The sequence below is a fragment of the Staurois parvus genome, unplaced genomic scaffold (assembly GCF_062004578.1).
Source record: "Staurois parvus isolate SC_StPar_1 unplaced genomic scaffold, SC_StPar_1.0 ptg000203l, whole genome shotgun sequence".
Taxonomy (NCBI): Eukaryota; Metazoa; Chordata; class Amphibia; order Anura; family Ranidae; genus Staurois; species Staurois parvus.
This window is the reverse complement of record NW_028317999.1, coordinates 1-116,521: the sequence shown is the minus strand read 5'-3', so window position 1 is coordinate 116,521 and position 116,521 is coordinate 1. Positions and strand designations below refer to the sequence as shown.

The 116,521-nt window shown below is 43.6% G+C and overlaps 1 protein-coding gene across 1 annotated transcript; it reads left to right on the top strand.

Moving 5' to 3' along the window:
- Positions 1–16,187: 16,187 nt before the first annotated feature.
- Positions 16,188–113,480, top strand: LOC149461399 (DNA repair-scaffolding protein-like). Its single transcript, XM_089678363.1, has 4 exons — positions 16,188–16,347; positions 64,031–64,186; positions 74,715–74,784; positions 113,194–113,480. Exons 1-4 carry the CDS (start codon positions 16,333–16,335, stop codon positions 113,439–113,441), a joined length of 489 nt encoding a protein of 162 aa, XP_089534489.1. The 5' UTR covers positions 16,188–16,332; the 3' UTR covers positions 113,442–113,480.
- The last annotated feature ends 3,041 nt before the right edge of the window (positions 113,481–116,521 follow it).

Sequence of the window (116,521 nt, the reverse complement as noted above, 5' to 3'; positions counted from 1 at the left end):
GGCAGCAGAATTCATGTTGGACTGAAGGGAGGGGGGTGGGGGTGTAGCCTAAGTAGAGGTAAGCCAATGAGGGAGTTCTTGACAAAGAAGTCAGAGGAAGAGGCACATGGGGATGGAAATATTGTGAGCTGGGTTTTGGATAGATTGAATTTGATGAAGAGGTGTGACATTCAGGCTGATAGGTCTGATAGTAAAATAGTGATACATTTGACTGTGCCTTCTAAAGATCTTTTTTTTTATACTATGCTTTCCGCATATGCCGCCCTATTTAAATTTTTCCCAGTGACCCACTTTGTCTAAAACAACTATGGAGATAATAATAATTGTTTTCTGTGACTGTACCAGCATATTAGGTTATATAGCAGTTGCCCTTAGTAAATAGTGCATGCATATGTCTCCATCTAGTGGTAAACTTGGAATAGTTTCTAATACACTTTTTATGTGGAATGTGTATTTTATGTTATGGACACTGTAATACAGAGACATTGGTAAAGTTTTAAAAAACCTGGTGCATCACTTGGCTGAGACTGAAAAAGTGTAACATGTACAGTATTGTCGCATAAATTGGTGAATGATTGACCTATGCAGCCTCAGCAGGCCGCTGGAGAACAGCTGTTTTTTTTATCCATGCTAAAAAGATAAAAGATGTAATTTTTCAAAATAATAATAATAATGTGTTTGGTATTGCTGGTATGTTCTATAGATTTATGTGAAGCACACATTTTAATGATACATCTGCTTTAAAGTATAATTTAGATATGTAATTTTGTTTCAATTGCATAGTTGGCTGAAGTTCAGCTTTATAATGGAACTAAGGTCATTTTTATTGATTTATTTTCTGAATGCATGGAAAAGGGTTGGGACCTATTTTATGTTTTTATGGCTTTCTATATTTATTTTGCATTCATTTTCCTTTCCATTCCCTGTCCTAGAAAAAGGACTGGAAGTGAAAAAAAATGTCCTTGATGCAATGTGAGGGGAAATCTCACCTTTATCAATTGTAACCAGAGCAGGTTTCTCTGCTGGGAGGTTTCCAGTTTCCTCTTGTTGCAGCAATAACTGTCAGGTTTTTGATTTTTGCCTTATTTGGTGCTACACTGATCATTTTTACTGGGACAGGAAGTAAAAGTGAATTTCACACAGATATTATAGCAGAACTCCAGGCATAGGTCTTTTTAGATTCGTTTTAGTAGAAGTGTGACTTTATTTTGGGACTCCTTACATACTTGTTTTTTATAAGGGCTAGTTCACACCAGCTGAGGTGCATTATGCTCTTTATTGTGTGCTGCAGCTGGTGTGACTTGTGTAAGGGCCATGTGATGTGTAATGCTTTAACACGCATTACTTTTTTTTTTGCTTTTTAACTTTTTGGAAATGTCACAAAATTACATTTTATAAAACTCTATTCACAACAGCATGCTGTGCCACCCAGCGGTGAAATGCACACACATGTATGGTGTAAATAAGGCGTATAGTAAACAAATGTTTTCTATATGCACTTAGCCTGCGCTGATCTATGCAGACCAAGGCAGCTCAACAGATATGGTACGAACAAACCCTTATTATCTTCTCTCACACAAACAATGCCTGATTTTCCCAAGTCTCAATGCTATGTAGTTTCTTGTAAAAGTAGCAGTAGTGAGCACTTCTCTATAATAGCAGCTGAAACACTCATAAAATCTCTGGTATATAATAAGCAGTAATATAGTGCAGCGCTAAATAGATATAGTACAAGTTATAATCGGACTCAGTATGTAGTTAGTACAATTTATGGTGCCAGTAAACGTATCCTCTTTACGGTGCTCCAAATAAAGGAAAAAATAACAGTTTATGCGCTTACCGGAAGCGCATAGATCATGCGCATTGATATATCCAAGGGCATCAGGGTAACTGAGTAAGTATCTGGGGCATCCGTCTCCAAGTGGGCAGCTCAGCAGTAACTGGGTGATGAATATTCCAGAGGCCTCCTTTAAGGATCAGCAGGGTCAGCCACCTGATTACAGGAATTCCCCTCCTCTGGATGGTGAAGTACTTCCCAGGGTCTGCGTACTTAAAGGCTCCATGAAGGAGCCATAAAGAAAGTGCCCATAGCGTAATATTGCCAAAAATAATCCATTTATTAAGTATCACATTGCAATAAAATAGGTACACTGACCAGTAAATACAGATGGCCACCGGACCAGTAAATGGCTCCGGCGGTTAGTCATCACAGTGTGTTGATTCCTTAAGCATGTATACAACATACTTGCTATTGCAAGAAATAAAATTTCTGGTCTTGTAAGATTTGCCTGTAGTATTTGAAGTGAATGTGTCTATTTTCTTTTTCCTACTTGTATTACATGTGCAGATCATGCACTTGTTGCAGGGATGGAAGCCACTTAGGTTGGAGAAAAATGACACCATCCTGGGTGGGTCCACCACATAAGGGGCCACTTTTTAGACCTTACCCTGATGAACTATAATGGAAAAATCACTACAAAAACCTTTTTTAAATCTACCGATTGGAATAGTTACATCCCTACGGATAGCTGCCACCACCCTCTGTGGTTAACTAACATTCCGAAGGGACAGTTTACTAGGATACGTAGAAATTGCACGAATATGAATGACTACCACCTGCAAGCTGTCAGGGAGCGAGGAGCCAGACACACTAGGAGGTGCAATTAAAGGTAGGTTTATTATACAAAAACAAGACAGAGTCTATGCAAGTCCAACAGCAACAGCGGATGACTTGGTAGAACAGTAGCCAGGAAGGATGGTCGCCAGAGCCAGGGTCAGAAGCAAGGAAGGATGATCGCCAGAGCCGGGGTCAGAAACCAGGAAGGATGGTCGCCGAACCCGGGGTCAGAAGCCAGGAAGGAGTCTTGCCAAAGCGTCGGTATCTGTGAGAGCAATGAGAAACTAAACAGGAGCTTGCTGCTGTGCAACAGACAGGACACAAATGCAATGGACAGCTACAACCAGCAGACTTATATGTGATAAGCCACCACCTCCTGGGGGAGGAGCCGCAGAGGGCTGAAAGCATAAAGGATCCCACAACGCTTTGCAGACACCTAAGATGGATGCCAGCACATGGAGCAGCACAAGCCCTGAGGAAAGGTAGGACCTTGACAGTACCTCCTCCTCAAGGGCCCCTCTCCCTCCGTGGCTCAACATAAGGCTTCTGGGGAAAGCGGGCGTGAAAAGCGTGGAAGAGGGCAGGAGCATAAACATCTGTGGAAGGAACCCAGGAACGCTCCTCGGGACCATAACCACGCCAATGGACCAGGAACTGCACCCGACCGCGGACCAACCGAGAGTCCAGGATGCGGCTCACCTCATACTCCTCATGCCTGTCAACCCGGATAGGACGAGGCCGAGGCGGAGAGGCAGTAAAGCGATTACAGACCAGAGGCTTCAACTGGATACGTGGAAGACATTGGAGATACACATCCCAGGAGGAAGAGCAAGGGCATAGGCAACTGGGTTCACCCTGCGGAGGATGCGGAAAGGACCAACAAAATGGGGAGCCAGTTTCGGTGCGGGCACCCGAAGATTGAGGTTACGAGTGGACAACCACACCCGATCTCCGACCTGGTATGAAGGAGCGGGCAACCGTCTACGATCAGCCTGGAGCTTCTGGCGCTGAGCTGACTCCTTCAAGGACCTCTGGATCTACCGCCACGAGGAACACAGGGCAGCAAGATGGTTATCCACAACCGGAATTTCCTGTGGCGAGAACAACTCAGGCAATACAGCGGGTTGGAACCCATAGTTGGCCATGAAGGGAGACATCCCGGAGGAGGAGTTGACAGCCGAGTTCCTCGCAAACTCTACCCATGGCAGGAGATTGACCCAATTGTCTTGATGGTCTGAGATATAGCAGCGAAGGAATTGTTCCAGGGCCTGGTTGGAACGCTCCACAGCCCCATTGGACTGTGGGTGGTAGGCCGAAGAGAAGGAGAGCTTGATACCCAACTGGGAGCAGATTCGTGCCAGAACCTGGACACAAACTGGCTCCCACGGTCCGAGACAATCACCTTAGGTAACCCATGCAAGCAAAAGATCTCCCTGGCGAAAACCATAGCCAGTTCTTGCTCAGTCGGCAATTTCTTGAACGGAACACAATGGCACATCTTGGAGAAACGATCAATGACCATAAAAATGACTGTATGGCCTCGAGACGCAGGGAGGTCTACAATAAAATCCATGCCCAGGTGTGACCAGGGACGCTCTCCATTGGGAATGGGTTGCAGAAGGCCCAATGGAAGATGCTGAGGAGATTTATTCTAGGCACAGACAGAACATGCCGCTACATATGAGGCGATGTCGGAACGGAGAGATGGCCACCAGAATAAACGAGAAACAACCCAGGACAACTGGTTCCTCCCTGGATGACAGGCAGTCTTGGAATTATGGTAGGTATGCAGCAAGTGGGTGCGCAATCCCTCAGGTACGAAACATCTACCAGCCAGTCTCTCAGAGGGAGCATCAGTTTGAGCCGCCAAAATCTGCTCCCCAAGGGGAGAAGTCAGGCTGGTACGAATGGCAGCCAGGATCTGATCCGGAGGTATGACCGAGGTCGGCTCAGAGTCCTCCCTGGACAGCTCAGAGTATTGCCACGACAAGACATCAGCCCTGACATTCTCGGAGCCAGGCAAATAGGAGACCACATAGTTAAAAAGCGACAAGAACAGAGCCCATCTGGCCTGACGGGGCGTCAACCTCTTAGCTTCCAAGAGATACGTCAGGTTCTTGTGGTCAGTGAGAATGAGGACCGGAACTGCAGAACCCTCGAGCAAGTGCCTCCATTCCTTGAGAGCCTGAATAATGGCCAACAACTCCCTGTCTCCAATCTGGTAGTTGCATTCTGCGGAGGAAAGCTTCCTGGAGTAGAACCCACAGGGAAGTAGGGGTCCATCGGGCGACCAACGCTGATACAGGAGGGCGCCTACTCCCGTCTCAGATGCATCAACCTCGAGGACAAAAGGCAATGGGATGAGACTGTATCGGAGCCGAAGCGAAGGCAGATTTCACAGCTTCGAAAGCTAAGATGGCCTCGGATGACTGCCCTTCTTGGTCAGATCTGAGAGAGGCTTGGCCAGCGTGGAGAAGTTCCTGATAAACTTCCGATAATAGTTGGTGAATCCCAAAAAGCGCTGAATGGACCGAAGACCACTGGGACGAGGCCACTGCAGAACCGCCGAAACCCTCTGAGGGTCCATGGAAAATCCCATAGCGTAAATGATGTAGCCCAAAAAGGCAACCTGGGATCGGTGAAATTCACACTTCTCGAGCTTACAGAAAAGCTCGTTCTCACGTAACCATTGCAGCACCCGTTTAACATCCTGGATATGAGACTCCATAGATGCAGAGTAAACCAGGATGTCGTCCAAGTAAACCACCACGCACTGCTGCAACAAGTCACGAAAGACATCATTAATGAACTCCTGAAAGACCGCGGGCGCGTTACACAACCCGAAGGGCATAACCAGGGATTCATAATGGCCGGTTCTGGTGTTGAACGCGGTCTTCCACTTGTCGCCCTCCTTGATCCATACGAGGTTGTATGCAGCCCTTAGGTCGAGTTTAGTAAAGACCGTTGCTCCCTTGAGGAGGTCGAACAACTCGGTAATCAATGGAATTGGGTAAGCATTCTTAATCGTGATTCGATTGAGACCCCTGAAATCAATGCAAGGCCTCAATTCACCGCTTTTCTTTTTCACGAAGAAAAAGCCAGCTCTTGCTGGAGAAGTAGACTTGCGAATGTGCCCCCAGGAAAGTGCATCCGCAACGTACTCCTCCATGGCCTGATTCTCCGCAACCGAAAGAGGATACACCCTGCCACGCGAAGCAGTGGCACCAGGTTGTAAGGTTATGGCACAATCGTACGGATGATGAGGAGGCAGAGCACCGGTGCGCACCTTGTCAAACACGTCTAGGTACTCCCCATAGTCAGTAGGCAACACAGAGTCCGAGGAGGCACACAACACCTTAACAGGTCCATGGATGCAACCGGCCCCACACTGTGGAGACCACGAGAGAATCTTGGCGGACCGCCAATCAAAGGACGGATTGTGCTTCTGAAGCCAGGGATATCCCAAAACCACGGAGTAGTGCGGGGAAGAAATTACCTGGAAACAGGCCAACTCCCTGTGAACAGCCCCAATAGCTACTTCAACCGGCAGGGTCTCGTGGGTAACCTGCGGCGGTTGCAGGGGCCTGCCATCTATCGCCTCGAGGACCAATGGAGTAACTCGAGCCTGCAGAGGAATGGAGTACTGGGCAGCAAACGAACTGTCCATAAACAACCCGCCAGCACCAGAGTCTACCAATGCCTGGACCGTCACCGAGCCTTCCGCCCAACAGAGGACAACGGTGATTAGTGGTTTATCTTTGCGGGAAACCGGGGACGAGAAAACTCCACTCAACATCTGCCCCCGACAGGATCTCAGGTGCGAGTGTTTCCCGGACGGACTGGACAGGACTGCCGAAAATGTCCACCAAGACCACAGTACAGGCAGCGACCCTCCCTACGCCGAGAGGCCCGCTTCCCCTCGGAAAGGCGATCAAACCCCAGCTGCATGGGCTCACCACCAGATAAGCCATCCCCACGAGGCGTGGGAGGAGAGGGAGGAACGGGTGGGACGGAAAACGTAGGCGCCAATCGGTTAGGAGGCCTCCGCAGACGCTCCTTAAGTGAAGGCCTCTCCCTGAGTCTGGTGTCAATCAGGATTAGGAAGGAAACGAGTGCTTCGAGCTCCACAGGCAGTTCTTTGGCTGCAATCTCGTCCTTCAACACATCTGAGAGACCATGAGAGAAAGCAGCCACCAGAGCCTCATTGTTCCAACCCAGCTCTGCTCCCAGGGTACGAAATTCTATGGCGTACTCGGCACTGGTTCGTGAACCCTGATGCATGGACATGAGCAGCTTAGCAGCAGAGGCGGAGCGAGCAGGCACATCAAATACCGTACGGAAGGAGGCAACAAAACCGGCAAACTCATGAATCACAGGGTTATTGTTCTCCCATAAGGGATTTGCTCAGGCCAAGGCCTTGTCCGAGAGCAGCGAGATTAGGAAGCCCACCTTTGACCTCTTCGTAGGAAAAGCGTGGGGTATCAATTAAAAATATATGCCCACTTGGTTAAGGAAACCTCGACACTGACTCGGCTCACCCCCAAAGTGCTGTGGAAGGGGGGCTGAACCAGTCATACCCCTGGGCACCGCAGGTGCGGCAGCAAATGCGGAGGTAGGCGCAACAACCGGAGCAACAGTGGGTGCGACCACAAGAGTGACAACCGGCCTAATAGCACCAGGAGTAAGGTGCGCTGTGCGTGCAAGCAGCGTTTGCAACGCCTGAGCGAACTGATCCAACAAAAGATCCTGCTGATCAAGTCTGCCAACCAACATAGGGAGCGAGGGCATACCTGCACCATCAGGATTCATGGCATTCGTGTAGTGTCAGGGAGCCAGACACACAAGGAGGTGCAATTAAAGGTAGGTTTATTATACAAAAACAAGACAGAGTCTATGCAAGTCCAACAGCAACAGCGGATGACTTGGTAGCACAGTAGCCAGGAAGGATGGTCGCCAGAGCCAGGGTCAGAAGCCTGGAAGGATGATCGCCAGAGCCAGGGTCAGAAGCCAGGAAGGATGGTCGCAAGAGCCGGGGTCAGAAGCCAGGAAGGAGTCTTGCCAAAGCCAAGTCGGTATCCAGGAGAGCAATGAGAAACTAAACAGGAGCTTGCTGCTGTGCAACAGACAGGACACGAATGCAATGGACAACTACAACCAGCAGACTTATATGTGATAAGCCGCCACCTCCTGGGGGAGAAGCTGCAGAGGGCTGAAAGCATAAAGGATCCCACAATGCTTTGCAGACACCTAAGATGGATGCCAGCACATGGAGCAGCGCAAGCCCTAAGGAAAGGTAGGACCTTGACACAAGCTAAAATTTTGAAAGCAAGATTTCTAGAAAAAGGATATAAGGAAGCCATTTTAGACAGCACTATGAATGATGTGGCGAGTTTGGACATGGACAAAATGCTAATAGATACGGCCAAAACAACATCATCCCGGGTCTGCCCATTTATCACCACGTATTCGATACAACATAGAACTATAGGGGGTATCATCAAGAAAAATTGGGACATCCTGAAAACAGACCCAATACTTAATAACATTCTACCAGAAAAACTGGAAATCATCTTCCGGAAGGCTACGGCCATAAGGCACCACCTAGCCCCTAATGTGGTGGACCCACCCAAGACGGTGTCATTTTTCTCCAACCTAAGTGGCTTCCATCCCTGCAACAAGTGCATGATCTGCACATGTAATACAAGTAGGAAAAAGAAAATAGACACATTCACTTCAAATACTACAGGAAAATCTTACAAGGTCAGAAATTTTATTTCTTGCAATAGCAAGTATGTCGTATACATGCTTACATGTCCGTGCAATAAACAATATATTGGTAGGACAACAAGGAGGCTGCGGGATCGTCTCCGTGAACATGTGTACAATGTGAAACGGGGATTTAAGGAACATTCCCTATCTAAGCATTTTAGACTCTACCATAACAGAGATCCCGCACTACTTAGATTTGTAGGAATTGACATAGTGACCCCCACATTGGAGAGGGACCCACAAGAAACGAGCTGTCTCTCAAAGGGAGACCAAGTGGGTTTACGAATTGGGCACTTTATATCCCATGGGTCATAATATAGAAGTTGACCTTAATTGTTTTATTGACAATAGCTGAAGTATTATCTTATGATGATTTTAGTCTGCTACAGCTCTTGTTTTTGACTTTTTACCACGGGTATTTTTATGACTTTTTACCACGGGTACTTTTATGATTTTACACATACATTTTATATCTCCATGTGCACACTGTTTTATGTTATTTATGTGATTTATATGGAATATCGTAAAGGTTTGAGGGTTCTTGACAAAAAAAAGTACCGGTATGTTGTCTTGGATCACTTGGTTACTTTTTGGCTACATTTACACCTATTTTGCTCCATTTTGGCAAGATAGGATTTTAACTATTATTATATTATTATCATTATTATCTTCCTATTTCTACTATGGATATTATATATAATAATATTTAATATGGTTATTACGTATGAGAACTTTTAATATGTAGTTTTAGTAAAGTTGGGCGTTTACATTGGATTACTTTTATATGATTTTTACATCATTTTATGTTTTATATACATTTACGTCTATTCTGGTCTATAGTGGCAAGACAGGACCAGAATTATTATTAATATTGTTACTATTATAATGTGTTTTTATTGCTGACAAACCTTACTAGGACTTACAGAGAAGGGCATTCATTTGTTATGGATCTTTTAATGTTACTAACATGTTATTGAATTTTGTAATATACAATTCACTATATTCGTATTACTAAATAGCTCTATTATAATATAGCACAACATTAATGTTAATATGCCCTGAACCATGCATCAGGAATAATGAGTTTGGGTATGTTAGCTATATTGTAATATACAAATTATACACACTTTATTACTATAGTTTCCCTTTCTTTTCCCCATTTTCAATTGGTTTCTGAACATTTGACGTTTATCTCTTACAGCTGGATGCTTTTACCCAGCCTATATGAAAAGATCCTATGACAAAATGGCACCGATACGCTCGCGCATGCGCGATTTGACGATTATCGGCAAAATGGCGCCGATGCCGCACGCATGCACAGTAGCTAATATTCGGGAAAATGGCGGTGGCGCAAAAATACAAGCGCCCAGCCTATTTAAAGCACTACTTTGGCACATATGACAGTATTGATATTCCTCTGAAGACGTGCGGTCACACGAAAGGCCTAAGGAATCAACACACTGTGACGAATTAACCGCCGGAGCCATTTACTGGCCCGGTGGCCATCTGTATTTACTAGTCAGTGTACCTATTTTATTGCAATGTGATACTTAATAAATTGATTATTTTTGTCAATATTACGCTATGGGCACTTTCTTTATGGCTCCTTCATGGAGCCTTTAAGTACGCAGACCCTGGGAAGTACTTCACCATCCAGAGGAGGGGAATTCCTGTAATCAGGTGGCTGACCCTGCTGATCCTTAAAGGAGGCCTCTGGAATATTCATCACCCAGTTACTGCTGAGCTGCCCACTTGGAGACGGATGCCCCAGATGCTTACTCAGTTACCCTGATGCCCTTGCTTTGGATATATCAATGCGCATGATCTATGCGCTTCCGGAAAGCGCATAAACTTTCTTTTTTCCTTTATTTGGAGCACCGTAAAGAAGGATACGTTTACTGGCACCATAAATTGTACTAACTACATACTGAGTCCGATTATAACTTGAACTATATCTATTTAGCGCTGCACTAAATTACTGCTTATTATGTAGTTTCTTGTAGCTGCTAGTTCAACTTTTGCAAAAATTTAATAATTAAAAAAAAAATGTGCATTTCATAAATTTTTGCTTTGAAGCCTGCAGAGCATTGCAACTATGATGGTCACATCGAAGGTAGGGGGAAGCGTGGACTTTCTTTGTATGGAGCTGGAGGAAGTAAACATCGCCACACTTGTGACAGCGTGATCTATGAGTCTCCTTCAGAGGGGAATCATAGTCTTCCCATTCACAGATTTCTGTGAATGGATGTGAGGTTTAGATGAATAAATGGAGAGATTCACAGCCGCACAAACATAAAAAAAAAAACCACGGGATTTCGCTAGGAGAAGCACTCCGAAATTCAGGTGAGGGGGAGTACATTTGAAGATGGCGGGTTGGGGAATGTGACCAAGTTTCATGTTACAGCCTAAATAGTGGTGTACGATTAAACATTGTTGCATAGGTGGACTGAAAGCTTCTCCATGCAAGTTGATGTCATACTTTGCTAGTATGCACTGCATACTAACACATTATGAAAGACTTACCTTAAAACAAAGCCCCAGCAGCGGAGCTGTCACTGCGGACAATGATCTTCCCCTGGTCTTCCTTCTGTGTTCATGGGCTCCAGTCGTTTGAATTAGACATGTGCGTTTCATTTTGATTCGTTTTTCGGACAAAAACTTAATTGTTGGAGGATATACGATGGGGAAAAAAAGTATTTAGTCAGCCACCAATTGTGCAAGTTCTCCCACTTAAAAAGATGAGAGAGGCCTGTAATTGGCATCATAGGTAGACCTCAACTATGACAGACAAAATGAGAAACAAAATCCAGACAGTCACATTGGCTGATTTGGAAAGAATTTATTTGCAAATTATGGTGGAAAATAAGTATTTGGTCAATATCAAAAGTTCATCTCAATACTTTGTTATATATTCTTTGCTGGCAATGACAGAGGTCAAACGTTTCCTGTAAGTCTTCATAAGGTTGCACACACTGTTGCTGGTATGTTGGCCCATTCCTCCATGCAGATCTCCTCTAGAGCAGTAATGTTTTGGGGCGGTCACTTGGCAACACGGGCTTTCAACTCCCTCTAAAGGTTTTCTATGGGGTTGAAATCTGGAGACTGGCTAGGCCACTCCCGGACCTTGAAATGCTTCTTACGAAGCCACTCCTTCATTGCCCGGGCGGTATGTTTGGGATCATTGTCATGTTGGAAGACCCAGCCACGTTTCATCTTCAATGGCCTTGCTGATGGCAGGGGGTTTGCACTCAAAATCTCACGATACATGGCCCCATTCATTCTGTCCTGTACATGGATCAGTCGTCCTGGTCCCTTTGTGGAGATACAGCCCCAAAGCTTGATGTTGCCACCCCCATGCTTCACAGTAGGTATGGTGTTCTTTGGAGGCAACTCAGCATTCTCTCTCCTCCAAACACGACGAGTTGTGTTTCTACCAAACAGTTCTATTTTGGTTTCATCTGACCATATGACATTCTCCCAATCCTCTTCTGGATCATCCAAATGCTCTCTAGCAAACTTCAGATGGGCCTGGACATGTACTGGCTTAAGCAGGGGGACACGTCTGGCACTGCAGGATCTGAGTCCCTGGCGGCGTAGTGTGTTACTGATGGTAGCCTTTGTTACGTTGGTCACAGCTCTCTGCAGGTCATTCACTATGTCCCCCCGTGTGGTCCTGGGATTTTTGCTCACCGTTCTCGTGATCATTTTGACCCCACGGGGTGAGATCTTGCGTGGAGCCCCAGATCGAGGGAGATTATCAGTGGTCTTGTATGTCTTCCATTTTCTAATTATTGCTCCCACAGTTGATTTGTTCACACCAAGCTGCTTGCCTTTTGCAGATTCAGTCTTCCCAGCCTGGTGCAGGTCTACAATTTTGTTTCTGGTGTCCTTCGACAGCTCTTTGGTTTTCACCATAGTGGAGTTTGGAATGTGACCGTTTGAGGTTGTGGACAGGTGTCTTTTATACTGATAACAAGTTCAAACAGGTGCCATTGATGACTGCAGGACAGAGGAGCCTCTTAAAGAAGAAGGTACAGGTCTGTGAGAGCCAGAAATCTTGCTTGTTTGTAGGTGACCAAATACTTATTTTCCACCATAATTTTCAAATAAATTCTTTCCAAATCAGCCAATGTGACTGTCTGGATTTTGTTTCTCATTTTGTCTGTCATAGCTGAGGTCTACCTATGATGCCAATTACAGGCCTCTCTCATCTTTTTAAGTGGGAGAACTTGCACAATTGGTGGCTGACTAAATACTTTTTTGCCCCACTGTACAGTATGCGAATCTCCAAATGGACACAGCAAAGAAATTAACAAATGTATTTGTTTCATTTGCATGACGTCACCTGACGCAACAGTAGTTCGGGCCCATGGGGAAATTAATTCAATTATCAAATGAATTTGATAATTTAGATTCAGATAATGAATGGATCTGAAGTTTGTTCCATTCGTTAATTTGGATTCACATAATAAACGGATTTGAATTTCATTCCATTCTTTAATTCAGATGCACATGATGCCAGTTAATATTGTTTAGTCAGCTCAGGCTATTTCTCTTAGTGGGTTGTACTACCATCTGAAAATATGGATTCTTTCCGATTCAAATCAGTTTGATTCTACAATATATTGAATACTGTATATATAAAAAGATATATGGAGGAGAGCCACCATAGAAAAGAAGTGGTGAATTTCTGCAATCATATACATGACTGAGAATGATATAATCTTGATTGATACTCACATTGATTTATATGCATGACTTAATTTCTTTAGAATTAGTTATTCCCCTATTTGCTATGTGTGCTCGGCCCCCACACATCTTCTTTACCAGGTCATATGGGATGACTTTGTGGTGGTGAATGTGAGGCTTATGATATACCATTTTGGGGATTGATATCTTACAATTTTACATCTTACCTCGGATTTCCTAGTTTTAAGTGACATTGTTATATTTTAATGGTGATGGGTGAAGACTATTTTCAATTTTTGTACATGCTTGTGCATATGTGTAATATGCGAATCCATAAAGGTTTTTTGTATCATTAAAACTACCTGGGTCACATGAGAGTACCTTCTTTTCTATGGGGGCTTTCCTCCATGTAACTTTTTATCTAATGTCTTTTGGGTACTGTGATCCGCACCTTGATTTTTGGTGAGTTAGTTAACACAATAATATTTAATTTCCCTGTGTGGTGTTACAGTGGTTTCCTCTGTATCGCCCCCTTATTTCTTTTCTATTTCATTAGTGTTTGAATACTGTATCTAGCAATCTTTCAGAAAAGCTGCAAAATTTTTAAAATCTACCCGCACCAACGAATACACAAAATGAATGCCGAAGATACAAAATGAATTGTGAAAACTAATCGGGTCAACATAACGAATATGACAAAGTGAAATATTTCAATGAATTAAATGAAAATTTCTGACGTGCATATCAGGTTTTAATGGTTGAGCTGTGAGGACATCACTTCTGTGCATGCTCTGAAGAGACAACATGGGTATACGTCTCTTCAGAGCACATGCGGCACTGACGCCACTGGCTGTAGAAACAGAACATATCTCCTAAATGGTGCATGTTTCGGAGATATTTGTTGTACCTACAGGTAAGCTTTATTATAAGCTTACCTGTAGGTACAATTGTCCAGCAGGTGTTTAAACTGCAGTGGTTCAGTGTGTGGGCAGCACTCTGTTTGGGCTGCAGTGAGCCGGAAGTGGGGGGGGGGCGGTGTGATGTGTATTTTACTGCGTCACACAGTTACCTTTTTTCTTTTTGTATGAACTTCATTTGAGTGCACAAAAGTGACTGTGCAGCAGTGCGGTGTGTTGCATTACTGTGCAGTGACTTGCGGTGTGTTCCTGTGCGCTGCAATAAAATGCAGCATGTCTGCCTTTTGCTGCAGCTCCCAGCACTGCAACTCCCAACTTTGTTTCAGTGCAAACGAGGCACATAGAACAGAATTGTTTTCTGTGTCCCAGTGGTGACTGGCATTCTGCCAGTGCAGAAAAACACTGGTCACCCCAATATATGTGAACAGGCACTTAAGGCTTGTTCACACTGTGTGTGGTGACCAGTGTTTTTCCGCACTGGATAAACACGGTCACTGCTAAGACACACAGAACATAAATGTGTTCTATGTGCCCTGTTCACAAAACAATGTCTCTGGTATGAGGTGTAGTCCAGAAAAATGCAGCATGTCTGCATCACATGTCAACGCAAAACAGCACAACGCACTGCAAAGACACAAATGAAGTGTACTATGACCTGCGCATCATATCGCCAACTGGTGCTGACACTGAGACTACGCAGCATGGTAAAACACTGCATATTACCACATTGGCTAGAACTTTCCTTGGGAATTTCAGTGTTGATACCAGAAGCTGAGTTCACACTTTAACCCCTTGCAGCCGACGTCACACAAATATGCAGCCTCACGGAACGGTGCTTTTTTCCATGGGGCTGCATATTTGCGTACCTGTTTTTGTGCTGGGAGCGTGCCGCACTGCACGCTCCCAGCACAAAGACCACGGTGTCACTGAGAGCCCCAGGTCCCGTTCTAAGGATGGGGACCCAGGACTCCCGATTCCGGGTCACATGATCGATCTTTTTTTTCTCTCGCTCTATGAATGATACATGAATGTATGAATGATACCTTGTATCTCTCTAACTCCTGGCATAGAGAGGAAAAAAAATGTAAATAAAAAAAAAATAAAATAAATATTAAAAAATAAAGAAAAAATAGCTAGATCTAGGTTTGATCAAGTTCAGTGCCAGGGTTATTGTTTGGGTAAAGGTCAGGGTCAAAAGGTCAGGATTTAAAAAAAAAAATTGGTATCAGTGTCAGTTAGTGTCAATGTCAGTGTGTTTTAGGTAAAAAAAAAAAAGTCAAAAACAAAAAGAACACTATTGTTTCTGGGCTGTACTACGGGTACAAACAACAAATAACATACACATATATGGTGTCGCTGCGATCGTCAAGAGCTGGAGAATTTATTTTGGGTTGTTCTTTGGTGGTAGGTTACGGTAGTAACAAGAAACACACAGCTAAATAAAAAATTTTTTTTTTAACTATTTTGGGCTGGTTTTCCTTTGATAATAAAAAAAAAACAGGAAATATCCATTACCAGTTACCACCAAACGAAAGCCCAATTTGTCCTGAAAAAAACACGGTATAATTAACCTGGATGTACAAAGTAGTTGTGATATGTAGGGTTTTACTAACACTTGTCAATGCTGCAAAATTGTGCTTAGGCATGAAGATTTGTTTTACCCTTAGGCATGAAGGGGTTAAACTTTGTTACTTTATAAGTAACTGACCTCCAATATGTATTAGTAGCATTATGGTATCATTCTGCCAGAAGGGCCGAGTACTTCACTGTAACAGCAGCACAGGGGCAGACTGACAACTCATGGGGCCCCCGGGCAATAGGGGATCATAGGGCCCATGTCCTTGCCCAAACTCAAAAAAGCCTATGAAAAAGGGACCAGGGGCATCTCATGGGGCCCCCTACTGACCCCGGGCCCTCCGGCAGTGCCCGAGTTTCCAAATGGTCTGCCCCTGCAGCAGCATATTCCTTCCAACCTAATACAACGGTCACTTCATACGTGCACGTTTTTCAAAATCCCTGTGAGGTAGAATTTGGTATTGTTTACTGGCAACAAGCGTTCTTAGATTACAAATACCAGCTCCATCACCTCTCTGGAGCTAGTCACTTTATACATGACGCAAAATGCGCCGTACGGGCCTCTCACTTCCACGCATGCGTATATGCTCCGATCGTTCTATTGGCGCGTTTCCCGGCCATTGCTGGCCAATCAGAAGTGGAATAAGCATGGGCGCCAGACACCAACGAGGAAGGCTCTGAGGGTGACCAGGGAATGCGGAGGTCGAGCAATTCCGTCCGTCAACGGTTCCCTGTTCACAGAGGCAGGAGTCAGCTAAATCCGCTATGCCACAGGGGAAGGTAATCCCAGCTCGGCCGCCGTTTCCGTAGACGTGTCTGAACTCCTGTGTACATTGCTCGGATACACTGCTTATCAGGGTTGCCACCTCATCCCTTTAAAACCGAACACATATATTAAATACACAGGTTCTGATGCTCATTAAGGTGGTAATTAAACTCACTTAGTGCTTTATCTGCATTAACTTAGCCTCAGAACTTGTGTAATTACTATGTGTTGGCGTGTAAAGGGAGATGGCAACCCTACTGCTCATCCCTATCCCGTGTACATAACCCGGGCGCACTGCTCATCCCTATCCCGTGTACGTAACCCGGGCGCCCTGCTCATCCCTATCCCGTGTACGTAACCCGGGCGCCCTGCTCATCCCTATCCCGTGTACGTAACCCGGGCGCCCTGCTCATCCCTATCCCGTGTACGTAACCCGGGCGCACTGCTCATCCCTATCCCGTGTACGTAACCCGGGCGCACTGCTCATCCCTATCCCGTGTACGTAACGCGGGCGCACTGGTCATCCCTATCCCGTGTACGTAACGCGGGCGCACTGCTCATCCCTATCCCGTGTACGTAACCCGGGCGCCCTGCTCATCCCTATCCCGTGTACGTAACCCGGGCGCCCTGCTCATCCCTATCCCGTGTACGTAACCCGGGCGCCCTGCTCATCCCTATCCCGTGTACGTAACCCGGGCGCACTGCTCATCCCTATCCCGTGTACGTAACCCGGGCGCACTGCTCATCCCTATCCCGTGTACGTAACGCGGGCGCACTGGTCATCCCTATCCCGTGTACGTAACGCGGGCGCACTGCTCATCCCTATCCCGTGTACGTAACCCGGGCGCACTGCTCATCCCTATCCCGTGTACGTAACCCGGGCGCACTGCTCATCCCTATCCCGTGTACGTAACCCGGGCGCACTGCTCATCCCTATCCCGTGTACGTAACCCGGGCGCCCTGCTCATCCCTATCCCGTGTACGTAACCCGGGCGCCCAGCTCATCCCTATCCCGTGTACGTAACCCGGGCGCCCTGCTCATCCCTATCCCGTGTACGTAACCCGGGCGCACTGCTCATCCCTATCCCGTGTACGTAACGCTGGCGCACTGCTCATCCCTATCCCGTGTACGTAACGCGGGCGCACTGCTCATCCCTATCCCGTGTACGTAACGCGGGCGCACTGCTCATCCCTATCCCGTGTACGTAACCCGGGCGCACTGCTCATCCCTATCACCTGTACGTAACCCGGGCGCACTGCTCATCCCTATCACCTGTACGTAACCCGGGCACACTGCTCATCCCTATCACCTGTACGTAACCCGGGCACACTGCTCATCCCTATCCCGTGTACGTAACCCGGGCACACTGCTCATCCCTATCCCGTGTACAGAGAGTGGGACACACTGATCATCCCTATCCCATGTACAGAGAACGGGGCACACTGCTCATCCCTATCTCGTGTACAGAGAACGGGGCACACTGCTCATCCCTATCTCGTGTACAGAGAACGGGGCACACTGCTCATCCCTATCTCGTGTACAGAGAACGGGGCACACTGCTCATCCCTATCTCGTGTACAGAGAGCGGGGCACACTGCTCATCCCTATATCATGTACAGAGTGCGGGCACACTGCTCATCCCTATCCTATGTACATAGCCCTTGCATATTCCTATCCAGTGTACAGATAGCCGGGCACACTACTCATCCCTATCCTGTGTACATAACCCGGGCACATTCCTCATCCCTATCCTGTGTACAGAGAACGGGGCTCACTGCTCATCCCTATCCCGTGTGCAGAGAATGGGGCTCACTGCTCACCCCTATCCCGTGTGCAGAGAATGGGGCACACTGCTCACCCCTATCCCGTGTGCAGAGAGCGGGGCACGCTGCTCACCCCTATCCCGTGTGCAGAGAGCGGGGCACGCTGCTCACCCCTATCCCGTGTGCAGAGAGCGGGGCACGCTGCTCACCCCTATCCCGTGTGCAGAGAGCGGGGCACGCTGCTCACCCCTATCCCGTGTGCAGAGAGCGGGGCACGCTGCTCACCCCTATCCCGTGTGCAGAGAGCGGGGCACGCTGCTCACCCCTATCCCGTGTGCAGAGAGCGGGGCACGCTGCTCACCCCTATCCCGTGTGCAGAGAGCGGGGCACGCTGCTCACCCCTATCCCGTGTGCAGAGAGCGGGGCACGCTGCTCACCCCTATCCCGTGTGCAGAGAGCGGGGCACGCTGCTCACCCCTATCCCGTGTGCAGAGAGCGGGGCACGCTGCTCACCCCTATCCCGTGTGCAGAGAGCGGGGCACGCTGCTCACCCCTATCCCGTGTGCAGAGAGCGGGGCACGCTGCTCACCCCTATCCCGTGTGCAGAGAGCGGGGCACGCTGCTCACCCCTATCCCGTGTGCAGAGAGCGGGGCACGCTGCTCACCCCTATCCCGTGTGCAGAGAGCGGGGCACGCTGCTCACCCCTATCCCGTGTGCAGAGAGCGGGGCACGCTGCTCACCCCTATCCCGTGTGCAGAGAGCGGGGCACGCTGCTCACCCCTATCCCGTGTGCAGAGAGCGGGGCACGCTGCTCACCCCTATCCCGTGTGCAGAGAGCGGGGCACGCTGCTCACCCCTATCCCGTGTGCAGAGAGCGGGGCACGCTGCTCACCCCTATCCCGTGTGCAGAGAGCGGGGCACGCTGCTCACCCCTATCCCGTGTGCAGAGAGCGGGGCACGCTGCTCACCCCTATCCCGTGTGCAGAGAGCGGGGCACGCTGCTCACCCCTATCCCGTGTGCAGAGAGCGGGGCACGCTGCTCACCCCTATCCCGTGTGCAGAGAGCGGGGCACGCTGCTCACCCCTATCCCGTGTGCAGAGAGCGGGGCACGCTGCTCACCCCTATCCCGTGTGCAGAGAGCGGGGCACGCTGCTCACCCCTATCCCGTGTGCAGAGAGCGGGGCACGCTGCTCACCCCTATCCCGTGTGCAGAGAGCGGGGCACGCTGCTCACCCCTATCCCGTGTGCAGAGAGCGGGGCACGCTGCTCACCCCTATCCCGTGTGCAGAGAGCGGGGCACGCTGCTCACCCCTATCCCGTGTGCAGAGAGCGGGGCACGCTGCTCACCCCTATCCCGTGTGCAGAGAGCGGGGCACGCTGCTCACCCCTATCCCGTGTGCAGAGAGCGGGGCACGCTGCTCACCCCTATCCCGTGTGCAGAGAGCGGGGCACGCTGCTCACCCCTATCCCGTGTGCAGAGAGCGGGGCACGCTGCTCACCCCTATCCCGTGTGCAGAGAGCGGGGCACGCTGCTCACCCCTATCCCGTGTGCAGAGAGCGGGGCTCGCTGCTCACCCCTATCCCGTGTGCAGAGAGCGGGGCTCGCTGCTCACCCCTATCCCGTGTGCAGAGAGCGGGGCTCGCTGCTCACCCCTATCCCGTGTGCAGAGAGCGGGGCTCGCTGCTCACCCCTATCCCGTGTGCAGAGAGCGGGGCTCGCTGCTCACCCCTATCCCGTGTGCAGAGAGCGGGGCTCGCTGCTCACCCCTATCCCGTGTGCAGAGAGCGGGGCTCGCTGCTCACCCCTATCCCGTGTGCAGAGAGCGGGGCTCGCTGCTCACCCCTATCCCGTGTGCAGAGAGCGGGGCTCGCTGCTCACCCCTATCCCGTGTGCAGAGAGCGGGGCTCGCTGCTCACCCCTATCCCGTGTGCAGAGAGCGGGGCTCGCTGCTCACCCCTATCCCGTGTGCAGAGAGCGGGGCTCGCTGCTCACCCCTATCCCGTGTGCAGAGAGCGGGGCTCGCTGCTCACCCCTATCCCGTGTGCAGAGAGCGGGGCTCGCTGCTCACCCCTATCCCGTGTGCAGAGAGCGGGGCTCGCTGCTCACCCCTATCCCGTGTGCAGAGAGCGGGGCTCGCTGCTCACCCCTATCCCGTGTGCAGAGAGCGGGGCTCGCTGCTCACCCCTATCCCGTGTGCAGAGAGCGGGGCTCGCTGCTCACCCCTATCCCGTGTGCAGAGAGCGGGGCTCGCTGCTCACCCCTATCCCGTGTGCAGAGAGCGGGGCTCGCTGCTCACCCCTATCCCGTGTGCAGAGAGCGGGGCTCGCTGCTCACCCCTATCCCGTGTGCAGAGAGCGGGGCTCGCTGCTCACCCCTATCCCGTGTGCAGAGAGCGGGGCTCGCTGCTCACCCCTATCCCGTGTGCAGAGAGCGGGGCTCGCTGCTCACCCCTATCCCGTGTGCAGAGAGCGGGGCTCGCTGCTCACCCCTATCCCGTGTGCAGAGAGCGGGGCTCGCTGCTCACCCCTATCCCGTGTGCAGAGAGCGGGGCTCGCTGCTCACCCCTATCCCGTGTGCAGAGAGCGGGGCTCGCTGCTCACCCCTATCCCGTGTGCAGAGAGCGGGGCTCGCTGCTCACCCCTATCCCGTGTGCAGAGAGCGGGGCTCGCTGCTCACCCCTATCCCGTGTGCAGAGAGCGGGGCTCGCTGCTCACCCCTATCCCGTGTGCAGAGAGCGGGGCTCGCTGCTCACCCCTATCCCGTGTGCAGAGAGCGGGGCTCGCTGCTCACCCCTATCCCGTGTGCAGAGAGCGGGGCTCGCTGCTCACCCCTATCCCGTGTGCAGAGAGCGGGGCTCGCTGCTCACCCCTATCCCGTGTGCAGAGAGCGGGGCTCGCTGCTCACCCCTATCCCGTGTGCAGAGAGCGGGGCTCGCTGCTCACCCCTATCCCGTGTGCAGAGAGCGGGGCTCGCTGCTCACCCCTATCCCGTGTGCAGAGAGCGGGGCTCGCTGCTCACCCCTATCCCGTGTGCAGAGAGCGGGGCTCGCTGCTCACCCCTATCCCGTGTGCAGAGAGCGGGGCTCGCTGCTCACCCCTATCCCGTGTGCAGAGAGCGGGGCTCGCTGCTCACCCCTATCCCGTGTGCAGAGAGCGGGGCTCGCTGCTCACCCCTATCCCGTGTGCAGAGAGCGGGGCTCGCTGCTCACCCCTATCCCGTGTGCAGAGAGCGGGGCACGCTGCTCACCCCTATCCCGTGTGCAGAGAGCGGGGCACGCTGCTCACCCCTATCCCGTGTGCAGAGAGCGGGGCACGCTGCTCACCCCTATCCCGTGTGCAGAGAGCGGGGCACGCTGCTCACCCCTATCCCGTGTGCAGAGAGCGGGGCACGCTGCTCACCCCTATCCCGTGTGCAGAGAGCGGGGCTCGCTGCTCACCCCTATCCCGTGTGCAGAGAGCGGGGCTCGCTGCTCACCCCTATCCCGTGTGCAGAGAGCGGGGCTCGCTGCTCACCCCTATCCCGTGTGCAGAGAGCGGGGCTCGCTGCTCACCCCTATCCCGTGTGCAGAGAGCGGGGCTCGCTGCTCACCCCTATCCCGTGTGCAGAGAGCGGGGCTCGCTGCTCACCCCTATCCCGTGTGCAGAGAGCGGGGCTCGCTGCTCACCCCTATCCCGTGTGCAGAGAGCGGGGCTCGCTGCTCACCCCTATCCCGTGTGCAGAGAGCGGGGCTCGCTGCTCACCCCTATCCCGTGTGCAGAGAGCGGGGCTCGCTGCTCACCCCTATCCCGTGTGCAGAGAGCGGGGCTCGCTGCTCACCCCTATCCCGTGTGCAGAGAGCGGGGCTCGCTGCTCACCCCTATCCCGTGTGCAGAGAGCGGGGCTCGCTGCTCACCCCTATCCCGTGTGCAGAGAGCGGGGCTCGCTGCTCACCCCTATCCCGTGTGCAGAGAGCGGGGCTCGCTGCTCACCCCTATCCCGTGTGCAGAGAGCGGGGCTCGCTGCTCACCCCTATCCCGTGTGCAGAGAGCGGGGCTCGCTGCTCACCCCTATCCCGTGTGCAGAGAGCGGGGCTCGCTGCTCACCCCTATCCCGTGTGCAGAGAGCGGGGCACGCTGCTCACCCCTATCCCGTGTGCAGAGAGCGGGGCACGCTGCTCACCCCTATCCCGTGTGCAGAGAGCGGGGCACGCTGCTCACCCCTATCCCGTGTGCAGAGAGCGGGGCACGCTGCTCACCCCTATCCCGTGTGCAGAGAGCGGGGCACGCTGCTCACCCCTATCCCGTGTGCAGAGAGCGGGGCACGCTGCTCACCCCTATCCCGTGTACATAACCCGGGCACGCTACTCACCCCTATCCCGTGTACATAACCCGGGCACATTTCTCATCCCTATCCCCTGTACAGATAACGGGGCACACTGCTCATCCCTATCCCGTGTACAGAGAACGGGGCACACTGCTCATCCCTATCCCGTGTACAGAGAACGGGGCACACTGCTCATCCCTATCCCGTGTACAGAGAACGGGGCACACTGCTCATCCCTATTCCATATACAGATAACGGGGCACACTGCTCATCCCTTTCCCCTGTACAGAGAGCGGGGCACACTGCTCATCCCTATCCGCGTGTAGAGAGCGCGGGGCACACTGCTCATCCGCGTGTAGAGAGCGCGGGGCACACTGCTCATCCGCGTGTAGAGAGCGCGGGGCACACTGCTCATCCGCGTGTAGAGAGCGCGGGGCACACTGCTCATCCGCGTGTAGAGAGCGCGGGGCACACTGCTCATCCGCGTGTAGAGAGCGCGGGGCACACTGCTCATCCGCGTGTAGAGAGCGCGGGGCACACTGCTCATCCCTATCCCGTGCACAGAGAGCAGGGACACTCCTCACCCTTATCCCGTGTAGAGAGAGCGGGCACACTGCTCATCCCTGTCCTGTGGTGTACAGGGAGCTTGACACACTGCTCATTCCCATGTGCAGAGAGCGGGGCACACTGCTCATCCCCTTGTACAGAGAGCGGGGCACACTGCCCATCCCCGTGTACCAGAAGCGCATTAGAATTGCGCATAGAATCATATCCAAGCTCTCCACGGTGAACATGTGGACACAGGAAAGGAACTCCATAGGCTTAATGACAGCACACAGGAAAAGACCCCAAGCATCAATCACTGGACCCTCATAGCATACAGGGATAGCTTCGCTTGTCCCTCTCCACCATGGATAAATGATGTCAAAATGGATATATTCCACCTTAACCACTTGCCTACCAGGCACTTATACACCCTTCCTTACCAGGCCAATTTTCAGCTTTCAGCGCTGCCGCACTTTGATTGACAATTGCGCGGTCATGCAACATTGTACCCATATGAAATTTTGATCATTTTTTTCTCACAAATAGAGCTTTCTTTTGGTGGTATTTAATTGCCACTGGGCACTTTACTTTTTGCGCTATAAATAAAAAAAGTGCAAAAAATTTGGAAAAAAAAAAAATTTCTTTGTTTCTATTATAAAATTTTTCAAACAGATATTTTTTCTCCTTCACTGATGTGCGTTGATGAGGCAGCACTGATGGGCACTGATAGGCAGCACTGAAGGGCTCTGATAGGCAGTACTAATGAGGTGGCACGGATAGGCGGCACTGATAGACAGCACTAATGAGGTGTCACGGATAGGCGGCACTAATATGCAGCACTGATAGGCGGCACTGATAGGTGACACTGATGATGGGTACTGACTGGCATCACTGCTGGGCACTGACTGGCGGCACTGACTGGCACAACCCCTGGGCACTGACTGGTGGCACTGGTGGGCGGGCACTGGTGGGCGGGCACTGGTGGGCGGGCACTGGTGGGCGGGCACTGGTGGGCGGGCACTGGTGGGCGGGCACTGGTGGGCGGGCACTGGTGGGCGGGCACTGGTGGGTTGGCACAGGTGGGTGGGCACAGGTGGGTGGGCACAGGTGGGTGGCACTTCTGGGCACAGGTAGGTGGCACTTCTGGGCACAGGTGTGTGACACTGCAGAGTGGCACAGGTGGGTGCACTGCTGGGCACAGGTGGGTGATCTGGGCACAGGTGGGCGGAGCTAGTGGGCGCACTGCTGGGCACAGGTGGGCGGAACTTGTGGGTGGCACTGCTGGGCACCGATCATCAGGGCACTGATCATCAGTGTCCTGATGATCGGTGCCGATCCCCGCTGTGACAACTGCCAGTTCTCGGCAGTACTTTCCTCACGATCTGACAGCGTGAGGAAAGTGCAGCCGAGAACCGGCACTTGCATTTCCCTGTGATCAGCGTGTCATTGGACACCGCTGATCACGTGGTAAAAGGCCGCTGGGATCGGCCTTTTACCACATCACGTGATCAGCTGTGTCCGTAGGACACAGCGATCACGGAGATCGCCGGGTGCGCGCCCCCTGGGGCGCGCAGGAGAGCGCGTTCTGTGGGGACGTCATATGACGTCCACCCAGAACTGGCCGGCCGCAGTGAAGCCGTCATTCGGCTATCTGCGGTCGGCAACTAGTTAAAGGAAATGGCTCACATATACAAGCCACAACAGGAATATTGATAGTGTGTATTTTGTTAATGAAATGGAACATCCAGGATGGCCGCCCTAAGGGAGGAGCCTTGCCGTACTGACGTCACGCCGCTGATGCCAATACTCATCTGTATCCACGTGGATGTTCTATTTCATTAATAAAATACTACACTATCAATATTCCCATTGTGGCTTGTATATGTGAGCCATTTCCTTTAAGGTGGAATACATCCATTTTGACATCATTTATCCATGGTGGAGAGGGACAAGTGGAGCTATCCCTGTATGCTGTGAGGGTCCAGTGATTGATGCCTGGGTTCTTTTCCTGTGTGCTGTCATTAAGCTAGTGGAGTTCCTTTCCTGTGTCCACATGTTCACCGCGGAGATCTTGTATATGATTCTATGTGCAATTCTAATGCGCTTCTGGTGAGTGCATTCATACAGCAATCCCTTATCACGGAGTCACGTGCACGGACGTTTCACGGAATATTTTGGACTTTGTTCATCAATATTTACAAGTGTATATCACCATAATTTTTTTGGACTATTCACTATTGTCACTATCAAATATTTCAAGTCACTACTATTCTCGTCAATATCTGGCAAAACACTTTTTCCACAGTGGTTACTTTAGCGCTAAATCATTTTACGCTTCACCTTTGCATACAGTCACTTTTGTCATTTATAGCTCTGCATTATTTATTTATTTGAGTCACATTTGAGGATATAGGGGTTCATCCTCTGATGCTAGCTGATTTATTTATATTGTGCTTTCGCTTGCTACTTATTTTTTATCCTATTCTCTGTATTCCTTCATTCCTTTTTGTGAAATTCCTGGTGATCCTGCCAGTCTTTCTGATTTCCTATTTTTAAATTGACCACACCAGGGTGTGGAAGCACATCCATTCCAGAATGATCAGGTTTTTTTCCTTCGCGTTCCATTTGGGAGCACAGCCTACCTGTACTCCAGTGGTCAGATTTGTGCTGACACACCCCTCTACATAGTGTTTCACTGGGAAGATCAGTGTCCCGTTGTTTCTTTGCCTGCCACTGACGTACCCTTCTGCAGTCTCCAACCCCATTTCCTTAAGCCCCTTATTAAGCTGAAAACAGAGGTCATGTGACCACTTTAAAAAAGAATAACAAATGGTATATGTATATACAGGCCCTTCCCACTAAAACTGTTGTCTCTAATGGACACTGTTTTGATGCGGTGGCAAGCCAGAACTGTGTTTCACTGTATGTTTGGCAACAGAGTGAAACCTAGAAAAACATAATACATTAAGAGAACACTTAACACATATAGTGGAAGTCATGCAAAATATTAAAGGACAGGAAAACGTAAAAGCTACTGTTCCTGGATATGAGCTGAGAATTTTACTGAACGCTTGCTTGTAAAACTCTTGGTTAGTTGTGTATGGATGTTGGAGTCGAGATTTCTCCAACCATTTCACATTATGCTTTCATTAAATGTTGATTTTTACACCCTGTTAGCCAAGTAGAACATGATTTAATTTGGAGATGATCCCAAGGTAAAGATAGAAACATAGACTGTATAAGAGAAAATTTGCTAGCTGCGTAAAGGCAATCTGTAATCTTTATCATTTACATTTTTGAGCGTGATTGAGCTGAGTCTTATTCTTTACTTTTCAAAAACGTAATTCTGTATATTTTTTAAACTTCTATCTCTATAGCGCTTTTCTCCGTGGGGACTGTTGGGGGAGATGGTGATGCAGCCATTTTGGGCATAATCAGTAGAATATCATACTATGGCCAATTTTAGACAGGATCCAAACTAATAGCATGACTTTGCAGTATGGAAGGAAAGTGGAGCAGGTTGTGCACCTAGTTAACGCTGTTACGTTGTGCCAATCCTGGAATGGAGTGTTGGTGAGAATTGGCTTGAAACACTGGTTTCTTCAAAGGTTTATAGACACTATATTGCCAAAAGTATTGGGACGCCTGCCTTTACACGCTCGTGAACTTTAATGGCATCCCAGTCTTAGTCTGGCTCGCAGTCTCCGCTCGAATTCCTCTCAAAGGTGTTCTATCTGGTTGAGGTCAGGACTCTGTGCTGGCCAGTCATGTTGGAACAGGAAGGGGCCATCCCCAAACTGTTCCCACAAAGTTGGGAGCATGAAATTGTCCAAAATGTCTTAGTATGCTAATGCATACTAAGAGTTCCCTTCACTGGAACTAATGGGCCAAGGCCACCCCTAAAAAGTAACCCATACCGTAATCCCCTCCACCGAACTTTACACTAGGCACAATGCAGTCAGATAAGTACCGTTCTCCTGGCAACTGCCAAATCCAGACACATCCATCGGATTGCCAGACTGAGAAGCGTGACTGGTCACTCCGGAGAACATGTCTTCACTTCTCTAGAGTCCAGTGGCGACTTGCTTTACACCACTGCATCCGACGATTTGCATTGCAGCTGCTCGGCCATGGAAACCCATTCCATGAAGCTCTCTATGCACTGTTGTTGTACTGTCTTCAGAGTCTATAGCCAAAGACCTCCTAACTTTGTGACAGAGCGAATGCCAGCACTTTGTGTGGCATTCAAATTAGCACAACAAGAGTGTGTAGAGAGCTTCAAGGCATGGGTTTCCATGGCCGGGCAGCTGCAATGCAAATCGTCGGATGCAGTGGTGTAAAGCACACCGCCACTGGACTCTAAAGCAGTGGAGACGTGTTCTTTGGAATTGATGAATCAAGCTTCTCTGTCTGGGAAATACGATCGGCATGTCTAGGTTTGGTGGTTGCCAGGAGACCAATACTTGCTTGACTGCATTGTGCCAAGTGTAATGCTTGGTGGAGGGGTGATTATGGTGTGGGGTTGTTTTTCAGGGGTTTGGGCTTGGCACCTTAGTTCTAGGAAAGGGAACTCTTAAAGCTTCAGCATACCAAGACATTTTGGACAATTTCATGCGCCCTACTTTGTGGGAAGAGTTTGGGGATGGCCCCTTCCTGTTCCAACTTGACTGTGCACCAGTGCACAAAGCAAGGTCCATAAAGACATGGATTTGAGAGTTTGGTGGAGGAACTTGACTGGCCTGCACAGAGTCCTGACCTCAACCAGATAGAACATCTTTGGGATGAATTAGAGCAGATACTGCGAGCCAGGTCTTTTGTCCGATATCAGTGCCTGACCTCACAAATGCACTTCTGGAAGAATGGTCAAATATTCCCATAGAGACACTCCTAAACCTTGTGGACAGCCTTCCCAGAAGAGTTGAAGTTGTTATAGCTGCAAAGGGTTGGCCAACTCAAAACTGAACCCTACAGACTAAGATTGGGATGCCATTAAAGTTCATGTTCGTGTAAAGACTGGCGTCCCAATACTTTTGCAATATAGTGTATATATACACTCACTGACCACTTTATTAGGTACACCTGTTCAATTGCTTGGTAACGCAAATTGCTAATCAGCCAATCACATGGCAGCAACTCAGTGCATTTAGGCATGTGGACGTGGTGAAGACGACTTGCCGAAGTTCAAACTGAGCAACAGAATGGGGAGGAAAAAGGGGATTTAAGTTACTTTGAACATAACATGATTATTGGTCTGAGTATTTAAAAAACTGCTTATCTACTGGGATTTTCATGCATCACAACCATCTCTAGGGCTTACAGAGAATGGTCCTAAAAAGAGAAAATATCCAGTGAGCTGCAGTTGTGTGGACAAAAATGCCTTGTTGATGTCAGAGGTTAATGGGCAGACTGGTTGCTGCAACATTCTGATGGTAGGGTTAGAATTTGGCGTAAACAACACAAAGACTTGAATCCATCCTGCCGTGTACCAGCAGTTCAGGCTGGTGGTGGTGTAATGGTGTGGGGAATATTTCTTGGCACTAGCAAGGTGTACCTAATAAAGTGGCCGTTGATTGTATATACACAGTGTAACATGAAGTGGGGATGTTCTGCTCAAAGCAATGCAATTTTTTCCCAAATCTCCATAATTGGAACACAGAACAACTTGACAGAGGATTTAACCTTTTCCCTAGTGGTGCACTGAAATGAAAATTCTGGTGCTGAAATCGAAAATTCAGGATGCACTTGGTCAGAAATCAAAATGTCTACGTATGTGAGGGTGGGGAGGCTCAACTTTTTTTCTTTTTTACTTTTTAATGTGTTTTTTATTTATTTTTTAACTTTTGATTATATTGCTATCACATAAGGGACTATTGGTAGCATATAAGTGACAGGTCCTCTTTGGAGCAGTGTATACAGTGAGGGAGCAGTGTATTCAGACAGGCTCCCTCACTTGCTACTTTTTTTTTTTATAAATATTTATTATTTTTCAACCAAATACAAATAACAATCACCTTCTTCAATAAAAAAGATAAAAAATATCTTCCCACTAACATATTATCTAAATCTCACTTCCCATCCTTCTTCCCCTCCCCCTCCTCCTCCCTCTCCCAACCCTCCCCCTCCCCCCCACCACTCTGCATTTTCTCTCTTCTCCATTTCCTCCAATATTATTTCTAAATTTCATTTCAAGGGGTATTACATCTTCATATATTTCACTTTTTCTCTGTACTCTTCCCATTTTTTCCATTTTATATAATACATCTCCATCTTATCTATATGTATACAGTATAGTACAATCTTTCTGTCCCACAGATCTTATTCACTTTAACCATCCAATCCTCCTCTGTAGGCACTTCCTTTTTTTTCCAAAACCTAGGTATCAGACTTTTCGCTGCACTCAAAAAATACCACAGCCCCGAATCTTTGTATATTTTCACTGGAAGCTCTGTATTATGAAGAAGACATAACTCAGGATCTAATCTAATATTGATTTCAGCAATCTTCCCTACTAAATAAACTATTCTCTGCCAATACACCTGTATTCTTGAACACTCCCACCATATATGATACAACGTGCCCACCTCTCCACAACCTCTCCAACACAATGGTGAAATCTCCACGTTCATTCTGTGCTCCACTTTCGGTGTGATGTGCCATCTTACCAAGCACTTATAATTTAATTCTACTTCCCGCATACTAATATTTTCATTAATTAATCTAAATATTTTCCTTTGCTCTTCCTCATCCATTTCCCTTCCGATATCTCTTTCCCATTTCTCTGTGTATATTGGTTTTGTGCTAGTGTCTAACTCGGTGAATATCTTATATATTTTAGCAATTCCATGTTTCCCATCACCCCGTGCTTCTAACAATCTTTCAAATGGGTTCCACTCTTTCCTAGTTCTCAAAGGTTTCGGGAGACTCCCGAAGAAGTGTTTCAGTTGGTAGTATCGAAGCCCATCTATTCTATTAAAAACTTCTCCCTTTTTCTTCTCCAGCTCTCTATATGATCCCAATTCCTCACCTATCATTATATCTCTCAATTGCGTATCCTGTTTTATAATCCATTTCCCTGTAACATCTTCCTTACCTGGGACAAAATATTCTGTATTCCTTAGTGGCATTAACTATGAATTAAAAACCCATCCCTTTTGTCTGTGTAATGTTTCCCAAACTCTTAAAACATTAAAAGTGTATAAACTTGTATTAACATCTAATCCCCTATATTGTGCGGGCACCCATATAATCTTAAATTTGTTCCACTCAATGTGTTTTTGATTTCGACCCAACTTTTCCCTGGATTATGAGTCCAGTCAAAGATTCTCGCGATTATTACAGCTTTATAATATCTCTTAAAATCTGGAACCCCCAAACCCCCTTTCTCTTTAGGTCTAGTCAACATTTCATAACATATTCTATTTTTTTTTTAGTCTCCCATATATATCTCATTATTATTTTTTTAAGTTCTTTAAAATATGCCTCCTGGGAGTTTGATTGGTATCATTTGGAATTTATATAAAACTTTGGGCACAATTACCATTTTTATCAGATTTATGCGACCTATCCATGACAGATTTCCATTTCTCAATCTCTTCACCTCCTCCTTAAGCTCATTTAATAGTGAAATATTATTAACTTTATACAAATTTTTAGTTGGGGCTGACAGTTTTATCCCTAGGTACTTTAATTCTTTTTCTCTCCAAACAAAAGGTCATTCTTCTTGTATTTTTTCTTTTTCACTATTTTTAAGGTTTATATTTAAAATTTCAGTTTTTGTCAGGTTAATTTTTAAATGTGATAATTCCCCATATTCCATCATTGTCTTCATTAAGTTTGGAAGTGATATCCTAGGATTTCCAACATAGAACATCAGATCATCCGCATAGGCCGCCACCTTATGTTCTCTATCTCCTATCCGTATTCCCTTTATATCTATGTTTTTCCTTATCGTAGATCGCAATGGCTCGAGCGATAAAACATACAACAGTGCAGACAATGGGCATCCCTGTCTTGTTCCATTTGACATCCCGAAAAGCTCCGATCTACCTCCATTAACCACAATAGCGGCTGTAGGCCCCCTATATAACCTTCCAATCCACTTTCTCATTCTATCTCCCAACCCTATCATCTCCAAGGTGTCCATCATAAATCCCCAATTCACTCTATTAAATGCTTTCTCGGCGTCAATTGACAACAGTACCTCCGGGGTTTTCCCTTTTCTTCCTTCCTGAATGAGCAATAATGATCTCAGACCGTTATCTCTACCCTCTCTCCCTGGGACAAACCCCACCTGGTCCCCATGTATACACTCCGGCATCAAGTCTTTCAATCTATTCGCCAATACCTTTGCGTACAATTTAGTATCTACATTCAACTGCGCAATTGGTCTATAGCTTGCACACTGCGAGGGTCCTTATCTTCCTTATGAATTAAAACTATATTAGCCTGTAAAGATTCTCCCCTTATTTCCATCTCACCTCCTAAAGCATTCATGTATGTCTTCAATTTGGGTATCAACAACTCTTCATATTTTTTATAGTATTTTACAGTATACCCATCTGGGCCCGGACTTCTCCCCACCGTGGTACTTTTTAATGCTGTTTTTATTTCCTCTACCGTAATTTCTAACTCCAGGGAGTTCAATCGTATTTCACTTAATTTTGATAAACCTGCGTTTTTTAAGTATGTTCTTCTTTTTTCTCTATTTAATGTTTCAGCTTTATTTGAGGTATCTTGGGGGATGATATTATACAGCTTACTATAATATTCCTTGAATACTCTAGCGATGTCTTTAGTTGAGTGAACCAATTCTCCCTTGGAGTTTCTTATTTTTTCTATATAATTCCTATTTTTCTTTTTCCTTAACGTTCTCATTAAATATTTTCCCGGCCTATCTCCCCATCTATATCTTTCACTTATTACTTTCTTAAAGACTCTTCTTTTTTCCTCCTCCATCACCTTCTCTAATTCTTCATTCTTTTTAATATTTTCTGCATTATCTCCTTAGATATTTTCCTTTTATGGGCCTGTTCAAGATGAAATATTTCACTTAGAAGACCATTAATCTTTTCCTTCCTTTCTTTTTTGCTCCTATTGCAATGAATAGTCCTCTAATATAGGCCTTATGGGCCTCCCACACCGTTGCAACCGACACATCCCCTGTATCATTCTCCTCAAAAAATCGTTTAATTTCCATCTCGATCTTTCGATCGGTCTCTTGATCCAGAAGAAGTGCTTCATTCATCCGCCAAACTAAACCTCCTCTCTCCTCTCTGCCCCATCTTGACTTCATTGCAACCGGGGCATGATCTGATAAAGCACTCCCTCCAATTTTTTCTTCCACTACGTACTCTATAAATCGGTGTTCTACCAATATGTAATCCAGTCTAGAATAAGTCTCATGTGCGTGTGAGAAAAAAGTATAGTCTCTATCTTTCATATGCCTATTTCTCCATATATCCACTAATTGGTACTCATGCATTAGTTTCTTTAGTGAACTCAAGGAGCTGCTCTCCTCCCTCCTCCCAAGAGAAGTTGTATCCATCCGCGGATCTATACAGACATTAAATCTCCGGCCACTATCAGTCAACCCATTTTAAAGTCCATCAGCCTCTTCAGTACTCCCCTCAAGAAAATCTCCGGTTTCTTATTTGGGCAATATATACTGGCTATTGTACATTCGATTTCCTGCAATTTACCCCTCAAAAACAAGAACCTTCCCTTTGGATTCGTTATTGTGTTATCCATCTCAAACCTTATATTCTTTGCAAAGCCCATGGCCACCCCTTTTGCTCTTTTAATTGGTGAGTCTGCATAGTACCATGTCGGGAAATATCTAGTTTTCAGCCTAACCTTTGACTCCATCTCTAAATGTGTCTCCTGCAAAAAAACCACCGAAGATGTTCTGTGTTGCAATTCTTTAAATAACCTAAATCTCTTCCCAGGACAGCACAGCCCCTTTACATTATAAGTTATAAACTGAACTTCTTCCATGTTGCCCTACTCCTCTTTACTCCTTCTTTCTTCTACTCCTCCTCTTCCATCCCCTCTTATCCCGCAGAGTGTTACCCCTAATACCTCCCTCCCTCTACCCCCCCCCATCATCCCCCCCCTCCCATATCCAGCTCCCCCCCCCCCCCCAGGCCTCCTTTTTGCCTCTGAATCATTTGTGGAACAACTCCCACCTTTGATCCCATCCTTGGGGTTCAGCTCTGCCCATGTACCGCACACCTTCCCCCCCTCCTCCCCGGTGTCCCTCTATCTACTAACTCTATTTTTCCTTCTAACTAGCTGCCACTCCTCCTTCCCAAAAGTACATGACTCTCCCTCCTCCACTTCCCATCCCAGTAACTCCAGTCTCTGCAGTCCAAATTTATCGCAGAAATCTTTCTTGTCTTCAGAAAATCTTAAAAATGCTGTGACTCCATCCCTCCATCTGATTAGACATGCTGCATGACCCCATGTGTATTGCACATTATGTTTTTTCAGCACTTCCAATAAAGGTTTTATTTATATTTGCCTTTTTTTTTATATTTTTCATTTATATTTGCATTTATTTTTGTTGTAATCTGATTATTGTTATCTGCAGATACATATTTTTTACATTTTTATTTTATTTACATTTTTTAATATATATATTATTTTTGTTGGTAATATTATCCGATTATTGTTACGTGCAGATTATTATATATTTTTTATTTAAAATATTTTTTACATTTGATTTTTATTTACATTTTTATTTTTTGTTATTCAGTTATTGTTATCTGCAGCCTTGTACTGTTAGAGCCCCATCTGAACAACCAGGCAGTGCTTCTGCTGGCTGATCATGGAGGCGGACAAAGACGTCTCTTTGATATAGGAAACAGGAAGCGATGAGCATACATCACTTTCCCGGATGAAAACAGCGCAATTTATAAAAATGGAAAGCATTTGATCACACTGCTCTTGGTGTGATCAAATGCTTTTCAGGGCAGAGGAGGGATATGGGGTCTTATTGACCCCAGATCTCTCCATAAAGAGTACCTATCACTGCCTCTTGCTGTCACAGGTGATGTTTACATTCCTCATGACAGTAATAAAAGCAATTAAAAAAAATTAAAGTGACAGTGTCAAAATAAATAAATTATTATTTAAAAAAAAAAAAATGTTAAAGCACCCCTGTCCCCCCCATGCTCTCGCACAAAAACGAATGCATACGTCAGTCCCGCATGCATGCAAACAGTGATTGTCACACACACCTGATGTATCAACGTGCATGTCAGATCGAAAGCAGTAATTCTAACACTAGACCTCCTTTGTAAATCTAAAATTGTACCCTGTAAAAGCTTTTAAAGCGTCACCCATGGATAGTAAAATTTACGCTGTTTGTTGCCATTGCATGGGCATGTGCAATTTTAAAGCTTAACATGTTTGGTATTTGTTTACTTGGTGTAACATCGTTTATTTTTTCCCTAAATATGGGTCATGTATTGTGTTTTTTTGCATTAAATTTCCAAAAAGCGTATTAAAAAAAAAAAAATAATTCTTTAGGGCCTCTGCTTTAAAGAAAAATGTTTCTAGCAAAAAATAAAAAAACAAGTTCAAGTCGCCATACAGCCCCTTTCATTTTTAAAAGCCCGAGACATTCTTAAAACCACCTCTGCCTAAAATTAAAAAAAAATCAATCAACCCTTTGTATTTTCCATTCTGAGAATTAAAAAAAAGTGTTTTATCAGGAAAAGTAGATTGTATTGAGGGTAAAGTAGATTCGCACCTCAATTAAGTCCCTTGGACAAGTAGTTTTTTAAAAAATGTCCACACCCCTGGACCTTCCCCCACTCCCCCCCCATTCCCATTGTGATGGCTAGTAGGGGATCTTCTCCCTCCCGCTAGCTATCACAATTTTTAAGAAAAAACGGTTGTGCGGGGCTCTGCCAACCTGGCTGCGTTACTCATTCACCATATTCTGTGAATGAGAACACAAGTTCCGACAGCCTTTGCGGCTGTCGGCTTGTAGTTCTCAATTAACTACCACGGTGCTGTGGAGTTCCGCAGTAGTTCGTTAAGTCTTCCTGTCAGTAGTATCTGCTTGCCCATACAAAGTGTACAGGCACACAGATACAATGACGGGTCTGAAGGAGACCTGCATGGCACCAGTGATCTACTGATCGCTGGTGCAATGGTTCACAGGTTCCAGAAACAAAAAATAATAAATGCAATTTTTTTTGCCTGCAAAAGAAATGTGCATTTATTATTTTTTGTTAAAAGGTGAATGTAGCAATTGTGCATACCAAGATGGACGCGGTCCTCCATCTTGTATCTCTCCCTTACTCCTTTAAATCCCCCCTCCCTCTCCGTTGAGTGACACGTGGTCCCTGGATGCTAAGTTCAAAAGGCATCAAGGCCCAGCGGGAGAGCTCATTTAGCCCCCAATTAGCCTGGCCCCCGTATGTCTGCGAGACTCTTGCTTGGAAAAGGATCGTAAAGCCATAAACCAAGTCCTTCACTGACCTTCAAAGACATTCCAGATAAACCGTAAAACAGACATCACATTCAAAATCCATTTTCCCCTGTGATTTCATATCTTGGAATATGGAAGACTTACATAAAAACCAGGCATATATTCAGATCGGTCACTTTAATACAAGTTGCCTGATATATTACACCCCCTAGCTGGAATCTACAGGAGAGCAGAAAATATGTCCTTAACCGCCCCAAGCAGGTATGTCATATTTCATATCTAGACGTTCAGCAGATGCTTCTGCATATTAATCTACTAGTGGCTAGGCTGCTAAATGCACCGAGGGTAAGTTATGGGTCATGATATAAGCTGAGAGGGATTTTGGTTCTAGCTGGGGTCTCCGCCTACAACTCCCTCCCCAAATGAGGTGATTGGTTCTCTGCTTCAAGGAGACACTCTGCTGAGTTCCTAGAAAAAGGCTGTTATACTCGGAGCAGTAAGCTAAGCTGAGTTGAGTTGAAGTTGAAGAAGCTCCCTTTTAACATTGGAACTAACTTTGGGAGATAAGGCCCTTTTGCTCATAAAACTTGATCTGTTTAACCCAGGACTTTTGGCAAGTACTTTATCTCTCTAAACTTTTTTCTGTTATCTCTTTGCTGTGTTATTGCTCTCTCTCTCTCTCTTTCTCTCTCTCTTTCTCTCTCTCTCTATATATATATATATATGCTACATCTTTTTCTGTAAATATTTTTATTGCAACCTTTTGACCTTTTAGTAATAAATCTTACTTTCTAAAAGTGTTGAACTGTTTCTAAAGCTCTTTAATGCAAACTAAGAACCCCTGTCTCTGAAGAGCGCTACTGTGTGTTTTTAAACCTCTATATATCCCTGCTTGCGGGGACAGTGGTATACAGACGATTATTCAACATCATAGTGTTATTGCTGATATTGCCGAGTTTCCTTTCTCTGTACAAAAAGGAGGTGGTGGTAGTGTGAAGGGTTAATTGCGTAATTAACCTGACCCAGTAACAATCGCTCCCAGGCTGCAGGTACACAGATTGTGGTCCATTAGCTAGAAAATCTTTGTGCAGGGTGCAGCTGGGCGTGGCTTTGATACGCATGTGACAGCGCGGTTTTAGATTGGCTAGTCCTTCGGTCACTAGTTTGGTGAGAAGGGCTGGGGTCTGACACCGCTATCGTCACAGTGAACTTATCCTTTAACTTCAGACATAATGTCTGCAAAATGTCAGGTTTCTAGCTCTGTAGTAGAAAAAAAAAACAAATTGTACTGGTTTGCTTTTGCATTCATTTAACACAATTATGCCTGTTGTCATTCTAAATAACATAATTCTTAAGAAATCTTATTTGTAGTCCGTTGTTGCTATTTGTCTTCCATACAGTGCTCATGTGTGGTTCATATATCTTCACAAAATTGGTCCTAGGAGATTTATCTTGGAAGAGATCATTAGAGTGGAGCCAGTAAATCATGTGATAAAATATTTTATTAATTTCCACTGTTCTGGTCTGTTGTATACTGAAATGCTCTTGTTGAGATTTATTCAGATAGCATGGATATATAATGTGTTGATTTTCAAGAGGATCTATTGCCAAGTGAATACTGTATGCTTGTTCTTTAAATACTCACAATCAGTGATTCAGTAAGAAAATATTTATCAGTATTCCAAAAATTTTCTGATCGGTTATTGTTTACCTGACGATAAAATGTCCTCATTTTTTTTAGAAAAGAGCTGATTACCTGAATTAAGTGCAGTGTTGCCCCAGCTCACCCACCACTTCCAAATTCCATTTATTATGTGTATTTAGAAAAACATGTCTAGATATAACCAACCTGTGTCTTGTGTGACTCTAAGGCCTCAATCAAACTGGCATACTTAAAAGGTAACTCCACTTTCATGAGAAAATATAGCATGGGAAATTCAGGTGGAAACAGCAAATTTAACTCCCCCCCCCCCCCCCCCCCTAAATTATTTGGAGCTGTTTTTCACAGAAGATCAGTATGCATTGATTGTGGATCAAAGCAATTTATATGCACAACAGTTTATCACCGCCAACCCAAGTTCAAACCTTGCCAGACCATTTGCATGGAAACTCATTACGGTTTACAAATGTAAATTTTTTTTGGGCCTAACCCTCAACATGGGCATTACTATAAAAAATTAATTGTGGTTGAATTGGTCCACAGACCCGATTCATCATATGCCCATGTTCTCTGCTGCCATGGCCAGGCATAGATATGAGAGTATAATGCGTTGTATGCATTTCACCGACAATACACTCTGTCGTCCTCGGGGTGACCCTGAATTAAATCTCGTAAATCACCTTAACCAAAAATTTGTAGATGTCTATACTCCCCAGCAAAACATCTGCGTTGATGAGTCCCTCATTAATTTTTCTTGCTGCCTTGCATCCAATAATTTCTCTCCAGTAAGCATGCTGGGTATGGGGTCAAGATGTATAAGACCTGTGAGAGGGCAACAGGCTATACATATAGTTTTGGATTTACGAGGGAAAAGTCACGTGGAGCCCCCCGGATGCCCAGACTACATGGGGAGAAGTGGCAAGATAGTTTGGGACTTGGTGTCATCCTTTTTTCATATGGGGTACCACTTATACGTGGACAATGTTTATTCAAGCATACCACTATTTAGACATTTGTACAGTCTTTGAATTGGCGCTTATGGCACCGTGCGACCTAATGTATGCCTACCATTAGAAGTGGGTAGATGCAGGGCGGTATATTGTAATGGTAGACATACCACACACTTTTTCTGGCAGAAATTTCTTCTCTATTTTTCATTCAGCCCACAGGCTGTATACAAAAAAAATCAAAACATAGCATATATACCCAACAAGGACCAGCAACGTACTGGTACATCACTGGACTTTGAATGGTTATACCAGGATGATGCCTACAGCTGCAGGCATCATCCCGGTATCATTTTTTTCAGCCGTTGATCGGCTTTCATGTAAAACCAATCCTAGTAGCTAATGGATTGCTTTTACAAGCAACGGGAGATGATGCCCCCTCCCCCGCTGCCTACCACAGCCTTCTTGGGCAGTCCCATGCCATCGGGGGAACCTGAGAATGCAGCCGGTGTTTCTGCCAGCTTACATAGAGCTGATTGGAGACCGGAATGGTGCCAATCATCTCTATAGTCTAAGAGCCCAGAAGCTATGAGCATTTCATCACTTCAGTTTCACAGGATATAAACAGCGCCATTTGTAAATGGGAAAGCATCTGATCACACCGATCTTGGTGAAATTGGATAATGTAAGGGCAGAGGAGATATCTAGAGTCTGATAGACCCCAGATTTCTCAAAAAAGAATATATGACAATGCCCATTGAAGTTATTGGGGGATATTTGCATTTCCTGTGATAGCATTAAAAGTGATAAAAAAATTGAAAGAAACAGTGTAAAAAAACAAAAACAAAGCGCTTCCTATGGATATTAAAAATGTATGCAGTGTGTTGCCATTGCACGGGGCATGCACAATTTTAAAGCATGTCATGTTTGGTATCTATTTACTTGGCATACCATCATCTTTTATATTGTACCAAATAATTGGCCAGTATATTGTGTTTTTGTGCATTAAAAGTTAAAAAAAAAGTGTATTTTATTTTTAAATTGCGTTTGAAAAATCGCTGCGCGAGTACTATGTGAGATAAAAAAATTGCAGCACCCACCATTTTATTCACTAGGTTGTCTGCTTTTAAAAAAATAGATAATGTTTGGAGGTTCAAAGTAATTTCCTAGCGAAAAATACTGATTTTTTTCATGTGAACAAAAAGTGTCAGAAAAGGCTTGGCCTTCAGGTGGTTAGAAGAGTGAATGATGTGTGGCATAAACTTCTAATGCTGGGCATAAAATGCCCCCACCCCTGAAAATGACCCCTTTTTGGAAAGTAGACACCCCAAACTATTTGCTGAGAGGCATGTCGAGTCAATAGAAGAATTTTGTTTTTTCACTACAAGTTTTTGGAAAATGACAAAAAAAAATAATTTTTTTTTTACACAAAATTGTCATTTAAATGATTTATTGCTCACACGTGCCATGATTATATGTGGAATTACTCCCCAAAATACATTCTGCTACTTCTCCTGAGTATGGGGGTACCGCATGTAAGACACTTTTTGGCAGTCTAGCCTAAAATCCAATAAGCACCTTAAGGCTTTTAAAGGGCTTTATTTCCTCATTACACTTCCTGACTACCTATCACAGTTTCGTAGGCCCTGAAATGCCAAGATAACAACGACCCCCCCCCCAAATGACCCCTTTTTGGAAAGTAGACATCCCATGGAATTTGATAAGAAGCATGGCTAGTATTTTGCAGATCTCGTTTGTTTTTGGAAATTGAAGATAGAAACAAAAACACATTTTTTTTCTTTTCTTTTTTTATATTTCAAAACCTTGGGAGAAAAAATGAGATCTGCAAAATACCATGCATCTTTTTAAATTTCTTGGGGTGTCTACTTTCCAAAAAGGGGTCTTTTTTTGGCAGGGGGAGGGTTGCTGCTCTCCTGGCATTTCAGGGTCTCTGAAACTGTGATAGGTAGTGAGGAAGTGAAATGAGGAAGTTACGCACCTTCAGGCTTTCAAAGTGGTCATTGGATTTGAGGCTCCTGTATGTGGCTAGGCTCCCAAGAAGTCTCATGTGGAAGTAGAAGAATGTATTTTGGGGTGTAATTCCACATATACCCATGGCTTGAGTGAACAATATATAATTTAAATGACAACTTTGTGTAAAAAAAAAAAAAAAAAAAAGGTTTGTCATTTTCCAAAAACTTGTGGGGGGAAAAATTTTTTTCCATGGAATCAATATGCCTCTCAGCAGATAGCTTAGGGTGTCTACTTTCCGAAAAGGGGTCATTTGGGGGTGTTTGTACTGTTCTGGTATTTTAGCACCTCAGAAAGTAAAATCAGTGTAAATTCCACTATCTATACCAGGGGTGGGCAAACTTTTTGACTTGAGGGCTGCAATGGGTTAATATATTGGACCCGGGGGCCGGACCAAGAGTAGATGAATGATGTGTATGTGTCATCCATAGTAAGTATAGTAATATTCCCCCATAGTAAGCATAGTAATTCATCCCCCATATAGTAATTCATCCCCCATATAGTAATTCATCCCCCATAGAGTAATTCATCCCCCATAGAGTAATTCATCCCCCATAGAGTAATTCATCCCCCCTATAGTAATTCATTCCCCCTATAGTAATTCATCCCCCATATTAAGTCCCCAAGTCCCTCCTGTGTCAATTTACTTACCTTTGCTCCGCGTGTTCCTCTCGCCGTGTTCCGGTCTTCAGGGCGGACTGTGAGAGGAGCCTAGCTCCCCTCACGTTCGTCACGCTGCCCCGCCTACACACATCCTGACAGCCATCCTGACAGTATCACGCTCCGCGGGCCGGATTAAAAGGTCCGCCGGGCCGTAGTTTGCCCATTGCTGATCTATACCATAGTTTGTAGATGCTATAACTTTCACACAAAGCAATCAATATACACTTATTGGGATTTTTTTTAACCAAAAACATGTAGCAGAATACATTTTTGCCTAAATTTATGACAGGATTTGAGTTTTTGGGATATTTTTCTATGAGAAAAATGAGAAAATATAATTTTTGTTCAAAATTTTTCTTTTTTTTGTTTATAGTGCGAAAAATAAAAAGCACACAGGTGATCAAATATCACCTAACGAAAGCTCTATTTGTGTGAAAAAAAGGACATAAATGTACAGTATTATATGACCACGCAATTGTCAGTTAAACTAGTGCAGTGCTGTATAACCACAAAATGGCGTAAATTGCAGTGTTTATTCCATAGTTTGTAGACGCTATAAGTTTCACACAAAGAGATTAATATACACTTTTTGGGATTTTTTTTTTTACCACAAACATGTAGCAGAATACATTTTGGCCTAAATTTATGACTAACTTTTCAGTTTACTATATATTTTTTATAGCTGAAAGTAAACAATGTTTTTCAAAATGTTCGTTCTTTTTTTGTTTATAGTGCAGAAAATAAAAAGCGCACAGGTGATCAGTTACCACAGAAAGAAAGCTCTATTTGTGTGGAAAAAAAGGACATACATTTTGTTTGGGTACAGCATTGCATGACCGTGCAATTACCAGTTGAAATAGTGCAGTGCCGAATAGCAAAAAAAGGCCTGGTAAATCCTCAGGAGGGCAAGTGGTTAAGCAGGATTTTTTTTACCACGTTATCTGTATGTGTTTTTTAATGCCGCTGTCCATCTGCCCAAAAAAATGATCTCTGAAATTAACGCACTGGTATCCTCCTTTCCATGGGGCCCTAACCCACCTGAAATTTCTCTAGAAATTCGACAGTTATCTATAAATGGTGATGGTTTTGTGCTCTCACATCTCCATTGGTGTTTTTTTTTTTTCTTTCCCTTAGTTTAAACAATATCGCTGTGACCATGCAAGCTGCACTTATGCAGTCATTTGGGGCACTAAATATCCTCTTTAGTGGCGCAGGTGTACTAAAACGTTCTTACAAAGTATTTCAGATTTGTAGGCGTAAAATAGACAATTCTTCCCTTAAGTCCCCGAATGTTCCTCTGTGGCACAGTCCGCTCCCGGTGGCGTTAAATTGCCAAATGTAGGTAGGTGGGTGAGGTAAATTTACTGTCTGAATTTTTTCCCACACAGGGCATGGCTTCACCCCCCCTCTCTGTTCTCATTGGCTCAGTGGTTGTGATTGACAGCAATGGGAGCCAATGGCTCCCGATGCTGTCTTCGCCAGTGAGGAACAAACTAATACATTTGAAATTTCTACATAGAAGGGTCTATACCCCTAGTAATCTTGATAGGATGGGAAGAGTGTCCACACATAGCCACGTTGTCACTATGATTCTGGAGACTTTTTACACATGAACTGGAGTTGTCTCTCTCCAAGTTAAGCATTTTGGTTTGATATTACCCAGTTTATCGAGGATGTTGAGAATTATTCTGAGGAGGAACTTAGTGGTTCACAAAAGACATTGTATCAATACCTGTTCTTTTATGCCAAAAAGCTTTGTCCTTGAAATGGAAAGAGGTAGACCGTCCTACCATTCAATTCTGTATGGACCTTATCAGGGTGGATTTGATTTAAGTCAAGTTGATTTAAATCATGATCTAAATCACTAGTGAAAAGGCTCAAATATAAATCATAATTTTTAAAGAACAACTGTCATCTCTGTCGCACAGTGGCTCCTCCTCTGACCCACTGTTGACTCACCAACAGTCCCATTTGCTTTAATGGGACGGCTGGTGATGCGGCAGTGATGCAACAAGGTGAGGGACGTGGCAGCAGCAGGTGAGTGGATGCCATGATGGATCTAAAATGACAGGTGCTCTTTAAATGTAAGGAATCCGACTCATTCTTGGTGGTAGTTAGAATGTTTAATATTTGCAAACCAAATGAAAGTTTCATTTTTAGAATAATAAGCGGTCAGGTTAGTAAAACAGCGATATCAGAACAGATTTTAGGTTAATAGATTAATCACACATAGTTGAGGTACTCAAATTCTTTTATTCTATCTTTTTTCTCATGCTTACTGTGAAATTGTGTGAATACATCAATGTAGTGCATGTTATCTTAGCTTGCAGAGCTTGGATTCATTGAATGAGTTTACGGAAAATGTAAACAATGCAGAATATACAGCCTCATGCTACATAACTAAGTTCCATTTCATGCAAATAAACTAAATTATTAATGTATCTTAAATAGAAAACTATCTTTAGATAGATTTTTACTCCAAAAGCGTTTTATTAAAATCAATTTGATAAAAATAAAAAAAATCCTTTTTTTTAATAAAAAAAAAAAATTATGATTTTTACCCACCCTGCACCTTATTAATAAGGGCCTTTCATGGTATAAGATGACTGATAAAATTGTAATAACATTTGATCAGGGTAGATGTCCACTACTGTGGTGGAGTGAAAAAAGCTAAATATTTATTGTAATAGAATATTTATTTACTTATTATAGAATTTCTTATCTCGTCCCAGGAGTTATAACATTATCTACTTCACTTGGTTTATGCTTGAGAACTACCATACTTGTACTATGTACAGTATGCAGATTGCCTACCATTGCAAAAGTTACTTTACACGTTTTACATTTTCTGGCACAAGTTGTGCCACATTGCTGTTTAAACCTGGATTACCTTCTCTTGCTTTGACCTGAGATGCATGGATGTTAATTGGCTATAATCCTTTACTATATACCTTGTGATGAGGATGTAACCATTTACATTTTATTTTATTTGTGTTGGTGTGTGAACCGTTCTGCTTGTCATTTTTTTTGTCTTGAATAACTGAAAAAAGCTCAATTAAAAAAATATAAAAATCAAGCAGTCAGGAGGAGCCTCGCTACCCTAAAGGAAGCAAACCAGATGCTCTTGTTAAAGTGTCACTAAATCTTCATAATAAAAAACTATCAATAAATGCTGTTTTACATGCTTTTCATACTTTCTCACTAACTATGGTATTTGTTTTCTGTATTCTGCAAACAAAAAAAAAACAAAAACAAAATAAAAACCACACTTGTTGATCCTGCTGTTCTGTCTTCCACTTCTGTCAAAAAATGCAGCGCTAATCTCCATTTGGAGATTTTGCAGAGCAGTGTTGGCAGCTGTTGCACATTCTCAGTTTCCAGTGAATCTCTATGCTGAGCATTTCCTCCCTGTCACATCTGAACAGCCCATATGACTATGGAGTAGCTGTCGCTAAAAGGCACACTGTGGTCCGTAAATGGACCAAATGACAGTCATATCTGGACCTCTGCACCACGGGAACTCTGCACCACCATTTATCAGCCCAGGTGTCCTCTCCTGGGTGATATCCTCCTTTTCCCGCCACTGGCACAGCATTCATCCATTTCAGCAGGTTGAATGTGTGGCATGTCTGGGCAAAGGGTGGAAGCTGAGCAGCTTTTCTACTGTAGTTAACAAGCCAGTTATTTCGTACTAGGATGCGGGCAGTTCTAGCCACCAATCACCTGCTTGTTAACATAAAAAGTTGGGCAGCTCCTGCCCTCTCCCTGGACATGCCCTGCCTTCTTTCTGCTGTACAAGGTAGGATTGGAAAGGAGAGTTGTGATTGACGGGGAAATGTGATGCAAGGGAAGGGAAATTTACATAAAGGGGGCTGGGGTGCAAGTAAGCAGGGTTGGACTGTGAAGGGGACTGGGGTGGAAAGACGGGTTGCTGTAAAGGTGACTAGGGTGGAAAGAAGGGGGACTGTAAAGAGGACTGGGGTTGAAAAAGGGGGGCAGTAAAGGGGACTGGAGTTGAAAGAATAGAGGTTGTGAAGGGGACTGGGGTGCAAAGAAGGGGGGGCTGTGAAAGGGACTGAGGTGAAAAGGGGAGCTGTAAAGAGGACTGCTCGGGTGCTAGAAGGGGGGGCTGTGAAGGGGACTTGGGGTGCAAGTAAGGAGTGTGTCTGTAAAGAAGTCTGTGATACAATAAATGGGGGGCTGTGTGGAGGACTGGGATTTAAGTAAGGGGGATGTGATGTGAAGGGTTGACTGAGGACACTGATGTGAAGGGGAGAGGGACTGTGATGTGAGATGGGGAGGTGTGTGATGTAAGGAGGGGGGCAGAGGACATTGAAATAAAGGGGGTGCTCTGATTTTTTTTTTTTTTATTAAAATAATTACAGTGCCATCATCCACATACAGAAAGAGAAGAGATAATGTAAATGAAACAGTGTGTGTTTAGTATCAATTTAACAGAAACTCACTGTCCACCGATTTTCCTGTGGTCTTGTTAGAAGCCTTCCATAACTCAAAATCTGCTTATTAACATTACTAACATATGTATGAATGTGTTGGATCTTAATAGATTATTTGAGTTGATATTTAAGTGTTCTTGCAAGAACACTTATTGTTATCTCACAAATATATTCTTATTCTTATTATAGCCAAATTTGCCACGCTAACTCCTCCCACAGTTTTTACACTACAAAGACAAGTAATATATCAAAACGTGCGGATTGTTCCCGATCGGATTGCTGTTACTTTGTGGAATGTTTTGCCAAATGGTTCACGAAATATCGCGGTTTTTGTGGTGAAATTTTCCCATAGGAATGAATGGAGCAACTAGAGTGGGAGCTGACAAAGCTAGAGTGTGGAAGGAAAAATCAGAACATGATTTCTAAACTGCCATCACTCATTTTCAAGCCCACCTACACAAATCTTATATCAAAACGTTCAGCTAACCCTGCTGCCACTACAAATGTTCATGGCTAAGCCATAGTCCTGACAGTTTTCACAATATGACCATTTGTTTGCAACTCACGCCGCCCATTGACTTTCATTGAATCTCATTACCAGACACCTGACATTTTAAGGGACATTTTTAAACTGCGACTGTGCCTTCATTTTTAATATTTCAGAGACATACTATACATCAAAATGTAGGTCTGGCTCTTGTGATTCTCACAATATAAAGCAGTATCTTCGCAGTAGCATTTATACTTTTTAAAACTACAACCGTTTGAAGATGGCAATCGCCAGTGAAGTGAGCAAGTTGGAGCAGTGTGTTTAGAAAAGCCCGTCAGCTTCCTGTGACTGAGTGAGTTGCTATAGCAACCAAAGATGACTCACCAGGCAGCTGAGTAACCTGCAAAATAAAAGTTGAAATGCATTTCTCACTCTATCAGGCTTGCCATGTGCACTGCTTACATTTCATCAATCATTTGGTTAGGGTTGGATGCAAGAACACTTCACACAATTTCCCCAGAAATTGTAGATTTTCTAGTTCTATTTGTTCTAGATTGGAAAAGTAAGATTAACAGACTTTTATAGTCTGTGAATATATGAATACATATGTACGTGAATAAGTGTCTTGGTTTTTTCTGTACATTCTAGCAACATGTGGTATTAACTAGTTATGGATTGGCTAGCTTTCCTCCCCCCATCTCTGTAGGTAGAAGCTAAAGATTCACTGTGAAGTGAGTAAGAGTGCAAGAATCCATTTTATATACGTTAAGCATACAAGTTTTATACTGTAATATTTCTTGATTAAGATATTTATATAGGATATAACTTTACACTAAGAATACGTTTGGGATATATGCTAATACTATATATATATATATATATATATAAAATAAAATTTGTAGCATCCCATCCCCCCGGAGCAAGACTGAAGGTTTGTTCGATACATCTATCACTAGCTATTATTCTGGGACTTTAAGAAACAAAGGAAAACCAGCCCACTTTTGGGAGAAGGTGGGGGCTGAATAGCTCCTTATAGAGCAGAACAAAGACATTTTAGGAGAACTTTTACCTTGAGACTTGGAGGACATTACGAGCTGGGCTAATGGGCACATGCACAAACTTATACACACAGTTTTTATCTCAAGAATATAACTACATTTAATGACATATTACTTTGTGTTATAATATTTCACTTGTAATTTTCTGCAATTTTCTTATTAAATCCATTTTGATTTTTTACATAAGAGCTGGAAGGTCTTTCTATTCTGGACTTTTCTCGCCAATATAAGTTAACAAAAAATCAAGACAATTTGATATTTATCAATGTGGCGAGCCATGCCAGTTTGTTCCCCCCCGAATATCGATTGTTTTTTACTTTTTTTTTCTCCTTCACCTTGATGAGAGGAAAGACAGCTGCAAGGTCAGCAAAATATGAAGTGAAGCTTTCAGGAGAAATAGAACCCTTCAGCAGATGAACCTTCTGCATAATTGAAAGAACCTAGATACAGAATTAATGAGAACTTCGTGCAAATGCAAGAAAACGCTGTTCCTTGATGATACAATTTCCCGCCAACAGAGAAAAGGCGCATTACATAAAGACCTTCTTAATCAGTAAGTAATGGATTTTATTGATGAATTATCTAGCGAGAGTAAATTAGAATTCAAAAATCTGTCCAAATTTGTTACAAATTAGAAACTTTGGTGTTACATGTATAGTGAATGCTTACTAATATTAAGATAGAAAAATCTAGGTTTTCCTTTAAGAAATTGCAGAAAAAAGTTAGAAATGTAATGAAGTTAAAGTTTTTAATGCTATGATTTTTGAGGTTCCTGGGAATGTTGCTTTAGTAGTGAATAAGTCAGAGCAAGATAACAGTATATATGCTAATTGCCAGACTTTGACTGAGCAAATAGATGGCCTGTAAAGTGCAATTCAAATAAAAGATATTCAGTTGTCTGAATTACAGAAAGATGTAAAAAAGAATTTGTGAAAAGTCTAAGGCAGTGGCAAGACAGACAAAAATCTTTGCTATAAAATTTGACGCATTCCATAAAGCAGATGTTTTTGAATTTTTGTGTGATCGCTTTAATTTGATTTAATGACGAGCAAAGAAATTTTATTTTCGCTCTTTTTTGTTTTCCCAAATGTATGGCACGCTGTTTAATCAAGACGCCATATCTTAATGAGGTTGATGAGGAAGTTCATAGCAATGCATCAGACCGATTGCGTCAGTTGTTGCTATGTACACCTGGAGAGGAAACTGTGTTTCTGGAAATCTTAGACCTTAAGAGCTATGATTATTGATTATCCTTTTGATTTTAGAATTAGACTTTCCAAAGCATACAAAATGTTTTTTAATTTAGAGGATGAGACCTCTGCTATGGTAAAAGCTTTTGTTAAAAAAATTAAGTATCTAGATCCAGCATCTCTTATTATTGCTGCCGGAAAAAATTATTTAGATCGAACAGTCTGTTATAGATGCAGTTAGAAGGCCACTTGTATGGCCACACCCAATTATGGTGACTGATACGTTAAAGCAGAATGAGAATATCAGAGCAGACAGGAAATTCCATTTTCTTCTATTGTAAACGATTTGATCATTTGAAAAGTGAATGTTTTAAATATACATTAGATTTACAAAAAAAAACTTTGGAATTAGAAAATGAAAAAACAACTTCTGAGCAATCCTCTCTTCCATGTTCAAACAATAGTTTGAATGGCCTCAGATATCAAAGAGATCAGTTCATTGACTGTCAACAGCAGCCTATATAACATGGCAAACAGTGCTGTTGTCATTAACAGGAAAGGTTTATTGCCATTGCCAATATTAGAATCAGGATCAAATTGAGATTCATCTCCTTTACCATTAGAATACGTTGCTCCAATTTTATTGGATGAAAGTGGAAGACCATATGTACATGGTTTATTGAATGGTAGAAAAATAAAGTTTTTATTCGATATGGGAACTGAACTCTGTTTAGCTAAACATTAAATTATCTGTAAATGCCAATTCTCCAAAATGTAATTTACTTGATTTTTGTGGAAAATATAGTTCCGTTGCTAAAAAAGTTTCTAATGTGACTTGAGATTCCAGGACTTATGAAAACTGACATTGATGTCTGGTATTGTTAAAGTACAGAGAATATTCTTGGTATTGATGTGATTAGTTAAATTAATTTGATAGATGATTTATGTACTTCAATGTTATGGACAGATACAGCAATCTTCAGATCATAAATGGCCACATACAGGATCCAATATCGAGTTGGAACAATTTGTTCGATCACATAAAGATCTTTGGAGTCAAAGCAAAAATGATGCATGTTTGCTTAAAGATTTTGAAGTTGACATTAAAGGTAGGGACCTTAAGCCCCAACCTCAATACAAGTTGCCATTAGAATCAATGAGTTCAATTTCAGCCATTATACAGGAGTTTTTACAGCAAGGAATTTTAAAGAAAACACAGTCAATGTTGAATAATTGTATTTGGCTTATCAAGAAAGCTGATAATTCATATCCTTTATCGGTTGATTTCAGGACATTGAATAAATGCATTATATGCAAATAATAAATCGATTGTTCCTGATTTATCATGATGTCACATCTGGATGCCAAGGCCAAAGTGTTCTCTGTACTGGAAAATGCCAATAGCCATTTTTCAGTACCATTAGTTAGAAGATGTCAATATAAACTTGCCTTCAGCTTTAGCAAAGAAACCTATATATTCACAAGGCTAGTCCCAGGCTTGGATGTTTAGTGAAGGAATTTTTCATGAGTATTTAAAAAAAAAAAAATATTATCAACATTCTCTAGGCCAGAATGAATACACAAACTATGGATGAGCAAATCACTCTTTTTTTTTTTTTCTCTGAGTTATTTACTTTGTTGCAAAGAACAGGACTGAAATTGAATACAGAGAAAGTCCAGTTGACGAAAAGTCAGGTGGAATTCCTTCATATGCAAATTAGCCATGGACAGACAATTATTGCAAGAAAAACTTTGAACCATTTCTGCTTGTCCAATTCCAACAAATTGCAAGGCTTTGCATCAGTTTTTGAGTGAAGTAAATCATTGCATAGATTTTGTACAGGATTTTGCAGGAAAGTCTAAATCACTATTTGATCGTTTGATCCCATTGATCCAATACACCATCTTTTTGTCTCAAACAGAGAAAGCTGCCTTTGAAATGTTGAAAAGGGATCTGTCAGGGATCGCGGCGACGAGCGGGTCTGCACATGCGCGGAGCGCCAATCCACACTAGCCGGTGGGCACTAGGACCTGGGCGGCAGCGGCCGCGCATGCGCACTCGCGATCGCGGGCGCTCACCTGGCACCAATGGCAGGGCGAACTATTTAAACCTGCCCTGCACATACACTCAATGCCATATGGTCTATTGTTCCTGTATTCCTGCTGTTGTGATTCGTTGCTGACTTTGCATGATCCTGACCTCTGCTGACTTCTCCTGCCCTGACCCCCTGGCTAGTTTGACCTCTCTTTTGGATATCCCTCAATCTGATCTGAACTACTGTTAGCGACCCCGGCGAGTGACCTGACTACTCTTCTGCCTGCTGCCTTGTACTACGCTGATCCCACGGTTACCAACCTAGCCCGTTTGACCACGCTTACTACTCTACCATCCATCCATCCTGCATGGATCCAGCCATTCTGGCGGATCCCTCTACCACAGGCAGGTGTACTCAGGGGCCGTGACCTGGTTCCTGTCTGCTCTAAGTCCATCCCCACCATCAGGGGCCCTGGTGAACAAGCAGACTGTGGCTTAGACTCTGCGCTCTGGGGAATCCTGTCCTGTGGACTGCTAGAGGCACCGCCAATCGGTTGTTAACAGTATCTGCAGAATGCTACTACATTAAATACTGTTGAGTTTTGTAGCTCAATTCCCTTTGTATTACAAACCAATGTTTCTAATAATGCAATCTCAGCAACCTTGTCTCCAGTAAAAGAAGGTAATTAGAAAATAATAGGTTTCTTTTTGAGAGTTTTAACAAATATGATGAAAAACTTTGATGAACATATGAAACAATTGTTAAGTATTTTCTTTGTAGTCAAAGTAAATGAAAACATTGTGAGATCTAGTAAGATCATATTACAGACACCTGATTCATCACAAAAACTTTTAGAGGAAAATGGTCCAAAAGAATGTTGTGAAAAGTATCCTCAATGGTTTTGAACATTGTCATCAAAACACGTTCAGATAGACGTAACAGGAAAAACACACCAGCACGTTTGTACAGTTGTATGTGAGAAGTCTTTACCTCATGTTTTCAGCATAAGAACTGAGTACTTGGTATTTGGTACTTGGTACTGCAGAACAGTCTAACAGTAAAATAAGAACTTCAGCACAGAAGACAGTTATGCATATTTCTAATTATATAGAGATGAGAACAAAGGCATAGTCCATTGTCATCTCTGGGGTGATTCAAAACCTTTTTGTTTGTGAAAACAAGGTTTTGAGTCATAACCAAAAAAAAGATGTTGCGTCCTGTTATATCTAAATTCACAGAACACTAGTAGATGAGTTTAGCTCAGTTTATGGAAAATAGAACAATGCAAGTTAATTAGAAATGTTATAAACAAAATATGTCTTCCATGTCATGACTAAAAATGCTTGTGATTGTGATATTATTAAACCTAAATGAAGGTATGTGTATGTATGTATGTATGTATGTATATATGTGTGTGTGTGTGTGTGTATGTATATGTGTATATATATATATATATATATATATATATATATATATATATATATATATATATGTGTATATATATGTGTATATATATATATATATATATATGTATATATATATATTTATTAGTATTAATCAATGTGAAATTATCAATGCCAAAATAATGATACTACATTTTGCAATTCTGTTACAGGAAATGACTTGGAGTCACTACTAGAAAAAAGCTCTAAGAAACCTCCTAATATTTTTATACCTTCCAGATGAAAACAAATCTTTGGAGTTTAAAGGGAATAAATCTATGCTGGAAGAAGCTTTAGAACACGAATTTCAGTCTTCATATTTTTTTTGTCTTTTTATGTTTATTAAAGTTATTTTAACTCTACAGAGTACCGGAAGAAGAAAAAGATAAGAAATCTCAAGACATCTCAAAGAGGAGGAACTTATAAAAACAATTGACTTTTGACTACTGATGAAATAATTTGTCAGATATATTGTTTTTTTGTGTGTATTTTATTTTGACACGGTATGTTTACCATATCAAGATTAAATCAATTTTCACATTAACATTTACACACTGTGTTTTTTCAAGGTTGAAAGGGTTAAACCTCTTTACAATAGAGTTACTCTATTTAATTGGAACATCTGTTGTTAGTTAAGTTAGGGATACATTTCCTAAAGTACATGTAGATAAGCTAAAACAGGCTTTACATTGAAAAATTTATTTTATTTAAAATTAATTTAATATACATGAATGAATTGAAGTTAGCAAACATGTTTATTAGTTAGGAAAAGATGTATGGATTATAGAACTTTGTGATAAATTAATTTATTAAGGGGATAAATTATTTGGTGAAAGGAAAAATAATTTTATGGTATGCAAAACAAAAGGTTTACCAAGTTTACTTTTCCCTATATAGAATGAAAGTGAAAATATATTCAGTTCAATTATCTTAAGATCTAATAACGCATGGATGGATATGAAAGTGACGAGACTGTGCATAAATAGATTAAGATTTGCTAAAATTGATCATTTTGAGAAGGAAATGTTAGAAGCCTTCCATTATCTAATATCTGCTTATTACATTACTAACATATGTATAAATGTGTTGAATTGTAAAATGTTACTAAACCCAGGACCCTGCATTCACCCTGTCTGGTCTCCCACCATACACACTACATGGAAATGCAATTATTTTAGTAAATATAAACTGCTAATTACCTTTTCTCATCAGCAGTTGGAGCAGTCTTGTGACTTCTATCAGTGTCCAGCAGAGCACTGGTAAAGCTTGTAGGAGGAGTTTTCTTTCTGCTGTAGGAGGATGCAGAACCTCTGACCTTTGTCTGGACAGTGCTGATTGGCCCTGTGCTGATCACATGCACTCTCCCAATAAAAAAAAACTAAACCTTTCTAGCAATTCACATCAAACTGTGCATGTGCATAGTGTCTCCACACAATGTCTTATCAGGTGATAAGAGGGGGACACTGGAAGAAGGGGAGGATCAGAGAAGTCAGGATCAAACAGCATTTTTACACAATGCAGAGGATAACAAGCATGCTTTACTGCATATACAGACTGATTTTGCTGTTGTGGGTTTAGTAACATTTTAATTGAGTTGTTTTATTTCTATTTGTTCTAGATTGGGAAAAGTAAGATAAACAAACATTTATAGTATATGCGAATACATATGTAGGTGAATATGTGTCTTGGTTTTTTTCTGTACATTCTGGCAACATGTGGCCATAATTAGTCATGAATTGGCTAGCTTTCCTCCCCCTATCTCTGTAGGTTGGGATTAAAGTTTCACTGTAAAGTGACCAAGAGTGCAAGAATCTTTCATATACCTTTTAAGCACAAGTTTTATACTGTAATATTTCTTTATTGGAATATTTATATAAGACATATCTTTACATTAACAGTACTTTTGGGAGTTATATGTGTGTATATACACACACACACTGCTCAGCTTAAGGAAAATGAGTACACCCCAACAGATTTGTCAGAAAACCTTTCTTTTCAGAATCAACATTTTCTATGGGACACTATACTACAAAATACTCCCACAAATGTGGGCCATTGATTGCAAACAAGATTTGTTAATTGGTACACACAAAAATGTATTTTTCCCGAGTCATCTTCTAGGACAGCTCACTTGAGAGATAGGCTCCTCCCAGGAAACACCCGCTCCACCTTTTTCCTCTATAAGTAGCCTCTCTCCCAGGGGACCCTCAGTATTAGTGTTTCCTCAGGCCAGGAGTGAGCTACGCCCGTTTTGTTGTTTTTCTAGGGCCACCTGGCGAGGTGCTGAGGCCCCCCTTTCCTCCTTTTCTAAGCAAGGCAGGGGCCTTGTGAGGGGGCTTCAGTCAGGTCCCCTTCGTGTAAACCCCTCTGGGGTGGGGGTGACAGACCCCAAATGGTCCTAGCGGGGCTCTCCAGGGGGGCAGAGCCCGCTACGCCGACCTGGGCAGGATTGCCTTTCCCTTGGGCTGAGGTGAGCTTACCTTTTCCGGGATCTCTGCAGCATGGACGGTGGTCGGGCAGGACGCCGGAATCGCGTCATTTCCGGGCGCCGGGAAGTGACGTCACTTCCGGCGCAGGAACAGGAAGCGGCGCTGCCGCCATGTGGGCTATGGGCGGCGGGCCGTAGAACTCGCCCACACCACGGCCGCTTCTTCCACCGGCGGCCGTGAGAGGGAGGCCGGCGCATGAGGACCCCAGGGAGAGGGCGGAGCCCGCTAAGCCCTGCAAAACAGCCGCACCAAGGGGGAGTTCGCGGCAAGCATGGAGGCAGATCTGTCAAGGCTGGGGGAGGCCTGCAGCAGGTAAGGGCCTTTTTGGCTGCCACAACCACCCCGCCCACCCTCTCATTCCCCCCTGCCCTTCTTCCCTACACTACCTAGGGGCTTTCTGGGTGCTGGGGGGCCACGTAGGGGCCCCAAGGGGGCTGCACGGCGGATGGGCGCCCTATGTTCCTCATCCCCAGGTGGGCCCACAGGGGGGTGGCACAGAGGCTTGGTGTTTAGCATGTCTGCCTTGCAGTGAATGGGTTGTGGGTTTGATTCCCGACTATGACACCTCCTGCATGCTTTGCATGGTTTGCATGCTCTCCCTGTACATGCATTGATTTCTAAGAGTCCGGGTCCCGCCCAGGACAAAGCCCCAACCAGGCACCTCAGGGAGATGACCTGGAGGAGGAACAACCGGATCTCTCCCTCCATGACCAGCTGTATGCAGGTCTAAAAAAAAAAAAAAAAAAAAAAAAAAAAAGAGAAGAGCGGCCACGCAGTCCATGCGTATTCTACTTTATGGTCCACCATCAGAAGGGAATGGGAAGAGCCGGAAAAGGAGGCTCTTTCCCAAATACCTCAAGTGGAGATTCCCATTCAAGGAAGAAGATGCTGCACCGTGGGGACAGCATTCTGTGTGGCTCAGAGAGAAGCAACTTAGTCTATCACTGCAAAAAGGCCCAGGTTCAAACCCAGGCTCAGGCACAAAATCTACTCTTAACTTGCCCAAGGCCAGATGCTCCTCTTTCTAGAACAAGGCGCCTCGGCAGGAGAGATCCGGAAGTCGCTGCCGGTCTTAGGGGAAACTGTGGCTTTCACTGCAGACGCATCGATGGAAGCCATTTGATTTACAAGCAAAGTCTACTGCGCTTGTAAATTCTGCCAGAAGAGCTATCTGGTTAGAATCTTGGCAGGGGGATCTTGCCTCTAAATACGAATTCTGCTGTTGGCCCTTCGAGGGAAAACGCCTCTTCGGGCCAGTACTAAATTCGGTCCTGGAAAGGTCAGCCAACAGAAGGAAAGGTTTTCCAGCCCCAAGCAGGCCTACAGGGCGGAGGGGGTTTTGGCCCAACAGGCAGTATACGACAAAAGGAGACTAGGCACAGGCTGGGGATCAAGGATTAGTCAAGGAGAATGGAAGACTTCCTCTTCAACCCCAACCAGAATAGATCCAGGAACCGGTCCAAGTGACCGGAGGAGCCAAGTGGGAGGAAGGCTGGGACACTTCCACATACAGTGGCTAAAAATCACTCGGAACACTTTATCTTAGATGCATTCCGAATGGCTACAGAATAGAGTTCTCAAGACCCCCCCCCCCCTCAAAGGTTCTTCGCAACACCCCTGCCAAGGGACAGGGGAAAAGCGGACATGTTAGTAGACCTCCTGGATGGGATGCTCGGGCAGAATGTAATTTGCCAGCTGGAGGAGGAAGAGAGGGGGAGTGGTTTTCTACTCCCATTTCTTCCTTAGAAGGAAGGCGTTGGGAACCTGCGGAATGATACTCAACCTGAAAAAGGGGAACGAGTTCGTGGGACCAAAAACAAAAAAAAAAAAAAGTTTTGCAAGGATATTCACCAATGTCCGAGCAGAACCGCTACTTTTATTTGCAAATACAGAGAGGGGTGTGGAATCCCACGTACGTTGCACAAATTCCTTCCCAGAGTACTTGGGATGGCTAATCAATAGGGGGGGAATATCCCAGCTAATACCTCCCAGAAGGATCACGTATCTGGGGCATGCCCTGGATTCCAAGAATACCTGCTTATACCTAACGCGGGAAAAAAAAAAAAAAAAAAAAAAAAAGCTCTCTGACTGCAGCAAGATACGAAGATCTTCCGGGGGATGGCGACCTGCACGGATGGGCAGCACAGTGGCTACATGGTTGGCACTTCCGCCTGACAGTGCTCGGGTCGTTGGTTCGGGTCCTGGCCGCGGTTCCACCTGCCTGGAGTTTGCATGTTCTCCCTGTGACTGCGGGGGTTTCCTCCCACGCTCCGAAGACATGCTGGTAGGTTAATTGGCCCTAGTATGCCAGTGCTGCAATGAGGTTAGTGGGGCGCATGACAGCTGCCATACCCGGAGTGCAATGGGCACAGTTTCACTCCAGAATACTGCAGGACCATGTCCTCTCCCACTGGGATGGCAGCCAAGCAGCCTTAGATTCCAGGATCCGCCTCACACGCATGAGGAATTCGCTAAAGGGGGGGGGGGGGAGAACATCCACACCTTAGAGCAGTGGTTCTCAACCTTCCTAATGCCGTGACCCTTTAATACAGTTCCTCATGTTGTGGTGACCCCCAACCATAAAATTATTTACCCAGTAATTATAATTCATGAGTGTCGTTTTACCTCCAATACTGCTGCTTTCAACACAGTAGCTGCTTTTAACAGAGTAACTGCTTTCAACACAGCAGCTGCTTTCTACACAGTAGCTGCTCTTTACACATCGGAAATATGTGTTTTCTGATGGTCTTAGGGGACCCCTGTGAAAGGGTCATTCGACCCACAAAGGGGTCGCGACCCACAGGTTGAGAACCACTGCCTTAGAGGCTGGGAGAAAATGGCTGCAGGTCAGCCCGGTAAGAATCACCACAGATGTGAGTATGTCTGAGTGGGGTGCTCACATGGAAGACCGCCTGGCCCAGGGCAGGCGGGACGCGGAAATCTCGGGCAGATCATCAAACTACAAGGAATTGTTGGCTTTCCAGGGTACGAGAGGGGAAGGAAGTTCAGATCTTATCCGACAACACAACGGTTGTCACGTACTTAAACAGATAGGGGGGGCACGAGGGCCCCGAGACTGATGGATCTGGCAGAAACCCTCCTGAGCTGGGCAGAGACAAACCTAGAGTCCATCACAGCAGCGCATCTGAAAGGATATCTCAAACAGTTGGCGGACCAAATGAGCCGGAGAGAGGTCACGCAGACAGAGTGGTGCCTCAGCCGTACAGCATTCAATCAAACCTGCGCCAGATGGGGCACTCCCTCCGCGGATCTCTTCACCAACAGCCAAAATACAAAACTGGGGAGGTACTGCAGCCTGCAGAAGGACCCCAGGAGTGCAGGGAGAGATGCATTAGCCCCGCATTGGGAGGGAGACCTTCTCTATGGGTTTCCTCCGTTCGGACTGTTGCCGGAAGTGATGCAGAAGATTCAGTCATCCCAAGCCAAAGTCATCCTGATTGTACCGTTTTGGCCCAAAGGGCCATGGTTTGCCCAGCTGAAGGAATTAAGCTCAACGGACCCATGGATGATACCGCCCTCACACGATTTACGGGGGGGCAAGGGGAGGTGCTACACCCTCACCCAGGAGAACTCTCCCTAGCAGCGTGGCTTCTGAGTGGGACAGGCTAGCCAGGAAAGGCCTGTCAGAGAAAGTGGTCGCCACCATCTTAGACAGAAGGAAGAAGTCGACAAACACCGTATATGATTAACTTGGAAGAAGTTCTCCGCCTGGAAAGATAGGAATGGGTCGCCGGGGGCTCCCATCTTACATACAGCATGGGAATTCCTCCAAGCCGGGGTAGATAAGAACCTGGCTGCAAATTCCCTTAAGGTGCAGGTAGCAGCACTATCAAACTTTCTGGAATTAGGATTGGCGGCAGACCCATTAGTAATCAGGTCCCTGAGAGCTATCTCTAGGCGCCGAGTCCTGCCCACGCCGAAGCACCCTACATGGGACCTGGGCACAGTTCTGAAGAGTTTTTTCAGCAAGAACCTTTTTGAGCCTTTGGAGGTGTGCTCCTTTAGACTTTTTGACTCCTAAAACCATCCTGCTTGTAGCAATTACGTCTGCCCGCAGAGTCAGCGAACTGCAAGATCTGTTGGTAATAGAACCATACTGCACTAGCCTGCGGGACAGAACCATCCTCCGCACGGATCCGGCGTTTCTACCTAAGGTTGCGTCACATTCTCATAAGTCACAGGAAGAAATAATACCATCCCTGGAGGGAGACTACAGCAGAATTGATGATCCAAGGAAGGGGGACAGTGCCTCCAAAGGCACCATCACAAGATGGGTAAGAGAGGCCATTTCTGAAGGTTATAGAGCTGCGTCTGTCACCACCGGCCAGCCTAAAGGCGCATTCGACCAGGGCCACCGCAGCCACCTGGGCGGGAAAGGCGGGGGCCTCCCCTGGACAGATCTGCAATGCCGCAACATGGTCCAGTTTCGCCACCTTCGCTAGACACTCCAGATTTGACCTAATCGGCAGCAAGGACCAGGTGTTCGGCAGGAAGGTCCTACGAACAAAGGGCCCACCCTAGAGCATGTATTTCTATTCTACTCCTCTCAAGTGAGCTGTCCTAGAAGATGACTCGGGAAAACGCAGTTATTTACTTGTTAACTGTATTTCCAGGAATCTTCTAGGACAGCGTAACTCCCTCCCGATTGCTGTGTGATTATATACTAGGGTTTCGTCATGCTTGAAATCGTCATTGTGTCTCTACTACCATTTTTATGCTTTCTCCTAGGCCTTCGGTCATATTCTTATACTGAGGGTCCCCTGGGAGAGAGGCTACTTATAGAGGAAAAAGGTGGAGCGGGTGTTTCCTGGGAGGAGCCTATCTCTCAAGTGAGCTGTCCTAGAAGATTCCTGGAAATACAGTTAACAGGTAAATAACTGCGTTTTCCTAACAAATTCATTCAAGACCATGTTGCAAAAATGAATACACCCCAACAAAAGTCTTAGGAGCAAAGCTAAATTTTAGACAAAATCCTAATTAATAAGAATTCAACTACAGGTGAGTTTAATTATTCATTAAACCGTTGTCCAGCAGACAGTTGATTATAAAAGGGAATTAATTAACAAAGAAAACCCCTTGCCATTTCGTGCTGTCACCAATGCCACCACATGGAAGAGAAATGTTAAAAGGCCTGAGAAGGAAAATCATTTCTTTACACAAGAAAGGGGACGACTACAAGAAGATCAGCAAAGCTTAACTTATCAGTCAGAATACTGTAGCAAAAGTGATACAAAAATTTAACAAAGATGGAACTGCAACCATCTCACAGAGATGTCCAGGCAGTCCATGGAAATTAACACCTCGAAAGGAGCGTCTTCTGATGAGAAGGGTTGAAGAAAATGAATGGGTGTCGTCCACGAAGAAAGCGCCTCTTAAAGCCCATGCACAAAAAAAGCCCACCTAGATTTTGCCAGGGCCCATGCTGAAAAAGACTACTGGGACTCTGTACTCTGGCGTGATGACACCAAGATAAATATTTTTTGGAACTGATGGCTTCAAAACTGTATAGTGTCACAAAGGTGAGGAGTACAAAGAAAAATGCATGGTGCCTACAGTGAAATATGGTGGTGGCAGTGTCCTTCTGAGGGGCTGCATGAGTGCTGCTGGTGTCGGGGAGCTGCATTTCATTGATGGTATCATGAATTTAGATTTACTGCTCTATATTGAGAGAAAAGATGCTACCATCACTCTGTGCCCTTTGGGTGAAAGGGTTAAATTGATTCAGTGGCCAGGTATGTCTCCTAATCTGAACCCTTCGAACACCTGTGGGGAATTCTGAAGATACAAGTTGAGCATCACTCTCCATCCAGCATCCAGGCTCTAAAATTCTTGAAGAATGGAAAAAGATAGATGTTGCAATATGTCGCCAACTTGTTCATGCCATGCCTAGAAGACTGGGTGATGTCCTTACAAATCATGGAGGTCATAAAAAGTACTAGATGTAGCAGTTTTTGTTGTGGGTGTACTCAGTTTTGCATCAACCAATTTGAGTAAAACTGAAGATTTTGTAATCTAAGTTATATTATTAATCTTACTTTCATGTAATGAGCTAAACAAATGTTCTATAAAACTCATTTTGTCACAAAGTTTGGAAATTGTTCTTGTGTTGAGATATTCATTAAAGTATTACTTTTCAAAAGGGATGTACTCGTTTATGCTGCCCCCCTGACTCCTAAGGAATGTCTGACTATGGGGCCCTAAGTATTGACATTCAGACTCTGGTCTAGGGGAGGGGGAGCAAGACTGAAGGTTTGTTTGATACATCTGTCACTAGATACTATTGTGGGACTATAAGAAACAGAAAGGTTAATCAGCCCACTTTAAGTAGAAGATGGGAGCTGAATTGCTCATTATAGAGCAGAACAAAGACCTTTTAGGAGGACTTTTTTTTGAGACTTGGAGGACATTATGAGCTGGGCTAATGATCCCACAGCTACTCACGTGCACAAACACACATACACATTTTTATCTTAAGAATATAACTAAATTTTTTGACATTACCTTCTGTGTTTTATAATATTTGTACTTTTGTCATTTTCTGCAATTTTCTTAATAAATCCATTTTGATTTTTTACTTAAGAGCTGGCAGGACTTTCTGTTTTGGACTTTTCTCAACAATATAAGTTAACAAAAAATAGAGACAATTCGATATTTATCAGGTCTACCTCCCAGGAGTGGACAGTTGGCAGGCAGGCAGAACGTTCTAACAGTCACAACTTGAACCAAGGGGAATGCTCTCTTCATCCAGATGTTGTTTAATCTGATGTGCCAAAAATGGGTAGTCAAATGTTTCCAGGTTCAGAAAGAAGCTACCTCTATTGCCAGAACATGCCAACTCTTTAGGTCTGAATTCTGCCTCACTGCTCCACAATATGAAGTAAGAGAAAAAGTGATTCTAATTGCACCAAACTGGTCTGGGGAACTTGGTAAACAAACACTCAGACTTCTAATAGACAACCTCTGGCTCCTTCCCAACAAACTAGATCTGCTATCTCAAGGTCTTCTATTCCATCCTGCTTATCTATCTCTGACTTTACCCAGATTTTTCATTTCTAGGTAGGGGGTACGCGCCCTACCCGCAGTGTCATTTGCGCCCGCGGCTGTCATTCACCGGGTCCCGGCCGGTGATTACTCGTCAGTGCCCGGTGATTTCTGGCGATCTCCGACGGGGATGAGAACTAATTTAAACAAATTAAGTTAGTGTAAACACTAACAGTTCTCCTACCCGTCAGCTTGGGCACACTTCTTAGGATGGCTGTGCACAGCCATCCAAAGCAGTGTGTTTACAGTGAAGCACACTGACACAGACCCCTAGTAAAACAATCCCAGCACACAGCTAACCCTTTGATTGCCTCTCATGTTAACCCCTTCCTTCCCAGTGCCATTTAATACAATGTCAGAGCTTTTTTTTTTTTTTTTTCACTGCATCGGTGTCACTGGGGATGTCAGTGACACCAAGTCAGTTCTCCCCAGTGTCAGAATGCCCACTGCAGTCCTGCTATAATTCGCTGATTGCCACCATTACTAGTAAAAAAAAATAAAGAAAATTCCAATATCTATACATTTTTAAAGCAGTTAAAATAAGTTTTTTTTCCTTTTGGGATAAATGTTTTACATAAATGGATAAAAGCTGACCATTGTACCCCTGACAATGGTTTGTCTCAACCCTCTAACTGCCATTTGCTGGACAGCTTAGTCTGTTAAAGGATGTTAAGTAAATAACAGATTTTAATTGCAGGATCACCAGCTGAAAATAAAGGGAAAAAATCCTAAAGAAAACTGATAATAAAGCAACCACATCTAAGAATTGGTTAGCTGTAAATACATTTTTGTTTTTGGGTTTAGTAATTCTTTAAACCTTGTCCACGTGACTGAAAAAAAAAAGTAAAAAGGGATAATTACTGTACAGCATTAATTTGCTAATTGCTGTTTGTGAGCTGTAATGCCAATCAAGTGTACTTTGTGAGTAAACCATAATTTGGGTATGCACGGTAGAGAAGTTAAAGGATAACTTCACCTTTTATAACTTGTTCTGAATGGACCTCCCCCCTCTCCCCCACTCTGACAGCTAGTGGGGGATCTTCTCTCCCCGCTAGCTGTCAAAATGTAAAAAACACAGCTGTACGGGGCTCCACCTACCCTGCCCACCTTCTTGTGTGAAGTAGGTTTGTGCATTTTCTCCACTCCTCAGTGATGTAGCTTCATCTCCCTGCCCCCTGATTTCAGAGCTGAAAGATCTTGTTGAAATGATGTACTTTAAATAGATGTAAGGGAAAAATGGCTGTATATTGACATGTACAGCTTATTTTAGGAGGATTTGTTTCATCTTTGTGTATTACCTGAGGCCAGTCACTTCACTGGCTATATGTAAGGGTTTACAACCACTTTGTTTTTATTGCTGTCAGTGTTTCCACTGTTGTCCTGTGACCTTTGTCTCTGAGACAGAAAGTGATGGGAAATCCAAAACTTAACTGGAACAAAAGGTGAGGATCTTTTCATGTGTACACCTGTTCTAATGGCAACTAAGAGGTACATTTCTCTAATTTTGTATAATATATCCTGTTACACTTCCTGTTGCACTCCCAGGATAGAACCTCAAGGGAAATGGCCACAATGGGGCAGAGACAGCAAAAAATAAAGTGAGTGGGGTTTAACTCTGTTTGTCCCAAACTAAAAAAAATGTTTTGGCTATAACTACATTTTAACTGTTTCTAAAAGCATTATACAATAGGGAAAAACGTTTTATGCCATTTTAGATGAAAAAAAAAACAAGGCATATGCCCTACACCATGCTCTCTTCTTTTTACAACCAATCTTGTTGACCTAATGGGGCAGCACATATGTATGCATGTTATGACATCTGTATGTAAGCTTTAAGAGCTTTTAAACATAAGGGCTTGTGCAAAAAGTGTTTAGTGATTTCTCTGTACTCTGGGGCTCCAGAAGGAGAACTCTTCTACACAGCAGCTAGTCATGTCCATTCACAAAAAGATTTGAATCTTCTGAATGGGTTCACAGAATGCAATGCGTTCTGTGTCTGGGCAAGGGAGAGAAGCGGTGGGCAGTACAGCTGCAGATGACCCTACAGCTGCTCTGTCAGACATGAAAGAAGTGGGGGTGGAGACTCCTTGTGGTGATGTGGGGTGGGGGTGTCTACAGTAGCTTGAATTGAGCACAGATACAATCTAGTGTAAAATGCAGAGACAGAAATACACTCCCTTGCAGAATGAAAAGAAGCAAACTGACCATGCTGAGATTGCTGTGCTTCCACACCAAGGTGTGGTCATTTTGAAATAGGAAAGTAGGGGGACGGGCAAGAGCACCAGGTATTTCACACAAATGAAGCAATGCAGGGAGAGCAGGATGCTTTTAATACAAGTAGATGGTAACACAGACACCAGAAATATAATATTTTGGTAACATGCCCTTTAAACTTGTCGCATCTCCTCTTCACTGTCAGTTGCTTCTGAAATACGATCTGAATGCTCGCTGATTGTGCTTCAGAGGGGACGTACATTTAGGTGTTTTTTTTTTTTTCCTCAATGCATTCTCTGCATTAAGGTAAAAAAAAACTTTCAATAGTAGCACACTCCCATCCCCCCTTAATACTTTTCCGAGCCTGATCTCTATCAAGTGCGGTGCAGTCTGCAGCAGCTCTTCTCCCCTCTCCCTTGTTTCATAGGCTTGGCTTGACAGCCATTGGCTCCTTCTGCTGTCGGTCAAAACTTGTGAGCAGAGAGTCGGGAGGAGGAGCTCAGGGCTGAGTCGGGCACTCGGCAGAGGAGAAGAGCCAGAAGTACCATTGGGGAAGAGCACCATAAGAGGATGATTGGGCTGCACTATGCAAGATTGTTGCACAGAGTAGATACCTATACAGAGTTTATTTTAAAAAAAAAAAACTTTGCAATAATTTGAATCTGGTAAAAGAAGTTGAAAAATAACAGATTTGTCTGTCAGGAGCAACAGGTGAAAATAAAGGAAAAAACGCCTAAAAAAGCTCCAAATTTTTTTTTTAATGTTTGGCTTTAATACTGCTTTAAAAAGGTTGCTTGGTGGATCTGTGGTATAGTATATTTCTGTTTTCCAGCCACCAAAGTGATGGCAATTTGTATATACAATTAAATTTTTTGTGTTTTTTTTTTTTTTTATATATATATAGAGGAAAAGATCTGCAGATAAGATACTTGCACACTTCCCAGATGAAGCCAGTTGCAGTACAAAAAAATCCCCAGTAGAAAGTGCAATGAAACCGTCTTCACTCAGCAAAGCGTGGATGAAATGTGGCGAGGGATTTCATAAGTGTCCAGGAGAAAAGGTAACCTTTTTCATAATAATGACAACAGACTAGATGCTTGTGAGTTGATGCTATAGAATAACTAATTTCTAGACTTGAATTCTTAAACATCCATGATTAGGAAGACTGAATCTCATCTGAATGTGATCGTTTCCTGACCCAACCTATCATGAAGGCTGTCATTGTTCATCTTCTACCTAAATTACTGTGTGTTATGGTTTCTGACTAGCTCCAGGACTTTCAAACCACTGACCTGAGAGAACTACGCAGATCAGCAATTTCAGAAGAACATAATGTGACTGCATACTTGTTATGTCAGTGATGATAGTTAGAAAACTGGCATATCAGAATTTGATAACAGCAGTCCCATGTTTCTCTCATGACAGGTTTACTTTAACCAGTTGCCCTCCAGAGGGAGTTACCCTCCTTCCTGACCAGGCCATTTTTTGTGATACGGCGCTGCGTTACTTTAACTGACAATTGCACGGTCATGCAATGCTGCACCCAAATGAAATTTACATCCTTTTTTTCCCCACGAATAGAGCTTTTTTTGGGTGGTATTTGATTGCCTGTGCGGTTTTTATTTTTTGCTCTATAAAAAATAAAGCGGCAATTTTGTATTTTTACTTGTCTGCTAAAATAAAAAAAAATCCAATTAAATTATTGGTTACGTGAAAGTTATAGCGACTACAAATGCAGTATATGTACTGGGATTTTTAAAAACATTTTTGTTGCTAGTAATGGCAGCGATCAGCGACTTATAGCGGGACTGCAGAACTGCGGGGGGCATTTTGACACTGGGGGCCTGTCTGCTCACATGGTGTCACGGACATCCCCAATGACACCAATACAGTAATCAGTGCTAATAAAAAGCACTGACACTGTACTAATGGCACTGGGCAGGAAGGGGTTAATGTGGGGTGATCAAAGGGTTAGCGCTGTGCTGTTTTACATGATGTAAGAGCACTACTTTGTATGGCAGAGCAGTGTGCATGAGCTGACTGGGAAGAGAACTGTTTTGTTTACTAACAGTTCTCCCCAGCCCCCCCCCCCCCTCCGTCAGAGATCTTCGGCAATCACCGGCCGGGACCTGGTAATTGGCAGTCGCCAATACCCAGAAATGCTAAATCATGTGTGTGTATATATGGTTGTGTTCAAAATAATAGCAGTCAGACATCACTAACCTGATCAATCACTGTTTTTGGTAGAAATGATATTTCTACATGGCAAATAATTTACTAGCAGGTGTAGTAAAGTAATAGAAATCCAACAGACCCAACAGTCATGACATGCATGCTACTGATTCTGTGTAATTGAATCACTAATTGAAAGGGGCATGTTCAAAATAATAGCAGTGTGGAGTTCTATTAGTGAGGTCATTCATTCTTTGAAAAACAGGTGGCAATTATTGCCCTTATTTAAGGAAGGAAGGCAGCAAATGGTGTACATTCTGGTTACAGTGCATTTTTCTCTGAAATTCTGAGGAAAATGGGTCGTTCCAGACATTGTTCAGAAGAACAGCGTACCTTGATCAAAAAGTTGATTGGAGAGGGGAAAACATATAAAGAAGTGCAGAAAATGATAGGCTGCTCAGCTAAAACTATCGCAAATGCTTTAAAATGGCAACCAAAACCTCAAAGACGTGGAAGAAAGCGAAAAACTACCATTCGAATGGATAGAAGAATAGCCAAAATGGCAAGGACTCGGCCAACAATCAGCTCCAGGAAGATCAAAGAAGGTCTAAAGTTACCTGTGAATACTGTTACAATTAGAAGATGCCTATGTGAAGCCAAGCTATCTGCAAGAAGCCCCCGCAAAGTCCCACTGTTGAAAAAAAGACGTGCTGAAGAGGTTACAATTTGCCAAAGAGCACATTGACTGGCCTAAAGAGAAATGGCGCAACATTTTGTGGACTGATGAAAGTAAAATTGTTCTTTTTGGGTCTAGTGGCCGGAGACAGTTTGTCAGACGACCCCCAAACACTGAATTCAAGCCACAGTACACTGTGAAGACAGTGAAGCATGGTTGCGCAAGCATCATGATATGGGGATGTTTCTCATACTACGGTGTTGGGCCTATTTATCGCATACCAGGGATCATGGATCAGTTTGAATACATCAGAATACTTGAAGAGGTCATGCTGCCTTATGCTGAAGAGGAAATGCCCTTGAAATGGGTGTTTCAACAAGACAACGACCCCAGTAAATGTGCAACATCTTGGTTCCAGACCAACAAGATTGACGTTATGGAGTGGCCAGCCCAATCCCCAGATCTTAATCCAATAGAAAACTTGTGGGTTGACATCAAAAATGCAGTTTCTGAGGCAAAACCAAGAAAGAGAGAACTGTGGAATGTAGTCCAATCATCCTGGGCTGGAATACCTGTTCACAGGTACCAGAGTTGGTTGACTCCATGCAACACAGATGTACAGCAGTTCTCAGAAACAGTGCTTATACAACTAAATATTAATTCAGTGATTCAAAGGAAGCAAAATCTTCAAACATTGTTCACTTTATATAATGAATGTTTGAGTTTGTAAAGAAGAATATAAACACTGCTATTTTTTTGAACAGTCACTTTTCTTCAATTTGTTTAGAGGAACGACACAAATTTGATATATTTTTCTTCATGTTTTGATTTGGAATAGAATGTGTAGTGTTCCCAATGCATTTGTGTGTATGGAAATAAAAGCTATTAGAAGGATTTTGACCAATAAATAAATAATTTGCGCTAGTAAATGTGTATAAATATATAAATATATATAAATAAATCATCAAATCATAAGTCCAGAAAAAAAATATATATATGCCAATACCACAAAAAAAATATAAAAAAACTTTTAAGTGCAAAAAACTTTTGTGCAAATAAGTGTCTAAATATGAAAAATTTCACCAAAAAACCTTGATAATATAATGGCAGATCATCCATAAATATATCTTCAGAAACGGAAACTCTGCAACACACCGATCCTCATCGATCGAAATAACAGGATGAAAAACTTTGTTGTTAATCGAAAATCCACTTCTCCAATAGATAAAGGACCACCTTCAAACGTATCCATGGGGGGAAATGCCAAGCACTCGAGAGAAACAGAAAGACTTCATGGTGCAATATTATAAAAACCAATTCCTTTATTAGGTACTCATTGCACTTACTCAAGAGGTGTCCCAGCCGACACCAGCATCAACAGCATAACAGCAATCACATAAACGAGCCTGGCTACTCAGCACATGCGCAGTAGCTGGCAGCCAAAAACGTAATGACGTCACATCAATCAAGCTCCGCCCTACGCGTTTCGTCATCGACGTCCTCACGGAGCGGATAGATGTGAGACGTCTCAACCTCCATAAATATTCACTCACAGGAAACGAACAGCTGACATCAATGGGGAATCAAGCAAAGCAAGCCGCCCCACAGATGACAGGAGTCCACAAAGGATATACAATGTATCCAATATATTTGCCATCACAAGCAAAAAAACTTTAAAACAAGAGAACAAAATAAAATAAAAAGAAATTTAAATAAAACACTAATGATAAATAAATTAAATAAATAAATACATTAACGGGCCAGTACCCTCTAAGACTGTGTTTCAAAAAGGGAACTTAAAGGGCCAGTAACACTTTAAACACAAATAAAGGGGAACTCTAGTAATAATACAAAAATAATGCAGAAATTGTACAAAAAGCATACAATCTCCCATATATCATCTTTAAACAGTTGCCTATATAAAAATATACTTAAAATAACATAAAAATTAAAAATTAAAAATTTGTGAGAAAACAATTCAAATCTATATCGACATTTAACCCAAATGGTTGCAAGGAATTTAGTTCATAAATCCAAAACGTCTCTTTTTTGGAAATCTCATTAACCAAATCCGAGCCCCTCCAATGGGGTTTTACCATCTCGATCCCATAAAAAGTAAGTAAGCTCGGATCACAATTATGTACCAATTTGAAATGTTTGGATACACTATGTTTATCAAATCCTTTTACTATGTTTCTTATATGTTCGCCTATTCTTGTTTTTAAACATCTCCCAGTTCTCCCAATATATCTCAAATGACATGGACATTCTAAAACATAAATCACATGTGTAGAATTGCATGTAATCAGGGATTTAATATCATATTCTTTTTTGGAAAATGAAGAGCAGAATGACTTTCTTTTTTTATTATTACCAACTTTTACAGTCCTACAAACTTTACACTTCCTACAAGGAAAAAAACCATTTAAATTTGGAAACAGATCGAACTTTTTTGGGGGTTCGATGACATTGCGAGCCAGTTTCATCCTAAGAGACTTATTTTTCTTATAAATGAATTTAGGAGTTTTAGATAAGAATTTATTTAGTATATCATCTTTTAACAAAATGGGCCAATATTTTTTAAAAATTCGTTCAATATTTTTGTATTGCATATTATAGTTAGTAATAAAGGGTACATTATTTTCAAATCCCAAATGAGCCTTTCTATTTCCAAGAAACGTCTAATTGTGATCCGAGCTTACTTACTTTTTATGGGATCGAGATGGTAAAACCCCATTGGAGGGGCTCGGATTTGGTTAATGAGATTTCCAAAAAAGAGACGTTTTGGATTTATGAACTAAATTCCTTGCAACCATTTGGGTTAAATGTCGATATAGATTTGAATTGTTTTCTCACAAATTTTTAATTTTTATGTTATTTTAAGTATATTTTTATATAGGCAACTGTTTAAAGATGATATATGGGAGATTGTATGCTTTTTGTACAATTTCTGCATTATTTTTGTATTATTACTAGAGTTCCCCTTTATTTGTGTTTAAAGTGTTACTGGCCCTTTAAGTTCCCTTTTTGAAACACAATCTTAGAGGGTACTGGCCCGTTAATGTATTTATTTATTTAATTTATTTATCATTAGTGTTTTATTTAAATTTCTTTTTATTTTATTTTGTTCTCTTGTTTTAAAGTTTTTTTGCTTGTGATGGCAAATATATTGGATACATTGTATATCCTTTGTGGACTCCTGTCATCTGTGGGGTGGCTTGCTTTGCTTGATTCCCCATTGATGTCAGCTGTTCGTTTCCTGTGAGTGAATATTTATGGAGGTTGAGACGTCTCACATCTATCCGCTCCGTGAGGACGTCGATGACGAAACGCGTAGGGCGGAGCTTGATTGATGTGACGTCATTACGTTTTTGGCTGCCAGCTACTGCGCATGTGCTGAGTAGCCAGGCTCGTTTATGTGATTGCTGTTATGCTGTTGATGCTGGTGTCGGCTGGGACACCTCTTGAGTAAGTGCAATGAGTACCTAATAAAGGAATTGGTTTTTATAATATTGCACCATGAAGTCTTTCTGTTTCTCTCGAGTGCTTGGCATTTCCCCCCATGGATACGTTTGAAGGTGGTCCTTTATCTATTGGAGAAGTGGATTTTCGATTAACTACAAAGTTTTTCATCCTGTTATTTCGATCGATGAGGATCAGTGTGTTGCAGAGTTTCCGTTTCTGAAGACATATTTATGGATGATCTGCCATTATATTATCAAGGTTTTTTGGTGAAATTTTTCATATTTAGACACTTTTTTTGCACAAAAGTTTTTTGCACTTAAAAGTTTTCTTATATTTTTTTTGTGGTATTGGCATATATATATTTTTTTTCTGGACTTATGATTTGATGATTTCTTTATATATATTTATACACATTTACTAGCGCAAATTATTTATTTATTGGTACACTTTATATATGGTGATTTTTTGCAGCTGGTACACTATTAGGAAGTTATATAATTTTGACCATAGGCGCTATTATTAATTTTTCTTATTCCTAGAAGGATTTTGAGCTTTATTCACTTTTTTCAACACACTGCTATTATTTTGAACACAACTGTGTATATATACAGTCAGGTCCATAAATATTGGGACATCGGCACAATTCTAACATTTTTGGCTCTATACACCACGACAATGGATTTGAAATGAAATGGAACAAGATGTGCTTTAACTGCAGACTGTCAGCTTTAATTTGAGGGTATTTACATCCAAATCAGGTGAACGGTGTAGGAATTACAACAGTTTGCATATGTGCCTCCCACTTGTTAAGGGACCAAAAGTATTATAATAATCATAAATCAAACTTTCACTTTTTAATACTTGGTTGCAAATCCTTTGCCGTCAATTACAGCCTGAAGTCTGGAACGCATAGACATCACCAGACGCTGGGTTTCATCCCTGGTGATGCTCTGCCAGGCCTCTACTGCAACTGTCTTCAGTTCCTTCTTGTTTTTGGGGCATTTTCCCTTCGGTTTTGTCTTCAGCAAGTGAAATGCATGCTCAATCGGATTCAGGTCAGGTGATTGACGTGGCCAATGCATAACATTCCACTTCTTTCCCTTAAAAAACTCTTTGGTTGATTTTGCAGTATGCTTTGGGTCATTGTCCATCTGCACCGTGAAGCGGCGTCCAATGAGTTCTGAAGCATTTGGCTGAATATGAGCAGATAATATTGCCCAAAACACTTCAGAATTCATCCTGCTGCTTTTGTCAGCAGTCACATCATCAATAAATACAAGAGAACCAGTTCCATTGGCAGCCATACATGCCCACGCCTTGACACTACCACCACCATGCTTCACTGATGAGGTGGTATGCTTAGGATCATGAGCAGTTCCTTTCCTTCTCCATACTCTTCTCTTCCCATCACTCTGGTACAAGTTGATCTTGGTCTCATCTGTCCATAGGATGTTGTTCCAGAACTGTGAAGGCTTTTCTAGATGTTGTGTGGCAAACTCTAATCTGGCCTTCCTGTTTTTGAGGTTCACCAATGGTTTACATCTTGTGGTGAACCTTCTGTATTCACTCTGGTGAAGTTTTCTCTTGATTGTTGACTTTGACACACATACACCTACCTCCTGGAGAGTGTTCTTGATCTGGCCAACTGTTGTGAAGGGTGTTTTCTTCACCAGGGAAAGAATTCTTCGGTCATCCACCACAGTTGTTTTCCGTGGTCTTTCGGGTCTTTTGGTGTTGCTGAGCTCACCGGTGCATTCCTTCATTTTAAGAATGTTCCAAACAGTTGTTTTGGCCACGCCTAATGTTTTTGCTATCTCTCTGATGGGTTGTTTTGTTTTTTCAGCCTAATGACGGCTTGCTTCACTGATAGTGACAGCTCTTTGGATCTCATCTTGAGAGTTGACAGCAACAGATTCCAAATGCAAATAGCACACTTGAAATGAACTCTGGACCTTTTATCTGCTCATTGTAATTGGGATAATGAGGGAATAACACACACCTGGCCATGGAACAGCTGAGAAGCCAATTGTCCCATTACTTTTGGTCCCTTAACAAGTCAGAGGCACATATGCAAACTGTTGTAATTCCTACACCGTTCACCTGATTTGGATGTAAATACCCTCAAATTAAAGCTGACAGTCTGCAGTTAAAGCACATCTTGTTCATTTCATTTCAAATCCATTGTGGTGGTGTATAGAGCCAAAAATGTTAGAATTGTGTCGATGTCCCAATATTTATGGACTTGACTATATGTGTGTGTGTGTGTGTGTGTGTGTGTGTATATATATATGTATGTATCTATGTGTGTATGTATGTATATATGTATGTGTGTATGTATATATATATGTGTGTGTGTGTGTGTGTGTGATTTTGCACACAGCTGCAACCATGTAGCAGTATTTCTGCTATGGGGCAGAGCTAAACCGGTTAAGAACCACTAATTGCTTTTAACCACCTCCTGTCCACCGTATAGCTGATATACTGCTACAGAGCGGCACGGATGTGCAAAATCACACACATATATATAAATATATATATGATTTTTAATTTCTGGGTAGGGGGCGCGTGCCCCACCCGTAATGCCATTCGCGGCTGCAGCTATCAATCACCAGGTCCCAGCCAATGAATACTTGCCAGCACCCTGTCATTTCCAACTGTTTACTAACAGTTCTCCTCCCTGTCAGCTCGGACGCACTGCTTTGGATGGCTGTGCATAGCACAACACAGCCATCCAAACCAGTGTGCTTACAGTGAAGGACACTGACACAGCCCCCTAGTAAAACACTCCCAGCACACAGTTAACCCTTTGATCTCCCCTTATGATAACCCCTTCCTGCCCTGTGCCATTAGTAGTGTGTCAGTGCTTTTTTTTTTTTTTAAGCACTGGTCACTGGGGATACCAGTGACACCAAGTCAGTTCCCCCCAGTGTCAAAATGCCCGCCGCAGTACTGCTATAAGTCGCTGATCGCCGCTATTACTAGTAAAAAAAAATATATAAAAATTGCAGTATCTATACCACCATTTGTAAACGCTGAAAATGATTTTTTTTTTAGCAAAGATGTGTAGCAGAATACATTTTGGCCTAAATTTATGACAAAATTTGATTTTTTATTTTTTTTCTACTGGACATGTTTAATAGCAAAAAGTCAAAAATATTGGTTTTTTTTCTCAAAATCTTTTTTTTTTTTTTTTATAGTGCAAAAAATAAAAAAACTCACTGGTGATCAAATACTACCGAAAGAAAGCTCAATTCATGGGAAATAAAGGACGTACATTTAATTTGAGTTCAGCGTTGCATGACAGTTGTCCGTTAAAGTAACGCAGTGCCGTAACACAAAAAATGGCCTGGTCAGGAAGGGGGGTAAATCCTCAGGAGGGCAAGTGGTTAAAGCAGTAATAAACCCAAAAACAAAAATAATATATTTTAGTTTATTAGTCAATCTGGGGAGAAGTTAGAGCTAGATGCACCAGCAGATGTATTTGGACTTTATCAAAAAAAAAGTAAAGCTGAACACTTTTAAAGCAGTTAAAATAAGTTTTGTTTCCTTTTGGGATAAATGTTTTACATAAATGGATAAAAGCCGACCATTGTACCCCTGACAATGATTTGTCTCAACCCTCTAACTGCCACTTTACTGGACAGCTTAGTCTGTTAAAGGATGTTGAAAAATAACAGATAATTGCAGGATCACCAGCTGAAAATAAAAGAAAAAAAGCCTAAAGAAAACTGATAATAAAGCAACCACATCTAAGAATTGGTTAGCTGTAAATACATTTTTGTTTTTGGGTTTAGTAACTCTTTAAACCATGTCCATGTGAGCTGTAATTCCAATCAAGTGTACCGTATTTTTCGCTGTATAAGACGCACCTGACCATAAGACGCACCTAGGTTTTAGAGGCAGAAAACAGGAAAAAAAAATTCTGAACTAATAGACTGCAGACACAGTACAGGAGATGACCAGAGACTGCGGACAGCACAGGGATGACCAGAGACTGCGGACAGCACAGGGATGACCAGAGACTGCGGACAGCACAGGGATGACCAGAGACTGCGGACAGCACAGGGATGACCAGAGACTGCGGACAGTACAGATGACTGCTGACCTTTGGGGAGGTGGGGAGCGGGTACCTGAATTTGACAGGTACCCGCTCTTACTTCCGCAGAGTTTTTGTTTGATCTTACCTGTTCCTCGATCCAGCCGCGCGCTGTCTTCCCGGCTTCTGTAATGGCGCTCGGCATGACAGCCGGGTGCCCAGTGCGCATGAGTGAGAAGCACTTGCGCTTTGTGATTGGTCCGGCGGCTTCTGGGATCTGTCATGTGTCCCAGGTACCGCCTTACCATTCACAAAAAGCACCGCTTCTTGCGCATGCGCACTTGGCACCTGGCTGTCATGCCCAGTACCCACACTACAGAAGCCGGGAAGACAGCACGCCGCTGGATAGAGGAACAGGTAAGGTCCCACTGCAGAGCTGAGCGGCCGGCCCGGTATTCTGACACGGCCGCGGTGGAAATACCGGACCGGCCGCTCCATATTCGCTCCATAAGACGCACTGACATTTCCCCCCCAGTTTTGGGGAAGAAAAAGTGCGTCTTATAAGGCGAAAAATACGGTACTTTACATCCCGTACCGGCAAGCAGATATACTGACAGGTCTTCTGGGAACCTGCATGGCATCCATGATCAGCTGATCGCTAGTGCAATGCATTACAGGCTCCCAAAACAAAAAATAATAAATGAACATTTTTTTACCTGCAAAAATAAGGGGAATTATTTTTTTTTTTGTCAAAAGGGGAACTTATTCTTGAAAAGCTCTGTCCACAAAGTGAAAATTACTTGTGGTCATTGAAAGATAAAAAATACTTCTTTGCTGCTTTTGAACATCAATAAATATTTTTGTTGTCTTTGTTAATTTTGATGCTTTAGTGTACCTAACTGATTAGACTGTTGAGGTGCACTTTACAATTTAATGACTTGGCTTGAATCATGCAAAAGGTGGTACAATGTGGAATTTCTTATTCTTAAGTCTCAAACCATAAAGCACATGCATTGTACTGCTGTCCAATGGTAACTGGGCCCAAGGACAGTTTTGTTGCCAGCTAGAGCCAGTGTGCAGTTGATAGCTTGTTTTACAGAATGACTGGAGAGCCTCTATTTTCAGTTTGCTTCCTGATGGGCAGTTGACATTTTTATGTCTTGTGTATAAATATTTGCGTTAAACTTCAACATCTTTAAAATTTAAAAAAAAAAAAAAAATGTTCTCTTTCTTGTGCAGAAATCTAAGCCATCAGGAAGAAATTTCCAAGTTGTTCGGCACTTGTTACAGTCCTTTTGTCCTGGTGAAGGTAAGGCAAATGAATAATGTGTAATTGCACAACAGCACCAACATTTTGCAGATCAGAACAATATTAGCTGACTTGGATTGCAGATTTTTTTTTGTGGTTATTTTGTGCGCAGTAAGTAATTTTAATCCTTTTACTGCCACAGACCTAATAAATATATCCGAGCAGATCTGCTTCCAGCAGGCTGGCTCGATAACCCTTGCGCCTTCTATTTCCTTGAGCTTTGAACTTATGGTCATTACCATAACCATGAGCTTATAACAGTGGCATAGCAGGGACTCTGCCAGTGCATGATTGGCTGATGCCTCAGTGGTTCCTCCGATGCTTTCTCTGGTCTGGCAAAGTCTTCTTTACTACCCTTATGCCTCATCCGCTGCTGCCCTTCACAGTTCACTGCCAGTGATGAGAATGGCTTCCTTCCTTCATGCTGGTATTGTAGCCAGCTTGTTTATGATCCCAAGTGGGAGATCAGCAAACCTGTTTTTCATGTTCACTGATCTTTTTACTTTGTAATTTCTCTGAGCTTTCTAATGAGTCCCTCGACCTCAAGCTGAATGTAGGAGTTTTGGTGCACTTTCAGAAAGTGCACCACACCTGCAAGATCTAATAGACATTCGGTAAGAATGGCAAAGCGCAGCTAACCTGCAGGAAAGCCGCAAATGTACTGTGCTGCACTTGTGGTGTGGGTAAACTGCAGCACATAAATGTAAAAGCAGCCTTATTTGGTGGCTCAGCATAGTAGGATTTGTTTACATTTGAAGTTTGGGGGGCAAGTGGTTTTTGCCACACCCCCCAACCACTGCTGTAGTGTCGGGGCACAATGGCGACCCTACCCCTTGCTCCAGGGGGCCCGTGCAACCTCCCTGTCACATTCTGTTTTACACTTGGACAGGAGGGCATATACAATAACCGATCCTAACCATTTTCCTTCCAAAACTGCCTCCCGCTGGCATTCAGCAACTACAGGAGGAAAATGTTCATTATGCTATTCAAAATAAAAAAATAAATTCTGAACCATTTAATTTTATTGTGGCCCGCTACCTGTTTCCAAATCGCTTAAGTGGCATTCACTCCTCGAAAGGTCAAGCTGTAGATAATAAGAAAAGAGCTTTTATTAAATATAAAAATGAAGGAATGCTTTCATCGTTTAAACATTACAAAAAAATATAACAGAATATGCAAAGAGGAAATAAAGGCCGCAAAAATTGAAAACGAATGACAGATTGCAAAAGATAGCAGGACCAACCCCCAAAAATTCTTCAGATATATTAAGAGTAAAAAGGTCCAGTCCGAGCATGTAGGCCCTTTACAAAATAATCCAGAGTGGGTGACTGGGGACAAAGAGAAGGCAAATTTATTAAATGCCTTCTTCAGCTCTATGTATACAAAGGAACATGGGTGAGCTCTTGTCCATAATGGGTATGGTATTGCCACAGCTCCAGATGATCCACATTGGCTCACAATTGATACGATCCAAAAATGTTTAGACAGAATAAAGGTGAATAAAGCACCTGGACCGGATGGCATACACCCACAGGTCCTTAAGGAATTGAGCTCTGTAGCTTCAAAGCCATTGTTTCTAATTTTTAGGAACTCATTAATGACTGGCATAGTACCACTGTATTTGTGTAAGGCCAATGTGGTGCCAATATTTAAAAAAGGGTCAAAATCTTTACCAAGTAATTATAGACCTGTTAGTTTAACTTCTATAGTTGGGAAGATACTGGAGAGTTTAATAAAAGACCACATAGATGAGTTCTTGCTGGATAAAAATATTTTAAGCAAAACACAGCATGGATTCATGAAAGACAGAAGTTGTCAAACAAATCTGATTTCTTTTTATGAGGAAGTGAGCAAAACCTTGGACAGAGGGGTGGCGTTTGACACAGTTCCCTATACATGGCTAATGTGTAAGATAAAGTCTACAGGCTTGGAAAAATCTGTATGCAAATGCATAGAAAACTGGCTAAAAGATCATATTCAAAGAGTAGTGGTTAATGATTCATACTCTGAATGGTCTAGGGTTGTCAGTGGTGTACCCCAAGGTTCAGTGTTGGGACCCTCACTTTTTAAATATAATTTTAAACAATATAGGGTCTGGGATTAAAAATCCCATTTCAGTCTGTGCAGATGACACCAAGCTGTGCAGTGGAATAACGTCCTTACAGGATGTCTTCAATTTACAAGCTGACCTCAATGCACTATTTAATTGGGCAACTATGTGGCAAATAAGGTTTAATGTTGATAAATGTAAGGTTATGCACTTGGGGGATAAGAATATGCATGCATCATACATACTGGGGGGGGGGTACAATTGGGGAAATCAATGGTGGAGAAGGATCTGGGAGTTCTGGTAGATCAGAAGCTTAATAATGGCATGCAATGCCAAGATGTAGTTTCTAAAGCAAGCAAAATCCTCTCTTGTATTAAAGAAGGTATAGACTCCATAGATAGAGATATCATATTACCTCTGTACAAATCGTTAGTAATACGTCATCTGGAATATACAGTTCAGTTTTGGGCACCAATTCACAAAAAGAACATTGGGTAACTGGAGAAAGTACAGAGAAGGGCAACTAAACTGATAAGAGGCATGGAAGAGCTCAGGAAAGATTAGAGGAACTGAATGTATTCTCTCTTGAGAAGAGGAAATTAAGGGGGAATATGATTAACATATACAAATACATCAGTGGCTCATATAGTGAACTCTGTGGTCATCACAGAGGACAAGGGGGCACTCTATGTCTGGAAGAAGAGAAATTTAATCTCCAAACACGGAAAGGTTTCTTCACGGTGAGAGCTGTGAAAATGTGGAATAGACTCCCTCAATAGTTGGTTCTGGCCAGATCCGTGGATTGCTTTAAAAATGGCCTGGATTCTTTCCTAGATACACAGAATATAACTGGGTACCAACATTTATAGGTAAAGTTGATCCATGGAATATCCAAATGCCTCTCGGGGATTGGGAAGGAATTTTTTTCCCTGTAGGAGCAAATTGGATTATGCTTTGCTGGGTTTTTTTGCCTTCCTCTGGATCAACTGTGGGTATAGGACTATAACTTTTTTTTTTTTTTAATGGTTGAACTGGATGGACTTTTGTCTTTTTTCAGCCAAACTAACTATGTAACCCCTGGTTTAGGACTTGTCACAGTTTGTAATGTGACCATGGGATCTGTCACCCCCTAGTGAAAGCAAGAAAAAAACTATTCAAGATATGAAGCCTTGACTTAAAAAAAAAAATACTCAACTGCCTCCATAAACACATAACATATGCCTACACGAAGCACACATCCGATTTTAAGAAAAAATTTAGGCTGCTTTTACGCTTGCGTGCAGTGTTAGGATGTGTATTATATTGATGCATGGTGCATGTACATTGCAGTAGCACGTGACTACAATGTGTCTGTAAAGCCATCCTCAAGCATTTTTGCATAAATCACATCTATCGACCAGAGACCTGGAAGGTTTTACCCTCTTCATATCCAGACCAATTTCTTGTTATTCAGCATTGCACTACTTTATCTGGCAATTGCGCGGTCATGCAACACTGTACTGAAATGAAATTTTTTTTCACACAACTAGAAGTTTCTTTTGGTGGTATTTTATCACCACCGGGTTTTTCATTTCTTATTATATAAACAAAATAATCGGAAATTTTTTGGGAAAAAAAATTCCACTTTTGTGTTATAAAACAAACACGTCCAATAAAAAAATCTAATTTCTTCATGAATTTAGGCCAAAATGTGTTCTGCTACATGTCATAAGCGCTGAGCAAACTGTTGGTGCTCTATAAATCCTTTATAATAATAATGTCATTGGTTAATAAGAGTATATTAATTGGTTTGTGTGATAGTTTTTATAGTGTCTACAAACTATGGTGTATATACACCCTGTTCCAAATTATTATGCAAATTCGATTTAAGTGTCTCAAAGATTAAATATTTTGTTTCTCAGTTTAACTCATGGATGGCATTGTGTCTCAGGGCTCTTTTGATCACTGAAAACAATCTCGGACACCTGTGATAATTAGATTGGCAGGTGAGCCCAATTTAAGAAAAAACTACTAAAGGAGGGTGTTCCACATTATTAAGCAGAGCACCATTTTCAAGCAATATGGGGAAGAAAAAGGATCTCTCTGCTGCCGAAAAGAGTGAAATAGTTCAATGCCTTGGACGAGGTATGAAAACATTAGATATTTCACAAAAACTTAAGCGTGATCATCGCACTATTAAGAGATTTGTGGCTGATTCAGAGCACAGACGGGTTCGTGCAGATAAAGGCACATTGAGGAAGATTTCTGCCAGATCCATGCATCGGATCAAGAGAGCGGCTGCTAAAATACCATTACATAGCAGCAAACAGATATTTGAAGTGGCTGGTGCCTCTGGAGTCCCACGGACATCAAGGTGTAGAGTCCTCCAGAGTCTTGCAGCTGTGCATAAACCTTCTATTCGGCCACCACTAACCAATGCTCACAAGCAAAAACGGCTGCATTGGGCAGAAAAATACATGAAGAGTAATTTTCAAACAGTCCTGTTCACTGATGAGTGCCGTGCAACCCTGGATGGTCCAGATGGATGGGCTAGTGGATGGTTGGTGGACGGCCAACCTGTTCCAACAAGGCTGAAAAGTCAGCAAGGTGGAGTCATGTTTTGGGCCGGAATCATGGGAACAGAGCTGGTTGGCCCCTTTAGGGTCCCCGAAGGTGTAAAGATGACCTCTGCAAAGTATGTGGAGTTTATGACTGACCACTTTCTTCCCTGGTACAGAAGGAAGAACTATGCTTTCCATAATAAAATCATCTTCATGCATGACAATGCACCATCTCATGCTGCAAAGAATACCTCTACATCAATGGCTGCTATGGGGATAAAAGGAGAGAAGTCATGGTGTGGCCTCCATCCTCCCCTGACCTCAATCCTATTGAGAACCTTTGGAGCATCCTCAAGCAAAAGATCTATGAGGGTGGGAGGCAGTTTACATCCAAACAGCAGCTCTGGGAGGCTGTTCCGACATCTTGCAAACAAATTCAAGCAGAAACTGTCCAAAAACTCACAAGTTCAATGGATGCAAGACTTGTGAAGCTGCTATCAAATGAGGGGTCCTATGTTACAATGTAACGTGACCTGTTAAAATGTTTAAAAAGTTAAAATGTTGTTAAAAGTTTGATTGAAATAGCTTTTGATTTCAGTAAATATGCTGCAAACATAACAAATGACACTTTTCAGTTCTTTACAACCTATAAAGTGTTTTGAAACTTACTGTGCGTAATAATTTGGAACAGTGCATTGTAAGTTTTTTTATGTTTAAAAAAAATACTGTTATTAGGAGGTTTGTTCAATAAAATTTGAATTGTACTCTTAATAGTTGATAACATGAGAATTATGCTGACTGTTATTTACATCAATTATTTAGGTAAATGAGAAAAATATAATTTGCATAATAATTTGGAACAGGGTGTATGTGTGCATGTGTATATATATGTGTGTGTGTGTGTGTGTAAATATAAATATATATATATATATATATATATATAAATAAGTTTTGTTTTTTTTTTAATTCTGATGTACCGATAGCCTATCTCATTTCTTGAAGGCCCTTAAAATGCCAGGACAGTACAAATACCTCCCAGAATGACCTATTTTTGGAAAGTAGTATTTTTGGTAAGCAGCATGGCAAGTTTTTGTTGTAGTTTTTTGTCGCAGTTTTTGAAAATTAATAAAATCTTTTTTTTTTTTTTTTTTTTTAACAATGTCACCAGTGCAGTACAGCGTCATCACGTGTGGCGGTCATCAGTGATACAAAAATGTAAATTCGTGTAGCCCCAATAACAAAATAAATGTATCCAACATACAAATATACAATAATGCAAAAATATATAAAGTGATATGATCCTGCCAGGATCTATGGTGAAATATAGTGATAATATGAAAAAGAAGGAATAAATCCTATAAATTAGTGAAAATTAACACAATCCCCCTTATCCGCAATTGAGGGATCAACCCTCTCACATACAATGGTGCAAATACGTAATAAGTGAATCCCCTACTATGGGGATATGAACCTATACAAAAAGTGATAAGTGCCACAAACCACACTTAACCACATCCAAATGTACACGTAGAAAAAAGTATAAATAATCATAAACACACAAAGTATATATGCATTAAAAAAATTTCTGTTTCCTCTTTAGTAACAGTTTGAGCAAATCTAAATCTTGTGAAAGAAATTGAACCACTCTTCAGTAGATTCTTCATCAAGAAGGCCATCACATATTGGCACATCCCATCTGAGTCTCCTGGGAACTAACCTATCCTTCAAATATTTTTCATAGGTAGTCATGTCCCACCATGTGGCGACTTTTTTCTCCATTAAATGCCCACGTCTCCTGTATTGGGTATCCAGATCACCATTGGGACTATTTTCTGTTTTTTTGAAAATATCCTTTACATTAATGGACCTGTTTTCAATAAAGCCGAATATTTCCATTTTAGCAGCTGGAGGTAAAGGTAGATATAATCAGAACAAGGAATGATAAATCCTCCTGCGCTTAAATGGATAATCCCTAGCCCTAAGCTGCTCACACTCAAACCTATACCCAATAAGTGTTGGAACATCTTTTACTACCCATGCAGTACACCCATAGCATGAGGTGAAAAGCTGACACATTAAGGAGCAAATGTGAGTGGGCAATCATTATTTTATGAATATTTTATACATATTAAACATGATTACACTATGGAGGATCTTTTTGCTTTATTGATATGATCCTTAATGGGAGAGCGGTATTGCTGTTACCTGTGTCTGAAGGAGGTCTTAAAGGAGAGGAGTAAGTGCCACCATTGATGGGATCCAATGAGGATATTATCCTGTGACGAATCAATATCTGTAAGGATCGTGGTGTGATCCTAAAAGCGAGCTGGCCCTTGTGGTCATTGCAAGGAGGTGAGGGGGCATTTTGACCACTTGAGAATTTACACTGTTGCTGTGACCACGTATACACCTCATCACTTGCACAAATTTGTAGTTGGAGCACATGTTTGTTTTCCACAATTTTGGACATTTTTTGTACAGTTGTGACCAAAATTATTCAACCCCCACTGAAATTGAGTGTTTTGGCCAGTTTGACATTGCTTTTGATCATTCAGTCATCTTGCTTACATTTACATTAAAGAGGCACTTGTAGGTCAGACAAATATAACATAACAGTTATAATGAAATAACCACAAATGTCTTTTCTGTGCTCACAGCATTATCAGTTTTATTCAACCCCCAAGTGACATTCAATCTTAGTACTTAGTACAGCATCCTTTTACAGTTATAACAGCTTTTAAACGTGAAGCATAGCTTGACACAAGTGTCTTGCAGCGATCTACGGGTATCTTCGCCCATTCTTCATGGGCAAAGGCCTCCAGTTCAGTCACATTCTTAGGCTTGCGCACTGCAACTGCTTTCTTTAAGTCCCACCAGAGGTTCTCAATCGGATTTAAGTCTGGTGACTGCGATGGCCACTCCAAAATGTTCCAGCCTTTCCTCTGCAACCATGCTCTAGTGGACTTGGAGGTATGCTTGGGATCATTGTCCTGTTGAAAGGTCCAACGTCTCCCAAGCCTCAGGTGTGTGACGGACTGCATCACGTTTCCATCCAATATCTCCTGGTACTGAAGAGAATTCATGGTACCTTGCACACGCTGAAGCTTCCCTGTACCTGCAGAAGCAAAACAGCCCCAAAGCATGATTGACCCTCCACCATGCTTCACAGTAGGCAAGGTGTTCTTTTCATCATAGGCCTTGTTCTTCCTCCTCCAAACATAGCGTTGATCCATGGGCCCAAACAGTTCTAATTTTGTTTCATCAGTCCACAGAACACTATCCCACAACTTTTGTGGTTTGTCCACATGGCTTTTGGCATACTGCAGTCGACTCTTCTTATTCTTTGGAGACAGCAAGGGGGTACGCCTGGGAGTTCTGGCACGGAGGCCTTCATTACGCAGTGTGCGTCTTATTGTCTGGGCTGAAACTTCTGTACCCACATCTGACAAATCTTTTCTCAGTTCCTCAGCAGTCACACGGGGACTTCTCTCCACTCTACGCTTCAGGTAGCGCACAGCAGTCGAAGTCAGCATCTTCTTTCTGCCACGACCAGGTAGCGTTTCAACAGTGCCCTTTGCCTTGAATTTGCGAATGATGCTTCCTAAGGTGTCTCTTGGTATGTTTAACATCTTTGCAATCTTCTTATAGCCATTGCCCTTCCTGTGAAGAGAAATCACCTCTTCTCTTGTCTTCCTGGACCATTCTCTTGCCTTCACCATGTTTGTAACCACACCAGTAAATGTCTAGAAGGAGCTGAGTATCACAGTCATTTTAAAGCTGCCTAATTGGTGCTTATTATGCTTGATTGCTGCTCGGTGACATCCACAGGTGTTTTCAATACCTGATGGAAAGCACCTGTATGAACCTCTGTTCTTCAGAGTGGTAGTCTTTAAGGGGTTGAATAATTGTGGCAATGAAGAAACCACATAAGAACCATTTACTACTGTATTACATAAACAATTGATGTCATTTTAGTTGCATTTGGGTAGTTACAACGTCCTTGTAGGATTTGATTCTGAATACAATTCCAAATGTACACTATAGTCCCTAAACCCCTTTACAGCATTGGGGGTTGAATAATTTTGGTCACAACTGTATATATACTTTGTGTGTTTATGAACTATTATTTATACTTTTTTCTATGTGTATTATTATACAGGATTTATATAGCGCCAACGGTTTGCTCAGCGCTTTACATTATAGTGGGGGACAATACTGTAACAATACAGTTCAATACAAGAGGGAGTTGAGGGCCCTGTTGTGTACATTTGGATGTGGTTAAGTGTGGTTTGTGGCACTTATCACTTTTTGTATAGGTTCATATCCCCATAGTAGGGGATTCACTTATTACGTATTTGCACCATTGTATGTGAGAGGGTTGATCCTTCAATTGCGGATAAGGGGGATTGTGTTAATTTTCACTAATTTATAGGATTTATTCCTTCTTTTTCACATTATCACTATATTTCACTATAGATCCTGGCAGGATCATATCACTTTATATATTTTTGCATTATTGTATATTTGTATGTTGGATACATTTATTTTGTTATTAGCGCTACACTAATTTAAATTTTTGCTTTATACACTTATTGGGTATAGGTTTAAATGTGAGCAGCTTAGGGCTAGGGATTATCCATTTAAGCACAGGAGGATTTATTATTACTTGATCAGTGATATGAACTGTGACAGTATGTTAAATTTAAAAAAAAAAAGTAATTTTTTTTTTAAACTTTTCTAAAATATATGTGTGTATATATATATATATATATATATATATATATATATATATATATATATATATATATATATAAAATTTGTTTTTCACCATTTAACAAGAACAATTTTTAAAATAAGAAAAAATATTAACTCTGCTTTAGGTTTTTGATTTAGTAAGAATTTTGGAAGTTATGTTATGTTTTGTGTGCGATAATGATTTTAATGTATTTTTAAAGAAAATGTTTGTTCTGATGAATATTTGTGCAACTGTCATGAGATGTACAAAATCAACAGTACCATAATTTAAAGGAGATTTGTAATTGAAAAACAAAAACCTACATACTCCCCTCTATGCTTTATCATTTTGTCATGCTGTAGCTGTCCCACATTGGCTCTGAGACAGAGAACTGGCTGATCTTTGTTTTTGGTTAGCTCTTAACTCTCTGCTTTGTCCCTCCAGTGCTCACTGGAGTGTTGGACGAGAGAGGGTGCGGGAGTGGCTGGCTCTGACTCTCAGCTGCATGCTGAAAGGCAGAGCCAGCTGCCAGTCAAGTAACGAGGTGGATTTTGACAATATTATCAGGATCCTTCCAGAGCCTGGAGCTGCTCTGCCCTAACAGCTAATGGCGGGCTATAGCCCTGGGTCACAGGAGGACAAAAGTATTTATATCAGTCCTATGCTTTCAGAAAATTTGATTTGGAGGTCTTTTAAAAACTTTCAATGTGGTAAGTGAAAAATAGTGTAAAATGACAAAAGTGAAAAGCAGCAAAAATGGTGCAGCCACTTGATGTGAAAAATCGAGGGCAGGGCTTGCCATCAAAAGGGTTAGATCTAGAACACTGTTCAGCATTATTAAATTTTTTAAATTGTTTTATTGGTTTTATCAAAGCATACAGTAGTGATCAATCTCAATTAGAAAGTTTACATAGTACCTCAGATTGTTTGTAGGTGGTATATTCCAGCATATAAGCTATAGCTAATGGTCAACCTAGGTGACAGTGTATGTTCCAGTATATAACATATAGCTATATAGCCAGTTTTCAACATAAGTATATAGCATATAGACAGTGTTCAACATAAGTCACAAAATAAGGACCCTAAACAATGTGCAACAAGATATACCATATACTCTTACATTACAACTCGGCAGGAGAGCTTCCCTTACTATGTAGCCCAAGACCAGTAGAGTCCAGTCTAGTCAATTGATACACCACCTGCATGGACTGAAGGACAAAAAAAAAGTATGGAAGAGAAATAAATTGAAGAAAGACAATGGGCAGGAGTATAGTCTAGTGGGGACAATTAGTGAGGGGCATGAGAAGGCAAAGCGAGTGGGAGGATAAGGGATATGCATGTGGGTTATGTGTATAGCCTGGTGTCCATATAATAGTACGGTATAACTCCATGGAGCACTGTCCCACCAGTGTCCATGGCTATGTTGTATCTGTGATGACAATATTTCCTGGCATTCAGAGGAACAAGTGAAAGCAGTCCAGTAAAACCAAGTTTTATGGCAGCATTCTTCCCTCTGGTTGGCTGACCTTAGCAAACCACTGACATTCAATAAATGTAGCAGTAGAAAGCTCTTCTAGCGCTTCAAGGACATGGGGGTCATGTGAAGAAAGAAGGCAGCAGCCTGTATTGGCAATTGGATGTCAGTCTACTTTTTTTTTTTTTTAATTCGTGCAAAAAAAAAAAAAAATCCAATAAGTGTAAAAAAAAAAAAAAAAGGTGCAAGTGCAAAAACACCAACACAAAAAAGTGCACTTAGGGGCTTGAAGATCCAATCTCTGACTTGCAGCCAAAAATCAAGGATACCCTTGCAAGATCAGAAAAGATGAAGCATAGTGCCTACCTCTTCTTGACTTGTCAAGCACATAGGGGATAATTCAGTGGAAACATTCTATGTAAAGTTGTGGGGATCCCTTTACCACCCAATTAACATTTTTTAACCCATATCCTGTATGGAGGCCTTATGGGTCATTGTGATGGTCCTTTCCCATTGTTGGTCTGTGAAGGTGGTTTGCAGGTCTGTTTCCCGTTTTGTAAGGTATTTTGGAACGGGGGGCATTGGGTGGGTGGGTCAGAATAAGATAGTGCCACATAGCTTCTCCTAGTCCTATCTTCTCATCTAAGCATAGTTTTTCAAACTCCATTAAGAGCATATGGGTGAATACTCTCCCCAAATTGAGAGTCACAAAATGATGCAATTGCATTGCCTTCAACAGAGGGAAGGGAGATTCAAAGATAGCTTGAATTTCTACTAGAGATCGACGGCGGCCCTCAGAGTTGAAGTATCTCACTCAAAATCGCTACACACGGAGAGTGGTGAAGAAGATCCTATCCTGTACACCTGGTGTGCATAGAGGATGATTAATTACAGGAGTCATACTAGATGGGTATGCTTTAGTTTAAAATCTAACCTTTTAACGGTCTTCAGGAGTTGCAGCGTAACTTCAAAGGTTGTTAGCAAACAAGTAATGTACAATTTTTCCAGCTGTACCCACCACTTACCCAAGTCTGATGTGTACAAATTGAGAATGGGGGCCATGTGTGTCGCTTTATGATATTTAAAAAAAAAAATCCAAACCCCTCCCAGTCAGGAGTTGATGGTTAAGCCTATGGGTCTTTCCAGCCCATAAAAATTGACTTTTTTTTATTTCAATGGTTTTTATTAATTTTAATTTTAAACAGTAGAAAAAAAACAGAGGCAACAAAACATGCCCACACAGGGGCTATCAATTGCACCAATAAAAAAAAAAAAGCATAATAAAGAAAACAGTGCTCTTAACTCCAACAAGGCAAAAGGTATGCCCACGCAGGGGCTATCAATGGCACATAAGTTACAATAACATTAACCACTTCCCGTCCGGCCGCTGTTTATAAACGGCAGGACGGGACACCTACAGGAGCGGGTTGCCGTCTCTAAACGGCACCTTCTATCTGAGGCTCGTGCGCGGCTCCTAGAGCGCGCACCCGCGAGCCCGATGATCGCCGAGTCCGACGGACACGGTGGATTACGTGACATGGTATGGGACCAATGAAATCGGTCCCATACCATGTGATCAGCTGTGTCCAATAAGGACACAGCTTAAGTGTAAACAAAAGCCGCATGGTGCGGCTTCCGCCTCCTTCTCCTCACACGGAGTTGTCTGTGAGAGGAGAAACATCGAAGAAGAGGTTGTAGCTAACTGCCCTCCACCTCAGTGACACCTGATCGCCCCTAAAGTGTCCCTGATCGCCCCTAAAGTGTCCCTGATCGCCCCTAAAGTGTCCCTGATCGCCCCTAAAGTGTCCCTGATCGCCCCTAAAGTGTCCCTGATCGCCCCAATAAGTGTCCCTGATCGCCCCAATAAGTGTCCCTGATCGCCCCAATAAGTGTCCCTGATCGCCCCAATAAGTGTCCCTGATCGCCCCAATAAGTGTCCCTGATCGCCCCAATAAGTGTCCCTGATCGCCCCAATAAGTGTCCCTGATCGCCCCAATAAGTGTCCCTGATCGCCCCAATAAGTGTCCCTGATCGCCCCAATAAGTGTCCCTGATCGCCCCAATAAGTGTCCCTGATCGCCCCAATAAGTGTCCCTGATCGCCCCAATAAGTGTCCCTGATTGCCCACAAGTGGCCCTGATTGCCCCAAGTGGCCCTGATTGCCCACAAGTGGCCCTGATTGCCCACAAGTGGCCCTGATCGCCCAACAAGTTGCCCAGCAGTGTCCCTGATTGTCAGTGTCCCTGATCGCCACATAGTGGCCCAGCAGTGTTCCTGATCGCCACAGTGTCCCTGATCGTCACAGTGTTCCTGATCGCCACACAAGTGGCCCAGCAGTATCGCCGCAGTGTCCCTGATTGCCACACAAGTGACCCAGAAGTGTCCCTGATTGCCGCAGTGGCCCAGCAGTGTCCCTGATCACCGCAGTGTCCCTGATTGCCGCACAAGTGGTCCAGCAGTGTCCCTGATCGCCGCAGTGTCCCTGATTGCCGCACAAGTGGTCCAGCAGTGTTCCTGATCGCCACAGTGTCCCTGATCGCCACACAAGTGGCCCAGCAGTGTCCCTGATCGCCGCACAAGTAACACAGCATTGTCCCTGATTGCCGCACAAGTGGTCCAGCAGTGTCCCTGATCACCGCAGTGGCCCAGCAGTGTCCCTGATCACCGCAGTGTCCCTGATTGCCGCACAAGTGGTCCAGCAGTGTCCCTGATTGCCGCAGTGGCCCTGATTGCCGCAGTGGCCCAGCAGTGTCCCTGACCACCACACAAGGGGCCCAGCAGTGTCCCTGATCACCGCATTGGCCCAGCAGTGTTCCTGATCACCACACAATTGGCCCAGCAGTGTCCCTGATCCCCACATTGGCCCAGCAGTGTTCCTGATCACCACACAAGTAGCCCAGCAGTGTCCCTGATCGCCGGATAAGTGGTCCAGCAGTGCCCCTGATCACCGAAGTGTCCCTGATCACCGCAGTAGTCCAGCAGTGTTTCTGATTGCCACACAAGTGGCCCAGCAGTGTCCTGATCATCGCAGTGGCCCAGCAGTGTCCCTGATCGCCGCAGAAGTGGTCCAGCAGTGTCCCTGATCGCCGCAGTGTCCCTGATCACCGCAGTATCCCCGATTGCTGCACAAGTGGTCCAGCAGTGTCCCTGATCACCGCAGTGTCCCTGATTGCCGCAGTGGCCCAGATCACCACACAAGTGGCCCAGCAGTGTCCCTGATCACACAAGTGGCCCAGCAGTGTCCCTGATCACCACACAAGTGGCCAGCAGTGTCCCTGATCGCCGGACAAGTGGTCCAGCAGTGCCCCTGATCACCGCAGTGTCCCTGATCACCGCAGTTGCCCAGCAGTGTTTCTGATCGCCACACAAGTGGCCCAGCAGTGTCCTGATCATCGCAGTGGCCCAGCAGTGTCCATGGTCGCCGCACAAGTGGTCCAGCAGTGTCTCTGATCGCCACAGTGTCCCTGATCGCCACACAAGTGGCCCAGCAGTGTCCCTGATCACCGCAGTGGCCCAGCAGTGTCCCTGATCACCATACAGTGGCCCAATCAGTGTCCCTGATCACCTTACAGTGTGCCTGTTCATAAAGTGTCCCTGATCTCTGCCACACCAGTGGATCCTGTTCACTGCCATCGTCTGTGAGGAGAGAGATCCAGTACAGCTAACTGTGAGTAATTTTCAGCCTTTGCACAGAGTTTACACACACTCACAAAACATTGCCAGCCACCTCACTGTATCTCTGATTTTTGCCCAACAGTGACTAGTGTGAACCAACTGCAGCCAGATATCTGTCCCTCACTGCAACACCATCCTGATCACTGCCATACCAGTGGGTCCTGATCAGTGTCAAAAATATGGCCAAAAAATCATATACAAGCGAGGAGGCATTTCAAATTCTGAGTATGACAGATGAGAGTGACGGAGAACTTAAAACATACCTTGGGGTGTTTGCTTTCCAAAATGGGGTCTTTTTGTGGATAATTCCATTGTCCTGATGCTCCAGGACCTCCAAAACAGCAATAGGTAGTTAAGAAATTAGATGTGCGATCTTTGCCCTTAGAACGCTAACAGGTGCTTATTGGATGTGGAACCCCTCTATGTGGCCAGACTGTGAAAAAGTCTCACACATTTGGTATCACCATATTCATGAAGAGTTAGAGAATGGTGTTTTGGGGTGTAATTTTAAGTATGCCTATGCAGTGTTTTAGAAATATCTCATAGATTGACAACTTTGTGTAGAAAAAAATACATTTTCATTTTCTTTTCGCATTTTCCAAAAACTTGTGTCAAAAAATGAAGTCTTCAGAAGACTCTGCATGCCTCTTAAAACATACCTTGGGGTGTTTGCTTTCCAAAATGGGGTCATTTTGTGGATAATTCCATTGCCCTGATGCTCCAGGACCTCCAAAACGGCAATAGGTAGTCAAGAAATTAGATGTGTAATTTTTGCCCTTAGAACGCTAACAGGTGCTTATTGGATGTGGAACCCCTCTATGTGGCCAGACTGTGAAAAAGTCTCACACATTTGGTATCGCCATATTCAGCAGGAGTTAAAGAATGCGTTTTGAGGTATCATTTTAAGTATGCCTATGCTGTGTAATAGAAATATCTCATAGATTGACAACTTTGCGTAAAAAAAAAATACATTTTCATTTTCTTTTCACATTTTCCAAAAACGTGGCAAAAAATGAAGTCTTCAGAGGACTCCCCATGCCTCTTAAAACATACCTTGAGGTGTTTTCTTTCGAAAATGGGGTCATTTTGTGGGTAATTCAATTGTCCTGGTGCTCCAGGACCTCCAAAACTGTGATAGACAGTCAAGAAATTAGATGTGTAATTTTTGCCCCTAGAACGCCTAAGGGTGCTTATTGGATTGGGCCCTTCTATGTGGTTAGGTTGTGAAAAAGTTTTACACATGTGGTATCGCCATACTCAGGATGAGTAGCAGAATGTGTTTTGAGGTGTAATTGCAAGTATGCCTATGCCGTGTGAGAGAAACAACTTGTTAAATGACAACTTTGTGGGGAAAAAAAAAGAATTTTTTTTACTTTCATCATTTCCTTAAAAAATTGGCAAAAAATGACAACTTCAAAAAACTCCCCATGCCTCTCATTAAATACCTCAGACTGTCTACTTTCCAAAAAGGGGTCGTTTGGGGGGTATTTGTACTGTCCTGGCATTTTAGGGCCCCAAGAAATTATATAGGTAGTCCGTGCATCAGGATTGATACATTTTCAAATATATCAAATATATATACCGTGGTCTGTGGACTCTATAACTTTCACAAAGACTAAATAATACACACTGATTTGGGTTATGTCTACCAACAAAATGTAGCACAATGGATTTTGGCCTAAATTTATGAAGAAAGTATATTTATTTGCAAAATTTAGTATCAAATACTAAGAAAAACATGTTTTTTTTCAAAATTTTCAGTCTTTTTTCATTTTTCTAGCAAAAAATAAAAACCCCAGTGATGATTAAATACCACCAAATTAAAGCTCTATTTGTTTGAAAAAAATGATAATAATTTCATTTAGATACAGTGTTGTATGCCTGAGTAATTGTCATTCACAATGTGAGAGCGCCGAAAGCTGAAAATTGGCCTGGACAGGAAGGGGGTAAAAGTGTCAGGACAGGAAGTGGTTAATGTAACTCTGACTATAACAGCTAAAGTCTGCTGTCCACTGTCACGGCAAAAACAAACAAAAAAAAAAGAGAGAAAGGAAAAAAAACCCAAAGCAAAAGAAAAAAACAAAGAGCAGGGGTCCAAGAACGCCAATACCGAACGCCAATGCCAAACGCCATCACATCCCCAGACTAGCCGGGGGGAGCGTGGGAAAGGCATATTGCAACCATATTTTCAAAAATTTATGTTGGGAGTCGTCGTATATACTTGACATCTGTTCGTTGAGCATCATAGTGGTCATCCGATCCTGCACCCCCTGAAGGAGGACAAAAGGGCTCTTCCAGGCCTGAGCAATTGTTCTATTGGCCGATAAAAACAAATAGGAAGCCAACTTCTGATGAGCCAAGAGGCCCGGTATGGGGCAATGAAACAAGGCATACCGAGCATCCCAACGTATGGAGAGATGGAACAAAGTGAAAAGGAGGCTAAACACACGAGACCAAAAACGAACCAGTCTCGGGCATGACCACCAGATATGCAATACATCGCCACGATGGCCACAACCCCGAAAACATCAATCACTACAGGCAGGGTTAGCCTGCGCCAAACGAGCCGGAACCCAATACCAATGAAACAATACTTTATAGGCCGCCTCCAGCGTGGTTGTGTTGAATGAGCATTTAGCTATGAGTGACCAGGCCTTATTCCAGTCCTCCGGATCCACAGCCACTCCCTGGTCACGCTCCCACTGAATAACTTATGAAAGAGAAGTATGCGACGAGCGTCTGTTCAGAGCTGCATTAAGAAGGGAGATAAGGCCCGGGGCGCCCGGACGCTGCTGGCAAAGCTGTTCAAAGGCAGATTTCTGGTATGGGAAAGCAGAAGTGCCCCGCAGCGAGAGCAGCCAGTGCTGCAATTGAAGGTATTGTAAAAATTCCACCGGGGTAACATTCCGGGATTCCCGAAGAAAATTCCAGGTGGGGAAGGACCAAAAAATCAAAAAGTGTCGCACCTGCGAAAAACCATTAGCCACCCACCAAGAAAATGCCCTTGGGTGATCTAAACCCAGTGGGAAAAGAGGGTTGTTAACAATCGGGAGCAAAGGCAGAAAGGGTGACATCAGGCCGCTGGAGTTACGTACCGAGTCCCAGACTTGTAAGCCATGGAGCAACATCGGACTCAGCGCCCTAAGGCGCAGGGCAGGGGGAAGCCATAGAAGCGTCGACAGTGCGATAGGGGCACAATTAGGTAGTTCCAGCAGGACCCAGAGAGGAACGTCAGAGGAAGCGTGCAACATAGACAGTGGGGCAATCTGGCTCGCCTGATAATACTTAGTTACATTAGGCACCCCAAGACCACCCTGGAGTCTATGAGCAAATAGCGTATTTCTGGAGACTCTGGGGTGCTTATTGGCCCAGATAAAACACATAAACTTTGCCTGAAGCAACCGAAGAAAATGAGGGGGAACCCGCACTGGGAGTGTGCGAAAATAATATAACAATTTCGGCAAGATGGTCATTTTCACCGAATGAACCCGTCCTATCCAAGACAGGTGCGGAAATTGCAAGAAATGCATAAGAAAAGATAGAGAACTAAGCAATGGATAATAATTTGCAGCAAAAAGGGAGTCATTGGTGGGGGTCAAGCGAATGCCCAAGTATTCAAGAGAAGAGGAAGCCCACCTGTAAGGGAAGTGGGATTGTAGGAGCAAAACCAAATCTGAAGCCAAAGTAATATTGAGAGTGTCAGTCTTATCCAAGTTAATACGGAGACCCGAAATCAAGGAGAAGTGCTCAAGAACCCGTTGCAAATTAGGAAGCGTCGTCAGAGGATTAGTAAGAGTCAAGAGGGCATCGTCCGCAAAAAGGTTCAGCTTCAACTCCTGTCCTGCGTATGGAACCCCCGATACATTGCAATCGGTTTGGAGCGCTACCAAATTTACTTTTGAGTTGTCTTATGGTGAGGTCCTAGAATATGTGTTGGGAGGGTTTGAAACCAGTATAAAAGTTGAGGCAGGACTGCCATCTTCAGTCAACTGTTCCTGCCAAACCACAATTGCATCTTAGTGGATCATTTGGTAAAATCCTTCCTTAACCTGACGAGAAAGGGAATACAATTAGCATGAAAAGATCTCCCACCTCAGGCATGAAGAAGATCCCTTGATACTTTAGATGTCTCTGGTTCCATTTGAACGGAAAGTGGTAGGAAGTCCAGAACTGCCCGGGGTAGATATATATTTAGGGCATTGAAAATGTATTTTGACGCTAACGCAATGTATGTCTGAAGCTCACTTCGTAGATCATCTGGAAAGCCTATTACTCTGTTCCCCTTTGTGACAATTCCCTTGATATTGGGGTTAACCCTATATGACCCAGGAGTGGTTCTAGAGTTAAAATAAAATGGGTAACCTTGATCGCCGCTGACGGACCGTTGTAAAGCCCTTTTATTCACCTTAACATTTTGGTCCCTATTCCTAAGACCACTAATGTATCAAACATGAATCCCCAATTAACCCTGTCGAAAGCCTTTTCGGCATCTATCGACAGGAATATTGTTGGCAATTTCTCTCTTTTTACCCTTTGTAGGAGGAGCAATGATCTCAGACCATTGTCCCTACCTTCTTTTCCTGGAATGAATCTTACCTGATCTAGGTGTATCCAGTTTGGCATCAGCTCCTTCATTCTGGTTGCCAATACCTTAGCTTACAATTTGGTGTCAATGTTTAATAAGGATATGGACCTATAACTGGCACACTGTGTGCTGTCTTTCCCTTCTTTAAGTATAATTTTTATATGTGCCTGCAAAGACGACTCCTTCAATTCCAGTCCCTCCCCTATTGCTTTCATATAACCACACATTTTCGGAACAAGGAGATCTTTAAACTTTTTAAAATATCCCACAGTGTATCCATCTGGGCCAGGACTCTTTCCTGCGTTCATATTTTTTAGTGGCAGGGTAATTTCCTCCAGGGTGATTGGTCTCTCTAGGCCTCTAATTTTTCTTGTGCTAATCTTGGCAACTCCACTTTGATTAAATATTTCTGCCTATTTTTCTTCTTTTCATCCTCCGTTTCTTTTTTATTTCTGGGGCTCACGTCATACAGCCTACTATAGTATTTATGGAACCTATTAACGATATCAGTGGTGGTGTACACCATTTCTCCTTTACCATGTTTAATTCTTTCTATAAAAGTTTTAGATTTCTTTTACTCATTAAATATTTTTCAGGTCTATTCCCCCACTGTTATATTTCTTCTGGTAAACATTTGTACCTATCTTCTTTTTATGTAACTGTTCTAATTTATAAAGCTCCTCCATCACTCTCTTTATTTCTTCTTTCTTTTTCTTTCCTTCTTTTTCTTTCTTTCTTTCTTTCTTTTTCTTTTTCTTTCTTTCTCTTTCTTTCTTTCGTTTTCTTTTTCTTTCTTTCTCTTTCTTTCTTTCGTTCTTTCGTTCTTTCTTTCCTTTCCTTTCCTTTCTTCCTTCCTTCCCCTATCGAGCTCAATATACCCCTGATATATGCTTTATGGGCCTCCCAATGTCAGGGACCGCGGCTCCATGGTCCGCGATCGCGGCTCCGTCCCTCGCGCATGCGCAGTGGCGGCAGATCGCGCCGGGACACAGGCACTAGGTCCCGGCGAGCCGCGGCTGACAGGACGCCGCGCATGCGCAGTAGGAGCCGCGGGCGCGCCTCAGGCGTCCAATGACAGCCGGGGGCGCGCCTCAGGCGTCCAATGACAGCCGGGGGCGCGTCCTAGCCGGCCAATGACAGTGCAGGGCGCACTATTTAAAGATGCCCTGCACTGTCACAGATTGCCGCAAGGTCTTCCTGTGATCCTGAGTTCCTGCACCAATCTTGTGACCCTGACTATTCTGCCTGCTCCTGCGTTTGACCCGGATTGCCCTGACTATTCTGCCTGCTCCTGCGTTTGACCCGGATTGCCCTGACCATTCTACGGATTGACTTCCCTGCTGACCCTGCGTGTGACCCGACTACTCTCGCCTACCGATTCTGTACCCCGCTTACCCTCACGGGCCCACGATCCGTTACTACCCTGCTGGGGCCGCCATCCTCTTCATATCTGGCTCTCCCGGTACCTGTCCCCAAAGGTCTCCTCAGCCACTGGCGGGCCTGCTCGGAGGTCGTGACCTGGCCCGGGACTGTTTCAAGTCCATCCCCACCATCAGGGGCTCTGGTGAAAGCACAGCCCGGGCTTAGACCCCACGCTCTGAGTAGGTCTGTCAGTTGGCAGCCTGAGGCACCACCTGGCGGATCATAACACCCAAATTGTGGCCACCGAGACCTCGGTCTCATTGCACTCAAAAAATTGCTGCCTTGGCCTTTTCTCTTTTTCTGGGTCCTGTAAAAGCATCTTCTTTAGTCTCCACATATTTATTTTGTCCTGATTCCTTCCTACCTGTAGTCTCATTGTGACAGGAGCATGATCAGAGATGGACATAACCTCTATGTTGGAACTCACCAACTACTCCAGTTGTCTATGCTCGATCATTATATAATCCAGTCTTGAGTACGAACCATGTATATATAATCCCTTTTACCTGGATGTTCTACTCTTTAGGTATCACTCAGTTGGCACTTATATAGTAATGTCTTCAGTAATTTGGATTTCCTACTCCCCTCTCTCTGCGTACATGAAGACGCATCCATCTGAGGATCCAGAAACATATTTAAGTCTCCTGCCACAACCAGGTCACCTTTTTTAAATTCAGAGTTTCCCTAATACAGCTTCCAAGAACATCTCTGGATTTTTATTTGAAACATAAATATTAGCTAGTGTATATTCAACTCCTTGTAACTTCTCTGCAAAAATAGAAACTGGCCCTCAGGATCCTCCATTCTTTCCTCCAGGATGAAATTAGCTTTTTTTGAAAACCCATTTGCTACATCTTTAGCTCTTTTAACTGGGGAATCAGCATGGGCAGCACAGTGGCTAAATGGTTAGCACTTCTGCCTGGCAGTACTAGGGTCGCCGGTTCAAATCCCAACCACTGTACCACCTGCCTGGAGTTTGCATGTTCTCTCTGTGCCTGCGTGGGTTTCCTCTGGGTACTCCGGTTTCCTCCCACACTCCAAAGACATGCTGGTAGGTTAATTGGCTCCTGTCTAAATTGGCCCTAGTATGTGTATGAATGTGAGTTAGGGACCTTAGATTGTACACCCCTTAAGGGTTAGGGACCGATGTAATGGTACAATATATATATGTAAAAGCGCTGCGTAAATTGATGGCGCTATATAAGTACCTGAAATAAATAATAATACCACGTTGCGTGGTGCTTAGTATATAATTTAACATTTTTGTCCTGAGTTATGTGTCTCTTGAAGAAACACCACATCTATGGAGTGTTGGTGGATTTCCCTCAGTATCTTATGTCTTTTTGTTGGAGAATTTAACCCTTTAACGTTATAAGTCATAAACTTTATCACACTCATTTCAAATATTATCCCGTTATCCTACTAATATTCCCATCACGAAAGGACAGATACAGACAGATTGAGATATGGACTTTCTTCCTTCCCTCCCTACTACGAAACCTATCACCTTTTCCTTTCTTCTTCCCACCTATCACCCCCCAACCCATCCCCCCCTCCCCTGAACCCTCGGGCCTACGTTTTGCCCTTGAATCTGTTGTGGGACCTTCCCACTGGCGATTCCTATATTGGGGTGGGACTCTAAACATGCACATCCACTCTGCTCCTTATCTCGCAACAGATGGGATCTAGAGTTTGGCAGCGCATTCAGCCTCCAGATGGCCCGTCCTCACCTTCTCATCATCTGCCTGATTCCTACTGCCCATCTAACCCTCCTGATTTCTCCATATATGAGACCTGCAACCCTGGCGTGGGGAAAGAGAGCTGGGGGAGGAGAGAGTGAAGGAAAAAAAAAAAGAAGAAAAAGCCGGGAGGGTCACCCCTTTCACCTCCCTCATCCCCCCCACCCCACACTGGTTTACCCTCTTTGTTTATTTACTGTCTGCCATGTTTCTTTTCCCGGCCCTGAACACTCAATAGACCCCCCTGACCACCCCACAATGTCCATTTCCTGTAAATCTAATTTTCTACAAAAGTCACTAATTTCTTCTGGGAATCTCAATCTTGCTGATTTTCCTTCTTTCCACCCAATCAGGCAGGCCAGGAAACCCCAGTTATGTTGAATTTTTTTCTCTCTCATCTGCTCCAACAATGGTTTCAGGGATCTTCTCCTAGCTAGCGTCTCAGATGCAATGTCAGCAAATATTTGCAATTTTATCTCTCCATATTTTATTTCAGGGATCTCTCTGAGATTTTTCCATGTTCTCATAGTGATGGAACCGGACAATCACATCTCTGGGCAAGTTTGTTGGCACTCCTTGCGGTCTCCTTATCCTATGTACGCTCTCCATTTTTAAATGCTCTATTGTGGATCTACCCATCAATGGGTTAAGCACTTTCTTTATTTTATCTCCCAAATTTTCCCCATGGGACTCTTCTGGCAAACCGCGAATCCTTAAATTATTTCTTCTTTCTCTCTTCTCTTGACCTTCTAATTTGAATGCAAGCTTTCTCTCTTCTCTTTCCATCTCTTCGACCTGCGTCTCAAGTTTAGTGATCCAAAGCTCCTTTGTCTCCATTTTCCCCTCTACCTCTTTTACTCGTGTCAATATTCGACCCATATCGTTAAGTATTGCCACCATTTCATTTTTCATAGACCTCTCCAATTTTTCAAACGTTTCTGCCATATCAGCTTTTGTAGGTATTTGTAATGTAGCTCCCTGTTGTTCCAAAACACTTTGATCTGTTATACTGTCTGCATTTATAAGGTCATTGGACTAGTTCGCTTCTTGTGTCCTTAGTGACATTCTTGGGGGATGATCTACCCGTTTTCTAGTTCACTGTTGTTTATCAGGGGTTAATGTCTCTAGACTTTTCTCCTATTGAGGTAGTATTTGCACTTGCTTAGGGTTTTTTTTACCCCCCCTTTGTCTGATCTGCTCTTCGTCCCTTTAATCTTTACCATTGAGTTTGCTGTTAATGCATGACTGCTGTATTTTCTGTCTCCAGTAAAGACTTTTTCCTCTGCTGACTTTAATCTCTCCTATTTGTTACTTTGGAAGCAGGAGTTATCTAACCAATTCCACTGCCACTGAGAACCCCCACGAATACAGTCCTCCATCCCCCCTAGTACTCAGGAGTGCGGTTAGACTGCAGCAATAACATCAGATGTGTCACAATACAAAAAAAAAGTCCCGTTATTGCTCATGGCAACTCACCACCACCTTTTGTGCTGGCAGACCCGGATCTCACCGTCCCAGGAAGCAGTCAGTCCCAGGCGTTGCTGCCGAGCTCGGCTCCTGATGAGATTAGATGCGTTAATGAGGGGTCTCTTTATATTAGACATCTAGGGTATCTCAGGTCTCCCAAGTCTGCCGTCCAAGTCCAGAGTAAATCACCTTTAATACTCTGCCTCTTCTTCAGCCATGAAGCCACACCACTTTCCTGGACGTTTGGAGTAGCTTGTCATTTTCAAAATTACGTCCATCCGTCACATGGGCGGACACATAAGATGTCACTCTCAACGTCCCCGTCTCCTTCGATGCCGCCACCTCCTGCTACCGGGGGACCACCAAGCCTCGCTGACCCGCCGCCTCTCCCAGGGGCACAGGTCCGGACTCCACCAGGACGCCGGGACTCAGAGTTGCCGCGATGCTCCGCTCCCGCCCAGGCTCTCGGGTAGTACAGGGCTCTGGCCGATGGACAGTGCAGATCAGGACAGGGCTGCACACATGGCTAGTGGGTGCCTGGAGCTCACGCTGCTCACGGTGCCATGTTCAGGCCCCTCACCTCTGACTGGACATTGATTCCAAAAACCTAGTTCTGAGCTTAGTGTCAAACAAAATAAGCAAACACCATATTGTGCATAATTTGATCCTGTGTGATAGCAGCCCTTCAAGATATCCACAAACAAATATCTACTGATAATACCGTGTTTCCCCGAAAGTAAGCCCTAGTGGTACTTTTTGACGTACCGCTAATATAAGCCCTCCCCCCGAAAATAAGACCTACCTCCAGCAGGGGAGAACTGACCATTCGGGCACTGCAGGGCCCCATGAGAGGCTCAGTCCGTCCCTGTATGTGCCGCTTCTTAAATAAGCAGGCATTGAGGGGACAGACAGTGAGGCAGGCACTGCAGAAATCTCTCCTCCTCAGAGTTTCAGCAGTGGGGCGGGTCCACATCCCTGCCACGGTGCTGAAGACGGAGTGCTGGAGGGGCGGGCAGAGTATGTAGCAGGTCAGTGTAATCCCCCGACCCTGGTGACAGCACTGCAAATTCATGTAGGAGGAGGGGGGGGGTGAGAGGGCAGAGAGAGAGAGCGAGAGAGAAGGCAGAGCGAGAGAGAAGGCAGAGAGAGAGAGAAGGCAGAGGGGGGGTGGGGGTCCCTTGCTTTAAAACGTACCTTTTTTGGAGCTGGTGGAGAGATAAGTTCGGTTTCAAGCTGACGATCCCGCAGGATGGATCAGATCTGTGGATTGGGGAGGATAATGGATCAGACTCCGATCCATTATGCTCAATCCGCAGATCCGATCCATCCTGCGGGGATCGTCAGAGGGGGTGTCAATAAAAATAAGACCTACCCGAAAATAAGCCCTAGTGCATTTTTATAACCTAAAATTAATATAAGACAGTGTCTTATTTTCGGGGAAACACGGTATATAACACATTGTGTAACACTATCACTTTAAGGGTGTGAAAAATGTGAGTTAGGGACCTTAGATTGTACACTCCTTGAGGGTTAGGGACTGATGTGAATGCAAAATATGTATGTATAGCTTTGCGTAAATTGATGGCTTAATAGTAGTAGCCCTAGTTGTAGTAACAGTCCTCATTCTATTAGTAATAGTAGTGCTGGTATTAGTAGTCTTAGTAGTAGTTGTAGTAGTAAACATAGTCGTAGTAGTAATAGTAGTAGCAATCCTAGTAGTAGTAATAGTAGTGGTCCTATTAGTAGTAGTAGTTGTCGTAGTTCTAGTAGTAGTATTAGTAGTATTCATAGTAGTACTCCTAGTAGTAGTCGTACTACTAGTAGTAGTCCAAGTAGTAGTAGCAGTTCTATTAGTTGTAGTAGTAGTAGTCCTAGTAGTAGTCATTGCAGTAGTAATCATATTAGTAGTAGTAGCAGTTCTATTAGTAGTATTTGTAGTAATAGTATTCGCAGTAGTCATAGTCCTAGTCTTAGTAGCTGTAATAGTCCTAGTAGTAGTAATCGTAATAGTATTTGTAGTCCTAGTAGTAGTAGTCATAGGCCTGTTGTTAGTAGTAGCAAACAGTCGTAGTAGTAGCTTTCGTAGTCATAGTAGTAGTAGTCCTAGTAGTACTCCTAGTAGTAGTAGTCCTAGTAGTTATAATAGTATTAGTTGCAATAGTAGCAGTCCTAGTAGTAGTAATAGTAGTAGTAGTAATAGTCGTAGTAGCTGTTGTTGTAGTAGTCCTAGTAGAAGTCATAGTCCTAGTAGTAGTAGTAATAGTAGTAAACCTAGTGGTAGTAGTCCTATTATTATTAGTAGTAGTAGTAGTCCTAGTAGCTATAATAGTAGTAGTCCTAGTAGTAGTAGCTGTTGTAGTAGTAGTGGTCTTAGTAGTAGTCATAGTAGTTGTAGTCCTATTAGTAGTAGTAATCAGCGTAGTCATAGTCTTATTTGTAGTAGTAGTCCTAGTATTAGTAGTCTTAGTAGTAATTGCAGTCCTAGTAGAAATAATAGTAGTCATAGTCCTAGAAGTAATAGTAGTCATCAGCCTGTTAGTAGTAGTCCTAGTAGTAGTATTTGTAGTCCTGGTAGAAGTAGTAGTACTAGTAGTAGTCATAGTCCTAGTAGTCGTAGTAGTATTAGTCGTAGTAGTAGTAGAAGTAGTTGTAATTCTAGTCGTAGTAAAAGTAGTTGTAGTGTCGTTCTAGTAGTAGTAAAAGTAGTCGTAGTTCTAGTAGTAGTAAAAGTAGTCATAATTCTAGTAGTAGTAAAAATAGTCATTGTCCTAGTAGTAGTAAAAGTAGTCATCGTCCTAGTAGTAGTAAAAGTAGTTGTTTTAGTAGTAGAAGTAGTTGGCGTCCCAATAGTAGTAGTAGTAGTCGTCGTCGTCCTATATAGTAGTAGTCTTAGTTGTAAGTCTTAGGCTGGCCATACACATATAGATTTTTCTTCAAGAATTTTAGTTTCAAGAATATTAGTTTGGTTTCCTAATTGTTAGTGGGGTCAAATCGATGTTTGTTTTCAACCACAGTGACGGGAGAATTCGAAGGGGCAGGATGGAAAACTTTTCTCGATCAAATGAATTTTTGACTGGTGTATGTGGTTATCGTTCAGAAATTACATTCATTTTAAACTTGAATGTTAAAAGCAAAAGACGATTTCCGGACAACATTCATCCATTCACTGAATGTTCATAGAATTTCGTATGAATATTCTCGTCCGGAAATCTACACGTGTATGGCTAGCTTAAGTCATAGTAGTAGTTTTAGTCATAGTCCTAGTAGTAGTAGTCTTAGTCGTAGTTCTAGTAGTAGCTGTAGTAATGGTCGTAGAAGTAGTCCAGTGTCAGTATACAAAATATACATAGTGACAATCTTGTCCACCACTGGAGTTCATAAGCTGCTAAATAAATAAATAATACATTTCACAGCAGGACCCTCTGTCTTGGAAATTCACTTTCCATGAATTTTCCTTACCGTGAGTGTCCGCAGTTGGATGCGCAGCAATCCCCCCTAAAGCTGTGCGAACTTCGCTGCAACCGCATTGTGCCCTCGGCTTACCGCGACTGCAGCTTAGCTTCACGATTCCTGCGCCTCCAACGGTGTGCAAAGGTTTAGCTCTTTTGAGATGTGGGGAAATGGAGCTCCAGTAATCCAGGAATAAATCAGATGATACTTCCAGGTTAAAGTTGGAATCCACTCTGCCTGGGTCTAACACCAGACTCCTGTTTTCATTATCTTACAAAACACACGGGGCCAAGTCAATCCCCTCCCACAGAACAATGTATAGGGAGTGTCCATACACGAGAATGTCCATCCTGCTCGGAGTGCAAAGTTCCCTCTTAACCTATACTAAAAACCAGTTAAACCAGTTTTTCTGTCCTCCCCCGTAAGCTCGCTTTGGAGAGCAAGTTTCACATTATTTACATGCTATCAGCTCCCAGCAGTATGTACATTGTCTGTACAAGCATCCCCTAGATTAAACAGTGCCAGTCTGTATCTGAATGGGCCCGATACGATCTTTATTAAAACACATCCATCCAGATACAGTTCAGGTCCGTAGTGGCTTGTAGAGATATACATGAGCCTGCACGCGGAGTTTGCACTGCCTGGCGCCTGGCCATACGAAGTCCATGTGCTACTATGCTGCTGATATGTGGATACAGGCCCGCGGCCTACTGCCGGCGGCATTCGCATCGAATGCCGTGGTGGTATACACGCCAGTCTATAAGCGCAGATCTGCCATCTCATCCATTACCGAGCTGAGTACTGTAATATATACATTGTAAATGCACATGGCCTAATTGCAGCCTTCAGAGCTTTAATTAAGCCACATGAGAGACATATGAATAACACTAATATATGACACATTTAAAGGACAACCTGTAATAGAAAATTTCCATGACACCTCCATTTCTCCAATGGCTCCAAGAACTCAATTGGACTCGTACCCCCAAAAAAAAGAATTAAATTATAATTGTATTGTAAACAGTAATATACTCTACTCCCGTGCCCTTCTGCATTGTAAACACAGGAGGTCACCTGCTTAGTACAGGCATTATTCAGAGAACACTTTCAATTCTCTTAATGAATGCAAAGTGTTCTCTGATTGGATGAGATGAAGATACCAATGCCACTGTCCAGTCTGCAAATTGATTTGTGGAGATGGAGTGGCGGGTGAAATCCCTGTCCAGTGGGTGCACAGGTCTCAACAACCAGTAAGTGCAAGTGAAGATGTAAAAGCTCTTAGGTGGTGATCTTGTGGAGTGGGTAGTGGTGGGGTACTGGTGGGCAGCTGTCTGTCCTCTAAAGGGTTGAAGACTAAACTGAAATGTCCACATACTATTATTTTGGGTTGGAGGGAGTGGGCATTAAGCTTATTTAATAATTCCTGGTCATTGAAGTTGGGGCCATAGTGTTACTGGGTGTCTTAATGCAATAACCTTTTCATAATCTACCAACAAATACCATAATCTCATATACACAAAATAATGTCCAACACAAGTCCCATAAAAAAATTAAAGTCCAAAAAAAAAAAACTATAAAGTTCAAAAACTATAAAGTTATAAATTGTGCAAATGACACTCCTCACTTCTTCAATCTTCCAAAGTGTGTTAATGTCCAAATCTTCCCTTTAATCCAATAAGTACCTCAAAAAAACAAACTAAATATGGTGCATTATCTTTTAAAATCAATAAATCAATAAATAGCATGCAACACACTAGTGACACAACATCACGCATGTGAAGTAAAAACACAGCACACCACTTAGCTAGTGGTCCTGTGAAACCACCACTGCAAAACGTGACAATCTTCAGAACACACTATGTGATCAGTGACAAATGGTGTCAAATACGTGCCACTCCACGTGTAGGATAAATACAATTACCCCCTTAAACTTTGTGCCACATATAATTGCCTTCACTGGGGGTATGTCATCCTTGACAGTAGTAGACAATCGGAACTTCCTCACACAATGACGGGTATCGGGATCCCCGTTCCTCACAGGACAAATGGGAACAGACTCAGTGGAGTAGTACAAATGGTAACATAATTTATTATCAACAGCTTACATGGTAAAATTGCCGTCCATCCTCGCTGGTCTCCGTACTCTGCTGAGACCTTCTCCAAAATGGCCGCTCTGCACCTTCCGGCCTAGCGTCTGACGTCAGACGCTAGGCCGGAAGGTGCAGAGCGGCCATTTTGGAGAAGGTCTCAGCAGAGTACGGAGACCAGCGAGGATGGACGGCAATTTTACCATGTAAGCTGTTGATAATAAATTATGTTACCATTTGTACTACTCCACTGAGTCTGCTCCCATTTGTCCTGTGAGGAACGGGGATCCCGATACCCGTCATTGTGTGAGGAAGTTCCGATTGTCTACTACTGTCAAGGATGACATACCCCCAGTGAAGGCAATTATATGTGGCACAAAGTTTAAGTGGGTAATTGTATTTATCCTACACGTGGAGTGGCACGTATTTGACACCATTTGTCACTGATCACATAGTGTGTTCTGAAGATTGTCACGTTTTGCAGTGGTGGTTTCACAGGACCACTAGCTAAGTGGTGTGCTGTGTTTTTACTTCACATGCGTGATGTTGTGTCACTAGTGTGTTGCATGCTATCACATTTATTGATTTTAAAAGATAATGCACCATATTTAGTTTGTTTTTTTGAGGTACTTATTGGATTAAAGGGAAGATTTGGACATTAACACACTTTGGAAGATTGAAGAAGTGAGGAGTGTCATTTGCACAATTTATAACTTTATAGTTTTTGAACTTTATAGTTTTTTTTTTTTTTTGGACTTTAATTTTTTTATGGGACTTGTGTTGGACATTATTTTGTGTATATGAGATTATGGTATTTGTTGGTAGATTATGAAAAGGTTATTGGATTATGCACTTTCAAGGGTGAAAGGTTGACTTTTCATGTGGGAAATTTATGAGTTTTAATTCATTATGGGTGTCTTAATGGTCACTTTGCCCATATGCGCTGCACAAGGTCATGTTCTTTAGTGATCGTTTGGCACCAAAGGTTTTCATGCAACATAATGATAACCCCTGCCTTGCACCCCTTAGCCAGGGATCACCACACAAGGTCCACTCTAGGTTTTTATTCAACAGAATAACATCCACTTTGCATTCCAACAATAGGCTCACTCCTGGTTTGTAGAGGAATTGGAAATCTTCCAGGCATAGGCGAGTATTATGCAAAAGAGAGGTGGTGAAGGACCATTCATATGGTGAGCATAGCCCTTTTCAAGTTTTGTGTCACAATGTTTAGAGGGTTAGAAAAAAAAAAAAAAAAAGCGATTGGAGATAGTCATGGGGCAGTGTCCCAGTACATCTCCCCGCATAAGGGATCATAAATATTCAAAACAAGGCTTAGCCACGTGAATGGCAGTACAAAGGTGAATCCAAGTGCAACGAAATATCAACAGTGACAGTTAACAACTTGAACAAAAAAGGGGAGGAAATAGCCACCTAGCATGACACGTGAATATGTGTCATATTAATATCTCCGTCTCACTAATAATTAGTGTGGATTTATAAACCCGATATACTTAACATAAAAAATAGCAGTATGACAAGTGCAATACTGCTCACACAAAGTGGTTATTAGAAAATCCAAGCGGAGTAATATAATTAGTAACTACAAAAAGGTTTTATTCGATCACATGGATCATAAGGAGGTTAGACAGAGACATGGTAAACAGGTCATTATAAAATCACTAAGTTAAAAACATTCAGTGTCTCCAGATCTAATAGTTGTTCGGCAATCAGGAATCCACATAAGGCAATGAAGTTCCTAACTACTTGATCAAAGAATTTTCATATTTTCCATACGATATCTGCATAGGGAGATCATTCTTCAAAAAAATGTTTTTGGTAACCACCACAATGAATAGAATGACTTCCTAAAATGGAAAAACCAGAAAAGAAAGGATCATAGTAGAGGGAACAAAAAATAAGATATATGCACTAACCATATGCAATAACAAAGTAACCCCATATCAGGTATATATGTTATTCCATTACCTTCTCATAAGCTTGACCATCTTTAAGGGATGGATATATGGCCTTCCTGGGTAACCACCCCACATGGAAATGTATCCACAGTAGTAAGTGATTCTAAAAGTGTGTAAATATGAGACATAAATATCAAACTACCAACAAAGCTGAATAGAACTAAATAAGGGTAAAAATCTCTGAATATTACCATACAGAAGATCAAGGGGACTCCTCCTCACTTGAAGTAAGATCAGGCCTGGATGAAAAAGTGAATATGGGGGTGGGAAGCCAGGTGGTTAATGTATAAAGTCCAGACTGGTTGATACAGTCTATGTATATTTAGATATATAGACCCAAATCTGGGTTTCCAAAAATTGCTCAATAATGAGAAAGTAGTGCGGTTCCTTAAAAATATATATGAGACTGCTAACAACTTGCCCTTCTGAGGATTTTCCCCCTTTCCTGAACAGGCCATTTTTTGTGTTACAGCGCTGCGTTACTTTAACTGACAATTGTGCGGCCATACTGTACCCAAATTAAATTTACGTCCTTTTTTTCCTTTCAAATTAAGCTGTCTTTCGGTGGTATTTGATCACCTCTGCGGTTTTTACTTTTTGCACTATAAACAAAAAAAGACTGACAATTTTGAGAAAAAAAACTATTTTTGACGTTTTGCTATTAAACATATCCAGTAAAAAAAAAAAAAAAAATTTTTAAATTCAAATTTCGTCATAAATTTAGGACAAAATGTATTGTGCTACATGTCTTTGCTAAAAAAAAACCCCAATACATGTAAATTAATTGGTTTTCGTGAAATTTATAGCATTTACAAATGACGGTATAGATACTTTTAATTTTTTTTAAGTTTTTACTAGTAATAGCGGCGATCAGAGACTTATTGCAGGACTGCGGTGGGCATTCTGACAGGGGGGGAAATGACTTGGTGTCACTGACATCCCCAATGACACCGATATAGTGATCAGTGCTGTTTTACTTGTGTCTGTGCTTCACTGTAATCACACTGCTTTGGATGGCTGTGCTGTGCACAGCCATCCAAAGCGGTGAGCATGAGCTGACAGGGAGGAGAACTGTATTGCCTCATGCACGCCCCTTACCCGGAGATGCAAAATCACGTACATATCTGTGATTTTGCGCACCCATGCGGCCCTGTAGCAGTATATCTGCTGTAGGGTGGTCGGGAAGTGGTTAAATTATGTAGTTCTCAGTGCGGTCATCTTTTTTTCTCAATGCAAGCTTGTATAGAGTACTCTGAGAATGTAAATAATGAGACCCCTGGGAGCATTCGTCCCATAATTAAAAAGGAGAGGAGTCATGGGTGGGCATTCAAAGAATTTTTACTGGGGAACAGTCATGACTGGTACCAGTGGGGATAAGCCTATAAGTAGGAGTGCCACAAAAACAGTAAGGGGTTGAGAGGCAGTTGCCAAATGCATGTCCACAAAAGCAAAGCAGGTAAAGATAGACAGGACCTTGAAGGGGGTCTTACCTTATTTCAACTTGGAATCAGATGCAATTTCTCAGGCTGACATGCTCGTTTGTAGGTGAACGCTGAGAGCCTCTTCGCTGGGTGCCTGTGAGTGGCGACCCAGAGAGGAGGTCAAATTGAGAGATTGTAGAAAGTGGGTTGCGTCCTCTGGATCTACAAATGAGTGAACTTTGTTGGGTGCAAAGATCTTGAGGATGGCCACGTACATCAGTGAGAATTTGATCTGTTTCCTAACCAGGTTTTTGCATACAGGAGTATATTCCTTGGAGGTTTCCTAATTCCACAAAGCCAAGTCTGAGAAAAGACTCCAATTCCGAAAAAGGTGAGGTGCTGCGAAAACTCTACATAAAACCAAAATGCTTATTTTATTCACAATAGAAAATACAAACCATATTGAATGTTTAAAATGAGATAATGTTCAATATTAAGAAAACAATAAAATACTTTTGAAATTGATGGCAGCAACACATCTCAAAAGAGGTGACGTCAAGAAAAAGCTGGCAAAGTAAGTGGTACTAACAAGGAAGAGCTGGAAGAACATTTTGCAACTAATTGGGTTAATTTGCAGCAGGTCAGTAATATGACTGAGTATAAACAGAGCATCTTAAAGAGTCCGTGTCTCAGATGTAAAGATCGACAGAGGTTCACCAATCTGTGAAAAGCTGCATCGAAAAATTGTCAATTTCAGAATAATGTTCCTCAGTGTAAATTTGCAAAGACTAAATACACTGCTCAGAAAAATTAAAGGAACACTTTTTAATTAGAGTATAGCATCAAGTCAATTAAACTCCTGGGATATTGATCTGGTCAGTTAAGTAGCAGAGGGGGTTGTTAGTTTCAGCTGCTTTGGTGTTAATGAAATTAACAACTGATACACTAGATGGGCCACAATGAGACGACCCCCCAAAACAGGAATGGTTTTACAGGCGGAGGCCACTGTCATTTTTTTCCCCATTCATCTTTTCTTACTGTTTTTCATTAGTTTTGCATTTTGCTAGGGTCAATGTCACTATTGGTATCATGAGGTGATACCTGTACCTAGCAGAGGTTGCACAGGCAGTCCAACTCCTCCAGGATGGCACATCAATATGTGCCTTGCCAGAAGGTTTGCTGTGTCTCCCAGCACAGTCTCAAGAGCATGGAGAAGATTCCAGGAGACAGGCAGTTCCTCTAAGAGAGCTGGACTGGGCCATAGAAGGTCCTTAACCCATCAGCAGAACCGATATCTGCTCCTTTGTGCAAGGAGGAACAGGATGAGCACTGCCAGAGCCCTACAAAATGACCTCCAGCAGGCCACTGATGTGAATGTCTCTGACCAAACAGTTAGAAACTGACTTCATGAGGGTAGCCTGAGGGCCTGAAGTCCTCTAGTGGGCCCTGTGCTCACTACCCAGCACCATGGAGCTCGATTGGCATTTGCCATTGAACACCAAAATTGGCAGGTCCACCACTGGTGCCCTGCTTTTCACAGATGAGAGCAGGTTCACCCTGAGCACATGTGACAGATGTGAAAGGGTCTGGAGAAGCTGTGGAGAATGTAATGCTGCCGTTTTGGTGGTGGGTCAGTGATGGTCTGGGGGGGGGGGCATATCCATGGAGGGACACACAAACCTCTACAGGCTAAACAATGGCACCCTGACTGCCATTAGGTATCGGGATGAAATCGTTTGACCCATTGTCAGACTCATTGCTGGTGCAGTGGGTCCTGCATTCCTCCTGGTGCATGACAGCTTCATGTGAATATGCAGGCAGTTCCTGGAGAATGATGGAATTGATACCATTGAATGGCCCCCACACTCGCCTGACCTAAATCCAATAGACACCTCTGGGATATCATGCTTCGGTCCATCCAGTCGCCAGGTTGCACCTCAGACTGTTCAGAAGCTCAGTGATTCCCTGGTCCAGATTTGGGAGGAAATACCCCAGGACACCAACCGTCGTTGTCAGGCATGCATACAAGCATGTGGGGGCCATACAAACTACTGAGTACCATTTTGAGTTGTTGCAATGAAATTTCAGCAAAATGGACTAGCCTGCTGCATCATTTTTTCACTTTGATTTTCGGGGTGTCGTTGAATTCAGTCCTCTGTAGGTTGGTAATTTTCTTTTCCATCAAATGATGGGGCATCCTTACGTTCTTAACACATTACCCAGTCCATCTCAGTATAGATATGCAGCATGATATTTTCCCCTTTGGGATCTGATGTATTTTCAAAGTGTTCCATTAATTTTTTTGAGCAGTGTATATCATTGTCTACACTACATAATGTCATCAAAGGTTTCTGAGAATCTGGAGAAATCTCCGTGTGCAAGGGACAAGGCCAAAGCACAATATTGGATGCCCATGATCTTCAGGCCCTCAAATGGCACTACATTAAAAACAGGCATGATTCTGTGATGGACATCACTCGTGGGCTCAGGAATACTTCCAAAAATCACTGTCTGTAAACAGAGATCGGCATGCCATCCACAAACGCAAGTTAAAGCTCTATCATGCAAAGAATTGCCATATTTGAACATTATCCAGATTCTGGGCCAAAGCTCATTTAAAATGGTCCATTGCAAAGTGCAAACACTGTCCTGTGGTCAGACAAATTAAAATTTTTATATTTGATTTGGCAACCATGGGTGCTGTTTCCTTCCTATCAGCGCTCAGTTGAAAAGCCTGAATCTCTGATGGTATAGAGATGCATTAGTGCGTATGGAATGGGCAGCTTGCACAGGCACTATTTGTGCTGAAAGATATTTCCAGGTTTTAGAGCTGTATATACTAGAGCTGGTCTCTTCAATTGCCTGCTTTTTGTTGCCCAGTCCCAACTTTTTGAGACATGTTGCTGTCATCAGTTTCAAATTTACCTTATTTTTATCTTAAAATGGAACATTTTCTCAGTTTAAACATTTAATACGTTATGAAAAAATATAGGTTTATGAAGTTTGCCTTTCATTGTTTTTATGTAGAAAATTTATTCCACGTCCTAGCGTTTTTGGAATTCAGGTTGTAAAAGCTGGAGTTTGTATACAACAAGATAATTCTGCACACTATGCACATTTTGAATTGGGGCTTTGTCAACATAGTCCAAGTAGTGAACCATGACAGGTTTTTATTGAGTAGTGTTGAATCATGGTAGTTCCAGTCTCTGTACTCCACGGTAACATGGTGTGACATAAATGTGAACATAAATGTACAGATTTGAGTAGATAAGATGTGACCTGTAGAAAATATGACAATGTAATCCTAAATGTAGTTTCAGTCCTTTTCATTAAAGAAATAAGGTATTCAGAGACAGATGGTCATCAATTAGCATCTGAAAAGAGACAGAGCTTCCTCAGGCTGGAAGTGGCACCTGGGTGCTAATAAGGTTTGTCACCTTCTGGGGAAACCAGGAAGGAAACGGCTGGAGACAGGTTGGCTTCATGACAGCGGGAGACCAGAGCTTTGAAGTATATCAGGGGATCAAAGGAAATGTTTCATCTCTCATAAAAGCTAAAATATTAGTTGCAGAGAGATGAAAATACTTCCTTCTGATGGGGCACTCTGTGAGTTACATCGGCATATAAAAACCGTATTTGTGAATTAGGTAGAATGCCAGAAAAATGCAGGAAATGGTTATGTGGCGCTGGATTGCGACAGCCGAACAGTGATTGGTACTGTTGCGATCGAACTAATGCGCTGGTGTCGGAAAGCCAAGCCTCGGCTTGGTGATTCAAGCCAGTCTTGGTCCAATTGACTTTGGGCAGGTCGGCACCCAGAACATCCTGTGGGCGGGTACAGGAACACCCACCCAGGGTCAGTTGACCAAGAACTAATGTCCTGCCATATCCCCATAAATTGAGTACCCTGACATTGGGACATTGTAATTCGTATGGAGCCGGTTCGATTTGACTGACGGATTGCTGATTCTCCCTGACTTGCTCCAGTCGCAGGATAGATCTTGGTAAAAGTTTTATTCTGTTTTATTCCCTTTTATTTTATAGCGAATAGTCTGTGTGTCTTCTGGTATTTTTTATAACTTTTTATACTTTGTACATATTTTGTGCACTGCCCACTTTCGGGATATTAAATCTTAAAATTAATAAATGACTTCTGTGTATTTAAGCCCAGGCTCATATCTTCAGAGAGATTAGATTGTATTGTATGTTGGTGTCTTTATACGCTCGGTCAAGCTCATTGCCAATCTGTATGCAATTACACTGCGTGTTGGCAGATTGCGTGCAGATTGTAAAGGTAACAGATCTGCCAGATGGAGATCTGTGTGTGTGGGGTGTCCCAGCAGACCGTTCTGCGGATAAACTGTTGGGTGGTGGCAAGCTACCGTTTGTGGTGTGTGTGGACAGTGGAAGAGTGATTTACACTGGGGTTCTAGCTGTAGGACAGCTGGAGGGATCCTAGAAGGGTGTGTGATTGCTAAGCTGTTCCTCAACTCTAATCAGCGCACCAGATTGTATATAAGGTTTGTATCTGCCAGTGTGTGGGCAGCCATCTGGATTGGAGTGGAGTCCCCCCGGTGGTGGCCAAGAGGTAGTGCAGGCTGTGAAAGTATATCATGGTTGGTCTTATATACGGTTTTATATATTCAAAGTTAAGTCCCCTTTATTCCCTCTCACCTCTAGTCACGGCCACACGTGCGTGCCTCGGTTAGCTAGTCGCTGTGGGCGTGGCATGTGGGGGAATCCGTGACACATGGATACAAAGCTTGTGGGGCAAGGCCTCAGGGATGGCCACCAAGCAGAGGTTTTATCTCCTCAATCTGTTCTCAAGGTCTTCAGCTTTGTCCATCAGTGCAGCTTGCTACTCATGGAGGGTCTTGAGCTGTATTTCGCAGGAGTCCATATTATCTTCGATGTTGCTTACCTGCTGATCTAAGGTCTCAGTTCTGGTCTCAGTATCTAAGAGTTGTTCCCAGAATTCCTGGAGTTGTTGGGAGAGCAGCTCTGGGAAGGGAGATTTGAGGTGTGCTGCACCCTCATTCGCTAGCAGTTTGTAGTCCGTGAATAGATTGACTGATATTTCAGGGAGCGCCATTTGTTCTTCAGTGTCTTCAGATGCAGTATGGTCGCCATCTTGGAGGGGTGAAGGTGGCTCTTTGTCTTTGTGGAGACTAGCTTTGGTAGTGGTGTTTTGAAGATACATTTCTCCATAGCAGAGTGCTAGAGGTTTTATGTAACCCACCTAATACCAGTCCTGTCAAGATTCGTCTGAGCTGCAAGAATTGTAGCAGATTATCGGCAGGCTGGAGCTGCAACTTTCAAACGTCTGGTCACATCAGGCATTGGAACTGGAAGTAATGTTTGCTTTAAGATGAACCTGTACTCTGACTTGCTGAACAAGTTGAATGTTAAGCAGGGCTATGTATGATTGTTCATCCCATGGCAAACAGCACTCGGGTCTGGTGATTGTCTGCTTTTGCATTGAGCATTGCCAGTGGATCCAGATGGTAGGAAGGCAAAGACTAACTGTATAGTCCATACATTAAAGTGAACCTACTATTTGCTCTCGGAGAAAAGTCTGTACAGATTCACTTTTTAAGCTAAGCTTTATTGTAAATGTGCAAATGGTACCTTCTTTTTAGTGATGTGTAAACGCCTTTCCAGATTGACAGGATCAACTGTTTTTTTTTTCATGTAAAAGTAGCTCTTTTGAAACTATTATCAACAGTAATACAGTGATAATACAGCAGATAGTCCTTTTTATTTATTTATTTTTTATCTCCTCCCAGAAACTTCAACAGATGACTGTGCTAAAGATCCAGCGGATATTGTCTGGAGTTCCAGTGACAGCAGTTTATCCAATGATGAGGGTAAAGAGGCAGATTTACTAGACATTTCTGAACTATCCCCTCAAAGTGCCAGGAGATTGCAGGATACAGATTTGGCTATTTCTTCAGAAGGTTGCAGTGGAGGTAAGAGAACTTGTTTGATTCTGATGTTTATTACTGTTCTCAAATATGTAAAACTGGAACTATGAATCAAACTTCATAAAATATATTTAATTTATGTACAGTACAGGACACATGCTGATTATGATTTAGTTATATGTAGCTACTTTGAGGCAATTGGACACTGTCAAAAAAGACTGCAGGGACATGATCCATGTAACCTCTCCCACTCCCAGCTAGCCTCGGCTTATTGCTTGTTTCCTTCTGTGATGGACTTTCTGTCTATAGGAGAAGCCTACTCTCTTCTAAGGAGGCTCTGTCTCTCCCTCTCGCGGATTTCAGCTGCTTCATTAAAAGCCATACAGGAAGATCGGTGCATGCAACGGCCGCCCACCGCCACACCAATCTCCCATGACTGTTCATCAGATTCCCCTTTCTGGGACCCCTGTGTGCTCTTCAGGGCCGGGTCTAGGAGTGGGCTGAGCCCCCCACATTTTAGCTATGTCCACCTCCCCCCCCCAGGTCTCTGTGGTGGTCATTGTCCATCTTCGCTTGCATTCCTGCACAGTGCCCAGGCCCCTACTCCCATCCTCTGGTAACAAAGTCAGAGAGGCTTGATCTGCAGAAAAATATATACAGTGCAGCTGGCTACTCTGGATGCTTGTGACTGAGCCAGTGACGGGGACTTGAGTTTAGTCCTTCCGCCTTTCCTTTTCCTTTCCTTTCTTTCCTTCCCCCCCTCTTCCTTTCTTCTTCTTCCTCCCCCTTCTTTCCTTTCCTCCCCCCTTCTTTCCTTCCCTCCCCCCTTCTTTCCTTCCCCTCCCCCCTTCTTTCCTTCCTCCCCCCTTCTTTCCTTCCCTCCCCCCTTCTTTCCTTCCCTCCCCCCTTCTTTCCTTCCCTCCCCCCTTCTTTCCTTTCCTCCCCTCTTTCCTTTCCTCCCCCCTTCTTTCCTTTCCTCCCCCCTTCTTTCCTTCCCTCCCCCCTTCTTTCCTTCCCTCCCCCCTTCTTTCCTTCCCTCCCCCTTCTTTCCTTCCCTCCCCCCTTCTTTCCTTCCATCCCCACCTTCTTTCCTTCCCTCCCCCCTTCTTTCCTTCCCTCCTTCTCCCCCGTTCTTTCCTTTTCCCCCTTCCTTCCTTTCCCCCTTTTTTCTTCCCTCCTTTCCCCCCTTCCTTCCTTTCCCCCTTTTTCTTCCCTCCTTTCCCCCTTCCTTTCTTTCCTTTCTCCCTTCCTTCCTTCCTTCCTTTCTCCCTTCCTTCCTTCCTTCCTTTCTCCCTTCCTTCCTTCTTTCCTTTCTCCCTTCCTTCCTTCTTTCCTTTCTCCCTTCCTTCCTTCTTTCCTTTCTCCCTTCCTTCCTTCTTTCCTTTCTCCCTTCCTTCCTTCTTTCCTTTTCCCCTTCCTTCCTTTTCCTCTTCCTTCCCCTTCCTCTTTCCTTTTCCCCTTCCTTCCTTTTCCCCTTCCTTCCTTTTCCCCTTCCTTCCTTTTCCCCTTCCTTCCTTCTCCCCTTCCTTCCTTCTCCCCTTCCTTCCTTTTCCCTTTCCCCCTTCCTCTCTTCCCTCCTTCCTTCCTTCCCTCCCTCCCTCCGTCCTTCCTTCCCTCCCTCCGTCCTTTCTTCCCTCCCTCCGTCCTTCCTTTTCTCCCTCCCTCCGTCCTTCCTTTTCTTCCTCCCTCCGTCCTTCCCTCCCTCCCTCCGACCTTCCTTCCCTCCCTCCCTCCGTCCTTCCCTCCCTCCCTCCCTCCGTCCTTCCTTCCCTCCCTCCCCTCCGTCCTTCCTTCCCTCCCTCCCTCCCTCCGTCCTTCCTTCCCTCCCTCCCTCCCTCCGTCCTTCCTTCCCTCCCTCCCTCCCTCCGTCCTTCTTCCCTCCCTCCCTCCCTCCGTCCTTCCTTCCCTCCCTCCCTCCGTCCTTCCCTCCCTCCCTCCGTCCTTCCCTCCCTCCCTCCCTCCGTCCTTCCCTCCCTCCCTCCCTCCCTCCCTCCCTCCGTCCTTCCTTCCTTCCCTCCCTCCCTCCCTCCTCCGTCCTTCCTTCCCTCCCTCCCTCCCTCCCTCCGTCCTTCCTTCCCTCCCTCCCTCCTCCCTCCGTCCTTCCTTCCCTCCCTCCCTCCCTCCCTCCGTCCGTCCTTCCCTCCTTCCGTCCTTCCCTCCTTCCGTCCGTCCGTCCGTCCTTCCTTCCCTCCGTCCGTCCTTCCTTCCCTCCGTCCGTCCTTCCTTCCCTCCGTCCGTCCTTCCCTCCCCTCCTCCGTCCCTTCCCTCCCGTCCGTCCTTCCCTCCCTCCGTCCGTCCCTTCCCTCCCTCCGTCCTTCCCTCCCTCCGTCCGTCCTTCCCTCCCTCCGTCCGTCCTTCCCTCCCTCCGTCCGTCCTTCCCTCCCTCCGTCCGTCCTTCCCTCCCTCCGTCCTTCCTTCCCTCCCTCCGTCCTTCCTTCCCTCCCTCCGTCCGTCCTCCCTCCCTCCCTCCGTCCGTCCTTCCCTCCCTCCGTCCGTCCTTCCGTCCGTCCGTCCGTCCTTCCCTCCCTCCGTCCGTCCGTCCTTCCCTCCCTCGTCCTTCCCTCCCTCCGTCCGTCCGTCCTTCCCTCCCTCCGTCCGTCCTTCCCTCCCTCCGTCCGTCCTTCCCTCCCTCCGTTCGTCCCTCCCTCCGTCCTTCCTTCCCTCCCTCCGTCCTTCCTTCCCTCCCTCCGTCCTTCCTTCCCTCCCTCCCTCCTTCCTTCCCTCCCTCCGTCCTTCCTTCCCTCCCTCCCTCCGTTCTTCCTTCCCTCCCTCCCTCCGTCCTTCCTTCCTTCCCTCCCTCCGTCCTTCCTTCCTTCCCTCCCTCCGTCCTTCCTTCCCTCCCTCCCTCCGTCCTTCCTTCCCTCCCTCCGTCCTTCCTTCCCTCCCTCCGTCCTTCCTTCCCTCCCTCCGTCCTTCTTTCCTTCCCTCCCTCCGTCCTTCCTTCTTTCCCTCCTTCCTTCCCTCCCTCCTTCCTTCTTTCCTTCCTTCCTTCCCCCCTTCCTTCTTTCCCCCCTTCCTTCCCCCCTTCCCCCTTCCCCCCTTCCCCCTTCCCCCCTTCCTTCTTTCCCCCCTTCCTTCTTTCCCCCCTTCCTTCTTTCCCCCCTTCCTTCTTTCCCCCCTTCCCCCTTCCTTCCTTTCCCCCTCCCTTCCTTTCCCCCTCCCTTCCTCCATTCCTTCCTTCCTTTTTCTC

Bases quoted from the DNA above. Each gene is read 5' to 3' on its own strand.
- LOC149461399 (XM_089678363.1), top strand. The intron at 64,187-74,714 runs GTAACCTTTTTC...TTTCTTGTGCAG, and splicing joins ATAAGTGTCCAGGAGAAAAG to AAATCTAAGCCATCAGGAAG. The intron at 74,785-113,193 runs GTAAGGCAAATG...ATCTCCTCCCAG, and splicing joins GTCCTTTTGTCCTGGTGAAG to AAACTTCAACAGATGACTGT.